The sequence below is a fragment of the Phyllobates terribilis genome, unplaced genomic scaffold, assembly GCF_046119375.1.
Source record: "Phyllobates terribilis strain yellow unplaced genomic scaffold, ASM4611937v1 Scaffold_1__5_contigs__length_1240528914, whole genome shotgun sequence".
Taxonomy (NCBI): domain Eukaryota; kingdom Metazoa; phylum Chordata; class Amphibia; order Anura; family Dendrobatidae; genus Phyllobates; species Phyllobates terribilis.
Window position 1 is genome coordinate 1021257805 of NW_027362761.1, and position 144179 is coordinate 1021401983.

General features: G+C 45.0%; 1 protein-coding gene across 1 annotated transcript; it reads right to left on the reverse strand.

Annotated features, from left to right (window-relative positions):
* Nucleotides 1-2477: 2477 nt before the first annotated feature.
* TMA16 (translation machinery associated 16 homolog) lies at nt 2478-55121 on the reverse strand. Its single transcript, XM_073656356.1, has 7 exons — nt 54963-55121; nt 37040-37149; nt 36684-36721; nt 32147-32231; nt 30231-30379; nt 6146-6188; nt 2478-3875 (listed from the first exon to the last, which is right to left on the reverse strand). Exons 1-7 carry the CDS (start codon nt 54963-54965, stop codon nt 3701-3703), a joined length of 603 nt encoding a protein of 200 aa, XP_073512457.1. The 5' UTR covers nt 54966-55121; the 3' UTR covers nt 2478-3700.
* Between the last annotated feature and the right edge of the window lie 89058 nt (nt 55122-144179).

The following is a 144179-nucleotide window of genomic DNA, read 5'->3' on the forward strand; positions in this document are numbered from 1 at the left end:
AAATGTGAACATGACTATATACTGTCTATAGGATTGGACTTGTGGCTCTATGTGGGAGAATTATTAAGAACCACAAACTATATTTACTGAAAGGGAACCTGGCAGAAGGATCAACAACTATAAACTAATTACTTCGCTACATTTATTTTTTAAAGTTGATTACAGACAACCTTAGGCTATGTTCACACATGTTGGGTTTTTCAGCGTATTTTGCTGCAGATTTTTATGCAAATTTTCAGCTGCGTTTTACAGTACCAGCAAAGTCTATGAGAAACCAGAATTCTCTGTCCACAAATCATGTTTTTTTTTTGTTGTGTAGTTTGTGTCTTGGTTGGGTTTTTGGAAAATAGAGCATGTCACTTATTTCAGCGTTTTTTCACCCATAAGAAGTAATGAGTGGTGAAAAAGACGCTGAAAAAACGCACCAAAATTTGCATCAGCATTTTTTCAGTGTTTTTGATGGCAAAATAGAATGGGGTCCTTTTTTTTTTTTCACAGAACTTTATGTACAGTACAGACCAAAAGTTTGGACACACCTCATTTAAAGATTTTTCTGTATTTTCATGACTTTGAAAATTGCACATTCACACTGAAGGCATCAAAACTATGAATTAACACATGTGGAATTATATACTTAATAAAAAAGTGTGAAACAACTGAAAATATGTCTTATATTCTAGGTTCTTCAAAGTAGCCACCTTTTGCTTTGATGACTGCTTTGCACCCTCTTGGCAATCTCTTGATGAGCTTCAAGAGGTAGTCACCGGAAATGGATTTCACTTCACAGGTGTGCCCAGTCAGGTTTAATAAGTGGGATTTCTTGCCTTATAAATGGGGTTGGGACCATCAGTTGTGTTGTGCAGAAGTCAGGTGGATACACAGCTGATAGTCCTACTGAATAGACTGTTAGCTGCTTTTTTATTGCCATAATACAAATTCTAAGTAAAGAAAAACGAGTGGCCATCATTACTTTAAGAAATGAAGGTCAGTCAGTCGGAAAAATTGGGCAAACTTTGAATGTGTCCCCAAGTGCACTTGCAAAAACCATCAAGCGCTGCAAAGAAGCTGGCTTACATGAGGACCGCCCCAGGAAAGGAAGACCAAGAGTCACCTCTGCTTCTGAGGATAAGTTTAACCGAGTCACCAGTCTCAGAAATCGTAGGTTAAAAGCAGCTCAGATTAGAGACCAGGTCAATGCCACGCAGAGTTCTAGCAGCAGACACATCTCTTCAACAACTGTTAAGAGGAGACTTTGTGCAGCAGGCCTTCATGGTAAAATAGCTGCTAGGAAACCACTGCTAAGGACAGGCAACAATCAGAAGAGACTTGTTTGGGCTAAAGAACACAAGGAATGGACATTAGACCAGTGGAAATCTGTGCGTTGGTCTGATGAGTCCAAATTTGAGATCTTTGGTTCCAACTACCGTGTCTTTGTGCGACGCAGAAAAGGTGAACGGATGGACTCTACATGCCTGGTTTCAACCGTGAAGCATGGAGGAGGAGGTGTGATGGTGTGGGGGTGCTTTGCTGGTGACACTGTTGGGGATTTATTCAAAATTGAAGGCATACTGAACCAGCATAGCTACCACAGCATCTTGCAGCGGCATGCTATTCCATCCGGTTTGCGTCTAGTTGGACCATCATTTATTTTTCAACAGGACAATGACCCCAAAACACCTCCAGGATGTGTAAGGGCTCTTTCACCAAGAAGGAGAGTGATGGGGTGCTACGCCAGATGACCTGGCCTCCATAGTCACCAGACCTGAACCCAATCGAGATGGTTTGGGGTGAGCTGGATCGCAGAGTGAAGGCAAAAGAGCCAACAAGTGCTAAGCATCTCTGGGAACTCCTTCAAGATTGTTGGAAGACCATTTCCAGTGACTACCTCTTGAAGCTCATCAAGAGAATGCCAAGAGTGTGCAAAGCAGTCATCAAAGCAAAAGGTGGCTACTTTGAAGAACCTAGAATATAAGACATATTTTCAGTTGTTTCACACTTTTTTGTTAAGTATATAATTCCACATGTGTTAATTCATAGTTTTGATGCCTTCAGTGTGAACGTACAATTTTCATAGTCATGAAAATACAGAAAAATCTTTAAATGAGAAGGTGTGTCCAAACTTTTGGTCTGTACTGTACATGCATAAATAGAGACAGAAGGACAGTGAAGGTATTTGCTCTTGACTTCTGCTTATGTGACAGGACTGGCCAGCGAGTATTGCACTCATTGCAGACTAGTCCAAGGAATTTGAATATGTGCCAAAAAGTTTGACAAGGTGAGTATCACTATATAGTGTGAACTTATCCCACACAATGGAGTTGTCTGCAAACAGCTTTAAAAGACAAGCACTGCCACATGATTAGTTTATGGGTGCCAATCTTGCTGTCAGGTTCCTTTGTAATGTGCACATAATGAATGAAAAACACCAATGGTAATTCACAAAGTTAGCAGTAATAGCAGTAAACAGGTGACAATTAAAAACCAACCCTATTTTAAGTCCCCCATTTAAAGATGTATTTAACATAACATTATACATTTATTATAACATTATTTAACATAAATTACTCTGAGTTTAGATATCAGTAATTGCTATTGTGGTTGATGTTCACCCAAAAATGTAACATTTGCCTAGATTTATAGGTTCACTAGATATTGCTAACCCATCTGAAAGCAGCAGGATGTAGGAGCAGAGACATTGATTCAAGCGATGTATCACTTACTGGGCTGCTTGCTGAAGTTTTGTTACAATCGGTTTTATCTGCTGCAGATCTGGCAGTTCTCTGAATGCAGAGCTCTGTATAACCGCGCCCCCACCACTGATTGGCAGTTTTATGTGTACAGTGTGCATAGGCAAAAAGCTGTCAATCAGTGGTGGGCCGGGGTTATACAGAGCTCATGAATGTGGAGGATTACATGGCAATAGGTTTACTAGTGATTAGTGATAAAAATCACTGTTTTAGCATACATATACATTATCACTAGAGGACTAGTAAACCTGCTGCTATGTAGTCCTCCATATTCATGAGCTTTATATAACTCAGACTGCACCACCGATTGGTCTGCCTATGCACAGGGTACACAGAAAGTTGCCAATCAGTGGTGTGGGTGGAGTTATACAGAGCTCAGCATTTAGAGAACTGGTAGATCTGCTGCAAATAAATCAGGTCATTTTATCAAAACTTCAGCAAGCATCCCAGTAAGTGACACATCGCTGGAATCAGGGTCTCTGTCTCTACATTATGCAGCTCTCAAACTAGGGGGCAAAAACCCGGTGACAGATTCCCTTTAAAAAAATGCCTGAAAAAATAAAAGTGGCACATATAAATCCTTTTAAAATTCATACAAACTCCTCGACTCTAGATAGCAATTAATTGCAGCACATCAAGTGCGGCTAATTCTTATTGAAATATTCTCACTTCAGTTGATCATCTCACTTGGGACATAGAGCTGTATTCCCCAGCATACTGAAAAGCAGAAATATCAAATATGTTTTCTTCATAGCTCTTGCGTGAACAGCTCCCACCAATGTGAATTATTAACATGAAACAAACTTGCAAAGCTTTCACATTTGCATTTCATTCTGTTGTTCCAAATCAAAGTTTTTTTCCATTGCAAACTCTTAGTTTAGAAGGCATTACTGTCTTGGCTATTATGTTCCTTTTGGTTGTCAGAGGTAAATTTATCAGTCTTTTGGCACACTTTACTCGCTTTCATTGTCCTTGGACTCGGGAGAGGACTCATCTTTATGTTCCATTTTCTCTTCATCTTTAGCATCTTCTGCTGAAACGTCTTTCTTAATTTTAAGTAGTGAGTCACTGACTGAAAATTTGCGCATTTTAATGTTTGGCAGCTTGTTCAGATCCAAATCCCATTCTCTGAAAATGAGCAGCGAGAGGTGGAAAAAAAATTACATTTGTTAATTTATCAGAACTGAACAGATTTACCCTGAGGAATGTTGGAAAATACTTCATCAATCAAGCATACCTTCAATGCATAAAACTGTGCAGAAGCCGGAACTAGAATAAGGCTTTTATAAATTATGTGAAGCAGTAGGACAAGGCGTGAATCTCCATTATACGAGCTCCGTTGCTTGCACATTGGAATTAAATAAAAAGGCTGTCAAACCTAAGCTCCATTTTGTCTTAAAGAGCTATCGACTTGAAAATATATACTCCATAAAATGACACAATAAAACCACTGTGCTAAGTTATTTTACTATTTACAGCCTCAAAAATGGATAGACCATAATGAAAAAATGACTAGAGTTGGTGTGAATCTATTCACACGTTCAGTGGCCAGGACAGGGAATAACGTCAGTTACGTGGAAGGCCGGCTAATGAAAAAAAGAGTAGCTGACACTGTCAGTTAACAGGCGATACTTCCTTTTCCATTCTAGTGGCCATGGACAAATGTCGAAGCAAAATCAAATGGGACATGCACATACAGTTATAAGAAAAAGTTTGGGCACCCCTATTAATCTTAAGCTTAACGTTTTATAAAAATTGGTGTTTTTGCAACAGCTATTTCAGTTTGATATATGTAATAACTGTTGGACACAGTAATGTTTCTGCCTTGAAATGAGGTTTATTGTACGAACAGAAAATGTGCAATCTGCATTCAAACAAAATTTGACAGGTGCATAAGTATGGGCACCCTTATCATTTTCTTGTTTTAAATACTCCTACCTACTTTTTACTGACTTACTAAAGCACTTTTTTTTAGTAACCATGCTGCCACCTCAACACCACCGAGCTACGGTCTCACCACCACCGGAGCTTCTGCAACCCCCCAACCTACTGTCTTCTTCCCCATCATCCTGTAGAATGTAAGCACGTAAAAGGCAGGGTCCTCTTCCCTCTGTACCAGACTACCATTGTTAGTTCGTTTACTGTAAGTGATATCTGTATGTTGTATGTAACCGTTTCTCATGTACAGCACCATGGAATCAATGGTGCTATATAAATAAATAAGAATAATAATAACCCGTGAATAACAAACAGATAGCACTATCCCTTCACCCACCAAACTTTATAGTTGACACAATGCAGTCAGGCAAATAACCTTTTCGTATTTGCCAAACCCAGACTGGAAAATCAGACTGCCAGATAGAGAAGTGTGGTTCGTCACTCCAGAGAACACATTTCCACTGCTCCAAAGTCAAGGGGAGATGTGTTTTACACCACTTATCAAACAGTAGGCGTTGTGCATGGTGATGTAAGGCTTGCTTGTAGCTGCTCAGCCATGGAAACCCATGCCATGAAGCACTATGCACACAATTTTTGTGCTGATGATAAAGAAGAACTCCCAAAAAAGATCTTATCCTCTAGTTACAATTGCTCATTTTGCCTTTCTAGCCAGCTAATTCTTCTCTTTTCTCTGCTCTATGTAGAAATAGAAAGTCTCTTTTCCTGGCATTTATCATTCCCCTCTTCAAGTCCAGACCCAGCAGCTCCTCCCCCCTGCTAGGGACTTTTGCAGTGACTCATGACTCATACAGGGAAAAGAGACTTCCTGTTTCTACATAGAGCTTAGAAGGACTCAGCTAGTCAGGTATTAATCACGTGATGTCATAGACCTAAAAGGAAAACAGAATAATTAGCTGGGTAGAAAGACAAAATGAGCAATTGTAAGTACACAGTGCTATATACTATTAAGTGTTGCAATATATTAAGAGGATAAAAATTTTGATGGAAGGAGTGCTTCTTTAATGCTAGAGGAAGTGAAGGACCCTGCAATTATTGAATCAGCAGAACAGTGGTGACTGCACCATGCACAAACACTTCCTGACTCCTGTTTGTATATTAGGTGGTCTGACATTTCATGGCCAAGTTGCTTTGATTCCTAAATGTTTGACTTTTGAGTATTAAAACTCAGTTGATCATGGAATATTTAGGAGAGAAAAAATTCACGGACTGACTTGTTACAAATATGACATCCTATTAGAGGACCACACTCAAATTAATTGAGCTTTTTTAGAAGACCCATTAGTTCACAAATAGTAAAAGGCAGACTGCACACCTAGGAGCTGGATTTTATACAACTGTGGCAAAGAGACTGTTTAAAAAGCTTTAATTCAATCATTAAGAGGTGTGGTCGATAAAGAGTATATGTAATTATTGTACCAAAGTATTAAAGAGAACCTTACCTAAAAGCTTTTAAGTTTTTTCCATTCACAATATCTGGGATCTCTGAAAAATAGTAAAACGAAAGTGTTAGTTAACTGGGAAAGCTATTAAAAAATATAGATTTTTAGATACAGTATATAGTCATGGCCCGAAAGTGTTGGCACCTTTGAAATTGTTCCAGAAAATGAAGTATTTCTTCCAGAAAATTATTGCGATGACACGTTTTGTTATACACAAGTTTATTTGTGTGTATTGGAGCAACACAAAAAAAAGAAAAAGAAAAAAGGCAAATTGGACATAATTTCACACAAAGCCGGCGGCCATTTTACCGAAGCACAGCTCTATGTATGGGATAGGGAACCTTTCCTCCGCTCACCGCTGGCTTCTGAGGACAGGGCCGCAGCATCACCCCGCCACCGCCACCCTACGCTTACCGCCGACTTCTGAGGACGAGGCCCGCAGCAACGCCCGGCTCCTGCCTCCGCCGCCAATTTCCGGTATGTGTGACCCCCGCTCCACCACCGCTGCCCCCCAGGTGAAAAAGATTATAAGGCGCACCATTTTATTTAAAAAAGAAAACAACATTTTTTCCTATTTAGCACCCCAAGATTTGGGGTATGTCTTATAATCCGCAAAATCCGGTGTATATACAGTATATATATTATATATGTATATATATACATACACACACACACACACACACACACATACATACACAAAGAGTTGTCAAACTATAACCATTAATGATGTATACATCTGTACACCTTGGTGCCCTTTTCAGAGGTTGCTCACTGCCCTCCCCTTCTCCTCAGTTTCCATAGAAGCGCAGGCTCCTTTACAATCTCAGCATTACCTCAGTTATTAGTTATTTAAAGGTAGTACACCCAAAGGGAAAATGCAATGACTATCTCCTTGTCCTAATGACCAGTAATCACTATGGAGACACATCTTCTATTTACACAGCTAAGCAATAATCATAAGAATTCCAACTTGGAATGGCTTAACCACTTAATGACCAGACTTGAAAGGGCCTTAAAGGGGTATTCTATTTTCAGGAACGTGGACCCCAAACACTGTAAAATACCTACAATAAACAGAACCTAGTTTCTCACCCTTCCCAGGTCCAATGCTGGCCCTTCGCTCGAGGCTTGGTAGGCAGCACAGCTGCTGAGTTCAGTGATTGGCTACAGCAGTGATGTGTGCTGTTGATTTGACTATAACAGCAAAAACACCAAGACCTGAGCAACAACGGGTGCTGAACCCGAGATGGTGAGTACCTGCGTTGTTGTTATTTTAGAGCGTTTGAGGTCCACTTTCCTGAAGGTGGAAATCCACTTTAAAGGGGTATTCCCATCTCCAATATCCTATCTCAATATGTAGTAGATGTAATAATAATATTAGCAAATATCTCCAATTAGAAATGTATTATAGTTCTTCTGATTCTCTATGTTGCTTAACCCATGTGCAGGACATTGCAGTACCTTAGGTATCCATGGTTACGACCACTCATATAGTGACAGTTAGTTAGCTGTTAGTGGTCGTAACCATGAATACCTAAGCTACTGAAATTCCCTGCACATGGAGTAAGCGACATAGCGAATCAGAAGAACTATACTACATTTCTATTTGCTAATATTATTATTACACCTACTAAATATTGGGATAGGATCTTGGAGATGGGAATACTTCTTTAATGACAAGTCATATTGTTTTTCCTTTTTGCCTCTGCAATTTTCAGTACACAAAAAACTTTTTTTTATTTTTTTTTTTTTATTACTAATGTGGCTGCATGAGGCTTTGTTTTATGTGCAACAAATTGTATTATTTTTTTTACAACTTTTTTGGGGTAGACATAAATTACTTAGAAAGATTTAGGTCTAAGGGGTAATGTTTCTCCTTGTGGAGAGTGACATACCGACACTGACATGCCAATGTAAGGAGGCTTATTCGCCATGCAATGCTCCTCTGGGAAATTTAATATGCTAATTGCCTTTTCAGAGAGGAAGAGGACTAGAACTCTATAGCGCCACCTATTGGAAGCAAGGCAATCCTACAAGTCACAATCAACCGTTTGACGAGTCGTGCAATATGACTTAAAATAAAAGTCCAATCAGAATCTCAATTTGCAGACACAGTGTTTTGGGCTGTTGGCCTTAGTCAATGCAAAGTATGAGAACTTATTTGGCTAGGTGAGAGGCTTTGGACTGAGGTCTAAACGGTAATGTTTCTCCTTATGGAGAGTGACATACCGACTCTGGCATGCCAATGTAAGGAGGCTTATTCGCTGTGCAATGCTCCTCGGGTAAGCTCTTATCCTTAGTCATATCTATTGCAAGACTCGTTAAAGGGTCGATAATGACTTGTAGGATTGCTACTTCGGACAGGTGACGCTATAGAGTTCATGTCGTCTTCCTCTCTGAAGAGGCAATTTGCATATTAGAAAGATTTAGTTACTCTAATTGTTTTTTGGCGTTATAGATACATTGCTTTTAAGCACTATTTTGGCCTACGAAAACAGCACAAAATATGCAAGACAAGAGGGAACAGTGCCTGGATTGTGAACTGTCTCCTGGCAGTGTAGAGAAACACAGCACCTTGGGTGAAACACTGAGTAGTGTGCAGATATTTGTCACGCAAGGTGAGGGAAGGAACAAGTGTACAACGACGGGAAGAGGGGGAAGGGAGCCCAACAACTAGGGAAAGGGGGGGTGGAGACCCCTAGGCAGATCTAATATCACCCTGATTACCCTATCGTCCCTATATAGGTTCGGCACCTATCGCAGAGCAGGAAACCTAATACCTGAATGTCCGTAGAGCTAAGCCCTAGGTAGGGAGGGGGTGAACACTAGTCAGGCCCCACTGTAACTAAAGACAACAAAGTAAACAAACAAAGGGGATACATTTAGCTTGAGAAAAAGACAGCAGAGAGATAACGCCAACTGTCCTCCAAGAGAAGTCCAGAAAGAAACTAGCCAACTACTAATACTACAGGCATGGATAGAGGAACATAGAACTATCATTGGCGACTCTCTGGAGACAATGAGTTTTTAACTACCAAGCAAGGGTGTGTCAATTAACAGCAGAAGGTGGAGGTCGCTGCTGGGTCTTAAAGGAAGAAGGATATCACTACACCACAGAGATGAGAGGATCAAGAAGGCATCTGAAATGCCAAGAGCAGTGATCTTCTACAGCCGGATCCAGAGCGAATGTCTATCACACTTGATACACCCGTGATAGTATTAATGTTAAACCTGCAGGCCTTGAAAATAAACAACTTTACAGCAGGTGTAGCTGGCAGATCTTTTACATTTCATTAAAAAATAACATATGCAGCATACCCTCACTTGTCAGTCCTATGCTTTTCATAGTACTCTATTGTCAAACACTTTCTAGCAACTACATAGGAGGACAAATAATTAGTCATAAACTGATTGCTATGTCACGAATAACCGAGAGCAAATAACCTACTTCCATTTATACTTTGTAATCATACCAGTATTTTACTTAATTTTAAATAAATAAAAAAAAATCAATTAAGGCCTATTTTGTTACTTTGTAAACAGTCCATCAATTGTACAGTTTCAGAGTTACGCTATGAAACAAACCACAGCTTACAGCGATCCCTGAAGTGAGATCGCATTAAAGATTCTCTTCTGGGTAATATTGGCTTTTTTAGCAGAAAGCAGATGGATGACTGAATTAACAAGACTTCATGAAAGGTCAGGATTGGATAACATACTTTGTGAGTCATTCTTTATTTTTACTTCTCACACTGGGTGACATTCTATCAGAAGGGAAGCAGAACGTGTTTTGTACTTTTTACAGTAAAATGGTATAGATTTATCTACAGAATAATAAATGTGTTTTGCCCTAAAGACCTTTACAAAAAATCTGACAACATACAGAATGACAATACACAGCTGAAACCCTACGTTTACATACACCATAGCCACAGTCATTAAAACTCAGTTTTTCACAATTTCTGACATTTAGTCTTAGTACATATTCCCTATTTTAGGTCACTTAGGATCACTGCTACATTTTGAGAACGTGAAATGCCAGAATAATGCTCGAGACAATGATTTATGCCAGCCTTTGTTTCTTCACATGCCCAGCCGATCTGAAGTTTACATCCACGTGGTTAGCATTTAGTAGCATTGCCTTTATAGCGTCTAACTTGGGTCACGCATTTCGCAGCTTATCACAAGCTTCCCACAATAAAGGTGATGGAATCTTGACCGATTCCCTATGGCAGCACAGGCCTCCTTGCTCGCACACATTATTTTCAGCTCTGCCCATACATATTCTGTAGGATAGAGGTCAGGCCTTTGTGATGGCCACTCCATAACCTTCACTATGTTGTCCTTAAAGGAAATCTGTCACCAGGTTTTTGCTATGTAATCTGAAAGCAGAGACCCTAATTACACTGATGTGTCACTTACTGGGCTGTGTCTTGTTGTTTCAATACAATGAGAGCTTTATCAGCAGAATATTATCACCTTGTTCAACCACTCCCCCAGCACTGATTAGCAGCTCACTGTCACTACACAATGTACACAGAAAGCTGTGGTGTGGAGAGGGTTATGCATAGCTCAACAACAGAGCTCTGCAGCAGAGAAAACTGACTATCACAACTGCTGCACCCAGTAAACTAAGTGATCAATCTCTGGAGTCAGGGTCTCTGTCCCTAACTTATGCTGCTGTCAGATTACATTGCAAAAACCTGTTGATATAGATTCCCTTTAAGCAATTATGCCACAAATTTGTATATATGTTTGGGGCCATTTGAAACACTCATTTGTGCCAAAGCCTTATCTTCTTGGCTAAAGACTTGAAATCTTCTTTCAATGTCTGTACAAATTTTCCTTCATCATACCACCATCAGTTTTGTGAAGTGCACCAGTCCCTCCTGCAGTAAATGGTTGGGATGGTGTTCTTTTATTTTAGCTCCATTTTAGTTTAATCGGACCAAAGCACATTACTCTAAAAAGTACGGTCTTTGTCCCCCTGTGCAGGAGCAAACTGGAACCTGGCTTTTTCATGGCAGTTTTGTAGCAGTGGCTTCTTCCTTGCAGATTGGTATTTCGAGTCATGTTGATATAGGACACGTTTTACTGTTGACATCAACAATTTTGCGCTTCCTCCAGCATCTTCGCAAAGCTGTTTGTTGCTGTTCTTGGACTGATTTATATTTTTCGCACCAAAGTTAGTTTAATCCCCAGGAGAGGTGTTTTGTCGCCTAAAGATTGATGGCTGCGTGGTGTCAAACTTGTATATTATCATTTGAGCAGATGAATATGCTACCTTCAGGCATTGGGAAAGTACTCCCAAGGATGCACCAGACATGTGGAAGTCCACAATCCTTGATCTGACGCCTTGGCTGATATTTTCATTTTTTCAAGATGTTAAGCATTAATGCAAGTCGTTCTTTAAAGAATAACCATTGATTTTTTTTCCATAAATCACCAGTACACATGAAAAATATTTTCTTAGAGAAATCCGCTCTCTTTCTCCTCTCTGAATATTTATTTATCAAAATTCTGAAATTATGGGTAAAATCTGTCGTCAGTGAACACAAACTTTCCAATTTCTGAGACAGGAGATGGCAGGTGCTGCTTTTAAAATTCTTTGGAGAACTGTAACTGTTGCTTCAGGAGAACTTGTAGCAGGATGTCTGTCTGTCCCTAGCTTCTCATTCCTACTCCATAGAATGTTAAAAGCACCAACTGTCACCCATGAATTGAAAAGTGAAAGATCAGTCCAAGAGGAGAAAGAAAACAAATTCTCAGATATGATACATTACAAAGTTGCTTATTTTCAAGTGTATTATTGATTTAAGGTAAGCCGTAAAATACTGCCACAAGTGCACCTCTGAAAGACATCATCTGAGTTTATCAGAAGCTTCTAAAGCCATGGAATCATGGAATCTGGAATTGTATATAAATTTCTGACCAACTAGAATTTTGATATATTGAATGATAAATTACCGTAAATTATTTATTAACATTTGGTGGAAAAATTGCTAGTCTCATCTATGAAGTAGACCTCATAAACAAGCTAAAATTTGAGTTTGTTGACCTGAAATCTGTGGAGGGGATAGAAAGGATTTTTAAAGACTTCAACCGAAGTGTGTGTCAATTTATCACTACAATGTTAAAACTAATTTTATATGAACATGTTTAACTTAAAATGTGATGAATTATATGAATTACGGAAAAACAAACAGCAGTTCCACAGTACACGTCATACGTAGAGCTCTCCACAGTACACACCATACGTGTAGATCCCCACAGTACACACCATACGTGTAGATCCCCACAGTACACACCATACGTGTAGATCTCTACAGTACACACCATACGTGTAGATCTCTACAGTACACACCATACATACAGATCTCTACAGTACACACCATACATACAGATCTCTACAGTACACACCATACGTGTAGATCTCCACAGTACACACCATACATACAGATCTCCACAGTACACACCATACATACAGATCTCCACAGTACACACCATACGTGTAGATCTCCACAGTACACACCATACGTGTAGATCTCCACAGTACACACCATACGTGTAGATCTCTACAGTACACACCATACATACAGATCTCTACAGTACACACCATACCTATAAATCTCTACAGTACACACCATACATACAGATCTCTACAGTACACACCATACATACAGATCTCTACAGTACATACCATACTTGCAGATCTCTACAGTACACACCATACATACAGATCTCCACAGTACACACCATACATACAGATCTCTACAGTACACACCATACATACAGAGCTCTACAGTACACACCATACATACAGATCTCCACAGTACACACCATACATACAGATCTCTACAGTACACACCATACGTGTAGATCTCCACGGTACACACCATACATACAGATCTCTACAGTACACACCATACGTGTAGATCTCCACAGTACACACCATACGTGTAGATCTCCACAGTACACACCATACATACAGATCTCTACAGTACACACCATACGTGTAGATCTCCACAGTACACACCATACATACAGATCTCCACAGTACACACCATACATACAGATCTCTACAGTACACACCATACGTGTAGATCTCCACAGTACACACCATACATACAGATCTCTACAGTATACACCATACATACAGATCTCTACAGTACACACCATACCTATAAATCTCTACAGTACACACCATACATACAGATCTCTACAGTACACAACATACATACAGATCTCTACAGTACATACCATACCTATAAATCTCTACAGTACACACCATACATACAGATCTCTACAGTACACACCATACATACAGATCTCTACAGTACACACCATACATACAGATCTCTACAGTACACACCATACATACAGATCTCTACAGTACACACCATACATACAGATCTCTACAGTACACACCATACATACAGATCTCTACAGTACACACCATACATACAGATCTCTACAGTACACACCATACATACAGATCTCCACAGTACACACCATACATACAGATCTCCACAGTACACACCATATGTGTAGATCTCCACAGTACACACCATACATACAGATCTCTACAGTACACACCATACATACAGATCTCCACAGTACACACCATACATACAGATCTCTACAGTACACACCATACCTATAAATCTCTACAGTACACACCATACCTATAAATCTCTACAGTACACACCATACCTATAAATCTCTACAGTACACACCATACCTATAAATCTCTACAGTACACACCATACCTATAAATCTCTACAGTACACACCATACATACAGATCTCTACAGTACACACCATATGTACAGATCTCCACAGTGCACACCAGACATATAGATCTCACAGTACACACCATACCTATACAGTGGATTGTGAAAGTATTCACCCTCTTGGTTTTTATCTATTTTGTTACATTACAACATGTGTTTAATTAGTTTTGTAATCCGATTTGTGTGTATGATGCATCAGCACTAAATAGTCTAAGTTAGTGAAGTGAAGTGAGAAAATTATAGGCATAAATTAAAGTTTATGGGATCAAATAACTAAAAATTGCCATGTGCTGTTTACTTACACACAAAAATTGTGCAATTTTGGCTCATTTTGAGTTTGCCATGTGGGAGACTCCCCAAATGTATGGAGGAAGGTGCTGTGGTCAGATGAGACCAAAATTTAACTTTTTGGCCACCAAGGTAAAGGCTATGTCTGGCGTCAAATTAACACAGCTCATCACCCCAACACCATGCCCACAGTGAAACATGACGGTGGCAGCATCATGTTGTGGGGATGTTTTTTGGCAGCTAGGACAGGGAAAATGGTCTGAGTCGAGGAGAAGATGGATGGTGCAAAATACAGGACTATTCTTGAGCAAAATCTGTTTCAGTCTGTCAGTGATTTGTGACTGGGATGGAGGTTCACCTTCCAGCAAGACAATGACCCAAAGCATACTACTAAAGCATCACTCCAGTGATTTAAAGGGAAACGTGTAAAAGTTTTGGCGTGGCCTAATCAAACCCCAGACCTTAATCCAATTGAGAATCTGTGGTCAGACTTGAAGATTGCTGTTCACCAGAGGAAACCGTCTAACTTGAAGGAGCTGAAGCAGTTTTGCCTTGAGGAATGGGCAAAAATCAACTTACAGCTATAATTGCCGCAAAAAGAGGCTCACTAAAGTACTGACTTTAGAGGGGTGAAGAGTTATGCACACTGAAGTTTTCAGTTTCAGTTCCTTGGATCGGGAAAAGAACAGACATTTATAGGACATTTCATAACTTTCCCAAATTCTTATGAAAACATTTACAGCACAGCCTGCATTGTACTACTGAACCCAATGTATTATATATCTTAGGAGTTTTTCCATTTTATATCGACTCCACCAAAATGGACACCGACTCCGACTCCACAGCCATGGTAACGTCACGAATAGCAACTTTCAGTTTGTCATGGTGGTGCTGCTGACCGGAGCAACGCTCAGATATTTGCAGCTATAGGACCAATTTTTAAGTTCCACTTTCCAAGCTATGCTGAACGTTTTCTACAGGGAGTATCGGATATGTTTTACTCCAATCACCCTACCCATTCCGGATCATTTGCACAGATACCAGCAACCCACAGCAGGATTGTCAGTGAGTGTGTTGAGATACTCGGCAGTACGGATTCATTCACTCACTTTTTGAACTTTAGGCTACTAAGCTAGTAAGTGGGACATTTAATAACCACCATACTCAGCTTTTATATTCAGAAATATAGAGGTGGGACCACAGCGCACATTGCAATTTTTGTCTATTGATTTTTGTCATCTAAAACTAATTCTTTCCAATGAGACTTGAAGGCTTGGAGGGAAAAGGAGGCAGTAAGAACCTACCGTGGAGACCTCAACCGGAAACTGTTCTTCCTTCTGCCAGTCAGCTAGAAAATGGGCACTCATAGAAGAGTTAAATGCATTTATCTCACACTCTTCCCTCCATCCCTCTAGTCCACAATCAATTTACAGGAGTACAAAAAGGTCAAATTGCATCTTGTCCTATTTTCAGCCTCTGTAACCACGTTTATTACATGAAATGTCATGTCCAATTCTGCATAGTGTGCAGCAAGTGCTGTGCCATTTGCTTGTTTCTAGAAGAATACAGCCTCCTATAAAAGACTACCTTACCTGACAGATATACCCAAAGGATCCATGCACATGGCTCTGTAGTATCGCGCCGAGTCCCTGAGATCATATCACATAGCAGCAGGCACTCGGTATGCCTTTGTGTTATACCTCTGTAAGGCAATGTCTTCTTCCCTAGAAGCAAGGTCTCATGATGAAGCTACCTCCATACACAACGTACAATGTTGCATGTCACTTCACTTTTTTAATACATATTCATACATTAAAGCCTGGTCCATAGCCGCCATTCATTTTACTATTTCTCCATGTGGATACAAGAAATCATAAGGTCACAATGCATATAATATATGAATATGTAGGGTCATGGCAGGTTGAAGCTCCTCTTCTACAATGCCTGAATAAAAGCTCATATATAAAAGAATGTTTAACCTGCGATAATACCTTTATCTATAATACTAAAAGCAGGCTAAGCATACCGTACATGAAAGATAAACTAGGAGAAAATCTGAAAAAAAAAGAAGAGAAATTACTGTAGGGAAAAAGTGGGCACTGTCTATTAACACTGTATTAAAATTAGCCAAAAAGTAGACCATCTAGTGGCTCATGTTGTATGAATAATGGCGTACCCTGCTAGACAATGCTAAAACATTTTTCTCTTATTAAAACCAAATTCAGATGTCCGTGAAACATGATGACACGCACAGTGTAGGAAAGTCAGACACTAAGGAAAGAAGGGGTGAAGACCTCCTAGGCTGATCTGATATCACCCTGTCTTCCCTACCGTCCCTATATTGGTTTCTTACCAATAGTGTTGAGCCACCCCCGTAGTGTTCGAGTTCGGTTCGGTTCGTCGAACACCTTCGAACACCGTTAAAACCAATGGCAGGCAAACAAAAACACATAGAAACACATAGAAAACACCTTCAAAGGTGTCCAAAAGCTGGCAAACTGCTCAGAAGACACAACTAACACATGGAAAAGTGACAAGTACATATAGTCATGCGAAAAGAAAAGAGGGGGAGGAGTAAAAGGAGGGGGAGACACAGATATAGGCATGTCATGCCCTTCTAAAATCCAAAAAGTGAGAAGCCGACACGGCCAGTTCGTTCCTGCCCGTGCCACCTCCGTGTCGCCGGGTTTGTGCCAGAGCCACGGTGGACCCTGACGGCCAGCCCCCCTCTCCCAATACTGGTGCCTGTCCGCTGGTGGGTCGAGCCCCCCCGCAGTGGGGGGGGGGGTAACATCTGCAGAAGAAAGACCATCTTCCAGCCAAGCTAAGATGTCGACTTCTTTTCGTGGACAATGTGATACGATCCCTTTCTTACGGACACGCCCATCGCTACAAATTCCAGATGAGGCACAAAAACAGCAGGTGCTTCAGCGGATATCAAGTGCTCCTTCAAGTGGGCTCTCCTCCACCTCAATTTCAACATCACAAATATTCCAGTCCTCAGAGGTGTCACCCCAATCGCACTTGCTTCCTCACAGCTCCCAAGTCTCCAGCTGCCCGTCTGAGTATGGGGTAACACAGATGGTTGAGTCTGCAGAGCTGTTTACTCATACTATAGCCTGGGAAACGCAAGTCTGCTCCAGAGCTTCTGTTAATTCAGACGAGGAAATGATCTGCACTGATGCCCAGAATCTTTATAAGTCGGATCCAGGACCAGATGAAGAAGGTTCTGAGCATAATGTAGACCCTCGTTCCCAAACTGTCACTCCTGTTGGTGGAGACAATGATGAAGACGATGATGAGACTCAAATACCTGATTGGAGCGACAACTTGACTTTTCGGTCAGGGCAGGAAGAGGTTGGCTTTGAGGACGACGGGTGTGATAACACACAGGGTGATGATGACGAGGTTGGAGATCCCACTTACTGTCAACCCACAGTCAGCCAGTCGATGAGGTCAACGGAGGAGGTGGAGGAGGATGTGACTAGCCCAGGGGATGGGGATGACTCGGTACCCGGGCCTTTGCCTGGCCTTGGGGATGTCGCGGTGGTCGGCTCCCTGGCCCGTACCCTGGGGTCACTCTTTAAAAGAGTGGATAATTGTTAATTTTATAAGAGTTTGTGACGCCACCTGTGGTATCTGGTGAGAAGCACCAGCGCTGCAGCAGTCCACTGAGACCCGTGATAAGGCTGCTCGATGGTATAGCTCCCCACAGGTGGAGCTAGGTCTCAGGGCAGCGTATGCAGGGGGAATGCAGGACAGGCGAGACCCAGATGGGTCAGAGCAAGAACGGGAACGGACACGGTAGTCACTTCAGTACCTTTTACTGGAGGAAATTCAGGCACATCCCGGAGCACTGTAGGGTGAAGGGTGAATATCAGGATCCTCCCCAATGAGCGGGTGTAGGGCCTCCTGTTTCTTGCCTCTGCGTAGTAAGTTTCTGACCTGCCTGGAGCTAGGCCTAACTTTGTCTCTGTCCTGCGCTGGCTGACCTTGTGGTAGGGCCTTCTCTTGGAGTTCACGCTCCCACTATGCGGGGCCTAAGAGTCTACTGGCTCTGTTACGTATCAACACCTTAGCCATCCTGGGACTTGTAGTTCTCCAGGGATTCCGGTTATGCCTTACTGAATCTAGTTAGCAGGAGCCTCGTGCTCCACTGCTGAACTATTAACTGAGTTCTCTAGACTAGACTGAGCTCCACTGCAGACTGACCTCTCTTAGGCTTCTCTACTGCAGGAACTCTTCAGAGGAACTGAACTGCCTAGCTCCACCTTCCCTATTTATATCCCCAACGGGCTCCCTCTGCTGGTCTGAGGTGGAAGGTGGAGATGTGTGAATGTTTATGGGGGCCTCTTGTGGAGGATTCCATCAATACACTCTTCTAGGATATGTGATACCAAGCACAGCGGGGCGTCACAGATGCTATTGACGACGAGGTTAGGTTGCGCCTTCCTGGACACAGATGGAGTACTGGAAGCACGTCAACAACTGCATCCTCAACCACAACTCTGCCTCTGACCACAAGTCGTAGTGGCTCTTCAGGTCGCATGGGCTCTAAGCCTTGCATAGCCAGGGCATTTATTCAGAATGATAAGGATGACCCAACTCGTGTTATCTGTAATATTTGTAACCAAAACATAAGTAGAGGCCAAAAAATCCATAGTTTGAGTACTTCATGCATGAACCGGCACATGGATATGAAGCATAAGTTGCAGTGGGAAGCTCACTGTGCTACAATGCGGCCTAGCAGGCTGGGCCAACCACCGTCTGCCCCATCTTGTGCATCCGCGGCCTCTTCATCCTCTGTGACTGGGGGGACAGCAGTCACACATGTTTTTGGACGCAGACCTGCCACCTCTTTACCTGCAACAGCCAGTGTGATTGGCAGGTCATCAGTTCATTGAGAAGTGGAAACACCTGCTGGTGTTGAGCGCTCTCTGACATCGAGAGCACCAGCTTTGGATCAAGGCAATCTAACATGTCCGCCTGCATCTTCCTCACAGACCGGCAGTTTGCCGGGGACATCCTACTCAACCCCGTCTAAGCACAACAGCCAGCCCTCGGTCCCTCAGATGTGGAAAAGTAAAAGACCATTTCCTCCTAGCCATGAGAAAGCTAAGAGGTTGAATTTCACCATTTGCAAGCTCTTGGCTACAGAAATGCTGCCTTTCCGCCTGGAAGACACAGTGGATTTTCGAGACCTTATGTCCGTCTCAGTGCCCCAGTACCAGATGCTCAGTCGGCACTACTTCTCAAAGAAAGGTGTGCCTGCGCTCCACCAGCATGTCGCACACAACATCACCGCTTCTTTGAGAAACTCAGTGTGTGACAGGGTGCATTTCACCTCAGACACTTGGACGAGTAGGCATGGACAGGGGCGTTACATGTCGCTGACTGGGCACTGGGTAACTATGGTGACAGCAGGACAAGGGGCTGCTGTCCAAGTCTTACCGTCCCCACGAGTTGTGCGTCAATCCTCTTTATCTCGAAGTTCCTCCACTGCTTCTGCCTCCTCAACCTCCTCTCGGTCCTCCACCTGCACCCAAAGCCTGTCTGGTAATGCCACCTGCATTCTAACTGCGCAGAAGGAATCCTGCACACCTCCTTACTATGCTGGCAGCAGGGCTCAAGGCATCAGTGTTTACTTTGAAATGTCTGGGAAATGTGAGTCACACAGCTGAGGAGTTGTGGTCAGCTCTGGAGACCCAGTTTCATGAATGGTTGTCTCCACTGGACCTGCAACCAGGGAAGGCCGTGTGCGACAATGCTGCATCGCCGGGGCAATGTCACACACGTGCCTTGTATGGCTCACGTGTTGAACCTGGTTGTCCATAAATTGTTAGCCCACTATCCCGGACTAGATGGCCTTCTGCAGGGGGCACGGTCGCTGTGTGCTCACTTCCGCCGTTCGCATCCCGCAGCTCAATGACTTACATCTCTACAGAAGTCGTTGGGCCTGCCAGTTCACCGGCTGAAATGCGATGTGCCGACACGGTGGAATTCAACTCTGCACATGTTGCAGCGACTGTGGCAGCACCGACAAGCCCTGGTGCAATACGTTCTGACGTATAGCCTGGGCCAACGAGATCCAGAGGTGGGGCAAATCACGCTGCAGGAGTGGTCTCAGATCAGGGACCTATGAAGTTGACGCGCCCCCTGGGCCGTGGGGTACCCTGAGCCGGGCCGGTAGACGCTGGGGGTTGTAGTCACTGTGGCGGTGACCCGGTCCGTGATCCAGGGCAGTCAATCCAAGGGTAATTTGTATATATGGGTTTTATAATGTCCGACTACGCCACCTCTGGAGTGGGGCAAAAGGGGCCGCCGCTGTGGAACAGTCCTCTGAAGCTGGTGGTTTTGCAGCAATGGTATTATTACTCACCACAGGAAAAGTGTAGCTTGAGGGCAGTGTGGGTGGATGATGGTGGTTGTAGTGCAGGGAGTCAGTAATGAACACAGAGTCCGTGTGATGCAGTCCCAAGATCTTTACTCACAGTTGTTGCAGTCCAGATTACAGGTACCAGAGCAATCTCACCCGTCGTGCTGTGCGTACTCAGTGAGGGGCTCAGTCCACCCCCAGATAGCTCCGGAGTACTTAGCAGGACCCCCTTCTGTGTGTCCTTTCTCTGGCCTTCTACCTGCACCTCACACCCAGTGACACTTCTATCCGGTATCCTCGGGCCTTGGCGGGCGACTTGTGTTCCGTCCCCTGGGTCCTATGTGGCTACCTTCTTAGTGAGACTGGTGTGGACTTTTACCTGCAGTACATGAAATGCTGCAGCCTCCGGTTTCTAGTTGAGCCTTGCTGTTTCTCCGCTAGTTGAGGGACCGGTTCCCCTCATCTGGTCTGACCCCTCTACCTCCTGGTAGCAGCAGGAGTACGGGTGGCCTTCTGCACGGTCCATAGCCCTAGGGTCCCTTCGGTTCCTGGAGCCTTCCTGCTCCCACTCCTCTCTTCTCTCCTTCAGTCCTGGGCCTCCCAGGCTAGGCCCGCCTCTGGAGCAGAGCTCATGCCGAGCCTCTGATCCTGTCACTTTTCCTCCTCTGACTGGCTTGCTCTTTCTAAGATAGCTTCCTATTTATACTCTCCCTGTCATGTGCTCCGCTAAGCTGCTCCCCTAAGCACCCACTACATAGGACCCTTCCACCAGCTAGGGACCTGGGACTGTGCTCTCCCTTAGGAGCAATCTTGCCCTACCCCCACTGCGGGTATGTGTTGGATGCAGGTGTTAGGGTCCCGAGCCATATGCCTTCCTTACCTGAGGGTGAGATACCACACCTCTGGGTGAGATGCAGTAACTCTCTGGCGACTGAACCCTCAGGGGCGCCACACACCCTTCTGCACAGTTTTGAAATGGCGACGAAGATGTTTAGTGCTGACGACGATGCCATTATCAGCATGACTATTCCGGTGATTTACATGCTGGAGCACACACTAAACAGAATTCAGAGTCAGGTGGTGGGACAAGAGGAGGTGGAGGAAGTAGAGGAGGAGTCGTATGCGGAAGGGATAACATCTCCAAGGTCCAGACGGTTGGCAGCACCAAGGCGGCAGGCATGGGAGGGTGGGGGAGAGGGATTAACCAGGGCGCATGGTAGCAGCCAAACTGTTGAGGAAGGTGCAGGAGCCGAGGAAGAAGTGGAGGACGAACTGGCGATGGGCATGGAAGACTCATCAGATGAGGGAGACCTTGATCACATTTCTGTTGTGTGAGGTTGAGGGGAGAGGGCAGAGGAAGGAAGCATGATTCTTACCTCGCTACCAACACAACAAGGACTTGGTCCTCCTGGATGCGCAAGACTCATGAGTGCCTTCTTGCTGCACTACCTGCAACATGACCCTCAGATTGTCAGAATTCGAAGTAATCCCGACTACTGGGTTGCCACACTCTTAGATCCCCGGTACAAAAGTAAATTTGCCGAAATAATTCCTGCCATAAAAAGGGATTGACGCATGCAGGAGTATCTGCAGACGCTGTTGCAGAATCTTACATGTGCTTTTCCACAAAACACCAGTGGTGCACGTAGTGAATCTCACAGTTCTAACTTGCCAACCGTGGGACTGTCGAGTCTTCATCACTCAAACCGTAACAGTAACACAGTATCTGCTGGTAACAGCAATTTTGTGGAATCGTTTCACCACTTTTTTAGACCATCCTTTGCAAGGCCACAGGAGACAAGAAGTCTGACACATAGTCAACGCCTAGAGAGGATGGTGCAGGAGTATCTCCAAGTGAACATCGAAGCCATGACTGTGTCACTGGACCCTTGCTCATTTTGGTATTCCAATCTGGAAAAATGGCCGGAGCTCGCCACTCACGCCTTGGAGATCTTGTCATGCCCTGCAGCCAGCGTTCTCTCTGAACGTGTGTTCAGCGCTGCTGGTGGTGTGCTGACAGATAAGCGCACGAGTCTGTCCACTGAGAATGTAGACAGACTCACGTTCATAAAGATGAACAAATCATGGATTCGCAAGGACTTTTCTACCCCTGTGTTATCCTTGGGAGACTAAAACCTTGAGGATTTGGTAAAATCACCTCACCAACCGTTTTAAGCAACTGTGGGGCAATTGATGCCACTTAACCCTAGAACGCATGACCATAAAAATCTACACTTTCATATACCTGGGGCCTTTTAGGCTCGTGTGCAAATAACATGGAATAACTCAAACTCAAATGACAAACAACTATATACATGAAGAATACCTAGAGTTTCAAAATTCTAACTAAAGTAATCTTGCAGAAAATAGAAAACAATTAACAGGGCGGGCCTGCGAGGCCCCAGGTATGCGTTCTAGGGTTAAGTGGTGTCTGTGCCACAATTTTGGGAAAAAATGGAGACTCTTTTTGGAGTCCCCTTGCTGTGTCTTACGTGACGTTGGCATCGTCAATTCCAGGTGGGTTGGGTCGCTCCCCCCCCTTTTTAACTGTAAGAAACTAGATACACTATGGCTTGGGGTAACACAGATGGTTGAGTCTGAAGAGCTCAGAGGTCTGCTCCAAATCTTCAGTGTCTGCTAGTCAGCGTAGAATTTTTAACTGCATCTAGCCTAGGCAATACTTTGGGCGTAGTAGCCCAGCTGCGAAGCAAGCTGCACCGCCTGTGTATCTAATAAGAATTTTTAAATGCATCTAGCCTAGGCAGACTGTGGGGACCCCCAACCAAACCCAGACGCTCAGCCCCCCTACCGCCCCCCTTTCCCTGACAATACAATAATGTAACTCTTATAACTGGATGGGTGAGGATCGGTCACAGCTTTATTAACTCTTTATACTCATTCCATTAGAAAGGCATTTTATTTCTAAAATAATTCAGCTTGTTGCAGCATGCCCTGGGTCTCCACTCCGGCAAGTTGGCCAACAAGTGTAACTCTCCAACATGTCCTTTCTATTTCCAGGCCACGGAGGATCCTGCGTACTCGTATGCAGGACTCTGACCCCCACCCATCACTCTTAACGCTTGTTCCACTCCGTCCTGGAGTCCTGACAGGAATATGTCCAGTTCAATATTCATTAAGTGAACAACGTCGGGCCGTATGAGGCCTGCTTTATCTCCTTCCAGTTGTCGGTGTCGTACCACTACACCGCCTCTGTCTCTTCTAAATTTTGCCATCCGAATATTTATTACCCGCCTTGTCCGTTCGATGGCCGTGATGTCTCGCGCACCTTGCCATACCGCTATCGGCACAATCTCTGACCATACTATCGCTAGTTTTGAGAAAAATTCTCTGAAGCGCTCAGTGTCTAGTTTCATTATTGCCATTAGTTATGCGCTGTTATGATGACCTAGGTTGTTTCCCCCGGCCTGTATAACTAAGATGACCGGACATCTTGCCTCTCTCCCTACCTTGATTACCTCCATTGGTACCTGTGGCCATAGCAGGCCTCTAATACCTCTCTAGTTGAAATATGTGTTATGAAACTCTAATTTCCTCCCGCCTGGGCAGACTTTCGCCCTTTTTTCTGCCCAATACATATATGAGTGGCCTATCACCCACACTGTTGGCTTAGCGTCACCTGTAAAAGAAACAAACCACGTTAGGATAACAAGTCCGGTCTTATGCATCTTGCCAAACACGTGGATCGCCATCTCCCTATCCTCTGAACTTCCGTTTCTGACAGTCCTGCTCTTGCTGCTTCTGTGGCCGCGCCTATGCGGAATCAGTGTGTCCCGTAATCTTTGGGGTGGTTCCCCTCATGATGTTATGCATTTATTAAATATAGCTTGGAACTGGTATCTTGATAATGGCATTCCATCAATGTGTGATAGGAAGAAATTACTTTGTGATCTGATGGTTAGATATGTTTTTACTATTGTTACCCAACTCAGTGTACCGTTTGTGGGTTGTAGAAGTACCCAAGTGCCCCTGCCCGCTGGAACCGTTTTCGATTTGTGTATGCGTAGACGTATTGCATTATTGGCTATGACTACGTCCTGGTGTAATAAGCCTCCACTGGTGGTAATTTTGGATTGAGGGACTAATTCGCTTATGCATAGCGCCCCGAAGAAGGCGATCACAAATGCAGTAGACAGTAGTGTTGCTTCAAATTGTGAGTGTCATGTTAATGGTGTTAGGGATATGATGTGAGAAATCAGTTTTAGTGACACGGGATGGGACGTCTACACTCCTGACTTGGCTGACCCCTTTTCCACCCTTTTATGGATTGTCTGATGATGAACCTTTGTCACATCTCCCCAATTCAGTAGTTGGAAGTGAAATGCTACTCCGGTCAGACACCGCTGCGCTGACGCCCCTGATATGCCCCTCATAATTAGCTGGTGGAGAAATTCTATGGTGACTTCTGATCTGGCTTGTTCACATTGGTCAACCCGTCTGCCTGCTACTAGTCGTGTCCACTCTTCCCATGCCTTACCATATGCTTGCCATGTCGACGGGGCAACTGACGCTCTGATTAATGGCATCAACTATTCGCCACTAGATCCCATAGGGAAGGTGGGCAACTGTTGCCCGATGGGTGGGCGTTGTGGAAGAGCTCTGTGACAATCTGCCAATTGAATTGTTATAAAGCGTTAGCAGCAGCTTTAGACCCCTCAGCATAGTGGCTAGCGCGGACCCATACATTGTGTTTTAGGCACAGGAATGCTAGCCTGGGTAGTAGGCCTAGCACTGGGGGAGACGATGATGCCATCTTATTAATGCAGTGCGCTAGGCTGGTGTTTTTTGTTATGAAGCGTATATTTTTGTAAGCCAGGCGCGCGCCCCATATTTCTATTGCTACCACTATTGGGAAGAAAAATTATTTTCAGGGCTAGATGCAGCCAAAAATTATTATTAATTTAAAAGCTGGTGGAGCTTGGTATAGATGGACTAATAGAGAAAGTCCCACACACTGCTAGAAGGCCAAATATTTTTTCAGAGCTGGATGCAGAAAAAAATTATATTCAATTTGCAACCTGATGGAGGTCAGTATAGATGGACTAATAGAATGATGCTATGCCCAAAAGATTTTACTTCACTAGGTGCAGTAAAAAAATTGGTATTCTATACACAGGTGGTATATCTTGCAACACAGATAGGCTACTCCACTGACTAACACACTCTGCAATAGGCCAAAAAGGATTAGCTTTGCTAGATTCAGCCAAATGCTGTGAAAAAAACTTGCACAGCACTGGCACAGACCTGCCTGGCAAAAACTGATAGGAACTGATGTAACCTAGTCTTGAAAAGGACTGCAATTACAATTAGTCTTTACTCCCACAACCTATCTATTTAAGAGCACAGACCTGCCTGATAAAAGTCGTAGGAAATGCTGTAACCTAGTCCTTAAAAGGACTGCAATCACAACTATTCCCTACTCCCAAGCTATCTGTAGATTTGTGCGAAAATTGGCTTGAAATTAACAAGGTATAGCGCACACAGCAACAGCGGTGCCGTCTAACACGCAGCTGCAGCAGTGAGAAAATGGTGGCGACGGGGAAAATGGCTTGGTCTTATAGGGCAAGGACATGTGACATACACTGCCAATCACACATGCCCTTGCTTGTGTGAAAAAAAGCACTTCGCTCCGTGTGTGCGCTGATGATAGGCTGACAGATTGCACCTCCCCACTGCAAATGCAGGAAAGAGAAAAAAAAATGGAGATCTTCATTGTTCCTGCAGAGATCCATCCCCTGCCCCTCCCCCCACCCCGCTGTACACTCAAACTGCGTATTAACATTAATTTTCATCATTACTGAGAAAAAATCCAGTTATGATTTTGGTGCACGAACAGTTATCGAACATAACCTCGAACAGCCGAATTTTTCTCAAATCGTTCGTGTTCGCCGAACGGCTCGAACACCGCCCAAAACAGCTCGAATTTGAGATTGGCGAACAGTTCGAGTAGAACAACGCTCATCTCTACTCACCAATCACCGATCAGGAACCTAAAATCCTGTATCTCCCTACAGCTAGGCCCTGGCTAGGGAAGGGGGGGGGGGGAGGGGTGAGCGCTAGTCAGTTCCCACTAACAACTAAAGACCGCAAAGGGAGACAGACATGGCGGAAGTAACTTAGCTTGAGCCGACTTTAGAGAGATTACACACACGGCCTCTTAGCACCAGAGAGGAAGTGAGCAGGCTCCCCTTTGTTTTTCTTTATGATGTGAATACTATCTAGTGCCAAACAAGATAATAATAGATTTAGGCATTTTCCATATGAAGGGACTCTGCTGTGTTGATATCAAATCTACAATGTTTCGAAATTGGCACAAATTGGATTTAACAACTGAAATAATTAATTAACTACATTTGGAATCACAGAATCCCATCAACAGTTTCCTGCATATGGCTTAACACCTACATTTAAGATAAAAAAAAACTAACACTTTAGATAAAATATAACAGCAGATTACATCTTCTTGTCTCCTCAAAATGTGACTAGATAAGAGAAATGCTAGAAGATAAAACTATAGTTACATAGTATGGGTGTGAAACAGCATAAAATGTTGATCCAGAGAAGGCAAAACAAGATGAGAACTATTAATATTCTAAATTGATCAGAAAGACAGCCAGAATCATTCATTGTACAAGATTAAATGGGGTTTGATGTTGGTATAAACTAAGGAGATTGCTAGTGAACAAAGAAAGCACAATAGGGATCCAGATTATAGATGCACTACTCCTCCCATCAAAGTTTTTATCCTCTTACTATATTGCAACCATCATATTATATAGAACTGTGTGCTTACAATTGCTTATTTTTCCTTTCTACCCAGATAACTATTCTCTTTTCTCTGCTCTATAAAGAAACACAAAATATCTTGTCCCTGCATTTATCATTCCCCTCTTCAACTCCTGATCCAGCTGCTCAGCTCCTCCCCCCTGCTAGGGACTTTTGCAGTGACTCATGACTCATACAGGGAAAATAGATTTCCTGTTTCTACATAGAGCTTAGAAAGATTCAGCTAGCCAGTTCTAATCAGAAGACGTCATACACCTAATGGAAAAGAGAAGAATTAGCTGGGTAGAAAGGCAAAATGAGCAATTGTAAGTACACAGTGCTGTATAATATGGTGAGTGCAATATATTAAGAGGATAAACACTTTGATGGGAGGAGTGCTTCTTTAACGTGGTGATCAAAGACTGTTCCGCTCACCTGACCTGTTTGTGTGAGACACAACTCTGAATAAGCATCAAATAAGGTTCCAGCTGCTGCAGCCCCTCAGGTTGGTAGATCCAACGTGGTAATATAAATAGTAGGTAAATAACGGGTGATCTGCATTGCTGGTCTACATCCGATCAAGGAGTCAGAATCAAATTGAGAGGGCGGTTTATTCTCTATGTGTTTCGAAGTATTACAATTCTTCTTCAGAACTACAATCTTTGTGGTTCTCCTGAAGAGGAAGATGTAATACTTTGAAACATGTATAGAATAAAGTCAGTATCAGCTAGGCACACAGCCTTGTAGGTGATATAGTCCCTACAAAAATGGCAACTTTAGTATTCTAACCGCTGCCTCCATTCTGCAGAAACTAAAGTTTAATCAGACATACTAATTAGGGTGCTGAGTGCACCCCGGGTGTGGCCAAGAGGTACAGTGCACAGTTCCACATACCCTAACTCTGGTGATTGACAGCAATGGTTTGCCTGGAGAGAGAACGGTCTGCAGAGAAAGTTTAGGCAAACCAGCTCTGTCAATCACCAGTGAGGGAGGCGGGAGCATAACAAACCAGTGGTGGAAACAGTGCACTGGGCCACACTCAGGGTGCACTAAGAACCTAATTAGCATAAGTGATTAAACTCTTCTTTCTGCAAAACAGAGGAAGCAATTAGAACACTAAATGTGCTATTTTTTGTAAGGGCTCTCTACCCTACAAGGTGACATGACTAGTTTATACTGGAAGTTTGGACAGACAGACTACCATTAATCTTGTAAAATGAATGATTCTGGCTGTCTTTCAGACAAATATAGAATATCAATAGTTCTCTGCTACATTTGCAGTCCAAAACGATTTTTCCCTTTACACAAGGTAAAATTGACATTTATCTATCAGGTTTCTTGTTTTCCCTTCTCTGAATCAGCACTTTGTTGTTTTACATTCATACTATGTAATTGTAGTTTTATCTTCTAGCATTGCTCTTATCTATTTACATTTTGTGGAGACAAGAAAATGTAATTTGCTGTTATATTTTATCTAAAGTGTTAGTTTTTTTTAGAGCAAATGTAGGTTCTTAGCCATATGCAGGAAACTGATTGTAAATGTAAGCAATAATCATTTTGTTTGTTAAATCCAATTTTTGAAAATTCCGGAACAGTGTCGATGTTTTGCAAAACTGAGGCAGCAATTAGAGAATTAAAGAGAAGCTGGATTTTATTTCTCACACTAATGGCATGCACATAAAGGTGCATTAATGCTGGTTAAATCCTTACCCTTCTTGTAGAAATCTTTCTTGCTGTTTTAGAGAAATCCATAGATGAAATTGTATGCTAATGAGCTGCTAGTGCAGTGGGCTGGCGCTGCACTTACAGCTCTCCTGCTACTCTGCCTTTTCCCCGCCCTCTGTTTCTGACTGACAAGTTACTCATGTTGCAGCCTTTTCCCCACCAGCTGCCTCCCTCCTGTCTCTGACTGGCAATCAGAGACAGGAGGCAGGCAGCTGGTGGGGAGAAGGCAGAGAAGCAGGAGAGCTGTAAGTGCAGCGCCCACCAACTCATTAAAATACAATTTCATCTATGAGTTTCTCTAAAACAGCACAATGGATTTCTACAAGAAATTAAAGCACCTTTACATTAGTATGAGGTATAAAAACCTGATTAGTTTAGGAGAACAGTGTATTTATGAGGTGTCCTCTTCCCTCAGACAGTATACACAATAGTCAGCTAATAGTTTGAGTCTGGACAGAGCCCCCTCTCTCCCACCTTTACACTATTATCCTCTCCTATAGCACAATATTTTTTTTCTATCTTGATGAGCTGCACAGGCAATTGCATGTCTAGAATGTCTTCCCTATGAAGGAAACAAGGATAGGACAGTTTGATTTCAACCTGGGTTCAGATGATTTAAACTATGAGTCTGTAGCCAATTGTGACTACCTATAAAATGATGCCAAATCCTTGTGTCTGCTGTCCGGATGATACGGGCGCACTATAGGGAATTTGAATGTTTTATTTGTCTCAAGTCCAAACTGCTACAGTCATTATGAGGGCGAGATTCCAGCCAGCAGTCATCAACCCTCTGGCAGAACTTAGATTTAGACTTGAGCATACACACAAACGGCGGCCCATAAATTGTATGAGTGGGCATCATGCAGCAAACACCATATAAAATATTCCCTTTCATTTTTTTGCCTACGGAAAAGAAAAAATGTTGACTCATGTCTTCTGGGATGCGCAATAAAGAAAAGTAACTTTTATGTAGCTCTGGATGGTTTCGCAGAATGAGAACATTTGGAAACTGCATCTGTTTAAGCAATGGAACTATGAGCACTATAAAACTAGTAAGACAGAATAGCCCTACCAAGGAATGAAAACTAAAATAAATCAGAAGAATAAAGCAAAATTATTACCCATCCCATATCCACTGTACAGTCTTCTTTCGCGCTCTATGGTCTGTTTAATGACGGTCTCCCGGGAGCCATGCTGTCTCGCTTGTCTACCTTTGATGCTGTTATGCAATTCAATTTGTTCCAGCTCAGTATCGAACCGATGTAAATAGCTGAAAATGCAGGGAAAATTACCAAGATGATGACCATAATATCAGTCATTTTAACAGTACTAATAATGATATCAGCAAATCTGGTCTAGTATACGTTATTGATTGGCACAGCAGGATCAGAACAGCGGTGCAGCTTCAGCAACAATGTCATTTTTATCTGAAGCTTATGCTTAAAATGCATGCGTTTACAGATGTGCTGAATACAGAAGTTGCAAAAAAGATATTCATGAGTGCCATTCAGCATCTTCACTTACAATAATCGAAACCTGACCTCTTTATCTCTCTAACTGTACACTTGTGGATTTTCCGGTGCCAGCACTGGGAGTGGGCAGTCATATGACCGCAAATCTGCAATATGCACACTCCCGGCCACATTCCGACTAGAAGTGCGCAGCTCCCCTCAATTCACTTATATTGAGTGGAGCTGCACAAGTCTAGTAGGAATGTGGCTAGGAGTGTGCATTTTGCACACACTTTCAGTCACGACTGTCCAGTCTCACCAACGGCACTAGAGAATCCTGAAAGTGTGTGCTGTGTGGATTCACAAGTCTGCAGTCAGATAAAGTAACTGCAGACTTTTGTGCCAAATCTGGACAACCCCTTTAAACTTGCTGTATCGTTAAACCACCGGCCTAACATTCTGTAGGTCACTCTTGTGCCTCCTAATCAGCTCTGAACCATTGAGGGGGTTGACTTCATGACATCTTTGAAGGTGTTATGTGATACCATGGTATTAATAGAAGACCCTTTACATGGATCAGCTGTTTTTGGCATTCCTATAGAAGTGAATGGAGACAGCCCTACATGCACAGCTAACCTTTAATTCTCAGTGGGTGTAGTTCTGATGGCCAAGTGTAATGGCATGGTAAGATGTGATGTGAACAGAGATTCACCTATATGCACTTTCTTCGTAAAATTAGGAGTAAACTGTATAAATGGGGACACTTATGTTATGCATATTGCAGGGCCTAAGGAGGCTGGACACAACACAGCATCTCCCTGTATCATGACAGCCCCAACGGGTCTTGCACTAAAATTACGGTCACATGGCCGTATTTTCGGTCCAAGTGCCGTTTGTGAAAACAAACGTGACCTTATACACACCAATGTTATTCAATAGGGCTGTCCAACTGACCGAGTTTTTTCACGGGGATCGAATGTTCATGTGAAAATTTGCAGAAAGCACTGGTCTCTTCCGTATTTAGGATGAGGCTTGCCTATTGAAGGCTATGGGTGTGCAAAAAAAAAAAAAACGGATCCTATAGCGATCATCTGTAAAGCATCTGATTTTTACATATACATTGCCATTATTAACCTAGGAAACTATTTTAGCTCTTATAAATTTTATCAACTGCTGATGTATAAGAATGTATGCCGTATGGATGACAATACAGATGGAAAACCATGCATTTTTATGGATGAAAAAAATCAGATGATTGTTTCTAGGCTTGTGTGAACTTAGTCTAAGCAATGCACACTGGATAAGTTTTGGCCAATGTGTTGCAATTTCCTCTTTAGCTGTGGGGTCACACTTTGTCCGTACTGTCTATAATTATCACTTTTCTCCCAAAGTTACAGCACCTGTAGTTGGACCCTAGCAAATTTCTGTAAGGACAAGTCTGCTTACATTGAGTTCTAGCCTGCGGTAAAAGCCCCTCAGTAGCAGAATACTAACACTATACATGAATACTGGTACTGAAGCCCTTAATAACAAACCTTACACAGCTGTCAATCAGGACGTACTGTACGTAAAGCCGTATTTCCTACCTTTCGATCAGCTCGCATGCTTCCTTTTTACTGTACTCAGCCTTGTTAGGATCAAGATGACTTTGAAACCACTCCAGTTTTTCACCTACGGGAAATAAATCAACCGTGACCATTAAGCAAGTGAACACACATTTATTCATCTCTGTCGGCATCTTGAACGAAGGATTTATTTTTTGGGTGCAAATTCTCTTTACATAATATGTGACGGAAGGTTCCTTCAGTTTTAACAATATTCTTCCCATCTATTCTGTAATTGTTGCCCTAATATCACCAATTACTACTGAAGCAATTGCTTTTTAGCACAGCTGAGCGTTCGTATCGCTTCCCCACGCCTGAGAGTCGGTGGTTCCTGGGCTTGTATTGGTGTGCAGTACTCCTATGTGACTATATATATGGCTATGGGCGGCTCTTGGCTCCTGCTTGCTTTATCCCTCTTCTCCCTCCTTGTGCAGAGGGAGCAAAAAACAGGAAGAGATCACGGTTAGATGTAAGCCACGACGTGTGGTCACAGACAGAAGGGGACGCTCACAGCAGAGACCAATAAACCTGAACTTCAGAAAAGACTGCTCTCCAGAAACAGTGCCCTCATCCATGAGCCGCGTTTTACACTGCAGCAGGCCGACATTACAGACACGTTTAAAGGGAATCTGTCAGCACAATTTACAAATACAAGTGTTCGTATGGCTGTGAAGGGGTTTGCCCCTTAAAGGGGTTTTCCCCATTTTCAGAAAACCCCTACCCCAAGGCGTAGATTGTGCTAAAGAAAAGCAAACTGTGCATTGCATGCTCTCCCTGGGTCCAGTATTGAGCCTCTGACGCTGCACCAGCATCTGTTATTGTCCGCAGCGCTGATGTCAGTGAGTTTGGCAGCTCTGCCTGTGCAGACGGCACCAACCAGCACTGATTGTCAGCAGTGCTCACGTCTTGTAAACAGTGCTACAGCCAATGACAGACACTGAGGCCATAGCGGAGATTCAGCACTAGACCCAGGGTGGGTGAGTAAAGCACCATATATATATATTTTTTTAAATAAAACTGTACCTGGCAACAGGGTTTTTACAAAAAAAAAAGGAAAAGCCAGTTAAATAGCAATGATAACTTTTTTGTAGAGATCCTATGTACTCTTTCTCAATGATGGATGTACATTGGGGAAAAAAGTATTTAGTCAGCCACCAATTGTGTAAGTTCTCCCACTTAAAAAGATGAGAGAGGCCTGTAATTGCCATCATAGGTAGACCTCAACTATGAGAGACAAAATGAGAAAACAAATCCTGAAAATCACATTGTTTGATCTGGAAAGAAATTTTTTTAAAATTTTGGTGGAAAATAAGTGTTTGGTTAATTACAAACAAGCAAGATTTCTGGCTCTCACAGACCTGTAACTTCTTCCTTAAGACTGTCCTCCACTCATTACCTGTAGTACTGGCACCTGTTTGAACTTGTTATCACTATAAAAGACACCTGTCCGCAACCTCAGACAGTCACACTCCAAACTCCACTATGGTGAAGACCAAAGAGCAAAATTGTAGCCCTGCACCAGGCTGGGAAGACTGAATCTGCAATAGGCAAGCACTTGGTGTGAAAAAAATCAACCGTGGGAGCAATAATTAGAAAATGGAAGACATACAAGACCAATGATAATCTCCCTCAATCTGGGGCTCCACACAAGATCTCACCCCGTGGGGTCAAAATGATCTCAAGAAAGGAGAGGAAAAATCCCAGAACCACACGGGGGGACCTAGTGAGTGACCTGCAGAGAGCTGGGACCAACGTTACAAAGGCTACCATCAGTAACACACTACTCCGCCAGGGACTCAGATCCTGCAGTGCCAGACGTGTCCCCCTGCTTAAGCCATTACATGTCCGGGCCCGTCTGAAGTTTTCTAGAAAGCATATGGATGATCCAGAAGAGTATTGGGAGAATGTCATATGGTCAGATGAAACCAAAGTAGAACTGTTTGGTAGAGACACAACTCGGCATGTTTGGAGGAACAAAGCATGGGGATGGCAACATCATGCTTTGGGGCTGTTTCTCTGCCAAGGGACCAGGACGATTGATCCGTGTACATGAAAGAATGAATGGGGCCATGTATCGTGAGATTTTGAGTGCAAACCTCCTTCCATCAGCAAGGGCATTGAAGATGGAATGTTAATAGGTCTTTCAGCATGACAATGATCCCAAGCACACCGCCAGGGCAATGAAGGAGTGGCTTCGTAAGAAGCATTTCAAGGTCCTGGAGTGGACTAGCCAGTCTCCAGATCTAAACCCTATAGAAAACCTTTGGAGGGAGTTGAAAGTCCGTGTAGCCCAGCAACAGCCCCAAAACATCACTGCTCTAGAGGAGATCTGCATGGAGGAATGGGCCAACATACCAGCAACAGTGTGTGCCAACCTTGTGAAGACTTACAGAAAACGTTTGACCTCTGTCATTGCAAAAAACAATATATAACAAAGTATTGAGATGAACTTTTGTAATTGACCAAATACTTCTTTTCCACCAAAATTTGAAAAAAAAATTCTTTCCAAATCAGACAATGTGATTTTCAGGATTTGTTTTCTCATTTTGTCTCTCATAGTTGAGGTTTACCTATGATGGCAATTACAGGCCTCTCTCATCTTTTTAAGTGGGAGAACTTCCACAATTGGTGGCTGACTAAATACTTTTTTCCCCACTGTACTTGTATGACCTCCATCAGATGCAGGTGTAAGGAACAGAGATATCTAATAGCAACGACAACAGCTAGCTCCGATTGTTGTCATTTAACGTTTCATTGTCATGGTCAATATGACAGCGGCATCTCAATGCTTGCCATCGCTGTATGCTGATGGTTTGCCAATGCTGCCAGCTACCACCATTTTTGTACTCCCATGAAGTACAGCCTGTTACTTTTATTATATACTGCAATATTAAAGTATTGCTGTGTATAATACAAGCAATTATACAGGTTCACACTCCTTGGAAGACTAAAAAATAAAGAGAGAATTAGAAAAAAAAAACAAAACCAACTAAACATAATGAATCACACCCCCTCTTTCACCAAGTCCGTGAAAGCCAGATCTAAGAGAATATAAAATAAGCCCATACGTTAAACCGTGTAAAGAAAAAAAAATACATAACAATGCCAGAATTGCTGTTTTTCGGCCACACTTCCTTCAAAGAATGGATTAAAATGGGTCAAAATGTTTTATGTGCCCAAAACGCTATCAATATAAAGACTGCCGCTTGAGCAAACAACAAGCTCCAGCAGACGAACTTGGAAGAAGCGGGGGTGGGGGGAGGGACAAAGGCCAAAAACAAAAAAAACTCATTCATGAGGAGGTTACAGCCTAGCGTGGCATTATATCTGATGGCACATTGGAAGAAATTTAGTTCCAAGTCATCCCTTTTTAATACACCTCTGAAGGGTAGATGATCCCTAGTACCTATCCATGTCTACAGGAGGCTTTAACTAGTGAATACCCTCACTGTTTGCTTCTGTGAAGTCATAGGACCCCCCTCACCCACAGGTCCCCCCTCTCATCCAGTTAACAGCTTAGAAAAGTAACTTGTGATAGTCTGCAACTCCTGTGTTGGGAGTCTTGTAGTGTCGCATGTTCCCTTTCAGGTGTGCTAAGGAGCTGAGAGAGATCCTGTGACATCAGGACTAGGCCTAAGGCCTCTCTCCTGTGACTACACTACCGCCCTTGTGGCACATTGTGCTGTTCTGTTGGGAAGTCTTTTCCTACTGACTTGAATATGGGAAAAGAAGTAAAAGCTTACTTGTTTTAGCTTTTGCAAAGCAGCAAAACCAGTGTATCCTTTCCCATACCTCGGTTGAACTTCATGGATGTCTCTTTTTACAACCTAAGCACTGTATAGCAACTTATATGTAGTTTTCACTTCCTCTTGTGAAAGTAGAAGCAGTGAGTGCCCCTTCCTAAAGGGCTCAGTGTACATCCTAAAACTGAATTTAGATGTCCCAGTATCATGGTCTGAATACAGATTGTGATACTCCGACGCAAGAGTTCAGTTCACATCACTAGCAGCCGCCTGGAACTTACAGACACTACTTGGGTCTCTGAATTCAGCCTAATGTGGCCATACAACAGATGAATGGCAAATGCACCCACCGATTTCAGCTAGACCAAAGCAACCAGCTGGGAGTGCATGGGTATATAGAGGGTGGAAGGAGTAGTCAGCAGAACTAGAATTCGGCCAACAGTTATTCAGCTTACAGCCAGTGTTGTGGCTCAGTGGTTAGTACTGCACCCTTTCAGCTGGGATCCTGGGTTCACATCCCACTCCATGTGTACTGAGTTTGTATGGTCTGCCTGTGTTTGCGTGGGTTTTCTTTGGTTTCTTCTCACACTCCAAACATATACTGATAGGAAATTTATATTGTGAGTCCCAACAGTGATTATCTCTGTAAAGTGCTGTAAAAATTAATGGGGCTATATAAGTGAGCAATATAAATAAGGGGTGTATGGGCACCTTTACACTGGGGTCAAAGGGGAGCCTGCATTTACAATGTGATTAATAACACAAAGTATACTTACGAAGAATGCTTAACTTTAAGGCTTTCTCACTCTTCAACCTTAAATAAGAAAAAATGTAGTCAATGAATATTCTTACATTTTGGTAAATCTCACATGGCGTATGAGGTTAGAATCACAACATTTATTGGCTTATGGACAAAGTGCTGCCTAATCTAATTTTTTTGTCATGGTTTTACAAAAATTGGTGTAAAAACCATAAATCTTCATTACTTAGTTTTCTTGCACAGCCATCATGATCAACCATACAAGGTTTTGTATTCCCACAACTTTACACCCATAATTTCTAGATTTCAGACACAGCCTGAGGATGGGAGACGAGGAACTAAACAATGACAGAATATAGGAAGGTTACTTACTTCTCCTTTCTGTCCTGCTTGTGGCCTTCTCGTGTTAACTGAGCAGCTTTTCTACTATACGGATGGATGACTTTCTTTTCCGCTTTACCTTTATTCTGTGCTGCTTTCGGCTGCAATATACAATCATCATATTAGAATAGTGATTTACAATGTGTTAAAACAGAAGGTTGGTACATGGCGAGGCCACAAGATGGAGTCTATTGATGGCCACACACCGTTTTTAACTTTCAGCTTTGGATACCATTATTCCTCTCGATCTTCACGTGAACACACAGTTTTGGTCGAATGTGCATGCATTCAATGGAAAGTAGAGATGAAGCCCCTATAAGACACGATTAGTGGGGCCTTATCTCTAGGATGAACTAAAGGATAGTGTGTTGAAATTCAACATGTCCGCTCCTTCTCCACCCAGGTCCGCGCCTTCTCCACCCTTGCATCATCAGTTGAAAGGTCCCCCAAACACATTGGATAGTCGGTCGGTCCAGGTAAAATTGGTGGGTTTGACCGACTTTTCTCTAATGTGAGGGGACATTACAGAGCATATCGCCCTTATTATGATCGCCTCTGCTCATGCATGTTTTGTCATATTCCATGAAGTTTTAATATACAAAGAAAAGCATTTATCTAAATTCTGTGGGCGGCTGTAGATTTTTCAAGTGTCCGCTAATTGATATATTCTGATCCTTATGTAAAATAATTAGCTCATTTGCTTCTCTATTCCCAAACATTCAGAGACTGTGCCAACGGAATGACTGCGAGCAGGTTTTGTTTCTTACGGGAGGAGGATGAAGCTTAAAATCTTCTCAAACTTCTCTAAATAACCAGATTCCTTACTGGCAATGAAGTCTATTATTTCAATTCTTCTGACCTGCAGGAAAGGGTCCTACAATCCTGCGGTTCTAAATTGGAAGTGATCCCTTCAGGCAGCAGACTAGCTTCTGTGTGTAACGTATATGTGAGAATGGGCGCTTCTTTGATTTATCGTATATGGTAGAATGGGCGCTTTTTTGATTTATTGTACTTGTTAGCTGCTAAATTTAGAACTTAAGATACATTTCCATGGAAACACATTCTGATAGATAAAGGCTAGCCATTAGAATCTATGACATGAAAACTTCAGGCCAGCTGTCGGAGGACATCCAGGTATATATTACCACAAATCATAAAAACATGGTTTGTGCAACATGAAACAACATAAAAGTTAAAAGAAAAAAGTTAAATTTAAAAAAAAAATGAAAATAAAAAAAGCACATTCTTAAAAGTCATGTTGAAAATGGCATCTTATCTGCAAGTGGAAAGTCCTAGAGCTGAAGGAGCTGATCAGATTGATGTACATTTTTGTGACCTCAACCCTATTGAGAACCTTTGGAGTATCCTCAAGCAAAAGATCCATGAGGGTCAAAGGCAGTTCACATCAAAACAGCAGCTCTGGGAGGCTATTCTGACATCAGACAAAGAAATTCAAGCAGAAACTATCCAAAAACTCACAATTTCAATGGATGCAAGAATTGTGAAGGTGATATTGAAGAACGGGTCCGATGTTAACATGAAACTTGGTCTGTTAAGATGTTTCTAGACTTTTTAGATCCGCTGTATCAAAAGTGTTCCAAGAAATAACAAGTGTCTGGGTGCACAAAACTCAATAATTCATGTAGGGAGAGATGGCTAGAAAATTTGCAACAATCCAGAATAAGAGTTACTGTAACACAAACCAATGAAAAAAGTATGGAAATGTCAAAGCACAGAGCATCTCTTCTTCCTGCAGACTAATTAATGTGCTCACGCTGACTCTGGATCCCTGCGGAAAACACCTGCAAAGGACATGTGAGCATCAGAACTGAACCATGGAGCTTGGTCTGACCAATCAATTGGCTTTCAAGCACCATTAACTCCATGATGGGTGCTGTACATGTGAAGAGCCTTTGTATACAAATAATACAGTAACCAAACAGTGGCAGAAACACAGGCTTTCAATCTACAGGGTATTGGAGGAGACGGCGAGTCAGGGGACTGGAGCAGCTCCGGCTGGGGTGGCAGCAGGGTTATTGTAGGCTGGGGGCTTTTCTGAACAGAAGGGTTCTAAGGTGATTCTCCCATCGATGGAGCTGTGTGAGGGCATGGCTGTTTTGTGTTGCCAGCTGAAACTTTTAGGGGTACTTAGAGGCACATATGATTTTGTTATAGCATTTTATTGCATTTTTAGTGGGAGAAGTTAAGATCAAAAAACAATTCTTGCATTTTGATTTTTTATGGAGTTTACTGTACAGATTAATTACATATTTTGATAAATCACACTTTTGCAGTCTTGCCTATACTAAACATTTTCTTTTAATTCTTAAATAAATAAAGTGGCGAAAAGGGGTGTAATTCAAATTTTTGTCTTTATTTTAATATTGTTTGTCTGATTAGAGATAGATAGAGATAGAGATTATATATATATATATATATATATATATATATATATATATATATAATATTCTACAGTAAAATGAGTGTCTCCTATGAAGCCCAGACTGTTGCTGTACTTCATAGGAGTACCAAAATACAGTGACAGGGGCCTTCAGCAGGTCCCAGACTGCCATTACAATACATGGACACCCTATTGCAGGGGGCTGGTGGAACCGATAAAAGCATGAGTATGGGATCATAAACATACAACCGTAAACACTCTCTTAGGGTTTGTGCACACAACATCTTTTTCTGTTTGGATTATGCCTGGAATCCACCTGAAAAAGAGCTAAAACACGCTGCAAAGAATTAAAGGGGTTGTTCATTACATTTTATTACCCACCCCCACCTCCTCATGTAGTCTCCCGGGGCCCCTAAGTGGTTCTGTAAATACCTTACTTTGCAGTTACTGCCTATGAGCGGCGCTATCACTGGCCGCTCACAGTCATCATGTGACCCCCGGCTGCAACCCAGCATCCACCGCGGGGACCACGTCACTGATGTCACACCTCACTTGACGTGACATCAATGGCGGGTCACGTGATGCCTGTGAGCGGCCCGTGGTAGTGCCGCTCACAAGCAGTATCTGCAACACAAGGTAAATACAAAATCCCTCAGGGACCCCGGAGGAATACATGGGGGGGGGGGGGTAATAAGTTGTGAACAACTTCTTTAACATACTGTACAGCAATGTCAAAATGCCTTGCTGTGGACATGTCCAGTGCTTTGTAACTTCTTTTAAAGGGAATCTGTCACCAGGTTTTTTGGTATGTAATCTGAGACCACCATAATGTAGGAGAGACCCTGATTTCAGCGGTGTCACTTACTGAGCTTTTTGTTGTTTCAATACAATCAGTGTTTTATCATCAAGAGATTATCATTACAGGACCACTGGCCTCATACATCCTAGTCCAACTCCACCCCCAAGCACTGATTAGCAGCTCTGTCACTATATAATGTACACAGAACGCTGTGGTGTAAGCGGGGTTATACACAGCTCATCATCTGAGCTCTGCTAGATCTGCAGCAGAGAGAACTGTGACTCCATAACTGCTGTAGCCCTTTCCTTTTGGGCTTTCCATAGACAGGTGTGAAACAGTCAGGTCCGGGTCCTTCTCTGCCTCCGTCTATCTTGAGACCTGTTGGCACATACTGAGTTGATACTAAAGTTAGGGTCCATCCTGATTGGATACACCGTGTTGTGATGCGATGGCTTTTATGCTCTTTTGAATGAAATAGTGTCAACTAAGGCCCCTATGTTATTTACATGTACTTTTATTATTTATTTACATACTACAGGGTATTTGCTCATTGTATTTATTCTAGATTTTGTCAGATTACATAGCAAAAACTTTCTGACAGATTCCCTTTAACGTTAACCGCTTCGGGCTTTGAAAGCAGGGATTCAGCTAAAAAAAAGCGACCTGACCATTTTTAGGTGGCTTTCATTTGGAAGCCACTCGCTTATTATTAAAAAAAAAAAAAAAAATAGACGCTGGAAAGACAGTTGTAAAGTCGCTTCCAGAAAAAAACGGGCAGCATTTTCTTGAAGCATATTTGCCTAGAAAAACTCGGTGAGTCTGCCGGCATCTTAAAGAAGTCATGTGCACGTATCCTTAAACTGCATTAGCCTTTTGGAGAAATTGCCTTCATTCTAAAGCAGCAAGCAGGAAACATTTCCATCTCGTACAAATGCCCATACAAAAGCATAACCTCGTTTTACGTTCAGGCAGCCAGATATGAGCGGACAGACTCGACAGTCACAATTGCTTGTAAATAGCCATCATTTGCCCACAATTGGCAGGTTTATTTGATGCAGCCTGCTGAAAGTCAAGTAAATGGATGGCAGACAAAAGAAAGCATACACAAAAAAAACCAACCTAATAGCAACTTACATACAAGGTAAAGTTAAGATAAATGAAAGTCTATGGGCAAACATTATTCTATAACCTTAAAGAAAGCAAAAAGAAAACTTCTGCGGTCATTTATGTGCCACAATGTGAGCTGCGGTTACTGTAAAGTTCTATTTTGTATACACATTATTTCATTTTATTATTGCATCAAAAACATTTTTTTTTATAGATGGGGCAACGAACATAAGAGATGTGGAAGGCTTCAAAACTTAAGAGTGGGAACAATATGGTTATCGGAAATTATAGCGGTTCAAAAAGAATAAAATTGCTCTTCAAAGTAAGAAGTTCTACATATAATATACATGTGCAATAAACATATTATATCTTAGGCCTTTCCAGTACAAGAAGTCTGGGAGTTTTAGGAAAGTTTTCTGGTTTTGTTCCCTTCTGTTCTCTCAGCGTTCCTTTCTCCCTGACATGGCGAAAGACTCGTTTTCTGGGGTCCCTCTTTTCCTGACAAAGTGTTCATCAGTATTGTTATAAAATATATAAATAGCTGTAGACATGTAAAGCAGAAAAAAAAGGACATCCTAACAAATCCATGCTTCATGGCGGATGGACCATTATGGTACAGACTTGGGGAGGTTTGTTTATGAGTTATTAAAGTGATCTCTAAATGCAAGCTGCATACCCCATTAACCCCGTTTCACATATGGATGCAACTGTATATGGACCAGGCTCAGGAGCGGAGCTCCACATTCATCAGGTGTCAGTGCTATAAAGAACAGCAACCAAAGAAAAGGGAAAAATAATAATAAACAAAACAAGAGTTTGATGACACAACCAAGCAATATGTCATGAAAAAAAGATATAAAGAGGTTGTGTATGACTTACATGGACCCTGCGTACAATACTCAGGCAAATTAGAAAACTAAATAAATATGTAAATGCATGACAAACAACCGAGAAATAGAATGAAAAATGTATCCAATTTTAATAAAGCACTGAAAGCACACAAAAGATTAAAAGCTAAAAATGTATAAAAAAAAAAAAAAAAAAAAAAAAAAAAGAGAACAGGATGGATATTGCAAACTCTCTTGTCACCAGAGATGTCGGAGTGAGGGGTCTGGCAGCAGTCTCCTCACTGATAAACTATAAGCCTGGTCTGTGCAATATAAAGACACCAATACACTGCAGACCTAACAACCATACCTTTGGATTCTGGTATGTAGACTATATGGACAAAAGTATTAGGAAACCTACAGGAGCTTTATGATATCGTATTCTAAATGCATACAAATCAATATGGGGTTGGCTCCCACTTTGCAGCTATAACCGCTTTCACTCTTCTGGGAAGGAATTCTACAAGGTTTTGGCTGGGTATCTTTGGTTTCCCTATTTATCCAGAAGATCAGGTGAGAGGTCAGACACTAATGCTGTATGAGAGAACCTGTGCTAGTTCATCCCAAAGGCGTTGGATGGGGCTGAGATCAGTCATACACTTCACAACAAACTCCCCCATCATGCCTTTACGGATCAGGCTTTGTGCACTGGGGCACCATCATGTTGGAAAAGAAAAGGGCCTTCCCCAAATTGTTCCCATAATTGTCCAAAATGGCATACTGAAGGATTGTGATTTCCCTTCGCTGTAACTATGGGGCCATGAGAAACAACTCGACGGCATTATTCCTCCTGCACCAAACTTTCCAGTTGGTACAAGGCAGTCAGGCAGGAACCGTTCTCCTGGCATTCTCCAAATCACAGGCCGGTCATCAATTTCCCAGATGTAGAAATGTGATTCATCATTGCACAGAACACATGGAGTACACCAACTCCATCCACCAACTGGCATTGTGCTTAGTGATGTAAGGCAACCATGGAAACACACGCCATGAAACTCCTGGCACAGCTTTTGTGCTAGTGTTTATGTTGGAGGAGGTTTGGACCCTGCAGTTATGGAGTCAGAAAAGCGTTGGTGACCTCTATGCACCTCAGCTCTTGATGACACGGCTCTAACTTCATAAACACTTCCAATTTTCAATAATACCACTCACAGCTGATCATAGAAGAATAGGAGGGAAGAAATCTCACAAACTGATGTAATAATAATAATCTTTATTTTTATAGCGCCAACATATTCCGCAGCGCTTAACAATTCATAGGTTCATATACTACAGTCATAAGTAACATAGCTAAAGATAAGACAATAATTACAGCAAAAATAATGACGACCCAGCTCGTAAGAGCTTACAATCTACAACGAGGTGGGGTGACACAAAGTACAATGGCTTATTTACAAGGATGGTCCAGCCATCTTGACGGGATGAGGGAATGAGGGATAGATTAAGGCTGCATGAGCTCATCACCAGCCAGTATCTGTAGTGCTTTTGGATGCGGTGGAGACTTATGTTTAGAGAAATAAGGGATGGGCTATAAGAAGATAAAAGGACTTTGATTAGGGAAGGTGATAGGCCGTCCTAAACAGGTGCGTTTTTAGGGAGCGCCTAAAACTGTGTAAGTTGTGGTTCATCCTAATTTCTTGGGGTAGAGCATTCCAAAGAATAGGTGCAGCTCGGGAGAAGTCTTGAAGCCGGGAGTGGGAGGTACAGATTAGTGTGGATGTTAGTCGAAAGTCGCTTGCAGAGCATAGAGAACGGGTAGGCCAATAAACAGAAATGAGGGAGGAGATGTAGGGGTGCCACACTGTGGAGAGCTTTGTGGGTGAGAACAAGCAATTTAAATTGGATCCTATAATTCATGGGCAGCCAGTGCAATGACTGGCACAAAGCGGATGAGTCTGAATAACGGTTAGCCAAATGGATGACCCTGGCTACAGCATTAAGGATGGACTAGAAGGGGGAAAGTCGGGTGAGGGGGAAGCCAATTAATAGAGAGTTACAGTAGTCAAGGCGGGAGTGGATCAGGGCAATAGTGAGGGTTTTTGTTATTTCCAAGGAGAGAAAGGGGCAGATTCTAGAGATGTTCTTCAGGTGCAAGCGACAAGAGCGGGCAAGAGATTGTATATGGAAGGTGAAGGAAAGATTGGTGTCAAACACAACGATGTACTGCAATGGCGGCATCCTCTTAAATATCAGCATGAATTCAGTGAGTTCTTTAGTATAAGCCAGTCTTGCACATATTTTTGTAACAGAAGACAGCAAGACTAGGGGCTGGATTTTATACGCCTGCGCCAGTGGGATGGAATATAAAAACCTGGAGTCAATGATTAAAAGTGTGTCTCAATACCTTTGTTCACAGAGTATCTCCCCAGGTGCCTCCTCGCCAGGCTGCTGCAGAGTAATGATTAATTCCTTCTGGATCCGCTTTTACACCACTGCCCTGGATGAGCTCACCAGGCTCAATACTCTGTAAAACTTTTAATCTGGGATGTAGCAGGCGGCATGATGATTTCTAAATGTTGCAGAAGCTTTCCCCTGCAACATTACGAACTATTTGCTAATGGCTTTCCTAATGTTTAACCTCTTCACAACCTTGGGATTTTTCATTTTTGCTCATTCGTTTTTAGCTCCCCTTCTTCGCAGAGCCATAACTTTTTTATTTTTCCGTCAATATGGCCGCGTGAGGGCTTGTTTTTTGCGGGACGAGTTATACTTTTGAACAACACCATTGATTTTACCATATAGTGTACTGGAAAACGGGAAAAAGATTCCAAGTGCAATGAAATTACGAAAAAAAAGTGCATTACCACAATTGTTTTTTGGGTTTTTGATTTACCATGTTCACTACTGTATATGGTAACACTGACCTGCCATTATTATTCTCCAGGTCAGTACGAGTACGCAGATACCAAACATACATAGGTTGTTTTTTATTTAAGTGGTGAGAAAAAAATCCAAAGTTTGTAAAAAAAAAAAAAAAAAAAAAAAAAAAAAATATGACACCATTTTCCAAGACCCGCAGCGTCTTCATTTTTCAGGATCTGGGGCCGGGTGAGGGCTTATTTTTTGCGCCCTGAGCTGATGTTTTTATTGATACCATTTTGGGGTAGATATGATATTTTGATCGCCTCTTATTGCATTTTATTGCAATGCTGCAGCAACAAAAAAAAAAATGTAATTCTGATGTTTTAGTAGATCTGCAATTACAAGCACAGGGGTCTTCTGCAGACCCCCAGCTGTCATGTCAACCCATCTCCGCCCCGCGGTCATGTGCCTGGCGCATACCCGATGGGCGGGGTTTGTGACACACATTCAGTTTGCATGAGTAAAATGCCGCTATCAGAGATTGACAGCGGCATTTAACATTTATGTTAATAGCCGATTCCACCCGTGGCTGTTAGATGCACATTACAGCTGATCAAATCATCTGTCATGGGCTGGGAAAGAGGGAGGAACACGACCTATGACGTACCTATACGTCATAAGTCATCAAGGGGTTAAGGTGCAAAACCTTTGCTGACTCCTGTCGGAGGCTTCAGGAGCTGTAGTGGTATGTGCACACGTTTATTAGCAGGGCTTTTTTCTGCACTAAAAACACAGTGCACAATACGCATTTTTTTGCGATTTTTTGCATTCATTTGAAAGGGAAAAAGTTGGTGCAAAAATGGTGAAATGATTGACATGCTGCAGATTAAAAAAAAATACAAAAGAAAAACACTTCCATGGTTAAAATACGCAAAGAAAAAAAACCAACATGTGCATGAGGTTTCACAAATCTCATTAATTTTGCTGGTACTGTTTCTTTTACGCACAAAAAATGCAGCAAGCCCCAACTTGGATTTTCTGCATCCAATATAATACATATTATGCTCATTAACAATAAATCGGCCAATTCATCAAGGCTGGCGTAGCACACGCTTGTACTACGCATGTCTTTGTGTAGAAGAAGGTGCCGAATTCATTAAGTGGCACATGCCTCTTAGAGAATTTGGTGCCACTTCTGAGTGACGTGTGGTGGTCAGGGACTGGAGCAGCATTTCTGGGGTACAACATGCCGGCACTTTTGATGAATTTGACACACGGAGCGGATTCGTGAGAAAGCTGCAAAATTTTTATGCAACTCCCCGTTGCGCAAAAAAAAAATTGTGTCTTTTCTGGGGTTAAAGCTTTGATGAATCGGCCCCTTAGTCTCAGAATTGGGATTTTAAGGAGGAACTGTCACCAGGTCACTTTTTGCTTTTGTTTTATTCCCATGGCTCTGTTTAAATCTGCCATACATTATCAGAGATATGAGCCTTTTTATTTAGCGCTAAATTTTACAGTCTTTACCAAAGTGACATTGCTCGCATGGAGATAATGCACAGCAGCCTAAAGACACCTGGTAAGCAACGCCTCCTTGGTAAAGAACATAATTAGCACTAAATCTAAAGGCCCATATTTCTGGAATGGTATGGCGGATTTAAAATGCACTGCTCAAAAAAATAAAGGGAACACTTAAACAGCAGAATAAAACTCCAAGTAAATAAAACTTCAGTGAAATCAAACTGTCCACTTAGGAAGCAACACTGATTGACAATCAATTTCACATGCTGTTGTGCAAATGAAATAGACAATAGATGGAAATTATTGGCAATTATCAGGACACCCTCAATAAAGGAGTGGTTCTACAGGTGGGGACCACAGACCACATCTCAGTACCAATGCTTTCTGGCTGATGTTTTGGTCACTTTTGAATGTTGGTTGTGTTTTCACACTCGTGGTAGCATGAAACGGACTCTACAACCCACAGAAGTTGCTCAGGTAGTGCAGCTCATCCAGGATGGCACATCAATGCGAGCTGTGGCAAGAAGGTTTGCTGTGTCTGTCAGCGTAGTGTCCAGAGGCTGGAGGCGCTACCAGGAGACAGGCCAGTACACCAGGAGACGTGGAGGGGGCGGTAGGAAGGCAACAACCCAGCAGCAGGACCGCTACCTCCGCTTTTTGTGCGAGGAGGAACAGGAGGAGCACTACCAGAGCCCTGTAAAATGACCTCCAGCAGGCCACAAACGAGCATGTGTCTGCACAAACGGTTAGAAACCGACTCCATGAAGGTGGTATGAGGGCCCGACGTCCACAGATGGGGATTGTGCTCACAGCCCAACACTGTGCAGGACGCTTGGCATTTGCCACAGAACACCAGGATTGGCAAAGTCGCCACTGGCACCCTCTGCTCTTCACAGATGAAAGCAAGATCACACTGAGAACATGTGACAGACGTGACAGAGTCTGGAGACGCCGTGGAGAGCGATCTGCTGCCTGCAACCTCCTTCAGCATGACCGGTTTGGCAGTGGGTCAGTAATGGTGTGGGGTGGCACTTCTTTGGAGGGCCGCACAGCCCTCCATGTGCTCGCCAGAGGTAGCCTGACTGCCATTAGGTCCCGAGATGAGATCCTCAGACACCTTGTGAGACCATATGCTGGTGCGGTTGGCCCTGGGTTCCTTCTAATGCAGGACAATGCCAGACCTCATGTGGCTGGAGTGTGTCAGCAGTAGCTACAAGATGAAGGCATTGAAGTTATGGACTGGCCGCCCATTCCCCACACCTGAATCAGATTGAGCACATCTGGGACATCATGTCTCGCTCCATACACCAACATCACGTTGCTCCACAGACTGGAGTTGGCGGATGCTTTAGTCCAGGTCTGGCAGGAGATCCCACAGGAGACCATCTGCAACTTCATCAGGAGCATGCCCAGGCGTTGTAGGGAGGTCATACAGGCATGTGGAGGCCACAAATACTGAGCCTCATTTTGACCTGTTTTAAGCACATTATATCAAAGTTGGATCAGCCTGTAGTGTGTTTTTCCACTTTAATTTTGGGGGTGACTCCAAATCCAGGCCTCCATTGGTTAATAAACTTGATTTCCATTGATGATTTTTGTGTGATTTTGTTGTCAGCACATTCAGCTTTGTACAGAACAAAGTATTCAAAGAGAATATTTCATTCATTCAGATCTAGAATGTTCCCTTTATTTTTTTGAGCAGTGTATGTGCATACCTGGGAGCAGGGGGATAACATAAGAGGAAAAAAATGGACTCTGTTGTTCTGTGACAGGTTTTCTTTAAAACTAAAATATAAATTAAATTCCAAAAAAGCTGTGAGCAGCATAAAGCACACAAGACGGTAATATAAGAAGAAATGACAGGGAGCAAGAAAACGCCTATAGGGTGAAGAAAATGTGATTGTGTCCATCATCTGCTCTATTTCTCCTTTAAGGACAACTGGACTAGACTACACAGATTAATAATATCCCTTGTGACAACTAAACCCTCTAGAAGGGAACAACAGCCGGGCGGAGATTCTAAAGAATACATACCGTCAGTGATTAGCTTTCATAGCTGAACCCATGCCGCAAATAATTTACTTCTACATTTTAGAAATTGTCACAAATCAAAAGGGGCCACAATCTTCATGTCTATGTATACTGCACCAAAAGGATTCAGAACACACCAAAAAGTAAAAGATCTTTGGGTTATGTGTATATCTACCATTTACATTCAGCCGAGTAGTCAGGATAGTTCCACCTATGGCAAGGACTTCCAATGTCATGTTTCTATGAATCACAAAATGAATAATCTTCCTCCACTATTACAGATTACACTTATAACAACGTACAGAAATACGCCGATAACTAACAGTGGCTTATAGTATCTGGATCTCCAAATATTCCAGGTGATCAAGTGCTCATATAATGACTTCTACTGATAGTTAAAGGGGTTGTCCAGTACTTTTAAAAATATGCCAATGTGTTTTAATGATAAATAGAAGCTTCTTTCTAAATACCTCCTGGTGCTGTTTCTGCCTGTGAGCGGCGCTATCACAGGCCGCTCACAGGCAGCACGTGACCCTCGGCTGCAGCCGGCTCTGACATCCACTGACATCACGACAAGTCCAGGCTGCAGCCGAGGGTTCCTCTTCCGCATTCCACCGGTGGCTGCTGGGTTGTGGGCGGGGTTACTCCCGCGCGTCACACCCGGCATCCACCGCGTGCTCTCCCTGTCCTCATTCACTGGGAAAGTGCACAGTGGATGCCGGGTATGACGTGCAGGGAAACCACGCCCACAACCCAGCATCCACTGCGGGGACCCCAGCACTGAGTCACGCCTCACGTGCTGCCTGTGATAGCGCCGCTCACAGGCAGAAACAGCACCAGGAGGTAATTAGAAAGAAGCTTCTATTTATCATTAAAACACTAGCATATTTTTAAAAGTACTGGACAACCCTTTTAACGAGCTCCCAGAAGATAGACCAAAATAAAGCAGAAAATACACTACTAACAGTTCCACGTAAGGGTATGCGCACTTATCTTAGTGGCCAGCGTACCCGCTGACATTTTCAAGCAGAAGACTCTTCATGAAAAACAGTGGGATGCTTTTTCCTGAAGCATCTCTTCTGGCATTTTTGCCACAATAGTTTTTTTTATTTATTTTTTTTATTTTACTTGTATGTATGAAAGAGTGAAGCTGCCTAAAAAGTGAACTGGTCACTTCTTTTAACAACTCAGAATCTTAACAGACATAAAGTGGTTAAAAAGCTCAAAGCCTAAACATGTGCACGGAAAGGCGTTTTGACATTGATTTGTATAGGTTAATTCTCTTTAACGATTACACAGATAGCCTGCTTACCTGGAAGCACCTGCCTCTACCTGCCGTGACCGCTTGCCTGCTTATCTGGAAGCACCTGCAAGTTACCTGTTGTGCCCGCCAGCTAGCCTACCCGGAGCACCTGTCTGGCTATCAGCCTGCCTGACTACCTGGACCACCTGTCAGCCTGCCTGCCGTGCTCTTCCGCTGTACCAGTCGGTTCCTGCCTTCTGACCCGTGGGAGTCGCCTGCTCTCATACAAGGTCGGTCCCAGAGTGGCACCTGGTCCCTCTGCTCGGTCCCACCCTGATTCACGGAGTCGACTAAGCCGCCGTGCGACCTTGGTCAGGCCAAGTAGATACTTAGTCATGCCCCTCTGGCCCTCCTTGCACGGCAGCACAGAGGTTCCACCACCCGGATCCGTAACAAGGGTTAGCAGCCTGATCCTTTTCTCCCTGGAGACCCCTATAGACACAAGATACTTAATGTATTGTATCAAAATCTGCCGACTTCCAACTAATATCTAAGGTATAGAAGCCTTTAGGCATTACCTTCTGATATGTACAGATAGTCTTATTCTTCAGATATCACGGTAACCAAAATTTTTGAAGTGTAGGAAATGAATTGTAAAGTCTATGATAAAGCTGTCGATACACTTTACATAGTGATTGGAGCCATTTCTCCTATGAATATGTGCACACGTCGTCCTTATCAGGCAGACTGCATCTGGAACCTGCTTGAAAAAGTGTTAAAAAAAAGGCCAAAAAGAATGAACACAATGCACAGCAATGTCTAAAAGTCTTGCTGTGCATATGTTCCGTCCTTTTGTCACTCCCTTTAACAACTTCAGGATTCAAAAGTCGTGAAGCGGCAGAAAGAAGTGAACGGTCCATTCTTCAGGTAGCTACAGCTTGGAAGCTTCCACCTTCTTATATATTAAATAAAAAGACGACATGGCGGCAAAGGCTACAACAAGACACAAAAAAAATGATGTCCCGGAAGAAGCTTCATGGGAAACACAGCCGGCGTTCACCTGAAGAGTCTTCAGCTTCAAATACGATGCGAGTACACCAGCATCTAAAACAGTCTATGTGCAAATGACCCCCTTTCCATACCAATATTCAGCCGACATTGCATTTATTCTCGGTGGAGAAACGTGAATGAAAGCAACACACCCAATCCCTTTCTATGATGTGAGAGGAGACTTGGGACACCGCACATTAGATCAGCGCTTCTCCGTCTGTGGAGAGCCTCCACATTTCTTAGTGAGCCCTAGCTGAGGCACCAGGATTCCCAGGAGTGATTCTAATTTACACAGTTCTGGCTGCAGCAGTCTCTCATTCATGAATATAAATAAAGAGGACCTTTCACCAAATTTTCCATGTTGAACGGGACACACAATGTATTAGACCACGTACACACATTCAGTATCTTACATCAGTATTTATAAGCCAAAACAAGGAGTGGGTGATAAATACAGAAGTGGTGCCGTGTTTCTATTATACTTTTCCTCTGATTGCTCCACTCCTGGGTTTGAGTTACAAATATTGGTGTAAAATACTGACCAAATACTGAGCGTTAGGGGTTAGACCAGCAGATCGGGGCAGTCTGTCATACATCTCACACACTAAAAAACCTGCTCAAAGCTATGTTGGGGGCGTGTTCTTTTTCTGCTGTGTTGTTGCCTACTTATGATTGGTCAGCATCATACAGGGAGAAGAAGTACACGCCCCCACTGAGTCTGATAACACCCATTTGAATAAAGAAAAAAAAAAAGTTAACTCATTACAACTACATGTGGCAAAACTCTGCCCATTGTGCTGGCCAATCGCCAGGTAATTTTGTTTTACAGTCATGTGGTCATTGATCAGTTGGGGGTGGGTGGAGATTTGGACACCCTAACAACGACCGCCAGGTCATACCCTGATGGCTGAAGAAACAAACTGGTAAAGGGAAAATACAGAAAGACTTGGTCCTTCCTCACTGATATGTTGCAATTGGGTACTACCCCAGACCGATGGCCTGCAGCTACAGATCAGGTGAAAGGACAAAGTCTCATAGAATGACTGGACTGCTTAACTCTGCTGCGAACCATTGGGGGATTACTCCAACTTATTTTAGTTATCACATTAGGCTTTATACAGTAACATTTCTCCGAGAAGAATTTTGATCTGAATTTTACAGAAGTGGGAAAGAAGCAGAATTTATTCACATGCATGTGGAAGACAAGCCAATACCCACATGTGACAGGTGTATCTCCCACCGTGAAGGAGCTCATGTGTACAAAGAGTACTCAGTATGAGCACTGCATGGGGAATAAAAAGGATGTGCTCACACCCGGATATATGATACAGTTAGGTCAATATATATTTCGACAGAGAACATTTTTCTAATTTTGGTTCTAGACATTACCACAATGAATTTTAAACAAAACAATTCAGATGCAGTTGAAGTTCAGACTTTCAGCTTTCATTTCAGGGTATCCACATTAAAATTGGATGAAGGGTTTAGGAGTTTCAGCTCCTTAACATGTGCCACCCTGTTTTTAAAGGGACCAAAAGTAATTGGACAGATTAAATAATTTTTAAATAAAATGTTCATTTCTAGTACTTGGTTGAAAACCCTTTGTTGGCAATGACTGCCTGAAGTCTTGAACATCACCAGACGCTGTGTTTCCTCCTTTTTGATGCTCTACCAGGCCTTCACTGTGGTAGTTTTCAGTTGCTGTTTGTTTGTGGGCCTTTCTGTCTGAAGTTTAGTCTTTAACAAGTGAAATGCATGCTCAATTGGGTTGAGATCAGGTGACTGACTTGGCCATTCAAGAATATTCCACTTCTTTGCTTTAATAAACTCCTGGGTTGCTTTGGCTTTATGTTTTGGGTCATTGTCCATCTGTAGTATGAAACGACGACCAATCAGTTTGGCTGCATTTGGCTGGATCTGAGCACACAGTATGGCTCTGGATACATCAGAATTTATTCGGCTGCTTCTGTCCTGTGTCACATCATCAATAAACACTAGTGACCCAGTGCCACTGGCAGCCATGCATGCCCAAGCCATCACACTGCTTCTCCCGTGTTTTACAGATGATGTGGTATGCTATGGATCATGAGCTGTACCACGCCTTCGCCATACTTTTCTCTTTCCATCATTCTGGTAGAGGTTGATCTTGGTTTCATCTGTCCAAAGAATGTTCTTCCAGAACTGTGCTGGCTTTTTTAGATGTTTTTTAGCAAAGTCCAGTCTAGCCTTTTTATTCTTCATGCGTATGAGTGGTTTGCACCGTGCAGTGAACCCTCTGTATTTACTTTCATGCAGTCTTCTCTTTATGGTAGATTTGGATATTGATATGCCTACCTCCTGGAGAGTGTTGTTCACTTGGTTGGCTGTTGTAAAGGGGTTTCTCTCCACCATGGAGATTATTCTGCGATCATCCACCACTGTTGTCTTCCGTGGGCGCCCAGGTCTTTTTGCTTTGATGAGTTCACCAGTGCTTTCTTTCTTTCTCAGGATGTACCAAACTGTAGATTTTGCCACTCCTAATATTGTAGCAATTTCTCAGATGGGTTTTTTCTGTTTTTGCAGCTTAAGGATGGCTTGTTTCACCTGCATGGAGAGCTCCTTTGACCGCATGTTTACTTCACAGTAAAACCTTCCAAATGCAAGCACCACACCTCAAATCAACTCCAGGCCTTTTATCTGCTTAATTGAGAATGACATAACGAAGTGATTGAAGTCAATTGTCCAATTACTTTTGGTCCCTTTAAAAACAGGGTGGCACATGTTAAGGAGCTGAAACTCCTAAACCCTTCATCCAATTTTAATGTGGATACCCTCAAATGAAAGCTGAAAGTCTGAACTTCAACTGCATCTGAATTGTTTTGTTTAAAATTCATTGTGGTAATGTCTAGAACCAAAATTAGAAAAATGTTGTCTCTGTCCAAATATATATGGACCTAACTGTATATGCCTCCGTTCCCACCGCAGCCGCGTGTACACTGCGGGACATGCCTCCGTTCCCACCGCAGCCGCGTGTACACTGCGGGACATGCCTCCGTTCCCACCGCAGCCGCGTGTACACTGCGGGACATGCCTCCGTTCCCACCGCAGCCGCGTGTACACTGCGGGACATGCCTCCGTTCCCACCGCAGCCGCGTGTACACTGCGGGACATGCCTCCGTTCCCACCGCAGCCGCGTGTACACTGCGGGACATGCCTCCGTTCCCACCGCAGCCGCGTGTACACTGCGGGACATGCCTCCGTTCCCACCGCAGCCGCGTGTACACTGCGGGACATGCCTCCGTTCCCACCGCAGCCGCGTGTACACTGCGGGACATGCCTCCGTTCCCACCGCAGCCGCGTGTACACTACGGGACATGCCTCCGTTCCCACCGCAGCCGCGTGTACACTGCGGGACATGCCTCCGTTCCCACCGCAGCCGCGTGTACACTACGGGACATGCCTCCGTTCCCACCGCAGCCGCGTGTACACTACGGGACATGCCTCCGTTCCCACCGCAGCCGCGTGTACACTGCGGGACATGCCTCCGTTCCCACCGCAGCCGCGTGTACACTGCGGGACATGCCTCCGTTCCCACCGCAGACGCGTGTACACTACGGGACATGCCTCCGTTCCCACCGCAGACGCGTGTACACTACGGGACATGCCTCCGTTCCCACCGCAGACGCGTGTACACTACGGGACATGCCTCCGTTCCCACCGCAGCCGCGTGTACACTGCGGGACATGCCTCCGTTCCCACCGCAGCCGCGTGTACACTGCGGGACATGCCTCCGTTCCCACCGCAGACGCGTGTACACTACGGGACATGCCTCCATTCCCACCGCAGCCGCGTGTACACTACGGGACATGCCTCCGTTCCCACCGCAGCCGCGTGTACACTACGGGACATGCCTCCATTCCCACCGCAGCCGCGTGTACACTACGGGACATGCCTCCATTCCCAGCACAGACACGTGTATGATATCGTGAGTCCCTTCTCAGCAGACACGTGTGGTGTAAGCCTCTAACACACGATAACACAAGGACGTTCTTATTTCCTATGAGGCTGCACCGTGCAGGAATATAACGAGCACTCACCATTGCGAAGTCACAATCGCTGACACCAACTTATACGCCGAATCTACCCGAGGAGAAATACAGGATCTCACTCAGCTGGAGGACCTTTCGTGACGTCACGTCCATGTGCTCGGTCACGTGTGTGGGCGGAGACTACCTCCAGCGTGTGGAACAGGAAGAGCTGAGTGTGAGTGCGAGGCCGGCGTGGACTGGAGGTGTCAGGAGGAGCTCACTCTCCCGGAGGGGGATCTGGCGTCTCCATAGGAAGCAGCTGCTCCTGTGTTTGAGTTGATATATTAAATTATTGGCATTTCTGATTGGAGGAGTTATTATATGTGGAATATTATGAACACATACACAAGTAATATGTATAGGAAGTGTTAAAAGCGATCTGCCGGCCCCATTAGTGTATGTGACTGGCTGCAGAGGTAGGACGCCTGACAGCTGCAGTCTAGTCTGTACAGTGCCCAGCCGACTACACTGGAGGAAGAAGAGGAGCTCCGGATTTATCTGTGGCTTCGTTAATACGCCATATAATATAATATAATTAGAGAAATTGTTTTATTATTTTAATAAATATTTGTAAAAACATTTTTTAATTTTCAAGTTGCTGTGCGAGAATCTTAGCCGTCACCTGTCACAGCGTCTCCCGTGTAATATAAACACCAAGTGGCGCCTGTGTGATATATACAAATGTGAAGCCTACAAAGAAAAAATCCCGCACACAGAACCAATGATGTAAAACTACAGAACTTTATTAAGTAAATGAAAATGTAAAAGAGATAAAGATGTACGGTAAGTCATCCAATAAATGACAGCACTACAGAAAGAGCGGCAAAAACACCTGAATATACAGTACAGACCAAAAGTTTGGACACACCTCATTTAAAGATTTTTCTGTATTTTCATGACTATGAAAATTGTACATTCACACTGAAGGCATCAAAACTATGAATTAACACATGTGGAATTATATACTTAACAAAAAAAGTGTGAAACAGCTGAAAATATGTCTTATATTCTAGGTTCTTCAAAGTAGCCACCTTTTGCTTTGATGACTGCTTTGCACACTCTTGGCATTCTCTTGATGAGCTTCAAGAGGTAGTCACCGGAAATGGTCTTCCAACAATCTTGAAGGAGTTCCCAGAGATGCTTAGCACTTGTAGGCCCTTTTGCCTTCACTCGGCTGTCCAGCTCACCCCAAACCATCTCGATTGGGTTCAGGTCTGGTGACTGTGGAGGCCAGGTCATCTGGCGTAGCACCCCATCACTCTCCTTCTTGGTCAAATAGCCCTTACACAGCCTGGAGGTGTGTTTGGGGTCATTGTCCTGTTGAAAAATACATGATGGTCCAACTAAACGCAAACCGGATGGAATAGCATGCCGCTGCAAGATGCTGTGGTAGTCATGCTAGTTCAGTATGCCTTCAATTTTGAATAAATACCCAACAGTGTCACCAGCAAAGCACCCCCACACCATCACACCTCCTCCTCTATGCTTCATGGTGGGAACCAGGCATGAAGAGTCCATCCGTTCACCTTTTCTGCATCACACAAAGACACGGTGGTTGGAGCCAAAGATCTCAAATTTGGACTCATCAGACCAAAGCACAGATTTCCACTGGTCTAATGTCCATTCCTTGTGTTCTTTAGCTCAAACAAGTCTCTTCTGCTTGTTGCCTGTCCTTAGCAGTGGTTTCCTAGAAGCTATATTACCATGAAGGCCTGCTGCACAGTCTCCTCTTAACAGTTGTTGTAGAGATGTGTCTGCTACTAGAACTCTGTGTGGCATTGACCTGGTCTCTAATCTGAGCTGCTGTTAACCTGCAATTTCTGAGGCTGCTGACTCGGATAAACTTATCCTCAGAAGCAGAGGTGACTCTTGGTCTTCCTTTCCTGGGGCTGTCATCATGTGAGCCAGTTTCTTTGTAGCGCTTGATGGTTTTTGCAACTCCACTTGGGGACACTTTCAAAGTTTTCCCAATTTTTCAGACTGACTGACCTTCATTTCTTAAAGTAATGATGGCCACTCGTTTTCTTTACTTAGCTGCTTTTTTCTTGCCATAATACAAATTCTAACAGTCTATTCAGTAGGACTATCAGCTGTGTATCCACCAGACTTCTGCACAACACAACTGATGGTCCCAACCCCATTTATAAGGCAAGAAATCCCACTTATTAAACCTGACAGGGCACACCTGTGAAGTGAAAACCATTTCCGGTGACTAACTCTTGAAGCTCATCAAGAGAATGCCAAGAGTGTGCAAAGCAGTCATCAAAGCAAAAGGTGGCTACTTTGAAGAACGTAGAATATCAGACATATTTTCAGTTGTTTCACACTTTTTTGTTAAGTATATAATTCCACATGTGTTAATTCATAGTTTTGATGCCTTCAGTGTGAATGTACAATTTTCATAGTCATGAAAATACAGAAAAATCTTTAAATGAGAAGGTGTGTCCAAACTTTTGGTCTGTACTGTATATGAAAATGCACATACAATATTATAAGAATGAGTGTCAGCATGTGACAAGTAAAGTTACAAATAATAGTATATAGTATAACAGTCATCATTCAACAATAAAATGGTGTGTATTTACCTCATAGTGGCACCAAAATCCAAGGGGTTTTGCTTCCCCCCTGCCTGCTCCCCTTGAATGACAGGTCTGTTCCTGCCTGCGTGTATAGAGAGAGTCACTGGCTGCAGGAGGGAAGGAGCCGCACTAGTTAAAAATGGCGACTTTCAAAATGTTTTTTCTTGAAATAGCCACAGTGTTTCAGAGCTAAACATACATAGGTGAAATCATGCTGCCCATTACTTGGGTAGCATGTGTCTGCTGTCAGGTTCCCTTTAAATATGCACTTCCACTCATTCCTCCTTCACACAAACCTGCACTGCACACACAGAAACATTGATCCATAGCACGCTCATGTACATATCTCTTCCATCACACATAAAGGCTATGTGCCCACGTTGCAGAAATGAAGCAGAAAATTTCTGCTTCATTTCTGCATGTTCTCTCCCGGAAAAACGCATGCGGAATTCCACACGTGTTTATCGTGCGTTTATCACGCGTTTTCCACATGCGGAATTGCCTTGCGTTTTTTATTGCATTGCAAAGGCAATTCCGCTTGCGGAAACGCAAAATTAATTGACATGCTGCGTATTTTTGCGCGCATCAAAAACGCTGCGGAAAAATCCGCAGTATGTGCATAGAACTTGCCGATTCCCCTTGGGGACCATGGGGGGCGGATTACCTAGCGTTTCACAAGAGTTTACGCTGCGGAAATTCCGCAGCATATACGCTTGAAAAACGCTACGTGGGCACATACCCAATCACCGTCATTCCCCCAATCACACACACCTGCACCCCCCAATCACACACCTGCACCCCCCAATCACATACCTGCACCCCCAATCACACACACTGCAACCCCCAATCACACACACCTGCACTCCCCAACTACACACACCGCACCCCCCAATCACACCTGCACCGCCAAATCACACACCTGCACCCCCCAATCACACACACCGCACCCCCCAATCACACACAGCTGCACCCCATAATCACACACATGGCACCCCCCAATCACACACGCCTGCACCCGCCAATCACACACACTTGCATCCCCCAACTACACACTGCACCCTCAATCACACACACCTGCACCCCTGAATCACACGCACTGCACCCCCCTATCACACACCTGCACCCCCCAATCACACACACCGCACCCCCCAATCACACACAGCTGCACCCCATAATCACACACATGGCACCCCCCAATCACACACACACCTGCACCCGCCAATCACACACACTTGCATCCCCCAACTACACACTGCACCCCCAATCACACACACCTGCACCCCTGAATCACACGCACTGCACCCCCCTATCACACACCTGCACCCTCCAATCACACACACCGCACCCATTTTCTCTTCCCCCATTAGACGCTCCTCACTCCCCATTACATGCTCCTTGCCTCCCTCACCACATGCTCCTCTTCCCCTCCAACATCTGCTTCTCGCCTCCCCACCACACACTTCGCCTCCCCACCACACACTTTACATCCCCCTCACAACACGTTCCTCACCCTCTTCATCTCATGCTCCTTCCACAATACACACCTTTCCTCCATCACACCCACCCACCCACCCCTCCTCACATCACATACATGCACTCCTCACCCCAATATCATACACACGCTCCCCTCCTCCACATCACACACGCATGCCAACCCCCACCACCACACATTTGTACCTTAGAAATCCTCGCAGTCATCCCTCACATACCCTGGAGTCCCCTTACAGCCTCACATGTGCCATGGAGACCCCAACTGCCATCTCTCACGTACCTTGCAGACGCCAGTTCTCTCCACTCATTGCTTTCAGAGTTCCGGATACCTCTGAGAGTATTTGCTCGATTGTGTTTGTAATAAGTCCTATCAATAAGCAGTATAGATGCCAAAATGAATGAGAACTAGGGCGCCACCACTGTAAAAGACAAATTATAGTGATAAAAGGAGGAAAGCAATAGAGAAACAGGTGCACACCCAAAGTACAAAAATAATTTTATTTGACACAATGTTACTCCGAAGTTAAAAACATAATCTCCCTGTCAGCATGAAGTATAAGAGACCAATGTACAAATATAGAATAATAAACACTAGAATAATAAAAATCTCAAATCACATAGATACAGCTAGGTATGAACTCAGTACTTACTATATTCTCTCTATTACGGTATGTCCCTCCTGATGCATTATCCAGCCCTACTTACCGTTTTGTTTTTTGCTATGCCATTTGTTTGCCAGTTATTTTTTGGGCTTAATTCACTCCTTACTATTTTTCCATACTCTAACAGTCTCTTAACAAATGTCACTTTGGACTGGACTTTTTTGATGGATATCATTATTAGTAGCCTTTATTACTTTTTTAGTATGGTAATGCATATTTATACAGTGGCAACAAAAAGTTTTGCCTTTTTTTTTAAAAGTGTGATTACTTCTGTCTGGTTGCTGTGATGCCATTTTCCTGGTGATTTTAGTAAACCAGAAGCAAATGGTTGTCAGCTATAAGGACAAAAACTGTGTTTGATATTGTTTGATATTGTTTTATCCCTTTATGTGTTAGTTTTCAACATTTGCTGGGTTGAATGTTTTGCATATTTTGTCATGGGTAGTCGAATTTTGCCTAAAAAATTTTTTTTTATATATGTGTGTTTTTAGGTTAAAACATGGCAATTGAAAATCTCAGGCTCTCAATGTTTCCTTGCCAACTACCACTTAGGCTATCATCCAATCAAATTTTCCTTTTTCTTGGCTATCACTTGGTATAAAAACTTAGAGATACGCATACATAGTGATCTTTCTCGACTGTTTCACCTCAATTACAAACCCTTACTTGGTGAAATTGATAAGGACTTTAATTCGTGGACTGTGAAGGATTTCTCATGGTTCGGCAGAGTGAATATATTAAAAATGAATATTTTACCTAGACCGCTTTACCTTTTTCAAACTATCCCGATCCGAATCCCTTTAAATTTTTGGAAACATCTACCTAGTAGCTTTTGTAAGTTCATCTGGCCGACTGGTCGTCCACGTATTCGTGGTGATATATTAGTCAGGTCTAAACAGATGGGAGGCCTCAGTCTTCCGGATTATAGAAAATGCTACATGGTTGCAGTCCATTCCAGAGTAGTCGATTATCTTCACCATCAACATGGGAAGCTTTGGGTTCATATAGCACAAACTATATGTCCAAGGGCATTAACTACACTCCCCTGTAACCCACAACCCTCAGTCCTTAAACCCTCCCAACAATCCTACAGCACATGACCTGTTACGGCCAATGTGGTTTCCTACCTGATGGCTTCCAACTTCCCACATACCCCGGGATCCCATGATCCCCTCCCTGAAATAAAGACTCTACAACATGTTATTTGTTGGATAAATTTGGCCACAGCGGCCGTTTATTAACAAACAACAAATAACAAACAAAATAACAATGAGATAAATATATATATAAATATATGGAGGGACGGTTCTTGGAGCTAATAGATCTGGCTTTAAATTAACTATAAAAATCAACCGCCATGTTACCCTCAGCCGTTCAGCACCAGCTCGAGGGCACCAAAACTTCCACATTCCGTGAAAGACCAACCAACTAAATGCTCCCGAGGTAAAACCCCGTCCAGAGCCCAGAACCGACTGCCAGATCACCCCCCACTCAATTTTAATGACCTGGAATTTTTTCACAATTCCTTCCACCGACAATTCGGTACCAACTCCAAGAACCCCACCCCCCACCAACCACGAACAGCCCTGAAACCTTAGGCTCGTGAGTGCCCCAAAGCCACCAATGGCCTTTCAATCCCCTCCTGTATTTCAAGGGCCCAAAGATCCATACCGATATCATTGAGATGAACACCGTCCTTCAACCAAAAATTACCAACCCCCGATTCCAACTCAAAGTGCCTAACACTTATGCCACCATTCCTTGACACAAAACTGGATACGGCCCTATTTAATTTCACTCTCGCTCTATTTATACCTTTTTCCGATCTGACCGCCCGCCATTTATTCCTGGGCACTATATCGGACCACACCGTCAGAACCCCCGGGAACGAAGTCCACAATCTCAAAAAATCGAAACGGATATCCCGAATCAACTCTCTCACGGGCCTTGCCCCCAAATCATTCCCTCCCAAATGCACAACCAGAATATCCGGTGTTCTGTCCAATCTTGCCGCTTTATGAAATTCCGACAAAAACTGGCTCCATACCATCCCCCTAAAACCAAGCCACCTTATAACCACTTGTACCCTCGGAAAGCCTAATTGCCTACCGTCACGCCTTACGTCAGCATGCAGCGCCCCCAATGCACATACGAATGTCAAAAAATCCAAGCTAACGAGGGAACGCCACCTAAAAGAATAATAAACAAGCATATTCAACAACTATCCAACAACTCACAAATGAACAAAGTCCTGCGGTATTTAACGGCGAACATACGTCAAATAACGGTCCGAACTCCACCTTCCAATCCGCTTTATCACCTCAGCCCCCAAACCGTGCCTATCAGTCTCAGACGCTGCGCCAATCCTAAAGGAATGCGAACCATAAACGCCTGGGCTAAGGCCCGACTCCTGCACCCCCTTTTTTAGGACCGGTATAAGCTGGAAACGGGAAAGAAATGACCTGTTGCAATGACGTAACAGTGGGCCGCATCTACCCGACCACACTTGCCAATAAACCTCCAAGCACCTTCTTGGACACATCAGAGCCCCGTCCACTCTACCCAAAACGACGCGCTTACCTCTACCAAATTGATCAGTTTTTGAGCGTATAATCCAAAAATTGATACCCCAGGCACAGCAACTCATGTCATCGGCTAATAAACCTCCCTCCCTATTCCTGCTGGGGGCGACCAACTCGCCTACCCTCATCGCCCCAAAAAAAGCTAAAGAAAAAGCTAACTTAAACAGAGCCGCCTCAAAAGTAGAACAACAAATCCTTTCCAAAACCAGACCTAACCTTTCCAACATACTAAACGTGACTGGCCTACGGTTATCCACACTCTTGCTACCTTTTCGAAAACCTCTAAGTGCCTGCTTGACCAGAAAGGATTTAGTAACATCAGTCAAACCCTGTAACTTGAAGCCGAATGCGAGGCCAGCAACAAATTTACTAATTCCAGATGCCGACCACCCTAAGTCGCAAGCCTTACCAACCAAAAACAAGACCGCCAACGTCCTATCCTCGTCACTCTCTATTGCCCCCCAATGCGACACCCAGCTTTGCCATACTTGCCACGATGCCTCGTAAGCCGACCAGGTTGAACTCGCCACTGACTCCTGGATCAATCTTCCAGCTCATCCGTAATCAGCTGCCACAACTGCGAAGGGCATTCCACTCCTGCGACCTCTGCCTCTGTTGCCAGAGCACGGAAATGCTCCCACTGGAAACGAGACAAAGCATCCGCTATAGAATTTTGGACACCTGGCACATGTACCGCCGAAATCCATGCATTCAACTCCAAACAACGGAGTACCAGTTCCCTGACCAGCTTAATAACCGGAGGAGACGAGGCCGACAAGCTGTTAATCACCGCCACCACACCCATATTATCGCAGTGAAACCTGACTCTCCAATTCAAAAAGAACTCACCCCAAATCGAGACTGCAACTACAATTGGGAATAATTCCAACAGAGTGAGATTCTTTGTAAGACCCCTCTCTTTCCATGAATCGGGCCATTTTCCCACGCTCCACTTTCCCTTACGAAAAGCTCCATAGCCAGCACCACTTGCCGCGTCCGTGTAAATCTCGCAATCAAAGCTGTTCAAAAACTCCTGCTGAATCAACGACCTGCCATTTTATTTGTCCAAAAAACGCTTCCACACCAACAAATCCTCTCTGTGCTCTCTATTCAAACGAACAAAGTGATGCGATGCCCGCACTCCCGCAGTTGCCCTTGACAACCTGCGACAAAATATTCTGCCCATAGGCATGATCCTACAAGCAAAGTTCAGTCTCCCCAGCAGCGACTGGAGCTCCTTCAATGTCACCTTCCGCAATTTACCAAGTCGCTCGACCTCCTGCCTGAGTAACAACAATTTATCCTCAGGCAATCGACACTCCATGCGTTCCGTATCAATCAATATTCCCAAAAAACTCAATACAGTACAAGGACCTTCGGTTTTCTCTTTAGCCAAAGGGACCCCAAAACGTTCCACAACCCACACCATGGCTGCTAACAAATTACCACAGACAAACGAATCTGGGGGACCTATGAACAAAAAATCATCCAGGTAGTGGATAACGGACTGCACACCTGCAACGTCCCTGACCACCCATTCCAGAAAAGTACTGAAAGTTTCAAACAAGGAACATGAAATAGAACAACCCATAGGCAAACACCTATCCAGGTAATAACCTTTGTTCCAAAAACAACCCAAAAGCGGAATGCTAGCCGGGTGAACCGTAAGTAGCCTAAAAGCTGATTCAATGTCAGTTTTCGCTAACAATGACCCAGGGCCATACCTACGAACCCATGACACAGCCGCATCAAATGATGTGTATTCAACCGAACATAATTCCAGTGCTATACCGTCATTGACCGAACAACCTTTCGGGTACAACAAATGCTGTATCAGGCGAAATTTATTCGGCTCTTTCTTAGGCACCACCCCCAAAGGAGAAATGATCACACCTTCAACCGGTAGACTATCAAAAGGCCCCACCATACGACCTAACTCCACTTCCTTCACCAACTTAACACCGACAACCTCTGGATGCAACAAAGCAGACCTCAAATTCTTAACAGAAAAAGGAACCGTATGGTCAGGAGGCGGGATCCTGAAACCTTCCAAAAAAACATCATTAATAATCCTGGCCTTCGATTGATCAGGATATCTACTTAGAAAGGGGGCCATCCTTAGCAGATTCACTGGAGTCACCCCCTTGACCGGTACCCACAGACATCCTTCCTTTTCCTTTTTTGAAGCATTTTGCAGCCTCATAGGAGCTCCCATTGCAATGGGAACAAACATGCTTGAACTTACAGCCGTTCCCATATTTGCACTGGCCATCATTAAATTGCCAGCACGTTCCCGACTTCTCTTTTCCTCCCTGTGCTCCCTGACTACCTCTACCCGTTCCCGACGATTGACTCCTGCTTCCTCCTCTCCCGTGAAAGGACTGCCCGTATTTAGCAGGGGCCATCACTTTTAACCAAAGGCTAATATCTTTTTGGTCCCACTTAATCTCAGGCCGCACCGCCTTCCTCTGCCTGAATTGCTCGTCGTACCTCAGCCATGTTTGTCCCCTGTAAGTACGATGCGCTTCCCCAATCGCGTCTAAGTAACAGAATAAACCCGAGCAATTTTCAGGAAACTTTTGCCAATGACCCCGGCCAATATAGCAAATGCTTGAAGCCAATTTGCAAAAGTCTGAGAGATCAAGTGCCACCTGCGCTTCTCCTCCTCTTCCTTTTTGCTATCATCCTTCCTCCCCTTGTCTAAATTAAACTTCTCCAAGGGAAGGAGCGAGAAAATTTAGACGTATTCATGACGCCAAATTTTCTCCTTCACCTCTTTTTTTAAATGTGCCCCCAGTGGTCCCTCGAAGCACACATACACCTCACCCTTTGCTCTATCATCCAGCTTCACCGTATCGCCCTTGTCCTTTTCCTTTTGAACCGATACCGAAAAGCCCGAAGACTCTACCTCTGTGCCCACCGCAGACCCTACTGTAACGCAACTGGATTGCAGCAACATCTCCTGGCCTGGTAACCAGGCTCCTACGGGGGATGTCCTTAACCCACTCCATTCTAAGCAAAATCCGTGACATGCTATGCAAGATATCCCTAATCCCCGATACCTCTGCACTCCCGGGACCGCCTAAACTCCTCCACTCTGGCCCTACAAACTGACCACTACCTCCCCCTAGCAAAACAGCCCCTGCGGGCAACAAACAAGACATAGAATCATACTCACGCAGCTGCGCAGGTGCTGTGTCCCCGCCAGCCGGAATTCCTGAGTCCTGACGATCACCACTTCCATCACGGTCATCACTGGAATCGGATCCTTCTGTGTCCGTTCGCCGCTCAAGGCCCGCGCCCCTGGCCTCCATGTCACCAGGGGGGACCTGAACGGTCACGGATGTTGCAGACTGTCTTCTCCTCGACGCTCGCCTCCCGCCAGACCGTCTTATACTCCTAGATGCAGCTCTGGGCCTCCTCCGGTTACTAGACCCAGACACACAGTCCTGGTCCGTGCTGCCAGAACGGACGCTGCCAGGCAGCGCGGTGTCGCTGCCCGCCGCTCCTTCCCTTCCGCGTCGTCCATGTGAGCCAGGCAGCAGTGGTTCCCTGGACTGCTGACTGCCCGCAGATGCTTGCCTCCCTGGTGTCATAGTGGCCCTCCCAGCAGGCACCCCGACAGGGGCATCGCCAGTGGCACCTGTCGTTTTCTGCGCTGCTCCCCCGATCATCCTGGGCCCTCTCGCCTTGTTATGGCCCCCACCGCTGGTGGCAGCTGGCCTGTGCGGCCCAGCTGCAGTGCGCGTGCGCCTTTCGGCCGGCGCCCGGAACTCCGGCTCCAGTGATGCTGTTCCTGCAGGGCGCACATCCGGTGCGGATGTCACTTCCGGTGCGGGCCGCGCTCCTTGCCGTGCAGTGCCAACAGGCCGGCTGGATGGATTCCTGCCGGGGCGAGTGCGGCGGGCAGGGACCGCACCATCTCGTTCTCCCCCCGCAGGGTCCCCGGAGGGGCTCCGGAGCCTGCGCCTGTTGCGCGTGAATACCTCCGGTGACAGTCTCTCCGGGGGCCGGGTCCTCCTGCTCCTTCTCACAGCTCCGGACGGCGGCTCCATATTTTCGGCTGCTAACAGCAAGGCAGAAAGCTGGGCCTCCAGCCATCCCCCTCTCCGTGACCTGGCGACGTCTCTGAGTTGGCCCACCAGGGATTCGACGGACGCCATCTCTGGTAATCACTCTGCTGCTCCTCAGGGAATGGCAGTTTTCCCGCACTTTTCCCTATATATGCACCTCTCCCACTACCCACTCCCAACTTCCCCTTATCCAATCCCCAAGACCGCTTTATTCAAAAAATGGGGGGGGGGGAAACCTCTAGGCCAACCCCGGTCATGGGTGGCTTCCCCCTAGCTGTGCTGTCTCCAGCCCCCTCCTTACTGTACAATCCTATCCCTACGTCGAGACAATAAGAAGATCTCTCTAATTGACCCACAGGGCTCATTATACCCAATCCCAGACAATCCCACCTTTTTACCAGGGCTATCTTCCAATCGATTTCTCGGTAGAAGTAAATATCACCCTCTTCCCTTTGCTCATGTACTATCTAACGTATCTGTAATATCCCTCAATGAGATATTTCAGGACTGCTCTATCCCTCCAAGAGCCAACTATGGCTATAGATAACTGCAACATTTCTATTCCCATCTTAGAAAAGACAGCTCAATAGGGATCTTACAGATTTTGAAAAACTGTGCCTTGTTGGCATATACAACAGATTAGAACTTATTATAAGTGAAAGGAGGACTTTATACTAACCAGACAGCAGATGGCGATAGTGTATAAAGTTATATGCCTGCTGTAATGAGGGGAGAAAAGCTCTCAATTGTTGGTTGTTTTTACTTCCTGTGTGTTTTCTTTTCTTTCCTGAATGTGTTATGTCAGCAGCACACGGACTGTGTGACGCTGAATTGTATCTCATGTTTAACCAGTATGAAGTAAATACTGTTTACTCAAGATATCTTGCTGATTGAAGCTCTCGTAAGTACAGTGGTGACTGTAAGAAGATGCACTCTGCGACAGATTATGGGCCCAGGCCGGAACCCAGACACTAAAGCCCAGACACTACAGGCCTGCACTACAAGAGAATCCTGGTTTATAACCCCAGATAACGGAGCACACAGATAAGCTCTGTAAACAGAAGGAAATAAATCCAGATACAGAGTGACAGAGCAATTCATGATCCCAGGAGCTGGATATAATTACAGAGAATTCAACACAGGCAGGACATACAGGAACTATCAGCAATAAGAAAAAACAGGAGAATATCTTCAGTACAACTCTCTAAACAAGTAAGACTATATAAAGATGATGAGTAACACAGAACTGAAATTCACAGTAGCTAAACTGAATACTGAAAATTATCAGTTATGGAAATTCAAAGTAGAGATGTTGTTATCTAAGGATGATTTATGGGAAGTAATTGTTCCAGAAAGACCAGATCAAGATAATCAGACATGGGATAAGAATAGACAAGCGAGAGCCACCATTAGCTTATTAGTGGATGATGCTCAATTAATACATATAAGAAATGAAGAAACAGCTAAAGGAATGTGGGAAGAATTAAGAAAACTGTATGAAAGACCTAGCTTGAATCACAAGTTATTTTTATTAAGAAAGCTTTACAGCATGAGATTGAGTGCAAATGATGACATGCAGAAGCACATATTCTCAATGATGGAAGTGATATCACAGCTAAGATCTATTGGTGAAGACATTAAAGATAGTCATGTAGCAGCTATATTATTGTGCAGTTTACCAGATTCGTATACAGCTTTGATAAATGCCCTTGAGACGAGACCAGAAACTGACATGACATTAGATTTTGTGAAAACAAGACTAATAGATGAATATCAGAGAAGAAAAGAACAAAGAAATGATTCTTCTACTGAAAAGAACAGTGAAAACGCTCATAAAGCTACAGAATTTAAAAACCCTATAATAAAGAGACAAGAAAATGCTTCAGATGTAAGAAAAAAGGTCATTTAAAGAAAGACTGTACGATATGGAAAGCAGAACAACAAAAATTACAACATAAAAAGCATACACAGAAAGTAAAAAACACAATTTCCGATTCATGTGAGAATAATTGGAATGGCACATTTAAAGTAACAGACAAGAAATCATCACTTGGTTGGTTTATTGATTCAGGAGCAACGAGTCTTATGACAAGTGACAAGAATTTCTTTACTGATCTTGATTTAGATAAGAAAGAAGCCATTTATCTTGCAGATGGAAGCAAAATAACCGCAGAAGGTATCGGACAAGGTATGCTAAATTGGTCAAACAAGTTCAGACAAGATTCAAAGATACTTGTACAGAATGTGTTGTATGTTCCAAAATTGGAAGGCGGATTATTATCTCTGAAACGGTTAACAGCAAAAGGACTTACAGTAAAATTCAAAGACAATGAGTGTGCAATTATTGCAGGAAACAAGGTGATAACCAAAGTCAAGGCAGATGAACAATTATATCATTTTGACACACCAAAGGAACAGATGAAGGTATGTACACATGATCACAAAAACTGTATTCACATGTGGAATAGACGTCTAGGACATAGACACCCTGACAGTATAAGGGAACTACAGAGAAAAGAATTGACAAAAGATTTAAAGATATCAGATTGCTCAATTACCGTAAGATGTGAATGTTGTATAAACTCCAAAGCCACAAGGATATCTATTCCAAAAGAAAGTGAGATGAAAAGCGAAAGACCACTTGATTTGGTGCATACTGACGTATGTGGACCCATAAAAGTGACTACATCAGGAGGCAATAGATGCATGTTGACTTTTATTGACGACTACTCAAGATACACAGTCATATACTTAATTAAAAACAAAAGTGAAGTTTTTGATAAACTTGTAGACTATGTAACAAGATCAAGTAACAAATTTCAAAGGAAGCCAATTGTCATCAGAAGTGATAATGGAGGTGAATTTACAGGTCACAGAATAGAAGAATACTTAAGACAAAATGGAATAGAACACCAGAAAACTGTTCCATACACACCTGAACAAAATGGAGTAGCAGAAAGGAAAAACAGAACTCTAACAGAAATGATAAGATGTATGCTGACGGATTCCAAACTACCAGAGAAATATTGGGGTGAGGCAGCAATGACAGCTACATCTACAGAACCGACTTTTTTCCAGAAAACTGACGAAAACTCCATATGAACTGTGGCAAGGTATGAAACCAAGTGTCAATCATTTAAAAGTTTTTGGATGTAAAGTTTTTATATTCATTCCAACAGAAAAATGTTCCAAACTTCAAAACAGATCCCTGGAAGGAATATTTGTTGGATATAGTGAAAATTGCAAAGGATATAGAATCCTAGATCCCAAAACAGACAGAGTTACGGTGAGTAACAGTGTGACATTCATTGAAGATTTAAATGAAGACATTATGATTTCAGTTGAAACAAAAAATGAGAAAAACAATAGTGACATAACTGAAGAAATATCTGATGAGAAAGAAGTAGAAATCAATGAAGAGCAAAATACTGAAAGTGAAGAATCACAACTACAAACAGATACAGAACCAAGACGTTCAATGAGAGAGAACAAAGGAAAACCACCAAAACGTCTCTCATACAAGACAAGCATAAGAAAAATCTATGAGCCTACCTCTTGGGAAGACATATCTAAACTTCCTGAAGAAGAAGCTAATAAATGGATAGAAGCAACAGAAACAGAAATTAAATCCATGCATGATTCAAATACATGGACACTAACAGATTTACCAGAAGGAAGAAAAGCCATAGGATGTAAATGGATTTTTAAAGTAAAATACCAAACAGATGGCACAGCTGAAAGATACCGAGCAAGACTCATAGCTAAAGGGTATTCTCAAAAATATGGAGAAGACTATGATGAGACATTTGCTCCAGTTGTCAAACACACTACAATAAGAACTTTACTTACAGTTGCAGCAATGAAACAGATGGACCTGAGACATCTGGATGTAAAGACAGCTTTTTTGAATGGAGATTTAACAGAAGACATTTACATGGAACAACCTCCAGGATTCAAAGATGAAAGAAATCTAAACAAAGTTTGCAAACTACAGAAAAGCATATATGGTTTAAAGCAAGCAGCTAAAGCGTGGAATGACAAAATCACGGAAGTACTTACAAATGAAAAATTTCAAAGAAGCAAAGCTGATCCATGCTTGTACACAAAAAGGCTGATTAATAGATGGATTTATGTACTCATATATGTAGACGACATTTTGATTTGTTTTAAACAAGAAAGGGATAAAGAAAACATTCTAAAAATCCTGAAGCAACATTTCGAAATCAAAGACTTGGGAAATGTGAAACAGTACCTAGGAATACAGGTAGAAAGAGAAGAAGACGGAAGTTTCCTACTGAATCAAAATCACATGATTTAAGACATAACAGAAAAATTTGGATTAAAGGATGCAAAAACAGTAAAGTCTCCAATGGAAACTAATTATCTCAAAGAGATGAACAGTGAAAAAAATATGCTACCAAATAATGAAGAATACAGAACATCAATAGGAAAACTACTGTATCTAGCGACCGTTACAAGACCAGACATCGTAGCAGCAGTAGGAATCCTGAGTAGAAAGGTATCAAAACCAGATAAAGCTGATTGGAATGCCGTGAAGAGAGTAATGCGTTATTTGAAAGGAACTAGCAATGTTAAGCTGAAATTACTCACAAGTGATAATTGCATTTTAACAGGATATGTTGATGCAGATTGGGCTGGAGATCCAACTGACAGAAGATCTACCAGTGGACATATTTTTCTTCTCTCAGGTGGACCAATAAGTTGGACAAGTAAGAAACAGTCAATTGTGACACTGTCTTCAACAGAAGCAGAATATGTTGCCGCAGCACATGCGAGTCAAGAAGTACTGTGGTTAAGACAATTGTTGACAGAATTAGGACAACCACAGTTGGAACCAACAAAACTGAAAGAGGACAATCAAGGATGTCTTGTTCTTGCTCAGATGGAAAGAGTCAATCCAAGAACCAAGCATATTGATATGAAATATCATTTCTTGAGAGATCATCAGGAACAAGGAGTCTTGAACTTAGAGTGTTGTCCTACTGAAGAAATGACAGCAGACATCTTCACGAAGGCGTTGAATGCTGGTAAACACCAGAGACTAATAAAAAAGTTGGGTTTGATTGAATAAGTCCTTACTGTTGAGAAAGGGTGTTGGCATATACAACAGATTAGGACTTATTATAAGTGAAAGGAGGACTTTATACTAAAGGGACAGCAGATGGCGATAGTGTATAAAGTTATATGCTTGCTGTAATGAGGGGAGAAAAGCTCTCAATTGTTGGTTGTTTTTACTTCCTGAGTGTTTTCTTTTCTTTCCTGAATATGTTATGTCAGCAGCACACGGACTATGTGACACTGAATTGTATCTCATGTTTAACCAGTATGAAGTAAATACTGTTTACTCAAGATATCTTGCTGATTGAAGCTCTCGTAAGTACAGTGGTGACTGTAAGAAGATGCACTCTGCGACATGCCTCTCATCATCTCCACCCTTGCACTCCATCTCATTGCTCTATAATCACCTAATAGCCCAAACTACAACTGTCAGACCACCCTATTGTGATGCATGGGAAAGAGAGCTGGGCAAAACTTTTGAGGACTCACAATGGGCTAAATGTTTTCAATTTGCTCACAAAACTTCAATTGCAAACAAAGCTCAGGAGACCTCCTTTAAGATCATCTCCAGATAGTACTGGGTTCCCGCATTACTTCATAAGTGGTTTCCCGCAGTATCAGATAGATACTGGAGATGTGGAGTGGAAGAGGGGGCTATGACACACATTTGGTGGAGTTGTCCCATAATAAGAGATTTCTAGACTCAGGTAATTCAAACTATTCAAAAAATGACTGGTCTCTCTGTAACCGAATCTCCTTGATCTCTTTTGCTCTTTATGATCCCAACTAGTTTCACAAGATACAAAAGATCTTTAATAAGCTACCTTATACAGGCTCCTAAGAATATCATTCCTCGTCACAGGAAAAGTTCTTCACCTACTCTGGAGGAGTTGTTTTCTGAAATAGCTCTTCTAAATAGGATGGAACATTTGATTGCCCAATCCCCCACTGACTGTGATAAATACTGTGAGACTTGGAGAGACTGGATTCAATTCCAGGAATCCGATGCCTACCATCTTTCATCAGACTGATGTCACCCACCCTTTTCTCTGGTGCTTTCTTCTCTGTACTGATTATGCTCCGCGTTGGTCCGCGCCTGGCTGCATTATGTATGGTTTCCATTGGATTTTAGTAACTTCATAATTGTAATACTGATGGCTTAAAATGTTCCCTTCCCTCCTTTTTCTTCCTATAACTTGATGTTTTATTGGACGTTATACTATATATATTCTATGATATATCGATGCCGATATTGTCCTGTTTATTCTTTTTTTTGTATTTTTGTAATTGAAAATTATATAACCTTTCAATAAAAATTTAATTTTGAAAAAAAACGTGGCAAAGACAAAGCCAAATTTATCACCAGATGTCAGGAAGCTTATTATTCTGAGAGTGAAATCAGGCAAAAGCCAAACAGAGGTAGCTATGGAATTCAACTGCTCTCAGAGTCAAGTGTAATGTATATTAAAGAAAGAAAAAGAAGGTTATGGAACAGATGACAAACCTAGAAGTGGATGACCATGGAAAACTTCCTGCAGAGTTCATCTCGTTATTAAGAAAAAGTCCGTATCTGATGTCCATAAAAGTGCTGTACAGATTTCTCACAAAATGAACGAAGAATATGGGGTCAAAGTGAAATGCCAAGCTGTGGTGTGATGGCTAAGAGCAGTAGAGTTGAATGCATGAGTTCCAGTCTAGAAGCCTTTCATCTCTGCAAAGAACCGGAAGGCCCGACTTGAGTTTGCCAAAGAACACAGTCAATGGAAAGAGACAGATTGGCAACTACTATATATACCGCCCAATTGGAAAACGTAATGATGTAAGGTACCAAACACCTACAGTGAAACATGGTGGTGGCAATGTTATGGTTTGGGGCTGCTTTTCTGCATCTGCCATTGGCCTTCTGCATAGAATTGATGGAAATATGGATGCTACCATGTACAAGGATACTGGAGAATGTAATGCTGCCACATAGTAAAACCAAAGTAAGCAGGGGATGGAAATTCCAGCAAGACAATGATCTTAAGCACACATCCAATTTAGTCAAAAATTGGTTAGCAAAGAAAAATGTTCACTTGTTGCAATGGCCAAGCCAATCACCTGATTTACACCCTATAGAGCACCTTTGGGATGAGTTAGGGCGATGAGTTGGGGCCCGTACCTATAGCAATAAAGATGAATTGTTTGCAGATTTGCAAATGGAAGGAGCAAGATCCCTCAAGATGTCTTGAATACCCTAGTGGCTTCAATACCCCGTCGGTGTGTAAGTTATGGCATTGTATACAATGAATTACTCTCTATGTTTTAATCAATAAATAGTACTTTTGGCAGTCAGTTTTCTTTAATTAAATGACCATACCTATATTTAAAAGCATTTTAGTTAAAATTAAGGTCTTGCATGACAACTTCATATGTAACGACCCAACAAACATTTCTGCATTCATATGAGCCTGTGGAATAAGTCATGCTTTGATGTATTACCTGGTGTCATTCTGTTAAATTAAATGTAAATTGTTGCTCTGTAATAATTGCAGGTAGTGCTATAAGGGTCGGCTACAGACTGTATTGGAGGATGTCTGATCAACATCATCTATAGTCTGGTCACTATTGTGACCAGGGGGAGTTAGCATTTGGCAGCTGGCTATTAGAGAGAGTAAAGTCTGTCTAGAGGTGAGGCGTAGGGTACAAGGGCTGCCAGGATTAAGTACCTTGCCAGACAGTCTTTTTAGAGCCCATCGCAGCAAGGCCAAATAATTTTCCCATATCAGAGTATCAGTCCCGTTGACATCCAGCCAGCACCTTTATGGAAAACCAGTGCTGCAGCTAAATGCTGGAGAGGCTGTGATTCCTTCATCTGTGATGCAGTAAACCATTTGACGTGTTCATACAAGGTCTGGTCTGGCTTCTTCCTACCTACCTCTAAATCTGCTAGATGTACCCTGTGAATGGGTCTGGAGCGCCAGGAACCAGGTAGGAGCACCGTGACACCCCAAACTGCACAGCACTGCAGAAGAGTCATACCACCACAAGGCACCTACGTCTGGGCCTAATAGTGCCTCCTGGCCCTACGACTCAGGTGTGGCATACATTCACTTTCAATTCATCGACAGGAAAATGGCATCACAACAATCAGACAGATGTAATCACACTTAAAAAAAAAATGCAAAACTTTAGGTCGCCACTGTATCTACATTTCACTGTGATCTCTATTATTATTGTTTTGCATTTTTTATTTATCTATATCCTTTTTTTGTTCATTAGGTGACCTACTTTCTTTTGAGTCTGTCGGTTGTGTACCTGTGGCTTTGTTTGAGCACATGATCTATATTTAGGGCATCTGGTTGATTTTGGGATTCTTATTATGTGAGTTTGGTTTACATTATTGTATGGATCCATACCTGGCTGTATCTATGGGATTTGAGATTTTTATTATTCTAGTTCCTTATTTTCTACATTTGTACATTGGTGTATTATACTTCATGCCGACGGGGAGATTGTGTTTTTAACTTTGGAGTAACATTATGTCAAATAAAATTATTTTTATACTTCATGTGAGAACAATATACTCCTATAATATTGAATGACAGATGTGCCGCTACCTCGCTGTTCACTAGTGGTCGTATGCTGGCTGGAACAGGGGATTTAAGGACCTTCGTACTGGAGATAAGTGCGGGATAGGTCTTGTGAATATTCTATAATTGTCTCATGAGACAACACCTTGAAGACTATCACATATCAGTTTTTCTGGTACTTGTGTTATCCATTATTTTCATGGATAGCTCACAGACTCATTGCAGTCAATTTGCTTGTGTTTTTGCTGAAGTGTTTTCTTTGTCCTTTTTTTTTCATTGTCTATGCAACCAACTTAATTTTTTTCAAATTCTATATACAGTATAAGACATTTGTGAAGACCCGGGGTCTTCCGTGGGCGTAACACTACTCAGACAACACAGGGTGAGGGTAAAACAACGTGGCAATACTTTATTGAACCACAAAGCGGACAGTAAACACACAGAACAGTTCCAGCAAATACCCAAGATGGTACAACATTACACAGTCTCACCCTTCCTTCACCACCCGCCTGGGATAGAACAGCCGTGACTTTGGAGACTTCCAGGGCCCGACTACCTTAACCAGTGCCCCCCCGCTTCTGGCGAGCCCCTACAGTGAGGAGGTAGCGACAAGCTTAGGAAGCTAGCAGTCCATCGAGGTACAAGGCCAGGAGACCCGAAGGTCCCAAACTGGCCTCTTCGAGAGATTCCATGGGGCCAGGAGACCAGTGGGTCCCTCCTGGCAGCTCCACAACAACATATTTATGGGGCCAGGTGACTTCTTTGTTCCAACCCTGGTCTCCTCAAAATGTATCCATGTCTCTCTAATGGTTAAATGGAGCAAATCCGTATCTTTCCAGTCAGGGCCGGTACCCTTAGACTAGAATCATGTAGAATACAAATCTGTGTCTCTTTGGATGCCATGCAATCCATCTGCTGTCCTTAAGGATGTTTCTCATTCACATTGTAAAGTCTTTCTGATGCTCCTTGATTCTCTGTCCCAAGACTCACTGCTACAAAAACACATGTCCCTTCTGTTTCTCTGAGCTCAACCTCTTGAATGGCAGAACTGCTCTCACCCTCCTCCCCCAAAGCTAAGTGTGCACCAGTGGAGGTATCCCTCTCAGGTTGACCACATCACCTGGGTCCACATGTGAGACTCCCTGTGGTGAAGGCTCCATCGGAACTTCTTTCAACACTTACACAATGGGCCTAGACGGTGTTTGAACAATGATTAGAGGCTCCTGAGATACTAATGAGATTAGTGGAATGCTGGACATTTTACAAGTTAAATTAGTGTTCATAAACTGACGAGCAAGCAGAACATTAATAAAACACAGCCAGCAATCGCTAATAAAACACAATAAGGTATTTCTCTTGGATTAACAAATCTAAATGTCTGGCTTATTAAGATTTTACTCTGTATCGTCACAACAGTGCTGGCTTCCAAGTGGAAGCTGCCTGAACAATGGCCAAGTTAGTTCTTTAAGCTGCTTTAAAGCTTTCGAAGTCTGAAGTGGTTAAATGTAGTTACAAAAGTCAAAACATGGGTACAGCAAACCGTTTTGACATTGCTGTGCATATGTTCATTATTTTTGACGTGTATTAAGCACTAATTTAGGCGTGTTCAAGGCGGAATCGGACAGAAAAATAAGTTGTATTCACATACCCTGAGGAAGCCTGAGTTCAGCACATTTGGGACAATCATGGTTGCCAACTTGACCTTTTTATTTTTTCTGAACAGCTTATCAAAAAATCAGACAGGCTATATTTTTTACAGAAACATTGGAAAACCATAATAAACCACTATGATTAGAAGTGATGCATGTTTACAGCCCAAAATGTTGGTATGAAGACATTGGCTGAATTCACTGTAAAATAATGATAATTACATTCAAAATAGTCTGTATAAGTTTCTTCAGCCTAAAAAAAAAGTCATGGACGCTTTACAATTGTTTAGGGACAGGGCAAAAGGTGCCCTATTTTTACAGACTGTCCTGGAATTTCTGGACAGTTGGCAACTCAGTGGAGAAGCCTCATCAAGCTGCGTTGATAATGACTACAAGCAGGGAGCTTCAAACCTGCATATTTTAGAGATCACAGATTATAGATAACTTTCATATTTCCTATTTCAATTCAATGCTGGCGAATGCCATATAAGTACAATTTGATTACTCCCAGGAACATAATTTTCATTTTCTGCAACCTTGACAAGGTTTGGCTTCTGGGCTATTGAGTAACCACACTACAAGTCTGAGAACAGATTGTTGTAAGCAAGACACATGGACTTTCTTTCTCTCTCTGAGTAGAGCTTTCTTTATTTTTTGTACTTTGTATTTGCAACTGTTGTTCCAGCAGCATAAAAGGTCCTTAATGTGAGTGTACATGACACTTGTATTTGATTTTTGGCCACTTTTTTAATAGAATATGTTTAAAAACAATGTAGTCATTTTGCCACGATTATAAAAAATATTGTAAAAAAGTGACAAAGGTGCAACAGAAATGAAAAAATGCCTCAAGTATATACAGTTTAATAATTATGGGAATTAGGTTTTACACTATTCTGCCTATGCTCTTTTCACATTGCCATTTTTGCTTTCTGGCTGGAGTTCCGGCATTCTTGAGGACAAGAATAGCATAGTTTGCGGTGATTTCCTTGTTGCATAGGAACGGAAACCTAATTGACCTCAATATAAGTCAATAAAATTCTGTTAGGAAAAGGGATGTGCTGTAACTTTCACAGCTCTGGTCTGAACTAAAGCCAATTTGCTAATGTGAATACTATTTTTTTTACTGTATGACAGGCAGTTTGACATATGGAGCCGATGTCACCCCTTTCTGTACAATAGATGAAGCTAGCATCCTTTCTGACGAGCTCTCCAACATGGTACGAATACTGTAGATGAAACTCTGTATCATGCCCTCCAATCAGTGCTAATTTCTTCCACTGGATACAAATGGACTTCACGTCTGCCATTTGTATGCAAACCTGAGATCCTAATTACTAAGAATTGTGTTTTAAGAAATAATAACCGTCTGCTTTTATTGCTATACACTTTGCAACAGAAAAAACTTGGGAAAGGTATAAAACTAGGACAAACTGTGGTACAGGTTCTTAGCAACTTATATCCAAGCCATAGCCCACTGCAGGTTAGGAAATGGTGATTTGGTTGTTTTTGAGGACATTGTTCTATTTGCATTTGTTTTTATATCTCAGTATTAGTAAAACACTGCTGTGTATAAATATGCCCGAGATATTTGATTACACCGGGAAAAGACCCGGCCTACAGTCCTGCCCTGGAGCACGGGTATAACATTAACTCAAAACTGCAGTCACTGATTACACAAGATGGATTTCTTCACTTCAGGTATCATATTAATCAGTGTAGCAGCCCCAACATGACACTGCCTGTAGTTTACTTAGCAAAATCCCGCTGACAGGTTCGCTTTAAGATGATTAAGATGGAGCACTGTGATGACAGTTGTCTGTAGCAAAGGTTGAAGCTTGAATAGCAAGCTGTAAGGCAGGGGTCCCCAACCTGCAGCTCGGGAGCCACATGTGGCTCGCGGTCCCTTGAATTGTGGCTTGCGACTGTCTGCCAGCTTGGTACATTAGGTCGAGGTCTAGCAAACAGGAATGAAGAGCACATCTCAAAATGGTGAATTTTGAGAGTAGCCCTGCAAAGAAGAGCAGTTCTGGATGCACATATTCTGGTTTTAGGGGTTTAGAGATAATTTAAGTATGGTACGCTGGAGAAAGGATGATATGACCTGTAAAATGAGGTGCTTGAAGCTGGATGCGACAGTTTGTTGAGAGTGCTTGATGGGAGAATACTGAATGGAGGTATTGTGGAAACCTCTGGATCTCAGTATACTGCCTTAGGGTGATTTCTGTGGAAAATTTTTGGTTTTCATTATACCCGTAATGGGAGCTTTTTATTGCCACTACTATGAAGGGGGCGTGAGCTGGATGTGGCCATGTTCACACGTTTGGTATTTTGGTCAGTATTTTACCTCAGTATTTGTAAGCCAAAACCAGGAGTGAATAAAAAATACCGAAGTGGTGACGTGTTTCTATTATACTTTTCCTTTGATTGTTCCACTCCTAGTTTTGGCTTAAAAATACTGAGGTAAAAATACTGACCAAAAACTGAACATGTGAATGTGGCCTACCTAGTACTGTGCACAGAACAGAGTTAATAGGCATTACAGCCAACAGCCCAGAGAAATTGCCATATGCAGAGTCAAGGGAAGTTTGCCTTGGTGCCTGGGAGAATGAGGGAAAAGATTGTTCTGGCACCAGAGTGGGCCATGTAGACAGCCAAGCAAGAAAGGGCCAAGGATGTGTCAAACTCAAGGAACAGGAAGACCCTGCTGAGAGTGTCTGAAAAGTAGTCCCTGTGGAGACAGAAGCAGTTGGCATCAAATGATAGTGACAGTTGGTGTGACGAAGATGATCCAACCAGAGGCAAGCCATGACTAAGAGCAGTGAGTCCTATTGAAAGGAGTCAATTCAATGATCAAGACTATGTGTTTGTTAGCGGCAAAAACACCTTAAATATGAAATGTAAATACTTTTTGGACCTACTGTATACCAGTCAGGGCACATGAAGAGAATAAGAAAGATTGGTTGTCTATTGTCTAAAGCCGAATAGATGATTACTTCTATAGCCCCCGTCTCACATAGCGAGATCGCTAGCGAGATCGCTGCTGAGTCACGGTTTTGGTGACGCAACAGCGACCTCACCAGCGATGTCGCTATGTGTGACACTTTGCAGCGATCAGGCCCCTGCTGTGAGGTCGCTGATCGCTGCAGAATGTCCTGGACCTTTTTTGGGTCGTTGCCCTCCCGCTGGTCAGCACACATCGCTGTGTGTGACCAGCGGGAGCAGCGATCAGGCTGGTAACCATGATAAACAGCGGGTTACTAGGGGCGCACGCGCACTTAGTAACCCGCTGTTTATCATGGTTACGAGCCTGCTAAAGTGAGCGGTAACCTCCCGCTCACAGTAGCAGAGTGGTAACCATGATAAACAGCGGGTTACTAGGTGCGCGTGTGCCCCTAGTAACCCGCTGTTTATCATGGTTACCAGTCTGCTCCTGCTTCAGCAGGCTGGTAACCAGGAGCAGGACATCGTGGAAAGATTCTTTCCACGAGGTCGCTGCTCCCCTGATCGTTGGTGAGCCTGCCTGTTTGACAGCTCACCAGCGACCACATAGCGACGCAGCAACGATCCCTGACAGGTCGTATCGTTGTCGGGATCGTTGCAGCGTCGCTAAGTGTGACGGGGCCTTTAGTCTTAAGATCAGATATATGTAGAGAAACCAATAAAAGTCTTCCTTACCTAAAGATAAAGCCCACCATACATATTAAATGGCTGTTATCTCGGCCGTCTCTCACATACACAGGAGCGCTCGTTTGGCATTCTTGTGTTCTCTTTGAGAGAGCTGCTGTCAGGGGACTTATCTAGGAAAGAAAAAAGGATCGACAGTCTGAATTCTGACATTGGCGAATCTTTACATCCCTTGACAACTAATTTTCCAATGGCCCTCAAACACATTAGATATTGGTCCATGTGTATAGGGGCTTAAGTCTGTCTTATTTGAGATTCCCTGTGTGAGATTTCCTCAAACCTGTAAATATTCTCTATTTTATTTATCCAATGGCCTAAAGGTCATTTTTTTTGAAAAACTAGAAGGTTGTATGTCTTAAGTAATGTCAGGATAGTTAAAATCCCCCATTTTATTGATCTTATTATTATTTGCTGCTTTTTCATTTTTTTTGCAGCATTTTAATCTCCGCCTGTTCAGCTACAGGTGCATCTCACTGAATTAGAATATTATCAAAAAGTTAATTTATTTCAGTTCTTCAATACAAAAAGTGAAACTCATATATTATATAAAGTAATTACAAACAGAGTGATCTATTTCAAGTGTTTATTTCTGTTAATGTTGATGATTATGGCTTACAGCCAATGAAAACACAAAAGTCATTATCTCAGTAAATTAAAATAATAAACAAAAACCACCTGCACAGGTTTCCTAAGTGTTTAAAAAGGTCCCTTAGTCTGTTTCAGTAGGCTCCACAATCATGGGGAAGATTGCTGACTTGACAGATGTCCAGAAGGCAGTCATTAACACACTCCTCAAGGTCCCAGACTTCCAATTTTCTTTTGGAAATCAAGGTCCCAGAGTCTGAAAGAAGAGTGGAGAGGAACACAATCCAAGATGCTTGAGGTCTAGTGTGAAGTTTCCACAGTCAGTGATGGTTTGGGGAGCCATGTCATCTGCTGGTGTAGGTCCACTGTGTTTTAAGTCAGCACAGCCATCTACCAGGAAATTTTAGAGCACTTCATGCTTCCCTCTGCCAACAAGCTTTTTGGAGATGGAAATTTCATTCTCCAGCAGGACTTGGCACCTGTCCACACTGCCAAAAGTACCAATACCTGGTTTAAAAACAACAGTATCTCTGTACTTGATTGGCCAGCAAACTCGCCTGACCTTAACCCCATAGTGGGGTATAGTCAAGAGGAAGATGAGAGACACCAGACCCAACAATACAGACGAGCTGAAGGCTGCTATCAAAGCAACCTGGGTTTCCATAACACCTCAGCAGTGCCACAGGCTGATCGCCTCCATGCCACGCCGCATTGATGCAGTAATTGATGAAAAAGGAGCCCCGACCAAGTATTGAGTGCATCTACTGAACATATATTTCAGTAGGCCAACATTTAAGATTTTAAAGACATTTTTCAAGCTGTTGTTATAAAGTATTCTAATTTACTGAGATAATGACTTTTCATTGGCTGTAAGCCATAATCATCAACATTAACAGAAATAAACACTTGAAATAGATCACTCTGTTTGTAATGACTCTATATAATATATGAGTTTCACTTTTTGTATTGAAGAACTGAAATAACTTAACTTTTTGGTGATATTCTAATTTAGTGAGATGCACCTGTATGTTTAAAGGCTTATAGCAAACTTATGTTAGTAGTTCATGATTATTGCCAGTTTCTCATATAGTCTTGTGGAAAGGTTTAAGGCAGTATGTTACAACCTATCCAAGACGATTTCTACCTGTAGGTTCTGGTCACAATACCAAATGATTAATTTGTATAATTTAAAGGACTCGCTACCACTGCTTAAGTTCTCTGGCTTCCACAGAAAATTATATTTTTTCCTTGAGTAGCACAGAACAGAAGTTTAAACCACCAAAACCCACCAGTCTTCTGTACAATAAAATCACTCTTTCACCCTTACACATTTACAAGATTACACTTTCTTATTTTAATAGTCTCTAGCAGCATCTAGACATTGCTACAATACCTTAGACATTCAGTTGCAAGTGACCAGTCACACAGTTGTTGAACAGCAGGAAGGCAAGAGCTGCAAGATAAACTTAGGAAAGAAAGTGAGACAGATTAGTGCGAAGTCGAAATAGAATGTCATTGGCAAATTGAAATGTTCAAGCTTCCTGCTAAGAATTTCATGTTTCTACAATATCTTTCTTCTTTTCCAAAAATGAATTACTCATACTTACATAAATGCAGAGAATTTTAAGAATACCTTTTAAGAAAAGCCTTAAAAATTATCATATTTTTTCATTTAGATTTCACCAGGTTTGACTAATTTTTCTTCAAAATTTGATTTGCAGCTTATCAATTTACCATGAGTAGCAACACAGCAAAGCCTCCAACTGAGGTCTTCTCTGCACTGTACTGAACCCCTTTCAGGCACTTTAACCCCTTAAGCCCCGCGGGTGGTTTGCACGTTAATGACCGGGCCAATTTTTACAATTCTGACCACTGTCACTTTATGAGGTAATTACTCTCGAACGCTTCAACGGATCCCCCTGATTCTGAGATTGTTTTTTCGTGACATATTGTACTTCATGATTGTGGAAAAATTTCTTCGATATCACTTGCGTTTATTTGTGAAAAAAACGGAAATTTGGCGAAAATTTTGAAAATTTTGCAATTTTCAAAATTTGAATTTTTAAGCCCTGAAATCAGAGCGATATGTCACACAAAAGAGTTAATAAATAACATTTCCCACATGTCTACTTTACATCAGCACAATTTTGGAACCAAAATTTTTTTTTGTTAGGGAGCTATAAGGGTTAAAAGTTGACCAGCGATTTCTCATTTTTCCAACAAAATTTACAAAACCATTTTTTTAGGGACCACATCACATTTGAAGTCACTTTGAGAGGTCTTTATGACAGAAAATACCCAAAAGTGACACCATTCTAAAAACTGCACCCCTCAAGGTGCTCAAAACCACATTCAAGAACTTTATTAACCCTTCAGGTGCTTCACAGGAATTTTTTGAATGTGGAAGAAAAAAATGAACATTTAACTTTTTTCACAAAAATGTTAATTTAGACCCAATTTTTTTTATTTTCACAGGGGTAACAAGAAAAAATGGACCCCAAAATTTGTTGTGCAATTTCCCCTGGGCACGCAGATACCCAATATTTGGGGAAAAAATACTGTTTGGGCGCACGGCAGGGCTCGGAAGGGAAGGAGCGCTATTTGACTTTTTGATTGTAAAATTTGCTTGAATAATTAGCGGACGCCATGTTGTGTTTGGAGAGCCCATGTGTGCCCAAACTTTGGAGCTCCCCCACAAGTGACCCCATTTTGGAAACTAGACCCCCCAAGGCACCTTTCTAGATGCATAGTGAGCACTTGGAACCCCCAGGTGCTTCACAAATTGATTCGTAACAATGAAAAAGTGAAAAAAAAAAACACTTTTTCATTTTTATGAATCAATTTGTGAAGCACCTGAGTGTTCCAAGTGCTCACAATGCATCTAGATAGGTGCCTTGGGGGGTCTAGTTTCCAAAATGGGGTCACTTGTGGGGGAGCTCCAATGTTTGGGCACACAGCGGATCTCCAAACGCAACATGGTGTCGCTAACAATTTGAGCCGATTTTCCGTTAAATTTGTTAGAGGACACCATGTTGCATTTAGAGAGTCCCTGTGTGCCCAAACATTGGAGCTCCCCCACAAGTGACCCCATTTTGGAAACTAGACCCCCCAAGGCACCTATCTAGATGCATAGTGAGCACTTGGAACCCCCAGGTGCTTCACAAATTGATTCGTAACAATGAAAAAGTGAAAAAAAAAACACTTTTTCATTTGTATGAATCAATTTGTGAAGCACCTGAGGGTTCCAAGTGCTCACTATGCATCTAGATAGGTGCCTTGGGTGGTCTAGTTTCCAAAATGGGGTCACTTGTGGGGGAGCTCCAATATTTGGGCACACAGCGGCTCTCTAAATGCAACATGGTGTCCGCTAACAAATTTAACGCAAAATTGGCTCAAATTGTTAGCGACACCATGTTGCGTTTGGAGAGCTGCTGTGTGCCCAAACATTGGAGCTCCCCCACAAGTGACCCCATTTTGGAAACTAGACCCCCCAAGGCACCTATCTAGATGCATAGTGAGCACTTGGAACCCCCAGGTGCTTCACAAATTGATTCGTAACAATGAAAAAGTGAAAAAAAAAACACTTTTTCATTTTTATGAATCAATTTGTGAAGCACCTGGGGGTTCCAACTGCTCACTATGCATCTAGATAGGTGCCTTGGGGGGTCTAGTTTCCAAAATGGGGTCACTTGTGGGAGAGCTCCAATGTTTGGGCACACAGGGACTCTCTAAATGCAACATGGTATCCGCTAACAAATTGAATGGAAAATCGGCTCAAATTGTTAGCGGACACCACATTGCGTTTGGAGAGCTTCTCTGTGCCCAAACTTTGGAGCTCCCCCACAAGTGACCCCATTTTGGAAACTAGACCCCCCAAGGCACCTTTCTAGATGCATAGTGAGCACTTGGAACCCCCAGGTGCTTCACAAATTGATTCGTAATAATGAAAAAGTGAAAAAAAAACCACTTTTTCATTTTTACGAATCAATTTGTGAAGCACCTAGGGGTTCCAAGTGCTCACTATGCATCTAGATAGGTGCCTTGGGGGGTCTAGTTTCCAAAATGGGGTCACTTGTGGGGGAGCTCCAATGTTTGGGCACACAGGGACTCTCTAAATGCAACATGGTATCCGCTAACAAATTGAATGGAAAATCGGCTCAAATTGTTAGCGGACGCCACATTGCGTTTGGAGAGCCCCTCTGTGCCCAAACTTTGGAGCTCCCCCACAAGTGACCCCATTTTGGAAACTAGACCCCCCAAGGCACCTTTCTAGATGCATAGTGAGCACTTGGAACCCCCAGGTGCTTCACAAATTGATTCGTAATAATGAAAAAGTGAAAAAAAAAACACTTTTTCATTTTTACGAATTAATTTGTGAAGCACCTAGGGGTTCCAAGTGCTCACTATGCATCTAGATAGGTGCCTTGGGGGGTCTAGTTTCCAAAATGGGGTCACTTGTGGAGGAGCTCCAATGTTTGGGCACACAGGGACTCTCCAAATGCAACATGATATCCGCTAACAATTTGAGCCGACAATTTGTTAGCGGATATCATGTTGCATTTGGAGAGTCCCTGTGTGCCCAAACATTGGAGCTCCTCCACAAGTGACCCCATTTTGGAAACTAGACCCCCCAAGGCACCTATCTAGATGCATAGTGAGCACTTGGAACCCCTAGGTGCTTCACAAATTAATTCGTAAAAATGAAAAAGTGTTTTTTTTTTCACTTTTTCATTATTACGAATCAATTTGTGAAGCACCTGGGGGTTCCAAGTGCTCACTATGCATCTAGAAAGGTGCCTTGGGGGGTCTAGTTTCCAAAATGGGGTCACTTGTGGGGGAGCTCCAATATTTGGGCACACAGCGGCTCTCTAAATGCAACATGGTGTCCGCTAACAAATTTAACGCAAAATTGGCTCAAATTGTTAGCGACACCATGTTGCGTTTGGAGAGCTGCTGTGTGCCCAAACATTGGAGCTCCCCCACAAGTGACCCCATTTTGGAAACTAGACCCCCCAAGGCACCTATCTAGATGCATAGTGAGCACTTGGAACCCCCAGGTGCTTCACAAATTGATTCGTAACAATGAAAAAGTGAAAAAAAAAACACTTTTTCATTTTTATGAATCAATTTGTGAAGCACCTGGGGGTTCCAACTGCTCACTATGCATCTAGATAGGTGCCTTGGGGGGTCTAGTTTCCAAAATGGGGTCACTTGTGGGAGAGCTCCAATGTTTGGGCACACAGGGACTCTCTAAATGCAACATGGTATCCGCTAACAAATTGAATGGAAAATCGGCTCAAATTGTTAGCGGACACCACATTGCGTTTGGAGAGCTTCTCTGTGCCCAAACTTTGGAGCTCCCCCACAAGTGACCCCATTTTGGAAACTAGACCCCCCAAGGCACCTTTCTAGATGCATAGTGAGCACTTGGAACCCCCAGGTGCTTCACAAATTGATTCGTAATAATGAAAAAGTGAAAAAAAAAACACTTTTTCATTTTTACGAATCAATTTGTGAAGCACCTAGGGGTTCCAAGTGCTCACTATGCATCTAGATAGGTGCCTTGGGGGGTCTAGTTTCCAAAATGGGGTCACTTGTGGGGGAGCTCCAATGTTTGGGCACACAGGGACTCTCTAAATGCAACATGGTATCCGCTAACAAATTGAATGGAAAATCGGCTCAAATTGTTAGCGGACGCCACATTGCGTTTGGAGAGCCCCTCTGTGCCCAAACTTTGGAGCTCCCCCACAAGTGACCCCATTTTGGAAACTAGACCCCCCAAGGCACCTTTCTAGATGCATAGTGAGCACTTGGAACCCCCAGGTGCTTCACAAATTGATTCGTAATAATGAAAAAGTGAAAAAAAAAACACTTTTTCATTTTTACGAATTAATTTGTGAAGCACCTAGGGGTTCCAAGTGCTCACTATGCATCTAGATAGGTGCCTTGGGGGGTCTAGTTTCCAAAATGGGGTCACTTGTGGAGGAGCTCCAATGTTTGGGCACACAGGGACTCTCCAAATGCAACATGATATCCGCTAACAATTTGAGCCGACAATTTGTTAGCGGATATCATGTTGCATTTGGAGAGTCCCTGTGTGCCCAAACATTGGAGCTCCCCCACAAGTGACCCCATTTTGGAAACTAGACCCCCCAAGGCACCTATCTAGATTCATAGTGAGCACTTGGAACCCCAGGTGCTTCACAAATTGATTCATAAAAATGAAAAAGTGTTTTTTTTTTCACTTTTTCATTTTTACGAATCAATTTGTGAAGCACCTGGGGGTTCCAAGTGCTCACTATGCATCTAGAAAGGTGCCTTGGGGGGTCTAGTTTCCAAAATGGGGTCACTTGTGGGGGAGCTCCAAAGTTTGGGCACAGAGGGGCTATCCAAACGCAATGTGGTGTCCGCTAACAATTTGAGCCGATTTTCCATTCAATTTGTTAGCGGACACCATGTCGCGTTTGGAGAGCCCGTGATGTGCCTAAACAGTGGAGCTCCCCCACAAGTGTCCCCATTTTGGAAACTATACCCCTCAAAGATTTTATTAAGGTGTATAGTGAACATTTTGAACCCAGAGGTACGGCACATTATTTGTTTACATTAGGTCATCATATTGAATAAGTTTTCATTATTCTTGAGCGCAAGTGCTCGCTACTTGAGTTTGCATCGGGTACTCAGGTATGCACCATGTACAGCGTGTGCTCGAGTGACATGCTCGAGTCCCTGCTCCGCATGTTTCACGGTTATTAGACACCCAAAAAAAAACATGCGGGGATCGCTCGTGCATGGCAGGCAATCCCCGTAAAGTTTTTTGGCCGCGAAGCATATGGGGCAGAGACTCGAGCATGTCACTCAAATACCCACGATACTAAATGCATACCAGAGCACCCGATGCAAACTCAAGTAGCGAGCACTTGCTCTCAACACTAGTCGCCATATCGTCATCTTTTTTTCTTACTTTTGAAAAAAATCCCAACCCCAGCCCTAACCCTAGTACAACCCTAGCCCCAGCACAACCCTAGCCCCAGCACAACCCTAGCCCCAGCACAACCCTAGCCCCAAACCCAGCCCTAACCCTAGCCCAATCCTAACTCAAGAGTTTATTTTTGACGCCGTTCCTTGTGCGGTATAAGTGATTAGACGACTTTATTCTTCGGGTCGGTGTGATTACAGCAATGCCAGAATCATATGGGGTTTTTATGACTGACAGCTGTCACACACTAAAAGACGCATTTTTTGTAAAATCTAGTTTTTGCATCGCCATATTTTGAGAGCTATAATTTTTCCAAATTTTGGCAGACAGTCATGTGACGGCTCGTTTTTTGCGGGATGACTTGACGTTGTTATTGGTGCCATTTTCAGGCACGTGACATTTTTTGATCGCTTTCTATTCCGATTTTTGGGAGGCAGAATAAACAAAAACCAACAATTCAGGAATTGTTTTTTTTTTTTTTTTTTTATTCTGTTCCGCGTGTGGTAAAATTGATGAGGCAGCTTTACTCTTCGGGTCAGTACGTTTACAGCGGTACCACATTTGTATAATTTTTCTATGTTTTGGCGCTTATACACAATAAAAGCTATTTTATAGAAAAAAATATTTTTTAGTATCGCTTTATTCTGAGAGCTATAACTTTTTTATTTTTCGGCTGATGGAGCTATATGGCGGCTTGTTTTTTGCGGGACGAGATGACGTTTTCAGCGGTATCATTTTTATTTATATGCGTCTTTTTGATCGCGTGTTATTCCACTTTTTGTTTGGCGGTATGGTGATAAAGCATTGTTTTTTGCTTGGTTTTTTTTTTTTTTTTTTTACCGTGTTCACTGAAGGGGTTAACTAGTGGGACAGTTTTATAGGTCAGGTTGTTCCGGACGCGGCGATACCAAATATGTGTACTTTTATTGTTTTTTTTTTATTTTTTTTATAATAATATTTATTGATGGGTACATTATATTTTTATTTTTGGTGTATTATTTTTTTTATTTTTTTATAATATTTTTGCACATTTTTTTTTTTTTTTTTTTTCCACTTTCACACAGTTTATACACTTTATTACTTTGTCCCACTCTGGGACTTTCACTTTTTTTTTTCTGATCGCCTGCATGGCACAGGAATGGAGCACCATCCCTATGCCATGAAGGCTGTCAGAAGTGCACAGTGTGAAGATTGCTTGGAGATGCACTGCGCATGTCCAAGCAATCTTCCTGCTCTCTGGTGACCCGGATGTTGTCATGACGACATCGGGTCGTCATGGCAACACCCGGGAAGCCTTTGCAGACTGCGCTGGAAGCCGGAAGAGGAGGTGAGTATCGGCGATCACCTCCCCTTGCCCCCGCAATGCCGCGATCGACTTCGATCGACTTCGATCGCAGCATCGCGGGGGTTAATGTGCTGGGAGCGGTGCGTGACCGCTCCCTGCACATAGTACCTGGTGTCAGCTATGACAATCAGCTGACACCCGGCGGCGATCGCGCCCGCACAGCCTGTGTGCGCGCGCGATCGCCATGACGTACTAATACGGGTCTGGCTCTTAAGTCCCAGGGCACAGACGCGTATTAGTACGTCAGATGTTCTTAAGGGGTTAAAGGGAATCTGTCAGAAGGATTTCACACCCCAAAATATTTATATGCAGCCCTTTTACTGTTCAGCAGTCTTTTACTGAGAAATTTACATTTGAATTGATATGCAAATGAGGCTGAAGAACTGTTTATAGATCTAAAGCCTCTGTCACTCCAGCTCTATTCCCCGACCAGTGATGCTTCCTCTGTTTTACTGACAGCTTCACCGCACCTGCTAGTCTGAAGTGACAGGTCTTTTCCTATACATGCATGCAGGTAGAGGCTTGTCATTCCAAGAAAGTGAGCAGGGAGAAGGCGTCGGGGACCTTCTGGTCCGACTAGTGGTTCCCATGTGACTTTTAAAGAATGTCAGTGGTGGCTTAGAAGCTCTAAAAATGGCTACTACAGACAAGCTGAGTGCAAGCGAGATCCCAGGGGTTGACCTGGCCTTCACTCTTTTACCCCTGTACGGGGATCTGGACCCTCACAGGGACCCTCACAGGGACCCTCACAGGGACCCATGGATTGTATCCATTGAGTCAGCTGTTGGCCAGTAGTACAGGCTGGCAGGAGTGGTCAGAAAGCCGGATCAGAACCAGGAGAAATAGTCAGGAAACAGGCCTAGGTCTATAACAGAAAAAGGCACAAGAACTATAGGAGATGTGATCAAAGGGTGTTAACCATCAAGCAAAACTATATCTGGCAACCCCAAACAGTGAAATGAAAGCTTTAGCAGGGTGTGGTGCTGTCCTATTGTCCAAGACAGGGAGCTGATTACTTCAGCTGGACAGCACACACCCATACTGCCAGACTGGATGCATTACAGGTCCCAGACACCCTAGTCTCAGTGGCTTAACAGAACTTATGCATCCTAGAGCTCATGGTGCGGATTTCTCCACCAGCACTGCTATCAGAATGAAAATGGCAAAATTTATTTTTAAATTCCTGTTCCCTTGTCAAAAAATATGTAGCTAAAAAAGCAAAATTGCTAGGTAGGGACACTCCTAGAAAGGAACATGCGACGCTATATTGTCATGGAGTGTGTGTGTGTATAATATATAAAATCATGGCCAAAAATGTTGGCACCCTTGAAATTGTTCCAGAAAATGAAGTATTTCTCCCAGAAAATTATTGCATTGACACATGTTTTGTAATACACTACACATGTTTTCCTTTGTTTGTATTGGGACATCACAAAAACGAAGAGAAAAAAAGGCAAATTGGACATAATTTCACTCAAAACCTTAAAATTGGGCAGGATAAAATTCTGGCGCTGTAGCTAATCTCCCTGGACATGGATGGCAGAGAAAAATTAATGAAAGGTTGCAATGCAGGATATTCCGTATTGTGGATAAGTAGCCCCAAGCAAGTTACAAAAAAATAGAAGCTGTCCTGCAGGCTCAGGGTGCATCAGTTATATAAAAGGAGACACCGGAGTTATGATGGCTAAAACATACATATTTTATTTATTAAATACAAAAAATTTCATGTAGACAAACATACACCAGCAACTGACGGCAACAAAGTGCAACCAAATCCTCCACAGCCCGAAAAGGGGACAAAACCCTAATAAGAGGTATCAAAGTCAGCTGCAAGGGATGTAAATATAAAGTGCAGCACAGGTAGGGCATAGAAATAATCACCATCATATAACAAATGCTAATATAAGTATATCACGAGCGTCCTTCAGAAATTTACATAAACAGGCTAGTTAGTCCAATGGTTATCTTACCAATATAAGTGGCCGTGGGCCAAAGGAAGAAGAGGCAGCACAAGGGGCGCAGTGGTGGACCCCGAGGCGCGTTTCGCAGCATACACAGCAGCTTTCTCAAGGGGCAGTAATGAATGGTAGTGAAAGGACCTTATTTAAACCCCTAGGACCGATCACGTGTTGCCTCACGTGACCGGTCACATGATCAACAAGAGGGGGCGTGTCAGTCTCCCTCCCCCGAATGCTCAATAACGGTGCATGCGCAGCCAGCCCGGGCGCCGAGCACCCACCCAGGCCGAGCACCCAGCAGCCAGAGGAGGCGGAGCATCAGTATCCGTGCTAACTATCCGTCGACATTTGAATGAAATAAAACACTATAGCAGGAGACCCAGAAGGACCTTACTTCTGAGACATAAAAAAAGCTAGACTGCAGTTTTCCAAAGTGTACGTGAGTAAGCCAAAATCCTTCTGGCAAAGTGTCTTGTGGACCTATGAGACCAAGATAGAGCTTATTGGTAATGCACATCATTCTACTGTTTACAAAAAACAGAATGAGGCCTACAGAGGTAAGAACACAGTACCTACAGTTCAAATATGTTTTGTGGTTGTTTTGCTGTCTCTGGCAGTGGGTGCTTTGACTTTGCAAAACATCATGAAATCTGAAAATTACCAAAGGATTTTGAGTCGCAGTGTAGTGCCAAGTGTCAGAAAGCTGGGTTTATGTCCTAGGTCATTAATCTTTCAGTATAACAATGACCCCAAACATACTTCAAGAAGCTCCCAAAAATGGACAGAAACAAAATGCTGGAGAGTTCTGAAGTGGCCAGCAATGCGTCCAGATCTAAATCCCATTGAACAACTTAAAATTACTGTTGCGAGAAGGCGTCCTTCAAATATGAGAAACCTACAGCAGTTTGCAAAAGAAGAGGGGTCCAAAACTCCAGTTGAGAGGTGTAAGAAGCTTGGTTATAATAAGCGATTAATTGCAGTTATTTATTCCAAACGGTGTGCAACCAAATATTAAGTTGAGTGTGCCAATAATTTTGTCTGGCCCATTTTTGGTGTTTTGTGTGAAATTATTTTCTATTTGGCTTTTTATGTTATTTTGTGTTGTTCCAATACACACAAAGGAAATAAACATGTGTATAACAAAACATCTGTAATTGCAATAATTTTCAGGGAGAAATACTTCATTTTCTGGAACAATTTCTAGGGTACCAACACTTTTGGCCATGACTGCATATATATATATATATATATATATATATATATATATATATATATATATATATATATATATATATATACACTGCTCAAAAAAATAAAGGGAACACTCAAATAACACATCGTAGATCTGAATGAATGAAATATTCTCATTGAATACTTTGTTCTTTACAAAACTGAATGTGCTGACAACAAAATCACACAAAAATCAACAATGGAAATCAAATTTATTAACCAATGGAGGCTTGGATTTGGAGTCACCCCCAAAATGAAAGTGGAAAAACACACTACAGGCTGATCCAACTTTGATGTAATGTCCTTAAAACTAGTCAAAATGAGTCTCAGTATTGTGTGTGGCCTCCACGTGCCTGTATGACATCCCTACAACGCCTGGGCATGCTCCTGATGAGGTTGCGGATGGTCTCCTGTGGGATCTCCTCCCAGACCTGGACTAAAGCATCTGCCAACTCCTGGACAGTCTGTGGTGCAACGTGACGTTGGTGGATAGAGCGAGACATGATGTCCCAGATGTGCTCAATTGGATTCAGGTCTGGGGAACAGGCGGGCCAGTCCATAGCTTCAATGCCTTCATCTTGCAGGAACTGCTGACACATTCCAGCCACATGAGGTCTGGCATTGTCCTGCATTAGGAGGAACCCAGGGCCAACCGCACCAGCATATGGTCTCACAAGGGGTCTGAAGATCTCATCTTGGTACCTAATGGCAGTCAGGCTACCTCTGGCGAGCACATGGAGGGCTGTGCGGCCCTCCAAAGAAATGCCACCCCACACCATTACTGACCCACTGTCAAACCGGTCATGCTGAAGGATGTTGCAGGCAGCAGATCGCTCTCCACGGCGTCTCCAGACTCTGTCATGTCTGTCACATGTGCTCAGTGTGAACCTGCTTTCATCTGCGAAGAGCATAGGGCACCAGTGGCGACTTTGCCAATCCTGGTGTTCTGTGGCAAATGCCAAGCGTCCTGCACGGTGTTGGGCTGTGAGCACAACACCCATCTGTGGACGTCGGGCCCTCATACCACCCTCATGGAGTCAGTTTCTAAATGTTTGTGCTGACACATGCACATTTGTGGCTTGCTGGAGGTCATTTTGCAGGGCTCTGGCAGTGCTCCTCTTGTTCCTCCTTGCACAAAGGAGGAGGTAACGGTCCTGCTGCTGGGTTGTTGCCCTCCTATGGCTCCCTCCACATCTCCTGGTATCTGCTCCATGCTCTGGACACTGTGCTGACAGACACAGCTACCCTTCTTGCCACAGCTCGCACTGATGTGCCATCCTGGATGAACTTCACTACCTGAGCAACTTCTGTGGGTTGTACTGTAGACATTGCCTCATGCTACTGTACCTCTAGGGGTGAGAGCAATGGCAAAATGAAAAAGTGACCAAAACAACAGCCAAAAAGGATGAGAACAGAGAAGTGGTCTGTGGTCACCACCTGCAGAACGACTCCTTTATAGGGGGTATCTTGCTAATTGCATTTCTACCAGTTGTCTGTTCCATTTGCACAACAGCAGGAGACATTGATTCACAATAAGTGTTGCTTCATAACTGGACAGGTAGAATTCACAGAAGTGTTATTGACTTGGAGTTACATTGTGTTGTTTAAGTATTCCCTTTATTTTTTTTGAGCAGTGTATATACAGGGTGGGCCATTTATATGGATGCACCTAAATAAAATGGGAATGGTTGGTGATATCAGCTTCCTGTTTGTGGCACATTAGTACTGTATATGGGAGGGGGAAAAGTTTTCCAGAAGGGTGGTGACCACGGTGGCCATTTTGAAGTCATCCATTTTGGATCCAACTTTATTTTTTTCAATGGGAAGAGGGTCATGTGACACATTAAACTTATTGAGAATTGCATAAGAAACACAATGGTGTGCTTGGTTTTAGCGTAACTTTATTATTTCATGAGTTATTTACAAGTTTCTCTTTGTTTACAGCCATTGACATGTCACAGAGGTTACCACGTGGGGAGCGGATAGAAATTGTGTCGATGTCTGGTGAATGCAGTACCCGAGTTATTGCAGCAGATTTCAATGCAAGACACCCTATGATACCACCCATCTCCCATGCTACAGTTAGCAAACTGCTTGCCAAATTTCGTGAAACAGGTTCAGTGTTGGATTTGGCAAAATGTGGACGCAAGAAAACTGTCACTAATGAAGAAACATCAGTGGCTGTCCTAGCTTCATTCAGCAAGAGCCCACAGTGTAGCACTAGCCGCATATCACTGGTGAGTGGCATCAGTCGAACATACCTTCGGCGGATATTAGCTACTCACAAATGGCACACTTACAAAATCCAGCTGCTGCAGCATCTCAACAAGGATGACCCAGATCGGTGCACTGAATTTGCAGAATGGGCAAAACAAAAATTGGAACAGGATTCTCAGTTTACACAGAACATTATGTTCAGTGATGAGGCAAACTTTTTTGTGAATGGTGAAGTTAACAAACAAAACCACCGCTATTGGTCTGACACTAACTCACAGTGGATAGATCTCTCCAAGACTGCTGGAACACAAAAATTGATGGGATGGTATGGTATAAGGGGTACAAAGATAGTGGGGCCATTCTTCATCAATGGAAACCTCAATGCCACTGGTTATCTGAAATTGCTATATGATGATGTGTTGCCCTCTCTATGCACTGAAAATGGCATGTTCCCTGAGTTTTTCCAACAAGATGGTGCACCACCACATTATGGGTGTCAGGTCCGAGCATTCCTACATAAACAGTTTACTGGAAAGTGGATTGGTCGTCGTGGGCGAGTTGAATGGCCACCAAGGTCTCCCGATCTGACCCCCTTAGACTTTTATCTTTGGGGTCATCTGAAGGCAATTGTCTATGCTGTGAAGATACGAGATGTGAAGCATCTGAAACAACGGATACTGGAAGCCTGTGCTAGCATTTCTTCTGCGGTGTTGCTATTAGTGTGTCAAGAGTGGGAGAAGAGGGTTGCATTGACAATCCAACACAATGGGCAGCACTTTGAGCACATTTTATAAGTGGTCATAAACTTGTAACTAACTCATGAAAGAATAAAGTTACGTTAAAACCAAGCACACCATTGTTTTTCTTATGATATTCTCAATAAGTTTGATGTGTCACATGACCCTCTTCCCATAGAAAAAAAATAAAGTTGGATCCAAAATGGCCGACTTCAAAATATACTGATGTGCCACAAACAGGAAGTTGATATCACCAACCATTCCCATTTAATTTAGGTGTATCCATATAAATGGCCCACCCTGTATATATAGTTAGGTCCATATATATTTGGACAGAAACAACATTTTTCTAACTTTGGTTCTAGACATTACCACAATGAATTTTAAACAAAACAATTCAGATGCACTTGAAGTTCAGACTTTCAGCTTTCATTTGAGGGTATCCACATTAAAATTGGATGAAGGGTTTTCGAGTTTCAGCTCCTTAACATGTGCCACCCTGTTTTTAAAGGGACCAAAAGTAATTGGACAGTTGACTCCAACGCTATTTCATGGACAGGTGTGGGCAATCCCTTCCTTATGTCATTCTCAATTAAGCAGATAAAAGGCCTGGAGTTGATTTGAGGTGTGTTGCTTGCATTTGGAAGGTTTTGCTGTGAAGTAAACATGCGGTCAAAGGATCTCTCCATGCAGGTGAAACAAGCCATCCTTAAGCTGCAAAAACAGAAAAAACCCATCTGAGAAATTGCTACAATATTAGGAGTGGCAAAATCTACAGTTTGTACATCCTGAGAAAGAAAGAAAGCACTGGTGAACTCATCAATGCAAAAAGACCTGGGCGCCCATGGAAGACAACAGTGGTGGATGATCGCAGAATAATCTCCATGGTGAAGAGAAGCCCCTTCACAACAGCCAACCAAGTGAACAGCACTCTCCAGGAGGTAGGCGTATCAATATCCAAATCTACCATAAAGAGAAGACTGCATGAAAGTAAATACAGAGGGTTCACTGCACGGTGCAAGCCACTCATAAGCATTAAGAATAAAAAGGCTAGACTGGACTTTGCTAAAAAACATCTAAAAAAGCCAGCACAGTTCTGGAAAAACATTCTTTGGACAGATGAAACCAAGATCAACCTCTACCAGAATGATGGAAAGAGAAAAGTATGGCGAAGGCGTGGTACAGCTCATGATCCAAAGCATACCACATCATCTGTAAAACACGGCGGAGGCAGTGTGATGGCTTGGGCATGCATGGCTGCCAGTGGCACAGGGTCACTAGTGTTTATTGATGATGTGACACAGGACAGAAGCAGCCGAATAAATTCTGATGTATTCAGAGTCATACTGTGTGCTCAGATCCAGCCAAATGCAGCCAAACTGATTGGTCGTCGTTTCATTCTACAGATGGACAATGACCCAAAACATAAAGCCAAAGCAACCCAGGAGTTTATTAAAGCAAAGAAGTGGAATATTCTTGAATGGCCAAGTCAGTCACCTGATCTCAACCCAATTGAGCATGCATTTCACTTGTTAAAGACTAAACTTCAGACAGAAAGACCCAGAAACAAACAGCAACTGAAAATCACCGAAGTGAAGGCCTGGCAGAGCATCAAAAAGGAGGAAACACAGCGTCTGGTGATGTCCATGAGTTCAAGACGTCAGGCAGTCATTTCCAACAAAGGGTTTTCAACCAAGTAATAGAAATGAACATTTTATTTACAATTATTTAATCTGTCCAATTACTTTTGGTCCCTCTAAACTCCTAAACCCTTCATCCAATTTTAATGTGGATACCCTCAAATGGAAGCTGAAAGTCTGATCTTCAACTGCATCTGAATTGTTTTGTTTAAAATTCATTGTGGTAATGTCTAGAACCAAAATTAGAAAAATGTTGTCTCTGTCCAAATATATATGGACCTAACTGTACTTATCCATGAATGCAATATGACTGATCCTGTGTAAAACTGTTGCATATGACAGTTATACACTAAACAGTAGTTACATTCCCTCTGCTGACTCCACTGCTCTTTATTTTACTGTAAAGCCAGTAAGTAGGCTCAATTATTGTGAAAAATAATTCATACAGAGCACTGAAATTCAACCTTTCTATTAGATGCTGTTGGATGTGACCTATAATAATCACTAGTTATGTTTTTTGGTTGTATAGTGCTCAATGTGTTGACCTGTGTTATGAAACTGCTTTGCCGCTGCCACAATACATTATGAAATCTGACATCTATTTGAACACACTAAATATCATGCTCTAGCATACCAATTATTTTCTGAAAAGCTATACTAAATAGGTATACATATGTGCAATACTCCTTAAAACACTCCACAGGCAAGCTTCTTAAATGCCTTCCTTGAACCCAAACTACCAGCTGCCATTGAACATCAAGATTTACCATAGTAATAATCTGATTTGTATTGAACTATTTGATTAGTAAGTAACACAAAGGTCAAGGATACCCCTAATTTCTTTTATTATTTTACCCTTGTATATTGTAGCTGCAAAACAGAAATGATATGTTTTTTAGGAAAAATAAATGAATGCTAACTGGTTTCAGAAGACTGTAATGTACAGAAACTAATTTGCACTATGTGTAAAGGCCCCATCACACTAAGCCGGCGACCGCGACCAATCAGCAAAGCGGTGTTTAAATTTGGCGCCAATGTCGCTGATTGGTCGCGGCCGCTGTTTAAATGTGGCGCCAAAATCGCTGATTGGTCGCGAGCAGCGGCCGTGACCAATCAGCACAGCGGTGTTTAAATTTTGCGCCAAGACCACTGATTGGTCTCGGCCTCCGGCCGCGACCAATCAGCGAATTGTATTGGTGAGGACCGGGGAGCGTCGCTGCCTGTGCGGCTACTTCCACTCCGAGAAGCCAGGGGATGAGCGGCTGCTCGCAGCAGAAGTATCCCGACCGGCAGCGACGCTCCCCGGTCCTCCCTTGACACCCTAGCCGCATGGAGGTCAGCGGCGCCGCCGGTCGGGATACTTCTGATGCCAGCAGCGGGGAGATGAGCTCCTCGCGCCGCATCATCTCCCGGCTGCATCGCCGCTGACCTCCATCCTGCAGATGAGCCGCTAACGGCCGCCATCTTTTTCTCAAATCCCGCGTCGCTGATTGGCCGCGGCCGGACCAATGAGCGACGCGGGATTTCCTGGACAGACAGACAGACAGATGGGATAAGACAATTATATATATATAGATACCCCCTGTCCGAGGAGCAGAAAGTGAGCATCCTCGTAGGCCAGTTGATTGGTGCAGCCCAGAGAGAAGTAAAATCCTGGTCAGCCAGAGAAAAAGGGACTGTAAAAGAGATACTGGCCCGCCTAAAGGACACTTTTGACACCCGTACTACGGCAGAGATAAAGATGAAGTTTTATGGGTGCAAACAACGGGCACAAGACAATGTACGGGACTATGCTTTAAACCTGCAGGAGGTGCTGAGGGCCATCAAACAGGTAGACCCTGACCGTGTGCGTGATGAAAACAGACTGTTAACTGAGCAATTTATTGAGGGTTTACTGTCCAGCGCCCACCGAACCCAGCTGCGCATAATGGCTCTGCAAAACCCTGACTTGGACTTTGCTCAATTTAAGGACAGGGCCATCCGGGTGCTACGGGAACCAGCACCAGGTGGCGCTACAGCTCACCGGCGCCCAGCTATCACCTACAACCAGGAGGTGGCAGCCTTTTCCCCGGAGCCTGTAGGGGCTGATGCACAGACTCTGGACAATGCCCCATCAACAGACCTGCACCATGAGGTCCAAGAGCTAACTAAAAGTGTATCTGCGCTGACCAATACTGTGCAGTCCTTGCAGGTGTATCCCAAAGGAAAGATCCAGCTGGCTTCCAGTCCGATGACGTCCCGTGGTGCCGATATAAGAGGATTGCACCATCCAGAGGGAGGAACAGCGACAGCTACGACCAGGACGGACAACCCATCTGCCGCCGCTGCAACCAGCCAGGACATTATGCAAGGTACTGTCATTTAAACGAGCACAACCTGGGGCAGAGGGCCAACCCCCAGGCGTAAGACCACCAGGCCCAACAAGCTGGCGAGACAAATATGTGGGAGGATGACCAGTCCTACCTATCGTGCTGGACGGCTTTCCAATGAGCGCGTTGCTGGACACTGGATCCCAGGTGACCACTATCCCCTACATTCTTTTCAAATGGTACTGGACTGATTCGGACATTACCCGCCATCCAGATGAGCATTTGAGTATTTATGCTAGTAATGGTCAACCCGTACCTCAGGTGGGGTACAAAGAAGTGACCATAAAGGTTGGCAAAGTCGAACTGCCAGCACAAGGATTGATTATTGTCGACACTGATCGCCGAGAAAGTCATCCCATGATAACCTTAGGCACTAATGTCATTGAAAATTGTCTTGCAGAAATAATTGTCTTGTTACAGCAGGTTGCGGAAACCGCCAGTTCCAGCCAGCACGGGTTCTACAAAGAGAGATCAGAACCCTGATGAAAAGACAATAGGTAGAACTATCTGGTGGTGAGATTGGCAGTGTTAGGATGAGTGACCCATTCCCTATTGCCATGCCCCCAAGAAGTGAAATGCTGATATGGTGCCGGGCAGCAATCGGTCTCCGGGGTAGAGATTACCATGCCCTGGTAGAGTCTGTCTACTCTGACAGTAGGCCCACCATTTTGACAGCCAGGGGAGTGGTTGATGTCCGCCATGGGAGAGTGCCCGTCTGCATCCTGAATATTGGGGAAAAAGAAGTCCATTTGCTACCCTGGCCAAACTATTCACCGTCAGTCACAATTCTATAAAGACAGTGGAACCCTTGCCTCCATCCAAACAGGCGGAGGATAATGGCTCCAAGGGACAGATGGAGGACTGGTGTCAGAAGCTGCATGTGGGCAGTGACTCCACCCCTCAACACCAAAAACAAGGAGTATACCGGGTGGTCCAAGAGTATGAAAGGGTCTTCAGTAAACACCCGCTCGACTTCGGGCAGGTAAAGGGGGTTCAACACCATATCCCCACGGGAGACCATCCACCCATTAAAGAAAGGTACCGGCCTGTACCACCAGCACACTACCAAAATGCCAAAGGGATGTTGCGAGAGATGAAGGAGACTAGGGTAATAAGAGACAGTTGTAGCCCCTGGGCAGCTCCATTAGTTCTTGTAAAGAAAAAGGATGGCACAATGAGAATGTGTGTAGACTACAGGCAAATTAACCGCATAACACATAAAGATGCATACCCACTACCCAGGATAGAGGAGTCACTAGCTGCGTTAAAATCTGCTAGTTATTTCTCTACTTTGGATCTTACTAGTGGGTATTGGCAGGTTCCTGTAGCAGAGGCGGATAAGGAAAAGACCGCATTCACCACCCCGATGGGCCTCAGCGAGTTCAACTGCATGCCATTCGGGCTCTGCAATGCCCCAGGAACCTTCCAGCGGTTGATGGAGTGCTGTCTAGGTCATAAGAATTTCGAGACAGTCCTGCTGTACCTGGATGACGTCATAGTATACTCCAAGACATATGAGGATCATCTGAAGCACCTGGTGGAAGTGTTTGAAGCCCTGGCTGGCTTTGGCCTGAAGGTGAAGCCGTCAAAGTGCCACCTGCTGAAGCCCAAAGTACAGTACTTAGGACATGTGGTAAGCGCTGACGGTGTAGCACCAGACCCCGACAAGATCACCGTAATCAAGGACTGGCCGAGACCTTCCACCATTAAAGAAGTGCGGCAGTTCCTCGGGTTGGTAGGCTACTACCGAAGGTTTATACCAGGCTTCACCAAGATTGCGGCACCCATGCAGGACCTCCTGATAGGCCAGTTCAGGAAGGCCAAGAACCAGAAACAACCATTCAAATGGGGCAAGCTGGAAGATGAGTCCTTCACCAGGTTGAAGATGACCCTAACAGGAGACGAGGTCCTTGCCTACCCTGATTATGGCCAACCCTTCATCCTTCACACGTGGGACTAGGAGCGGTGCTGTCCCAGATCCAGCAAGGCAGAGAAAGGGTGATAGCCTACGCCAGCAGGAAGCTGCGGCCCACAGAAAGAAACCCAGAAAACTACAGCTCCTTCAAGTTGGAGTTCCTTGCCATCGTCTGGGCTGTGACGGAGCGCTTCAAGCATTATCTCGCCTCCTCCAAATTCACTGTGTACACGGATAATAACCCGCTGACACACCTGGACACTCCAAAACTTGGTGCCCTGGAACAAAGATGGATGGCCCGACTGTCTAATTGCGAATTCACCATCAAGTACCGGGCTGGGCACAAGAATGCAAACGCAGATGCGCTGTCCAGGATGCCTAACTTGCCAGACGGGGGAGAAGACCCAGAGGAGCTGGAAGAGATAGAAATCCCCGTGTTCCACCGCCATGGGATAAAGAACAGGTGCTATGCCAACAGAGAAGTCATGTTCATTCCATTGCCCCACCATGGATGGGCAGAAACATAAGACAGTGACCCGGCTGTTCGCCTAGTCAAAGAGTTGCTGACACAAGCTGACTCATACCCTGATTCAGATGCTCCAGAAGAGACCAAACAGCTGTGGAAAGAAAAGAGCAAGCTGTTCATCTATGAAGGGAAGCTGTGTCGAAGAACTGTCAACTCCCGGACACATGAGCTGGTCTGGCAGGTGGTAGTCCCGAGGCGAGATGCGTCTATGGTCCTGGAAGCGTACCACGATGGAGCGGGACATTTTGGATGGAAGAAGCTGGAAGTCCTGCTACGTGAACGGTTCTATTGGTTTGGCATGAGGAAAGCAGTCGAGAGGTGGTGTCGAGAATGCGGACCATGCAACCTGAGAAGAAAAGACCGTGACAGCCAGAGGGCTCCCCTGCAGCCCATCATCACCAAGCAGCCACTCGAACTGCTAGCCCTGGACCATGTGAAGCTATCCCCAAACAGGTCAGGCTATGTCTACGCTCTCACCATCGTAGACCACTACTCCCGGTTCCTGGTAGTAGTGCAAGTCAAGGACCAAACGGCTCAGACAGCAGCCAGAGCTGTCCAACAGCACTGCTGCCGCCCGCATGGTTACCCAGAACGTGTGCTAACTGACCAAGGTCCGGCCTTCGAAGCAGAAGTATTCCAGGAATTCTGCAACCTGTACGGCTGCAAGAAGATCAGGACAACACCTTATCACCCCCAGACCAACGGGATGTGCGAAAAGATGAATCAGGTGGTGATAGACCTACTGAAGACGTTGCCCCTGGAGGAACGCAGCCTGTGGCCAGAAAAGTTGCCAGACCTTGTGGATCTCTACAACCACATCCCAGTGAATTCCACCAACTGCACACCAGCTTACCTGATGAGAGCGAGACCTGGTAAGCTGCCCATCGATCTAGATATGGGAGTTCTGACACCAGAGGATGCCTCACCAGATGCGGATTGGGATACTGAGCGGCAACAGCAATACCGTAAGGTACAGGAAAGTGTTGAAAGAAGTATGTCCCAAGCAAGAGAAAGGCAAGAGAAGACTTACAATCAACATGCACCTGCTGCCCCCTTGTCACCGGGAGAGCAAGTCCTAAAGAGAAAAAGGCGGCTCCATAAATTGGATGACCAGTGGGAAAAAGAGCCGTACACCATTCTACCATCAAGTCATGATAACATCAAGGTGTACCTCATAAGTAAGGATGGAGGAGAAACAACAGCAACAGTTTCCAGAGACCACCTGAAGAAATGTCCCGAGCAGCTACAGCATGCTGAAGAAGGCCAAGATATCCCTCAACCCGCAGAGGAAGTGGAAGAAATGGTCAGCACAGTACTCGGAGAATTTCCCTGGTCATGGACGCAAGTGAATAATGCCATTGTTGTGCCAGTCCTTACATTTCTCCAACCAGCCCCTCAGGGAGCTGTAGAAGTCCCAGTAGAGTTGGAAGAACCATTGGCCCCGGAGACAGAAGATTCCTCATCAGAAGACCAGGAGAATCTACCCTCTGCTAGTAGCGAACCTGTCGTACCCACGGTAAGCCAAAGGATCCATAGGAAGCTGCCCAACCTACCAGAGACACCTCCAAACACCTGTAGTGTGGTGAACATTGAACCCACCACACCAGGGGTAGACACAAGGGACCAGAGTAGAGCACTGACAGAAAGTGTACTCCGTAGATCCACCAGAAGTACCAGAGGTCAGCCCCCTGCCCGTTGGAGAATTTAAAAATGTAAAGTTTAAAGTAAATGTATGCTGTATATAGTTACCCATAAGGGTATGCCAGAGACAATGCTATTTTGAAATGTTTTATATGTATGTACTAATTGTGTTTTTCCAGTTACCCGAAAGGGTCCAAAGACTTTCAGGTTATGGACAGTGAATAACCAAAAACTTTACCCTGTAAATAGTTGCACCTATAAAGTGCCCCTCTGTGCCAGACCACAGAACAATAACCCATGCAGGTGGCTGAAGACGTGGTCCAACATCCAGATCATCAATGCCCTGTAGCCACCCCAGGGCCCCCGTGGAGGGTTTGGGACGGGTCCCTCAAACTACATCTTCTTCAGTGGAATGGACACCTGGTTACGGATGATACCGTGACCTAAAAAGACAGTAATGCCTGTAAATATGTTCATGTATTGTTAGTGCTATTGTTTATTGTTACCTGTTACATTTTTGCAAAATATGCTCAGTCCCGGAGTACTGAAATTTACTAGGGGGGAATGTGGCACCCCAGAGGGTCTGGTTGCCACAGTGGTAGTAATACCATGCCTGGGAGCAAAACAGGAGTCAGGAACACATTACATGCAACAGCTCCTACCCCAGACCAGAAAGGGCAGGATCCTGCCCTATATAAATGGATCTGGAGGCGGGGTTAGTCAGTCTAAGTCTAAGTCTAGTGTCAGGAGTCAAGGAGGACACGGAGGAGTAAAGAGCCAGGGACTGGAGCTGGAGTTAGCTCGTCCTGGATAGTATCTAGAGAGGACCGGACACCGGAGTCCGAGGCTGTGGGGATTGCATACCCAGCAGCAGATACCGCAGGGCAGGGGATTGCAGGTCTCCTGGCCCATCAGAAGCCCAGAGGCTCAGCCACACGAAAGGACCAGTACCGCCACAGAGGAGCGAGGAATACACAAGGTCCGAGTCGCCAGCCATACGGTTGAGCAGCACGTTACACTCAGGGACGTGGGTTACAACATGACTATAAGCGGGATAGCCAAAGAGTACAGTCAGAATGGTAGGCCCACAACTTCACCTGTCCAGGAGGACTCTAGGATTGTTCTCAGACTGATCAGGCCCTCATCACTAGCCGGTACTCCCGTTGGGGCCCATATAATTGTCAACAGTAAAGACCCTGGGACTGCACTGCAAAGACTCCGTGTTGTCATTACTGATACCCTGCACTATAACCACCATCATCCATATGCGCTGCCCTGAAGCTCCACTCTTCCTGTGGGGAGTTACATCACCTTGCTGCACATATCACCAGCTTCAGTGGACTGCTCCACAGCGGCGGTTCCCAATAACCGCATTCCACAGGTGGCGTAGTCGGACTACACATAAACAACCCTGGTTTGACCACCTGGGTCACGGACCGGGTCACCGCCACGGTGACTACAACCCCCAGCATCTACCGGCCCGGCTCCGGGTACCCCACGGCCCAGGGGGCTCGTCATGTGCACATACCCCTAATGTGAACCGAGCCTTTTATTGTTTTTTTGGAAGGTAAATTGAACAAATAAACTGAAGTACAAGAATTGCTTTCATTTTATTTATTTTTTTCTGTTCACGATACGGTTTAAGTGATGACAATTATGTTCTTTGGATCAATGCGATTAGAGCAATACCAGATTTATATAGCTTTTTTATGTTTTGCTACTTTTACACACCAAAATCTATTTTTTTCACCATATTCCGAGAGCTGTAGCTTTTTTATTTTTCTGCCAACAGAGCTTGCTTTTTTGCCTAATGATATGACATTTTCAGTGATACCATTTCTTTTACATCTCTTTTTTTATTTCATTGTTTTGTTTGTCAGTGTGATAAAAAAGCTAAATTTTTGTAGTTTTTTTAAATGTATTTATTTTTTACGGTGTTTGCTATACTGGATCAATAATGAGGGTTATGTATTGTAGTACAGAAGACCTGTTCATTTAAACTGAAACTTGGCCTGCTAGACTCTGTTCATGGAAGCGTTTAACAGGCCACTGCAGCTTGCAGACTCCAAGGCCATTACGTGGCCTCAGGGTTGACCCTGTGATCTAACAATGGAATTAATCATCTAGATACCACTGTCGCTATCGACAGTGGCATCTAGGCGGTTAAGAGGCCACGATCTGTGATAATGCTAATTGTAACTGAGGTAGGCCAGAGAAGTAGTCTGATCCAGGCTGCATCACTGTAATTTGTCTGTCTGTACAGGCCGTCCAATTAGAATGACCAAAGCTGCTATTTCCGGGCCAGCACACTATATGTCTACTGTGTAGGAGACTGCAGATTGTAGTAGGCTGGCTGCAGACGAGCATATGAAAAATCGTCTGAGTTTCATCCAGAAAATATGGACGATTTTAATTAGATTTTGTTATCCAATTTTTACTTCCGTGTTACATCCATGCGATGTCGGTGCGCGATCCGTTTTCTAGCAATTACTTTAAAAAATGCACATGATCAAATACAGTTTTCTGGGTTTATAGTAGAATTGTTTCTTTAAAAATCGGATGCCGCATCGATCTCTGTATGAGATTAAATTTTTTATGCATCCATAGACTTGAATGGGTAAGTCCCATTATACGATATACTGTATGAAAGAAAGTAGTGCACGTTTTCTCATGGACAGCCAGGCCGAGAGAAAAATCAGTCATTTGAGCAGCTCTATTGAATAATATGGATCAGCGTGCTGTCCGTGTGGTAACTGATCAAAAATAGCTCAACACACGTCTGGTTTATTCACTCTTCTGCTGACAGTTTAACTCAATCACATACAGTACATGTGACACGCCCCCTGGGCTGTGGGGATACCCGGAACCGGGCCGGTAGATGCTGGGGGTTGTAGTCACCGTGGCGGTGACCCGGTCCGTGACCCAGGGCGGTCAAACCAGGGTAGTCTATGTGACTCAGTTATAGATAGTCCGACTACGCCACCTGTGGAATGCGGTTATTGGGAACCGCCGCTGCGGAGCAGTCCACTGAAGCTGATGGTGTGTGCAGCAAGGTGATGTAACTCCCCACAGGAAGAGTGTAGCTTCAGGGCAGCGTGTATGGATGATGGTGGTGATAGTGCCTGGATCAGTAATAATAACACGGAGTCTTTGCAGTGCAGTCCTGGGGTCTTTACTGATGACAATTATATAGGCCCCGACGGGAGTACTTGCTAGGGATGAGGGCCTGGTCAGTCTGGGAGCAATCCTAGAATTCCCCTGGCCAGGAGGAGTTGTAGACCTGCCTTTCTGACAGTACTCTTTTGGCTATCCCGCTTATAGTTGTGTTGTAGCCCACGTCCCTGAGTGTAACGTGCTGCTCACCCGTATGGCTGGCGACTTGGGTCCCGTGTATTCCTCGCTCCTCTGTGGCAGTACTGGTCCTTTCGTGTGGCTGAGCGTCCTGGCTTCTGTTGGCCAGGAGACCTACAATCTCCTGCCGTGCGGTTTCTGCTGCTGGGCTTGAATGGTCCCACAGCCTCGGACTCCGGTGTCCGGTTCTCGGTGTGTACTCTGGCTAGGACGAGCTCTGCCAGCTTCAGTCCTCAGCTCCTTGCTCCTTAAAGTCCTGCTTGACTCCTGAAACTGACTAGACTCTAGACTAAACTGACTAACCCTGCCTCCAGACCCAGTTATAAAGGGCAGGATCCTCCCCTTTCTGGTCTGGAGCCGGAGGTGTTGCATGTTGTGTGTCCCTGACCAGGAAACTCCTGTTTTGCTCCCAGACATGGTATTACTACCACTGTGGCAACTAGACCCTCTGGGGTGCCACACATGTACTGTAGAAAGTGGTAAGGGAAGGCACCGCAACCCCCAAAAAATATATACATGATTTTGCTTTATGGGGGCCAGACATAGATCTGCATAAGAATCTGTCTCCAGAGCTTATTTTAAAAAAGGGGTGTTAACTGGTGTGAACCAAATAATGACTAACACTTTAGTCTCATAATCACACACAGCTCTGCGTGAAATTAGAACTAACACAGTACAGCAAAGGTAACACGGTAAAGCAGAAGTGAACTTTTTCCCATTACAAACACATTTACAGTTGTCCTTTGAGTGCTGGCAGCTCTGCTTTAAAGCTTTTCCTGATTATACCCAACACAGTACAGCAGAGTTGAACCTTGTCTTGTTACAAACACAACAAGAACATTTTCAGTTGTCTTCTCACAGGGCTGTCAGCTTTGCTGTACTGCCCTTCCCCCACACTGGCTGTCTGTGCAATGGAATTTGAAGCACTGTGAGAGTACAAGTGCAGTTGCAAATTTTTTTGTAATGAGACAAACTTCACTTCTGCTATACTGTATTAGTTCTTCTGAACTGTGTCTGTTCTGTTGTACTTTTAGTTCTGCTGCACTGTTAGCTCTGCTGTATTGTGATAGTTATGCTGTACGGTGTTAGGTTTGCTGTACTGTGTTACCTCTGCTGTACTGTGTTAGTTCTCCTGTACTGTGTTAGTTCAGCTGTACTGTGTTTGCGCTGCTGTCCTGTGTTAGTTCTTCTGTCCTGTTTTAGTTATGATTTCACTGCAGAGCTATGTGTTATTATGAGAGTAAAGTGTTAGTCAACAGTTTATTCACACTAACAATGCCCCCCCTTCATTGAAAAAAAGCTCTAGAGGCAGATTTTCCAGGAGAGTTCTGATTTCACTTTTCTGAGTTTTGCAATATAACCCTACAGAAAGTGTGAGACAGCAGCAATATATGTACTGTATAAGAAAATAAAATGTTTAAAATGTTTATTAAAAGGATTGTGGGGGGCTAATGATATTGATTAACTATTGCACAGATATGTTATCAATATCAGATCATTGGTGGTCTTGTAGGTGTGATGAAGATAGTGTCCCACTCTCTGGCACCCTAAGTGGTTAAATTCATTTTACAGTAATGTATGTTATCTGAAAGCAAACCTCCTGGGGCTGCAGTATAACCTAGACATTTTTAACTATAACGACTGGGCCAGATTTGAGAGGAGAACTGAGGGTTAGTGTTGAGTTCAAGTTGAGGAGTGTGGTAAAGTGATTGCAGAGGTCTAGTGCAGTGGGCTGCTAAGGAGAACATGAGCCTATCACTCGTGTCAGTGGATTGCCATATAACCATTCTGTGTGGACCCATCTCTCGGTCCTGGAACCTCAAGGAGGGCATCAGGGTCTTTGGGCGCATCGAGCCTGTGGTACTGCAGGAAAAGATGGACACAGACTCCCTGAGGCTGAAGGTAATGCAATCCAGGTGCACTACCTTCGGTGGAACACAATTCCCAGTGCTACCAGAGTTCGTAGGAGATGAGGTGCTCTACCCAGGCCGACTGCTAGAGCTGAAGTTATGTCTTGTACCTGTGGGAAAGACTGTAACTTGTTGTGCCCTATTCCATATGTTTCATTGTAATGACTGCAAACTTCTCAGTAAACGTTTGACTGTTTATAAAGCATTTGGTGTCCCCTGGACTGTGTGCTGCGGTTCTGGAAGATGGAAGCCTTGAGCTAGTAGAGACCTATGGTCCACAAGTGTGACAAACCCCAGACATGGCAGCGCAACAGGACTGGGAAGCGATTTTCCTGTAGGGTGACAGAGTGTGCAGGAGCATCAGCTCGTCCATGACTACCCCGCTCAGGCACTTTACAGTCTGACTCCCATCACCCGGACCTATCAGCGACGGTGAATAGAGTTGAACAGCACAGCTCTGCTCACTGTGCAGTAACTGCTGCTGAGAATTGCAGGTCAGTTTATATTCTCTCGAACAGTACTTGAGCTGCAGTCCTTTACAGAGTTAAAGAAAGTAATGCAATGACTGGAGTTGTGCTGTTTAGCTCTATTAACTGTTTACATTCAGTTGTTGCCAGAGCTGACAACAGCTAATCGGTGGAAGTGCTGGGTGTCGCACCCCCACCAATCTAGTATTGATAACCTATCTTAAGTCCTTATTGATGAGCCCCTAAGAAGTCTATTTGTCTCCTGAATAGTCTGACTATTAACTAATGCTAACAAATCAAAGGTTCAAGCTTCAGTAATCACAAGAAAACATCCTGTAAATAATTTTGAATTCTTTCCAAGAGGATATAAAATCATTATGTGTTTTCAACCTAAATCCTTTTTACTGCTGTTCCCTGTAACGGAAAGTGATTTTCTTTTAATTCAGTTCATGAAGAGAGAATTCAATTCACCTAAGATGTAACACGACATCCCTATGGGGAGTCATCATTCAATCAATATTCCATTACTTTGTCCTTTCATCAAGTTTGTGATTTAGTGCAACAAGTTTTAAGAATCATTTCCTGATCTCTTTGAGCTTAACCATAACTTTAAATACAGGTGATAATCTATATATTATGCCTATTTTTTTTCCAAATTATAATCATATACTGTGTAGCACTTAAAAAGAAATGCTTCTTCTAATCTATTGGAAGAGATGTTCCTGCACTACAGGCTCATACACATGCAGTGTTCCCATTTTGACTCATATAATACCCTTCATTAAAACTCACTTAAACAAAAATTCATTATCGTTGCTCCCCTGATATGTGTAGTATTTACTTTGTTAGAAAAGCAGTTTGTCCTGTAGAGCTTCTGTTTCTTCTGAAACTGTGACAGTACCCCCCTCTGCTATATATGTTTGTGAAGCTTACGTCATTACTTTAAACCCCTTCGCAACCTTGGGTTTTGTCGTTTTTGCTTTTTCGTTTTTTGCTCCCCTTGTTCCCAGAGCCATAGCGTCTTTATTTTTTGGACAATATGGCCGTGTGAGGGCTTATTTTTTGTGGGACAAGTTGTACTTTTCAACACCATTACTAGTTTTACCATATCGTGTACGGGAAAACGGGAAAAAAATTCCAAGTGCTGTAAAATTGCAAAAAAAGTGCAATACCACAGTTGTTTTTTATTTTTTTTTTTTTACCACGTTCACTGAATGCTAAAACTGACCTGCCATTCTTATTCTCCAGGTCATTACGAGTTTGTAGACACCAAACATGTATAGGTTATTTTCTATTTAAGTGGTGAAAAAAAATTCCAAAATTTGGTAAAAAAAACTAAAAAAAAATAGCGCCATTTTCCGAGACCTGTAGCGTCTCCATTTTTCGTGATCTGGGGCTGGGTTAGGGCTTATTTTTTGCGCACCGGGCTGACGTTTTTATTGATAACATTTTTGGGTAGATCCGATGTTTTGATCGCCCGTTATAGCATTTTATTGCAATTTTGCAGCGACCAAAAAACGTAATTCTGGCGTTTAGAATTTTTTTCTCGCTACACCGTTTACCGATCGGATTAATTCTTTTTTTATATTGATAGATGAGGCGATTGTGAACGCGGCGATACCAAATATGTGTATGTGGGGTCTTTTTTTTTATATTTTATTTTGAATGGGGCAAAAGGGGGTGATTTAAACTTTTATATTTTTTTTATTTTTTTTTATATTTTTAAAAACATTTTTTTTTCACTTACTGCATGCTTCAATAGTCTCCATAGGAGACTAGAAGCAGCAGTTGTCTGATCGTCTCTGCTACATACAGGGGATCAGCAGATCCCCTGCATATAGCAGAAATGGTCCTGTGCTATGAGCGCCGACCACTAGGTGGCGCTCATAGCGACAAGATCATGATAACCACAGGCGTCTGCTGCAGACCCTGGGTTGTCATGCACGCCCATCGGTGACCCGCGATCACGTGACGGGGTCGCCGGTGAGCGGGGCTTATGACGCGCAACCCGGAAGCGCGCGTTAAATGCCGCTGTCGGAGATTGACAGCGGCATTTAACATGTGAACAGCCGCGGGTGGATCGCGATTCCACTCGCGGCTGTTGCGGGCACATGTCTGCTGTAAGAATCAGCTGACATGTGCTCGGTTCAGTGAGGGCTCAGCGCAGCAGCTGGGTGTACGCAAATGTGCGTACTAATACGGCAAGGGTTGGAAAGGGGTTAAAAGTCAGCCCCCTGTGTCTTCTTTGCCTGGTTGTGTTAGTGTAGCAGTGTCCAAAGAACACCGCATGTCAGGATTCAAATACAGCACAGCAGACAAGGAAGCAGAAACAAAACACTGGCTTTATTGTGAAAAATGTGATTGCATGCCAGAAGATAAGAATAACAGTTTTTACAATGATAATATTAATAACATGAATATAAGGAAAAATAGCTGAAGCGTGTCACAGAATATGCTCCAGCGATGGCAATGAAAGTTCAATACAAACAGTACAACTCAAGTTTCACAAACTGGTCTCGGCTAATTCACTATCTGGCTTTCCGCTAATCGGGCCACGCTGCTACAGCATCCTAACTAAAGAAACCTAACACAGATCAACACTGGTGTTTCACTCACAATTCTGCAGAAAAGGACCAAGTATGCAGCTGCTGCTTGTTTTTGCTGTAGCTGAGCCGGATGAGTTGCACTTGAGTTCTTGCTCCTGTATATTGGATCTCTTTCCCTCTGCAGGTCAGGCAAGTCTTGTTTCACTTTCAATGATGAGAGATGGCTGACACACTGTGTTATCTGTTACCTCGGGTCATCAATCTTCAGGGAAGCTGTTCTGGAGAAGCCATGCAGCTCTTTACTTTTGGACACAGTTCTGACAACCTATCTTGCAATAGTCCAAACTTTATCTTTTCCCCAGAAAACATCAATTCCTCTTATTGTCTCTCTTTATCAGGATACAGGCAAAGGTCCTGTCAGTTACCTCAGACACACACAATGTCTCTCTCCCTTCCTGGTTCTTTTTCCTTCAACAGCACACACCAAAACAACAAGAATGAGAGGCGACTAGACCAAGAGCAATAATCAGAGGGGAGCATGGTCTCTTAAAACCACAATGTCATTCAATGTCCAGTAAGGACTGACCCCCTACATTAGTGAAAAAGGGAATGCTTTGTTGCAATGAAAAGCCTTTAGGTAAGGCCATATGCACCATAGACTTCAAATATACAGAGTTCTCATTTTAGGTTGGCATGTGACCATGTGGTTTGGTGTAGGGTGAAAACTACAGTAGCAAAAACATAGCAAAATTGCATTTTAGTAGTTATCCATATTGTTACGGGTCCGGGTGGTGGAAGCTCTGTGCTTTCATGCAAGGAGGGACCAGTGGGGCGTTACTAAGTGCCTACTCAGACCGACCCAGGTCACACGGCGGCTTATTCGACTCCGTGAACCAAGGAGGGACCGGGCAGGTGAACCAGGTGCCACTCTGGGACTGACCTTGTGTGAGAATAGGTGACTCCCACGGGTCAGATGACAGGAGCTGACCGGTACAGTGGATGAGCACGGCAGGTAGGCTGGCGGGTGATCCGGGTAGACAAGCAGGCGGGTATGGCGGATAGCCAGACAGGTACTCCGGGTAAACAAGCAGGCGGGTACGGCAGGTAACTGGCAGGTGCTCCGGGTTGGCTGGCTGGCGGGCACAGCAGGTAGCTGGCAGGTGCTCCGGGTAGGCTGGCTGGCGGGCACTTCGGGTAACTGGCTGGTGCTCCGGGTAGGCAGCCTGGTGGGCATGGCAGGTAACCTGGCAGGTGCTCCTAGTAGGCAGGCTGGCGGGCACGGCAGGTAACCTGGCAGGTGCTCCGGGTAGGCAGGCTGGCGGGCACGGCTGAAAGACAGACTGGTGGGCAGGACTGTTAGAGAGATTGGCAGGCAGGACTGTTAGACAGACTGGTGGGTAAGGAACCTGAGGGCTGAGGAGAGTGTTAGCACACAAACAACAACCTTGCACAGGCACCTCCATTTTGGAGGAGGTGCTTAATATAGGGGCAGTCCTCCTGCCGGGGACTCTTTAGGACGGTGCGCGCGACCCCTTTAAGAGGGAGGGAGTGCGAGCCTTAAGCACAGTGCCCGGGAAGCTGTACGCAGTGCGTGCCTTAGCAGCAGGGGAACAGGAAGACGCCGTACCGGGACTGCAGCGGTGAGGGGAATGGCGTCTCTGCCCGGCAGGAGGCAGAGATGCCGATGCTACAGTACCCCCCTTTACACCCCCTCTTCTTTAAGCCCGCGAGAAATTTTTCTAGAAGGGCATGAATATTCTACCTGAGCTCCCAAGACCTCTCCACAGGGCCAAACCCCTTCCAATCCACAAGAAAGAAAGTCTTTCCTCTTGCCCCCTTGGTGGTCAAAATGTTTTCTACCTCAAAGATGTCCTCAGCGGAGACTGGAGCTGGGGTGGTACCTGGATCGTCAGAGAAAGAATTAAGGACAATCGGTTTCAGGAGAGACACGTGAAAAGAGTTGGGAATCCGTAAGGAGGCCGGGAGTTTCAGCTTGTAAGCCACCAGATTAATTTTGTTCAGAACCTCGAACAGACCGATGAACTGCGGACCCAACTTGTAAGATGGTATCTTTAGATGAACATATTTGGGGGAAAGCCAGACCTTGTCTCCCGGACGGAATTGAGGCGGATCCAGGCGTCCCTTATCAGCATGCTTCTTCATTCGTTCTGAGGACTGAAGAAGCGCAGATCTAGTGTCTTCCCAAATTGCAGAAAATTTGATGATGAGAGACTCCGCGGCAGGATTATCCACTGAAGAGGAGACGGGAAATGGAATCTGGGGGTGTTGACCGTAGACCATAAAAAACTGAGTTTTAGCAGAAGACTCGCTCTCATGGTTGTTATAGGAAAACTCGGCCCAGGGCAGGAGCTCAACCCAATCGCTATGGTGAACTTTGACAAAGTGTCGAAGAAAACTGGTGAGGATTTGATTGATGCGTTCCACTTGTCCATTGGACTGAGGATGATAGGCCGAAGAAAAATCCAAGGAGACATCCAGCAGCTTGCACGTGGCTCTCCTGAAGTGCGAAGTGAATTGAACTCCGCGATCCGAGGCAATGTGGAGGGGTAAGCTGTGAAGACGGAAGATGTGATGGATGAAGTCCTTAGCCAGCACTGGTGCAGATGGAAGACCAGGCAGGCGAATGAAGTGGGCCATCTTAAAATAGCGGTCAGCGACCAGCCAAATGACTGTACGACTGGCAGAAACAGGGAGATCCGTGATAGAGTCCATTGCGATATGTTGCCACGGAGCGGATGGCACGGGAAGAGGAAGAAGACGACCGGTCGGAAGGTGCCTACGTATCTTGTTACGGGCACAAGAGGAACAAGCCGCGACAAATTCTGCAACATCCTTGTGCAGGGTGGGCCACCAATAATGTCGGGCAATGAGCAGAAATGTCTTCCTCTTGCCGGCGTGACCAGCAAGTTTAGACGAATGACCCCACAGTAAAACCTTCTTCCGATCCTGAACTGCTACAAAGGTCTTACCAGGAGGTAGATGAGACAGGTCAAATGGAGCAACAGTCTTGTCTGCCGGGTGTTACGGATCTGGTGTTAGAACCTTGCTCTTAGGTTTTTTCCTTTGCTGGTCACATGACCTTGTTGGCCTATTTAATCCTGCTCCGCCCTTCTGGCTTTGCTGGACTTCATTGTATAACTACTTTCTAGCTAGCCTGTGCTCTGTATCTAACTCTGTTAGTTTGCTTGGTCTACGGACCTCTATGTTCTATATATTTTGTTTGTTCGTCTGTCTGCTACTATTTCTGTTAGGAGGTGTCCCATTTTCCTCCCAGTCCTTAGTACTTGTAGGGATTCCTTCCCCACATCTATAGGTCTCCGTACAGACTAGCTTAGGACTTTAGCAGGTCTGATCGCAGGATCAGGTTCCCTGTTACATCGTAGGGATTCAGCTGAGTTCTATCGTAGGGACAGATCTCCTCTCTTTCCTTAGCTCTGGTAGCAGAACATAACAGTAAGTCCAGCCTGCAAATTCTCTAAGGAAAGATTTTTCTGTTCCACCATGGTGTCGGTTCAAGATTTGGCTCATCGCCTGCAGGGACTCTCTCTGGAGGTGGCCGAGCTCCGTCAGCACGTGAGTAACTGTCCTGGAGCACATTTCTTGGAGCCTAAGGTATGTTTGCCGGATTTATTTTTTGGTGAACACCGAGAATTTTTTTCATTTAAAAATGCTTGCTTATTGTATTTTCGTTTGAGACCCAAGTCCTCTGGGGATGAATCCCAGCGCATAGGGTTCATTATGTCACTTTTGCGCAAAGAGCCTCAGGAGTGGGCCTTTTCTTTGCAACCTAGTGATACATGCTTCAGATCAGTGGATAGTTTTTTTCTGCTTTGGGACTATTATATGATGATCCTGACCGTGTCGCATCAGCTGAGACTGAGTTGAGACGTTTGAAACAGGGATCAGGTAATGTGGAAAAATATTGTACTCATTTCCGTCGTTGGTCTACTCAAACAGGGTGGAACGATTCTGCTCTGAAAAGTCTATTTCTTGCTGGGCTCAATGAAAGGGTTAAAGACCTGCTAATTGCTTATCCTACACCTGAAGATTTGCAACAGGCTATGCAATTAGCTATACGGGTGGATAGGAGACTGCGTGCAAGGGTTAATGAGAGCAAATCCTCTGCTATGTCAGTTTCTGGTTATGAGAATGTGTGTACTAACAGTGGTGAACCGATGGAGATTGGATCGGTGGCACCTCGCTCTCAAGAAAAAGACCGTCGATTTTCTGAAGGCTTGTGTTTCTATTGCGGAAAATCTGGTCATTTGATTAAAGGCTGTGAGCTTCGTATGAAGAAAGAAAAAAAAATGGTCAGTCATGCCCGTATTGCCTGTTTAAATTCCAAGGGTGTATTTTTAGCTGCTTCCACGATTGCTCAGGAAAAATTAATGGAATTTCGGGTGTTTGTTGATTGTGGGTCTACTCTGAATGTAATTGATGGGGGATTCTTGGAAAGACTCAATTTAAAACCCAAACCTTTATCATCCCCCATTGCTGTGGTTTCTGTGGATGGTTCCCCTTTGAAGAATATTACTCTCAAGGTCTGTGAATTTCCTCTCACTATTAATGGTGTTCACCATGAGAAATTGGATTTGGTAGTTTTGAATAACTTGCCTTCTCCAGTAATATTGGGATTGCCCTGGTTAAAATTTCACAATCCTGTACTGGATTGGTCTACCAGTGAAATTAAATCCTGGAGCCATAAATGTTGTGACAAGTGTTGTAACGGGCGTATTGCAGCTTTGGATAGGGGAGAATTGCCTGTTCCTATTCAGGATTTTTGGAGAGTTTTTTCTGAGAAGGAATCGCAGGTTTTGCCTCCCCATAGAGACTATGATTGTTCTATTGAATTTGTCCCTGGAGCGACTCTTCCTAAAAGTCGTTTATTTAACCTTACTATTCCTGAGAGGAAAGCTTTGGAGGAATACATACAGACAAGTTTGGCCGCCGGTCACATTAGGCCCTCTAAGTCTCCTGTGGCGGTTGGATTTTTTTTTGTAAAAAAAAAGGACGGCGGTTTACGTCCTTGTCTGGATTTTCGTGAGATTAACAAAATTACTGTACGCAATCCTTACCCACTGCCATTGATTCCTGATCTGTTTAACCAGTTAATGGGGGCCAAGTGGTTCTCTAAAATTGACCTTAAGGGGGCATACAATCTGTTGCGCATGAAGGAGGGTGACGAATGGAAGACTGCTTTTAACACTCCTGTGGGTCATTTTGAGAATCTGGTTATGCCTTTTGGTCTTACTAATGCTCCTGCATTTTTCCAGAATCTTATTAATGACATCCTTAGACCTTTGATCGGCAAAAATGTGGTTGTGTATTTGGATGACATTTTGATTTATTCGCCGGATCTGGAGTCTCATTGGCGGAGCGTACGTGAGGTATTACAGTTGTTAATGGACAATTCGCTTTTTGCTAAGCTGGAGAAATGTGAGTTCGCTGTACAGAGAATTAGTTTTTTGGGTTACATTATCTCCAGTGAAGGTTTTGAGATGGACCCGGTTAAAGTTCAAGCTGTACAGGAATGGCCTAGGCCTATTGGTTTGAAATCGATACAGAGGTTTTTAGGTTTCGCCAATTATTACAGAAAATTCATAAAAAAATTTTCTAGTATTGTTAAACCTCTGACCGATCTCACCAGGAAAGGTGCTGATGCGGTTCAGTGGTCTTCTGAGGCCATTGAAGCTTTTGTGTATCTCAAGGAGAGGTTCACCTCTGCTCCCATACTTATGCAGCCTGATGTGACTAAGCCGTTTTTGGTTGAGGTTGATGCTTCCTCTGTGGGGGTTGGCGCAGTATTGTCTCAGGATAACGGGGATGGATTACATCCCTGTGCCTTTTTTTCAAAAAAATTTTCGGAGACTGAACTGAATTACGATATTGGTAATCGGGATTTATTGGCTATTAAACTCGCATTTGAACACTGGCGCCACTTCTTGGAAGGTGCGGAATTTCCCGTTCAGGTTCTTACGGATCATAAAAATCTGATTTATCTTGATGCTGCCAAGCGCCTGAATGCCCGTCAGGCTAGGTGGGCACTGTTTTTCTCGCGGTTTAATTTCTCCGTTACTTACATCCCTGGTACTAAGAATGTTAAGGCGGATGCCTTGTCTCGCAGTTTTTCTCCCATAGTCGGTGCTGAGAAAGAGGAGAACATTTTACAAGAAGGTGTTGTGATAGCTGCTTTGGACTCCGTTTTGGAAGATGAGATTCTTAAAGCACAGGAGAATGCCCCATCTAACACTCCTTATGGGAGGTTGTTTGTGCCTGGGACCTTTAGGAGAGATTTGTTTTTTGAGTGTCACGAATCTCAGTTGGCAGGTCATCCCGGAATCTCTGAGACCAAGAGACTGGTGGGTCGCAGTTTTTGGTGGCCTGGATGGCAGAAGGAAGTCATTAAGTGGGTGCGTCAATGTACTATATGTGCTAGATCTAAGTCCTCACATACTCCTGCTGCGGGGTTGCTTTGTCCTTTGGAGGTTCCCAGTGCTCCTTGGACACATTTGGCTATGGACTTTATAACTGACCTTCCCCCCTCTGAGGGCTTTACTGTCATCTGGGTGGTCGTGGACCGTTTTAGCAAGATGTGTCACTTGGTTCCCTTCGTCAAACTGCCCTGCGCTAAAACTCTCGCTAAGGCCTTTGTCAAGGAAATTGTCAGACTTCATGGCGTTCCTACTGACATTGTTTCTGATAGGGGTCCTCAGTTCGTGGCTCGTTTTTGGCGTGCCTTTTGTGACAGGTTGGGAGTTCATTTGTCGTTCTCGTCCGGATATCATCCTGAATCTAATGGCCAGACAGAAAGGAAAAACCAGGATGTTGAGCAGTTCTTGCGTTGTTTTGTGGCAGACAATCAAGAGGGGTGGTCTGAGTTTCTGCCACTTGCTGAATTTGCTCTGAACAATCATACATCTTCTTCTGCTGGTTGTTCGCCTTTTTTTTGTTGTTCTGGGAGACATCCGTCGTTTGGGTCGTTCTCCAAGTTGGGATCTGCCGTGCCTGAGGAGGAGAATTTTTCCGGTGATTTGGAGAGAGTTTGGACGGATGTGCGTGGTAATCTTCAGGAGGCCAACAGAAAATCTAAAGACTACTTTGATAGGAAACGACAGGAGGTTTTGTTCGCTGTTGGTGACATGGTTTGGTTGTCCTCTAGGAATCTGCGGTTGAGGATTCCTTCTAAGAAATTGGGTCCCAAGTTTGTAGGGCCCTTTAAGGTGCTTCAGGTTGTCAACCAATCTGCTGTTAGGTTGGAGGTTCCTACCTCCTGGAGAATTAATCCGGTATTTCATGTCTCTCTGTTAAAAAAAGCTGTTGTGTCGGATGGTGACGCCTCTGCCTCTGTTCCTCCGGTGGTGGAGGACGGGGAATATGAAATTTCTCGCATCCTTAACTCTAGACGGTGTAGAGGTAGTTTGCAGTATCTTGTGGCCTGGAAAGGTTTCGGACCCGAGGATAACTCTTGGGTGAGGTCAGATGATGTTTCCGCGTCCAGACTTATCAGAGCGTTTCACAGGAGATTTCCTGATAAGCCTGGTCCTAGGGGATCCGGAGGATCCTCTTAGAAGGGGGGGTACTGTTAGAACCTTGCTCTTAGGTTTTTTCCTTTGCTGGTCACATGACCTTGTTGGCCTATTTAATCCTGCTCCGCCCTTCTGGCTTTGCTGGACTTCATTGTATAACTACTTTCTAGCTAGCCTGTGCTCTGTATCTAACTCTGTTAGTTTGCTTGGTCTACGGACCTCTATGTTCTATATATTTTGTTTGTTCGTCTGTCTGCTACTATTTCTGTTAGGAGGTGTCCCATTTTCCTCCCAGTCCTTAGTACTTGTAGGGATTCCTTCCCCACATCTATAGGTCTCCGTACAGACTAGCTTAGGACTTTAGCAGGTCTGATCGCAGGATCAGGTTCCCTGTTACATCGTAGGGATTCAGCTGAGTTCTATCGTAGGGACAGATCTCCTCTCTTTCCTTAGCTCTGGTAGCAGAACATAACATCCGGGTGGTGGAACCTCTGTGCTGCGGTGCAAGGAGGGACCAGAGAGGCGTAACTAGGTATCAACTCGGACTGACCAAGGTCGCACGGCGGCTAAATCGACTCCATGAACCAGGGAAGGACCGAGCAGAGGGACCAGGTGCTACTCTGGGCCTGTCCTTGTATGAGAGCAGGTGACTCCCACGGGTAACTGACAGGAGCCTCCAGGTAGGCTGACAGATAGGCACGGCAGGTAACTGGCAGGAGCCTCCAGGTAGGCTGACAGATAGGCATGGCAGATAACTGGCAGGAGCCTCCAGGTAGGCTGACAGATAGGCACGGCAGGTAACTGGTACGTTCTCCGGGTAGGCAGGCAAGCCAGGCCCATAGACAGACTGGCGGGTTTGGATCGTAGGCAGACCGTCGGGCTGGAGAGTACACTTGGCTGGCGGAGACAGGTAGTCAGGCTGGCGGACTGGACTGGTAGTCAGGCTGGCGGACTGGACTGGTAGTCAGGCTGGCAGACTGGACTGGTAGTCAGACTAGCAGCGGGACCTGAGGGCTGAAGCAGAGTTTAGGACACAAAGTTGCAACCTTGCACGGGCACCTCCATTTTGGAGGAGGTGCCTTTTATATGAGAGGTCCTCCAGCCGGGGACTCCTTAGGATGGCGCACACGGCCCCTTTAAGAGGGAGGGAGCGCCCTAAGCACAGTACCCGGGAAGCTGCACGTGCCGGCAGCAGCAGCAGGAGCGCCGGGGGACGCCGGGGGGGGGAGCGCGTCGGTAAGAGGGACGGCGTCTCTGCCTGTCAGGGGGCAGAGACGCCGATACTACAGTAACCCACCCTTTACGCCCCCTCTTTTTTAGGCCTGAAAGAAATTTTTTAAGGAGAAGCGAGGCGTGGATGTTCTCCCTGGGTTCCCAAGTTCTCTCCTCTGTGCCAAACCCCTTTCAATCCACAAGAAAAAAGGTTTTTCCTCTTACCGTCTTGGTGGCCAGAATGTTCTTTACCTCATTGACGTCCTCAGCGGAGACCGGAGCTGGGGAGGTACCTGGATTGTCGGAAAAAGAAATAAGCACAACTGGTTTGAGGAGAGATACGTGGAAGGAGTTGGGAATCCGTGAGGTGGCTGGGAGTTTTAACTTGTAGGCTACTGGGTTGATTTGATAGAAGACTTCAAATGGACCGATGAACCGTGGACCCAACTTATAGGAGGGTATTTTGAAACGAACATGTTTGGAGAAGAGCCAAACCTTGTCTCCCGGATGGAATTGAGGCGGATCCAGACGTCTCTTATCAGCATGTTTCTTCATCCGCTCGGAGGATTGAAGAAGTGCGGACCTAGTGTCTTCCCAAATGGTGGAAAATTCGCTGACCAGAGGCTCTGCGGCAGGGTTGTCCACTGAAGCGGAAACGGGAAACGGAATCCGGGGATGTTGACCGTAGACCACAAAGAACGGGGACTTGGAAGAAGATTCGCTCTCATGGTTGTTATAGGAGAACTTCGCCCATGGTAGGAGCTCCACCCAATCGGTATGGTGAGCGTTGACGAAGTGCCGGAGGAAGCTGGTAAGCATCTGGTTTATACGTTCCACTCGGCCATTGGACTGCGGATGGTAAGCAGAGGAGAAATCCAGGTCCAGCAGCTTGCACGTAGCTCTCCAGAAGTGCAAAGTAAACTGGAACCCGCGATCAGACACAATGGAGACGAAAGATGTGAAGGATGAAGTCCTTAGCCAGCACAGATGCAGACGGGAGACCAGGCAGAGGGATGAAGTGAGCCATTTTAGAAAAGCGGTCAGCGACCACCCAAATGACAGTACAACCGGCAGAAACAGGGAGATCAGTAATAAAGTCCATAGCAATGTGTTGCCACGGGGCAGCAGGTACGGGAAGAGGCAGGAGATGGCCGGCTGGAAGATGTCTGGGAACCTTGTTGCGGGCACAGGACAAACAGGCCGTGACGAAGTCTACCACATCCTTGCGCAGGTTAGGCCACCAGTAATGCCGGGTAATGAGCAGGAAGGTCTTATTCTGGCCAGCATAGCCGGCTAGTTTGGATGAATGACCCCAGTGAAGAACCTTCTTACGATCCGGAACCGCTACAAACGTCTTACCGGGAGGGAGACGAGACAGGTCCAAGGGGGCCACATTCATCACTTTGGAGGGATCGATGATATGCATAGGCTCTTCCTCTTGATCGGAAGACAGGAAGGATCGGGACAAGGCGTCGGCTTTAACGTTCTTGTCCGCCGGGCGGTAATGTAGGGTAAAGTTGAAGCGGGCGAAGAACAAAGACCACCGGGCCTGACGCGGATTGAGTCTTTGGGAATTCTGTAGATATGCCAGGTTTTTGTGGTCAGTATACCGTGGTGGCCAAAAGTATTGGCACCCCTGCAATTCTGTCAGATAATACTTAGTTTCTTCCTGAAAATTATTGCAATCACAAAATCTTTGGTATTATTATCTTCATTTAATTTGCTTGCAAGGAAAAAACACAAAAGAGAATGAAGCAAAAATCAAATCATTGATCATTTCACACAAATCTCCAAAAATGGGCCGGACAAAAGTATTAGCACCTTCAGCCTAATACTTGGTTGCACAACCTTTAGCCAAAATAACTGCGAACAACCGCTTCCAGTAACCATCAATGAGTTTCTTACAATGCTCTGCTGGAATTGTAGACCATTCTCCTTTGGCAAACTGCTCCAGGTCCCTGATATTTGAAGGGTGCCTTCTCCAAACTGCCATTTTGAGATCTCTCCACAGGTGTTCTATGGGATTCAGGTCTGGACTCATTGCTGGCCACCTTAGAAGTCTCCAGTGCTTTCTCTCAAACCATTTTATAGTGCTTTTGGAAGTGTGCTTTGGGTCATTGTCCTGCTGGAAGACCCATGACCTCTGAGGGAGACCCAGCTTTCTCACACTGGGCCCTACATTATGCTGCAAAATTTGTTGGTAGTCTTCAGACTTCACAATGCCATGCACACGGTCAACAGTCCAGTGGCAGAGGCAGCAAAGCAACCCCAAAACATCAGGGAACCACCGCCATGTTTAACTGTAGGGACCGTGTTCTTTTCTTTGAATGCCTCTTTTTTTTTCCTGTACACTCTATGTTGATGCTTTTTGTCAAAAAGCTCTACTTTTGTCTCATCTGACCAGAGAACATTCTTCCAAAACGTTTTAGGCTTTCTAAGGTAAGTTTTGGCAAACTCCAGCCTGGCTTTTTTTATGTCTCGGGGTAAGAAGTGGGGTCTTCCTGGGTATCCTACCATATAGTCCCTTTTCATTCAGACGCCGAGGGATAGTACGGGTTGACACTGTTGTACCCTCGGACTGCAGGGCAGCTTGAACTTGTTTGGATGTTAGTCGAGGTTCTTTATCCACCATCCGCACAATCTTGCGTTGAAATCTCTCGTCAATTTTTCTTTTCCGTCCACATCTAGGGAGGTTAGCCACAGTGCCATGGGCTTTAAACTTCTTGATGACACTGTGCAAGGAAGACACAGGAACATTCAGGTCTTTGGAGATGGACTTGTAGCCTTGAGATTGCTCATGCTTCCTCACAATTTGGTTTCTCAAGTCCTCAGACAGTTCTTTGGTCTTCTTTCTTTTCTCCATGCTCAATGTGGTACACACAAGGACACAGGACAGAGGTTGAGTCAACTTTAATCCATGTTAACTGGCTGCAAGTGTGATTTAGTTATTGTCAACACCTGTTAGGTGCCACAGGTAAGTTACAGGTGCTGTTAATTACATGAATTAGAGAAGCATCACATGATTTTTCAAACAGTGCCAATACTTTTGTCCACCCTCTTTTTTAGGTTTGGTGTGGAATTGTATCCAATTTGGCTTTAGGACAATTCTTTTTGTGTTTTTTCATTGAAGACAAATTAAATGAAGATAATAATACCAAAGAATTTGTGATTGCAATCATTTTCAGGAAGAAACTGAGTATTATCTGACAGAATTGCAGGGGTGCCAATACTTTTGGCCACCACTGTAGACTACCATTGGGTGCAGAGTCCCCTCGAGCAGGTAACGCCACTTCTCCAGCGTCAATTTGATGGCTAGCAGTTCTCGCTCTCCTATGGAGTAGTTGCGCTCAGACGAGGAGAAGAGCTTGGAGACGAAGCTGCAGGTTACCATTCTCCCTGATGGAGATTTCTGGGTGAGCACCGCTCCGGCTCCGGAAGAGGAAGCATCAACCTCCAGAAAGAGCTGTTTGTTGTTATCCGGACTGTGCAGCACTGGGGCAGAAGAGTAAGCTTGTTTTAAGGAGAGGAAGGCCTCCTCCACTTTGGACGGCCATTCCTTAGGATTTTCTCCCTTTCGGGTGAGCGCAGAGATGGGAGCAGTCTGGGAAGAGAAATGTGGGATGAAGAGACGATAATAGTTGGCGAAGCCCATGAATCGCTGAATTGCCTTCAACCCCTCCGGACAGGGCCACTTTAAGACGGCAGAGACCTTCTCTGGGTCCATCCGTAGACCTGTCTTAGAGATAATATAGCCCAGGAATGGAAGAGAGGTCTGCTCGAAGAGGCATTTCTCAAATTTTGCATATAGGTGGTTCTGCCTGAGCCTAAGCAGGACCTGACGAACATCCCTCAAGTGTGTGGGAAGATCCGGAGAGAAGACCAAGATGTCGTCCAGGTACACCACCACGCAAGAATATAAGAGGTCACGGAAGATGTCGTTAACTAATTCTTGGAAGACGGCGGGAGCATTACAGAGACCAAAGGGCATCGCACGGTATTCATAGTGACCGTCCCGGGTATTGAATGCCGTCTTCCACTAGTCTCCTTGGCGGATCCGGACCAAGTTATATGCCCCACGAAGATCGAGCTTGGTGAAGATCTTCGCACCTTTAAGGCAGTCGAATAGCTCAGAGATGAGCGGCAGGGGGTAATTGTTTTGATAGTAATTTGGTTGAGTCCTCTATAATCGATACAGGGACATAGTGAACCGTCTTTCTTTTTTACGAAGAAGAATCCGGCTCCAGCCGGGGAGGTAGATTTCCGTATGAATCCCCTAGCCAGATTTTCTTCGATGTACTCTGACATGGCCCAGGTTTCGGCCAACGACAACGGGTAAATACGCCCACGGGGTGGAGTGGCAATGGGAACCAGGTCAATAGGGCAATCATATGGCCTATGAGGTGGCAGTGTCTCTGCCTCCTTCTTGTCGTAGATATCTGCATAGGTCCAGTAAGGTGCCGGTAGACCAGGTAAATTAGCCGGAGTAGACGGAGGTCGTGCTGGGCGAACCGGAACCAGGCAGGTCTCATGGCAATCCTGCCCCCAACGGAGCACCTCACCGGATTGCCAATTCAGAACGGGTTCATGTCTCTGAAGCCAGGGTAGACCTAGCAAAAGGGAGTGAGAGAGTCTGGAAAGTACATGGAAGGAGATCCTCTCTGAGTGCAGCATTCCCACCTACAGGGTTATGGGCTCTGTGACGAGCAAGATGGTCACCGGAAGGAGTCTTCCATCCACGGAAACGACTGCCAATGGTTCAGCCAGAGGTTTGGTAGGAATCTGATACTTCTCTACAAGGCACTGGGAAATGAGATTCCCAGTGGCTCCGGAATCCAGATGTGCGGTTTCAAAGAAGCGGTTCACTCCCCAGGAGATAGAGACGGATAAAGTCAAGAATGGAGAGGATTTACTCTTGCCTAGGACGACCTCTCCGAGTGGTCCTAGACATTGGAGTTTCCCAGCTTCACCGGGCAGGAAAGGATAAGGTGCTCCTTACTACCACAGTAGAAACAGCTCCCCTCGGCTCGGCGTGTTTCTTGGCGAGACTTGACCATCTTGGTCTGGTCGATCTGCATAGGTTCGGGCGAGCGTGCCCGGGGAGTTGCTGGTCGGGAAGCAGGTCTCTGGAAAACAGGAGCAAGACGAGAAAATCTTCTTTCCTGGGTAATCTCCTTAGCACGTTCTAGGAAACGGATGTCAATCCTGGTAGCTAATGACACCAGGTCATCCAGGGTGGTAGGAATGTCCCGGCCGGCTAACTCGTCCTTAATCCGACCGGAAAGACCCTCCCAAAAGGTGGACACCAGGGCCTCGTTGTCCCAGGCAAGCTCAGAAGCGAGGGTACGGAACTGTATGGCATACTGGCCCACGGTGAGACTCCTTTGGCGGAGACGGAGCAAAGAGGAGGCAGTAGAAATCCTTCGTCCGGGTTCATCGAAGACCCTCCGGAAGGCAGTAAGGAAAGCCGGAAGATCGGACACCAGGGAATCCCCTCTCTCCCATAGAGGGTTTAGCCATGCCAATGCTTCCCCGGTGAGGTGAGACATGATGAACGCCACCTTGGCCCTGTCGGATGGAAACTGTTGTGCCAGAAGTTCAAAGTGCAGCGTGCACTGGTTCAGAAAGCCCCGACATAAGACGGGGTCACCTCCAAAACGGGAAGGCACAGAAAGCCGGGGTCCTAGGCTGGATGCCGTGGTATTGGTAGGCAGCGGCCCCGCCGGAGCGGGTGTCGCTCGACTCGAGGCGGACACAGGTGGGACAGACAGAGTGTCCAGGCGAGAGTTGACAGACTGCAGGTAGGTCAGGATGATTTCCTGTTGGGATCTGTGCCGAGAAACCTCCTGGTACAGGTCAGCAAGCGAAGGGGCCTGGGGGCTACCGGGTTCCATGGCCCGTGCAAACTGTTATGGATCTGGGTGGTGGAACCTCTGTGCTGCGGTGCAAGAAGGGACCAGAGGGGCGTAACTAGGTATCAACTCGGACTGACCAAGGTCGCACGGCGGCTCAATCGACTTCGTGAACCAGGGAAGGACCGAGCAGAGGGACCAGGTGCTACTCTGGGCCTGTCCTTGTATGAGAGCAGGTGACTCCCATGGGTAACTGACAGGAGCCTCCAGGTAGGCTGACAGATAGGCATGGCAGGTAACTGGCAGGAGCCTCCAGGTAGGCTGACAGATAGGCACGGCAGGTAACTGGTACGTTCTCCAGGTAGGCAGGCAAGCCAGGCCCATAGACAGACTGGCGGGTTTGGATCGTAGGCAGACCGTCGGGCTGGAGAGTACACTTGGCTGGCGGAGACAGGTAGTCAGGCTGGCGAACAGGGCTGGTAGTCAGGCTGGCGGACTGGACTAGTAGGCAGGCTGGCGAACGGGGCTGGTAGTCAGGCTGGCGGACTGGACTAGTAGGCAGGCTGGCGGACTGGACTGGTAGTCAGACTGGCGGACTGGACTGGTAGGCTTGTGGACTGGACTGGTAGACATGCTGGCAGACTGGACTGGTAGTCAGGCTGGCAGACTGGACTGGTAGTAAGGCTGGCGGACTGGACTGGTAGTCAGGCTGGCGGACTGGACTGGTAGTCAGGCTGGCGGACTGGACTGGTAGTCAGGCTGGCGGACTGGACTGGTAGTCAGGCTGGCGGACTGGACTGGTAGTCAGACTAGCAGTGGGACCTGAGAGCTGAAGCAGAGTTTAGGACACAAAGCTACAACCTTGCACGGGCACCTCCATTTTGGAGGAGGTGCCTTTTATATGAGAGGAGCACAGTGCCTGGAAAGCTCCGTGCGCCGGCAGCAGCAGGAGCGCCGGGGGACGCCGGGCGGGGAGCGCGGCGGTAAGAGGGACGGCGTCTCTGCCTGTCAGGGGGCAGAGACGCCGATACTACACCGGGCTGTAGTGAAGAGTAAAGCAGAATCGAGCAAAGAATAGTGACCATCTGGCCTGACGTGGATTTAGTCTTCGGGCATTTATGGTCAGTGTAGATGACCACCTAGTGCAGAGCCCCCTCCAGCAAGTAGCGCCACTCCTCCAGTGCTAATTTGATGGCCAGCAGCTCCCGATCTCCTATGGAGTAGTTGCGATCGGACGAAGAGAAGAGCTTGGAGAAGAAGCCGCAGGTGTCCATTCTCCCGGATGAGGATTTCTGGGTGAGCACTGCTCCGGCCCCGGAGGAGGAAGCATCAACCTCCAGGAAGAGCTGCTTGTTGCAATCCGGACGGTGTAGCACTGGAGCGGAGGAGAAGGCTTATTTTAGGGAGATGAAGGCTTTCTCCGCCTTGGAAGATGACTCCCTGGGATTTGCTCCTTTACTGGTGAGAGCAGAGATGGGAACAGTCCAGGAGGAAAAATGAGGAATGAAAAGGCGGTAATAGTTCACAAAACCCAGAAACCGTTGAATCGCCTTCAATCCCTCCGGTCGGGGCCACTTTAAGACGGCTGACACCTTCTCGGGATCCATGCTCAGACCGGTCTCAGAAATGATGTAACCGAGAAACGGCAAGGAGGTCTGCTCAAAAAGGCATTTCTCGTATTTAGCATACAGGCGATTCTTCCGGAGCCTCAGCAGAACCTGACGAACATCCTTCCGGTGTGAAGGCTGACCCAGGGAGAACACCAAGATGTCGTTCAGGTACACCACCAAGCAGGAATACAGGAGATCTCGGAAGATGTCGTTATCTAGCTCCTGGAAGACGGCTGGAGCATTACAGAGACCGAAGGGCATCACATGGTATTCGTAGTGACCATCCCGGGTGTTGAATGCCGTCTTCCACTCGTCTCCCTGGCGAATCCGGACCAGATTGTACGCCCCCCGAAGATCGAGCTTGGTGAAGATCTTCGCGCCTTTTAGGCGGTCAAACAACTCTGAGATGAGAGGCAGGGGATACTTATTTTTGACTGTAATCTGGTTTAGACCCCTATAGTCAATACAAGGACGAAGCGAGCCATCTTTCTTCTTGACGAAGAAGAATCCTGCTCCTGCCGGAGAGGTGGATTTCCGGATAAATCCCCTAGCAAGATTCTCCTCAATGTACTCAGGCATAGCCAACAACAAGGGATAGATTCGCCCACGAGGAGGTGTGGCACCAGGTATTAGGTCAATGGGGCAATCATACGACCTGTGAGGAGGTAGTGTCTCAGCCTCCTTTTTGTCAAAGACGTCCACATAGGACCAGTAGGGTGCTGGCAGGCCAGGTAGGTTAGCCGGCGTAGATGGGGGTCGAGCAGGACGAACTGGAAATAGACAGGATTCATGGCATTCCTGACCCCAATGGAGCACTTCACCAGATCTCCAATTCAGGACGGGCTCATGTCTCCGTAATCAGGGCAGACCAAGCAAGAGGGGATGAGAGAGACCGGACTGCACATGAAAGGAGATCTTCTCTGAGTGCAGCATTCCCACCTGAAGAGTTACAGGCTCAGTGACCAGCAAGATGGTTTCCGGAAGAAGCTTCCCATCTACTGAGGAAACCACCAAAGTTTCAGCCAGACGTATGGTAGGAATCTGATAATGCTCCACAACGGCCTGTTGAATGAGATTACCTGCGGCTCCGGAATCCATTAAAGGCAGTCTCGAAGAAGCTGGTTTCACCGACAGAGTCAAGGACAGAGAGGCAGAATTCTTGCCTAGGACGACGTCACCGAGGGGTCCCAGACACTGGAGTTTCCCAGTATCTCCGGGCAGGAACGGATCAGATGCTCTATACTGCCACAGTAGAAGCAACTCCCCTCGGCGCAGTGTGTCTCCTAGCGAGACTTGACTATCTTGGCTTGGTCAATTTGCATTGACTCTGGAGAAGACACCCGGGTGATTGCTGGTTGCGGGTCAGGCCTTTGGAAGGTTGGAGCGAGACGTGGAGGTCTTCTCTCCCGGGTCATCTCCACGTTCCAGAAAGCGGATGTCGATCCGGGCAGCTAAAGACACCAGGTCGTCCAGGGTGGGAGGTATATCTCCGCCTGCTAGCTCATCCTTGATCCATCCAGAAAGGCCCTCCCAAAAGGTGAACACCAGTGCCTCATTATTCCAGGCCAGTTCAGATGTGAGGGTGCGGAAGCGCATGGCATACCGTCCCACAGAAAGACTCCCTTGACGGAGTCGGAGAAGTGAGGAGGCAGTAGAAGATCTTCGTCCAGGTTCATCGAACACCTTCCAGAAGGCATGGAGATCGGACACCAGAGGATCCCCTCTCTCCCACAGAGGCTTAAGCCACGTGAACGCCCCTCCAGTGAGGTGAGACATGATGAAAGCCACCTTGGCCCGGTCGAAGATGAACTGGTGTGCCAGAAGTTCAAACTGCAACGTGCACTGATTTATGAAGCCCCGACATAGGACAGGGTCACCATCGAAATGTGGAGGCGCAGAAAGCTGGGGTCCAAAGCCCCGTGTCACAGCGCCACAGGGTTGAGGTTCCGCCAGAGTGGGTGCCGCTTGATTAGAGACAGACACCATCGGAGTAGACAGCGGGTCCAGGCAGAAGTTGACTGTCCGCAGATAGGACAGGATAGTCTCCTGTTGGGTTCTCTGACGAGAGACCTCCTGGTATAAGTCAGAGAGCGAAGGAGCCTGGGAGCCACCGGATTCCATGGCCTGTGCAAACTGTTACGGGTCCGGGTGGTGGAACCTCTGTGCTTTGATGCAAGGAGGGACAAGAGGGGCGTAACTAAGTGCCTACTCGGACCGACCGAGGTCACACGGTGACTTAGTCGACTCCGTGAATCAAGGAGGGACTGGGCAGGTGAACCAGGTGCCACTCTGGGACCGACCTTTTGTGAGAGCACGGGTCAGATGACAGGAGCTGACTGGTACAGCGGATGAGCACGGCAGGTAGGCTGGCGGGTGATCCAGGTAGACAAGCTGGCGGGTATGGCGGATAGCCGGACATGTACTCTGGGTAAACGAGCAGGCGGGTATGGCTGGTAACTGGCAGGTGCTCCGGGTTGGCTGGCTGGCGGGCACAGCGGGTAACTGGCAGGTGCTCCATGTAGGCAGGCTGGCGGGCACGGCAGGTAACCTGGCAGGTGCTCTGGGTAGGCAGGCTGGCGGGCATGGCTGCTAAACAGACTGGCGGACAGGACTGTTAGACAGACTGGTGGGCAGGACTGTTAGACAGACTAGCGGGCAAGGAACCTGAGGGCTGAGGAGAGTGTTAGCACACAAACAACAACCTTGCACAGGCACAGGCATTTTGGAGGAGGTGCTTAATATGGGGGCAGTCCTCCGGCCATTGGCCGGGGACTCTTTAGGACGGCATGTGCGGCCCCTTTAAGAGGGAGGGAGCGCGCACCCTAAGCACAGTGCCCGGGAAGCTGCATGCAGTGCGTGCATTAGCAGCAGGGGAACAGGAAGACGCCGGACCGGGACCGCGGCGGTGAGGGGAACGACGTCTCTGCCCGGCAGGAGGCAGAGACGCCGATGCTACACATATGATACAGAGGCCTTGAAAAAGTATTCATACCCTGTGCAGTCTTCCACATTTTTTCACATTACACCCACAACCTTAAATGTATTTTATTAGGATTTTATGTGATGCTCTAACACAAAGTAACAAGTATTTGTGAAGTATAAAGGAAATTATACTTGGTTTTCTAATTATTTTAAAAATATAAATCTGAAAATTGTGACCTGCATTTGTATTCAGCCCCCTGTAGTCTGATACTCTAAATAAAATCCTGAGTGACCATTTGCCTCCGGAAGTTACACAATTAGTAAATTGAGTCAACTTGTTTATAATTTATTCTCAATATAACTACAGCAGTTCTGTGAAGGCCTTGGAGGATTGTTTGTGAACATTTGTTTCACAATATTTTTATTGAATTTTATCAACATTTAAACACGAACTCTAACATGGTTCGTATGGGAGGGGGTAAAAGGTGGGGGGGGGGGATTTGTGAATGGGGAAGGAGGGTAGTCAGTTATATTAGCATTGTTTATCCAAGGTAATATAAATCAAAACAAAACAGAACAAGTAAAAGCGAATACGCTTAGCAATGACACATTGGAACAACATGTTACACATGTGTGAAAGGTTTGGGAATGACGATTGTCTGTCTATGATTTCCCTTTAATCGGGGAATTTTTTTGACCATAATGACCAATTTTTTAAGTTTCTTGTTGAGCCATTTATGCTGGAAGCATATCTGAACTCGTACGATTTATGGAGTGAGATTCTGCCTAGAAGTTCGAAGAAACGAGGGGGATCTGGTTTCTTCCAGTTGTATGCGATTGAATTTTTTATTACCAGACAAATGTGAATGATAAGGTATCTAGTGTGTGAGGTCAGTGATTCCAACTCTAAGGACAAGAGAGCCTTCTGGGGTGTAAGGGCGATTTCTTGGTTGGTTAGGTTATTAATTAGTTTAGACGTCTGAGCCCAATTTTTTTTAATTTTGGGGCAACTCCAGAAAATGTGGATCAGATCTCCATATTGCCCGCAGTTTCTCCAACAGAGAGGGGAATAGTTGGGGTTGTGGTCACTGCATTCTGAGTCTTCTATCCTTTGGATTATGAGTAGTGTTGAGCCACCCCCGTAGTGTTCGAGTTCGGTTCGGTTCGTCGAACACCCGTGTGTTCGCCGAACTGTTCGTCGAACACCTTCGAACACCGTTAAAACCAATGGCAGGCAAACAAAAACACATAGAAACACATAGAAAACACCTTCAAAGGTGTCCAAAAGCTGACAAACTGCTCAGAAGACATAACTAACACATGGAAAAGTGACAAGTACATATAGTCATGCGAAAATAAAAGAGGTGGAGGAGTAAAAGGAGGGGGAGACACAGATATAGGCATGTCATGCCCTTCTAAAATCCAAAAAGTGAGAAGCCGACACGGCCAGTCCGCTCCTGCCCGTGCCACCTCCGTGTCGCCGGGTTTGTGCCAGAGCCGCGGTGAACCCTGACGGCCAGCCCCCCTCTCCCAATACTGGTGCCTGTCCGCTGGTGGGTCGAGCGAGCCCCCCTGTGGTGGAGGCAGCTCTAAGCTTTTTAATTTAAATTGTCTCTCTAATTTGAATGAATACACTTTAAATCCATTTACAAGGATCTATTGGAGGGCAAGTCTCATGCCAGCAGCCGCGGTAATTCCAGCTCCAGTAGCGTCCACTAAAGCTGCTGCAGTTAAAAAGCTTTTATAAGGATCGAGCTCGGCTGTCCACCGCAAGGCATCCTACTGCCAGTCCCAGCCCCTATGCCTTGGGGTGCCTCCTGATGCTCTTCACTAAGTATCCCATGGTCCCGAAGCATTTCCTTTGAAAAAATTAAGTGTCTAAACTACAGGTGGTGCAGCTTGCTTAACAGCCGGGATAATCCGCTCACTAGCAGACACTGCTACTAGGCACAAAGTATTTCCTGGGCTAGATGCAGTTAAAAATTTGTAATTAGATACTCTCGTTGGATGCTGAGAAAGCATTCCATAGAGTCTCCTGGCACGCCATATATGATTCTCTTAAAAAGCTTGGGGTAGGGGTCTAGGGGACCCTTTTATAGCCAAAATCACGGCCCTGTATCGCAATACGTCACCTAGGCTGAAGATAAATGGAACTGTAGCACCCTGAGGGCTCAGTTGCTACAGACGTATTGCACCTCACCCAGAGGTGTGATATCTCACTCTCAGGTAAGGATGGAGTGTGGATCAGGACCCGACACCTGCATGCATTACACCACATTGCCGTGGGGCAGGGCGACCAATATGCCCCTGAGATGGGCACGACAGTCCCTGTCCCTGGCTGGAGTGGGGGGAGGGAACACTGAGGAAGGGGAACCCTGTAGTGCAGGAGCAGGGAGGAAGCAGTTCCTGGGTGCATTGAGAAGGGAGTATAAAAGGTGGGCACCATCTTAGTTCAGTGCAGAGAAGTCTGAGCAGAAGTGGCAGGGAGCAGGGGCTCTGCATGAGCTCTGCTCCGGAGGCGGGCCTAGTAACAGAGGCCCAGGCCTGGAAGAGGGAGAAGGAAGGAAGAGGAGCGGAGAAGGCTCCAGGAACGAGGAATGAAGGGATCCCAGGGGTGCGGACGTGCGAGTCGCCACCGCACGCCCGAATCCACCTGCGTGGAGGGGTCAGGCCAAAGGGGGAGACCGGTCCCCGAACTAGTGGAGGCAGGAAACGACCCTCAGCTAGAAACCGGAGGCTCTGACATTTTATGTGGCGCAGCCCCTCGCTACACCCGCTAGGAAGGCACCACATAGGGTCAGGGAAACTGGCGCCAAGTTTACCAAGAGGAGGCCCGAGGCAGCCGGACAGAAGTGTTGGTAAGAAAGGCCAGACAAAGGACACACAAAGGGGGTCCTGTGAAGTGCTCCAAAGTTATCTGGGAGTTGTCTGAGCCCCTCACCTGGTGAGCACAGTACGACGTGGGCAGCCGTTACCTGCAGACGTGGTCTGGATAATAAAAACTGTGAGTAAAGGCCCTGGACTGCATCACTGACTCCGTGTCGTTACTGCTGCTGCCCTGCACCATCACCCCCATCCTCCGCATACACTGCCCTGAGGCTATACTCCTCCCGTGGGGAGTTATGCTACGCTCTGCTGCACCCACAACACCAGCCTCAGCGGTCTGCCCTGTAGCGGCGGTTCACTCTGACCGCAATCCACGGGTGGCGTAGTCGGACATTTAAACATCAAAACCACATAAATAGTTCCGCCACTGGTTTGACCGCCCTGAGCCACGGAACCGGGTCGCCGCCACGAAGACTACAACCACCAGCATCCACCAAAAAGGGTCCGGCTCCGGGTGTCCCAAGGCCCAGGGGGTGCGTCAGAACATTTTCATCACCTTTCACAATCACCAATGGGACAAGGCAGGGATGTCCTCTGTCCCCTCTCTTATACATCCTAGTGACGGAGCACCTGCTCTCATCAATTCGCCATAACCCCAATATTAGGTGGATTGAGGTGGGAGGCACCGAGTACAAGTGCTCTCTATTTGCTGATGATGTCCTAGTATATATCACTCAATCACATATATCCATCCCTGCTGTTATGGCTGAAATAGATCACTTTGTTACATGGTCAAATTTTAAAATCAATGCAGCGAAGTCTGAGGCCCTCGAAGTCTCCCTCCCCAAATCCATATAGGATTCCATCCAGTCCAACTTTCCCTTTGCCTGTCCCTCACAGGGTATCAAATACTTAGGAATTCCTATTCATAGAGACCTCTCCCATCTATGTTATCTTAATTTTGGGCCCTTTATTGAACAACTCCATACAGACCACGGTTGGCAAGTTGGAACTGTGAGATTCACTACGTGAACCGCTGGTGTTTTGTGGAAAAGCACATGTACACCGCGTTCCAAATTATTATGCAAAAAGTGTTTATGAGTGATAAGGGAAGAATTTGTTTGTTTGTCAGTTAAACTCATTGATGGTGATGTGTGTCAGGGCTCTTTATATCACTGTAAGCAATTGCAGACACCTGTGCTAATTAGTTTGGCAGGTGTGTCCAATGAAAGGCAAGACTACTTAAGAAGGCTCTCTCACATTATTAAGCAGCCTACATTTTCTGCCAAAATGGGAAAGAAAAAGGATGTGTCGGCTGCTGAGAAGCAACAAATTGTGGAGTGTTTCGGTCAAGGCATGACTACAATCAACATTGTGCGATGATCAGGATGAAGTGTCTTGGCAATCAAGAAGTATGTAGCTGATTCACAGTACACACGTGTGCGTGCTGATAAGGGCAAATTGAGGACTCTTTCCTACAGGCAATTACGTCAGGTTGAAAGAGCAGCGGCCAAAAAGCCTTGTCATAGCAGCAGACAAGTTTTTGAAGCTGCTTGTGCCTCCAACGTCCCCCGAACAACAAGATGCAGGGTCCTTCAGAGGTTTGCAGCTGTGCATACGCCATCCTGTCGACCTCCTCTATCCACTTCACACAAGCAGAAACGGCTCCAGTGGGCCAAACATTACATGAAGACTGATTTCAAAACAGTTTTGTTCACGGATGAGTGCCGTGCAGCGCTCGATGGTCCAGATGGATGGAGTGGAGGATGGCTGGTTGATGGACACCCCACGCAAACATGGCTACAGCGCCAACAAGGAGGAGGTGGAGTAATGTTTTGGGCTGGAATCATGGGGAGAGAGATTGTCGGCCCCTTTAGGATCCCTGAAGGCGCTAAAGATGAACTCCATAATGTATGTGGATTTTCTCAAACAGCACTTCCTGCCATGGTTCAAGAAGAAGAACCGTGTATTTCACAGCAAGATCATTTTTCTGCATGATAATGCACCATCTCATGCTGCACATAAAACATCTGCATCTCTGGCTGATATGGGCATAAAAGGGGACAAATTTATGGTGTGACCCCCATGCTCCCCTGACCTCTACCCCATTCAGAACCTTTGGAGCATCATTAAAAGGAGTGTCTATGATGGCGGGAGGCAGGTCACATCTAAGCAACAGCTCTGGGAGGGTATTCTGTCCTCATGCAAAACAATTGAAGCAGAAACCATCCAAAACCTGACAAATTCAATGGACGAGAGAGTTCAGAAGCTCCTTTCGAACAAGGGGTCCTATGTGAAAATGTAACATCACCTAGAATAAAGTTTTGAGTTGAAAACTGTTTGATTTCAGTTTCTAACAACCTGCTAATGCTTATAATTTCAAAAATGACCATTTTTTTGGTCTTTATTAAAATGAAAAGGTTGATCGAAAAGTTTGGGGGATCTAAGAGTGTGGCAACCCAGTAGTCATGATTACTTCGAATTCTGACAATATGAGGGTCATGCTGCAGGTAGTGCAGCAAGAAGGCACTTATGTGTCTTGCGCATCTCGGAGCCCCAAAATTATTTTCCGGGCTAGATGCAGCTAAAAATTATTTTTAATTTTAAATCTGGTGAAGCTTTAGTATAGATGGCCTAATAGGATCAGTGCTGCACACTGCTACAAAGCCCAAATTATTTTCCAGTCAAGATACAGATAAACATGATTAGTAATTTGAAAGCTTAAAACGGTTGGTAGGGTGATTTTAACCAATCATCAAGCTTTTACTCTCCCCAGGATGACACATGGGTAGAAAAGTCGTTTCGGATCCATGATTTGTTCATCTTTATGAACGTGAGTCTGTCTACATTATCAGTGGAGAGCCGCGTGCGCTTATCTGTCAGCACACCACCAGCAGCGCTGAACACACGTTCAGACAGAACGCTGGCTGCGGGGCATGACAAGATCTCCAAGGCGTAAGTGGCTAGCTCCGGCCATTTATCCAGATTGGAAGCCCAAAAAGAGCAAGGGTCCAGTGACACAGTCGTGGCTTCAATGTTTACTTGGAGATACTCCTGTACCATCGTCTCTAGGCGTTGACTATGTGTCAGACTTCTTGTCTCCTGTGGCCTTGCAAAGGATGGGCTAAAAAAGTGGTGAAATGATTCCGCAAAATTGATGTTACCAGCAGATACTGTGGTTCTGTTACGGTTTGAGTGCTGAACACTTGACGGTCCCACGGTTGGCAAGTTGGAACTGTGAGATTCACTACGTGCACCACTGGTATTTTGTGGAAAAGCACATGTAAGATTCTGCAACAGTCTCTGCTGATACTCCTGCATGCGTGCATCCCTTTCTATGGCAGGAATAATTTCTGCAAATTTACTTTTGTACCGGGGATCTAACAGTGTGGCAACCCAGTAGTCAGGATTATTTCTAATTCTCACAATTCGAGGGTCATGTTGCAGGTAGTGCAGCAAGAAGGCACTCATGTGTGTTGCGCATCCAGGAGCACCAAGTCCCTGTTGTGTTGGTGGCGAGGTAACAATCATGCTTCCTTCCTCTGTCCTCTCCCCCCAACCTCGCACAACAGAAATGTGATCAAGGTCTCCCTCATCTGATGAGTCTTCCATCAGTTCGTCCTCCACTTCTTCCTGGGCTCCTGCACCTTCCTCACTAGTTTGGCTGCTACCATGCGCCCTGGTAAAACCATCTCCCCCACCCTCACATGCCTGCCGCCTTGGTGCTGCCGACCGTCTGGACCTTGCAGATGTTAGCCCTTCCGCATACAACTCCTCCTCCTCTACTTCCTCCACCTCCTCTTGTGCCACCACCTGACTCCGAATTCTGTTTAACATGTGCTCCAGCATGTAAATCACCGGAATAGTCATGCTGATAATGGCATCGTCAGCACTAAACATCTTCGTCGCCATTTCAAAACTGTGCAGAAGGGTGCATAGGTCCCTGATCTGAGACCACTCCTCCAGCGTGATTTGCCCCACCTCTGAATCTCGTTGGCCCAGGCTATACGTCAGAACGTATTGCACCAGGGCTTGTCGGTGCTACCACAGTCGCTGCAACATGTGCAGAGTTGAATTCCACCGGGTAGGCACATCGCATTTTAGCCGGTGAAGTGGCAGGCCCAACGACTTCTGTAGAGATGTAAGTCGCTGTGCTGCGGGATGCGAACGGCGAAAGTGAGCACACAGCAACCGTGCCCTCTGCAGAAGGCCATCTAGTCTGGGATAGTGGGCTAAAAATTGCTGGACAACCAGGTTCAACACGTGAGCCATACAAGGCACGTGTGTGACATTGCCCCGGCGAAGGGCCGCACCCAGGTTTGCAGCATTGTCGCACACGGCCTTCCCTGGTTTCAGGTCCAGTGGAGACAACCATTCATGAAATTGGTTCTCCAGAGCTGACCACAACTCCTCAGCTGTGTGACTCACATTTCCCAGACATTTCAATGTAAAAACCGCCTGATGACGTTGAGCCCTACTGCCAGCATAGTAAGGAGGTGTGCAGGATCCCTTCTGCGCAGTTAGAAAGCTTGTGGCATGACCAGACAGGCTTTGGGTGCAGGTGGAAGACCGAGAGGAGGTTGAGGAGGCAGAAGCAGTGGAGGAACTTTGACATAAAGAGGATTGACGCACAACTCGTGGGGACGGCAAGACTTGGACAGCAGCCCCTTGTCCTGCTGTCACCATAGTTACCCAGTGCCCAGTCAGCGACATGTAACGCCCCTGTCCATGCCTACTCGTCCAAGTGTCTGTGGTGAAATGCACCCTGTCACACACAGAGTTTCTCAAAGAAGCGGTGATGTTGTGTGCGACATGCTGGTGGAGCACAGGCACACCTTTCTTTGAGAAGTAGTGCCGACTGGGCATCTGGTACTGGGGCACTGCGACGGACATAAGGTCTCGAAAATCCTCTGTGTCCACCAGGCGGAAAGGCAGCATTTCTGTAGTCAAGAGCTTGCAGATGGTGAAATTCAACCTCTTAGCTTTCTCATGGCTAGGAGGAAATGGTCTTTTACTTGTCCACATCTGAGGGACCGAGGGCTGGCTATTGTGCTTAGACGGGGTTGATAAGGGTGTCCCCGGCAAACTGCCGGTCTGTGAGGAAGATGCAGGTGGACATGTTAGGTTGCCTTGATCCAAAGGTGGTGCTATCGATGTCGGACAGCGCTCAACACCAGCTGGTGTTACCACCTCCAAAGAAAATGATGACCTGCCAATCACGCTGGCTGTTGCGGGTAAAGAGGTGGCAGGTCTGCGCCCCAAAACAGGTGTGACTGCTGTCCCCCCAGTCACAGAGGATGAAGAGGCCGCGGATGCACAAGATATGGCAGACGGTGATTGGCCCGGCCGGCTAGGCCGCATTGTAGCACACTGAGCTTCCCACTGCAACTTATGCTTCATGTCCATGTGCCGGTTCATGCATGAAGTACTCAAACTATGTATTTTTTGGCCTCTACTTAGCTTTTGCTGACAAATGTTACAGATAACACGAGTTGGGTCATCTTTATCGATCTGAAAAAATGCCCAGGCTATGCAAGGCTTAGCACCCATGCGACCTGAAGAGCCACCACGACTTGTGGTGAGAGGCAGAGTTGTGTTTGAGGATGCAGTTGTTGACGTGCTTCCAGTACTACGTCTCTGTCCAGGAAGGCGCAACCTGACCTCGTCGTCACTAGCATCTTCCTCCACCTCCTCTGCTGACCTCATCTCTTGGCTGACTGTGGGTTGACAGTAAGTGGGATCTCCGACCTCATCATCATCACCCTGTGCGTTATCACACCCGTCGTCCTCAGAGCCAACCTGTTCCTGCCCTGACAAAAAACTAAAGTTGTCGCTCCAATCAGGTATTTGAGTCTTATCATCGTCTTCCTCATTGTCTCCACCAACAGGAGTTACAGTTTGGGAATGAGGGTCTACATTATGGTCAGAACCAGGGGCGGAACTACCGCCCGTGCAGCCGGTTCATTGAACGGGGGCCCCGAGGGAGAGGGGGCCCCTCCAGCCTCCAGCAGGGCCGCCATCAGGGCATGACTGCCCTGACTACAGTATGGGGCCCGGCCGGTAGGGGCCCCCTCGGGGGCCCCCCTCTTGTGCGCCTCTCTCCTCATGGGGCCCCCGGCCCCATGCTATGCGCCGGGTCCGGGACATTTCAGCGCTGAGCTGCGCTGTTGCAGCAGCGCCTTCATGATTCCCCTGACTTCCGGTCATGTGACGGTGCCGTCACATGACCGGAAGTCAGGAGAACCTGCTGTCAGCGATTTGGACGAGCGCCAGGATTCTGCAGGGATCGCATGGGGGTAAGTATAACAAGTTTTATTTTTTTTTAAAATACAATTAACTAGGAGTGGAGAGATGGGAGATGCACATGTGTGTGTGTGTGTGTGTGTGTGTGGGGGGGGAGATGGGAGATGCACATGTGTGTGGGGGGGGGATGGGAGATGCACATGTGTGTGGGGGGGGAGATGGGAGATGCACATGTGTGTGGGGGGGGGATGGGAGATGCACATGTGTGTGGGGGGGGAGATGGGAGATGCACATGTGTGTGGGGGGGAGATGGGAGATGCACATGTGTGTGTGTGTGTGTGTGTGTGTGGGGGTGGGGTGGGAGATGCACATGTGTGTGTGTGGGGGGGGTGGGAGATGCACATGTGTGTGTGTGGGGGGGGAGATGGGAGATGCACATGTGTGTGGGGGGGGATGGGAGATGCACATGTGTGTGGGGGGGGGAGATGGGAGATGCACATGTGTGTGTGGGGGGAGATGGGAGATGCACATGTGTGTGGGGGGGGAGATGGGAGATGCACATGTGTGTGGGGGGGGAGATGGGAGATGCACATTTGTGTGGGGGGGGGATGGGAGATGCACATGTGTGGGGGGGGAGATGGGAGATGCACATGTGTGGGGGGGAGATGGGAGATGCACATGTGTGGGGGGGGAGATGGGAGATGCACATGTGTGGGGGGGGAAGGGAGATGCACATGTGTGGGGGGGAGATGGGAGATGCACATGTGTGGGGGGGGAGATGGGAGATGCACATGTGTGGGGGGGGATGGGAGATGCACATGTGTGGGGGGGATGGGAGATGCACATGTGGTGGGGGGGGGGTGGGAGATGCACATGTGTGGGGGGGAGATGGGAGATGCACATGTGGGGGGGGTGAGAGAGGTGCACATGTGGTGGAGGGGGATGAGAGAGGTGCACATGTGGTGGAGGGGGATGAGAGAGGTGCACATGTGGTGGAGGGGGATGAGAGAGGGGCACATGTGGGGGAGGGGGATGAGAGGGGCACATGTGGGGGGGGGACGAGAGGGGCACATGTGGGGGAGGGGGGTGAGAGAGGGGCACATGTGGGGGAGGGGGTGAGAGATGTGCACATGGGGGGGATGAGAGCTGCACATGGGGGGGTTTGAGAGCTGCACATGGGGGAATTGGGAGTAGGGGGATAATGAGCTGCACATAACGAATGTGGGGTGGGGGAGAGTAAATGATAAATGATGATGGGGTGGGGAGAGCACGGACATGATATAATGAATTGGGGCAGGGGGTGCATGTAAATATTGAATGCGGGGAGCAGGAAGTATAGAGTAGGGGGCGTTGCGGATGCAGGAGTGTGACTGGTAACAAATTGGCGGAAAGAGTAGAGGTTCTAATTAAATTATATATTAAGTGCCTATTTACAGTTAATGGGGGCACAGTGGTGGATTACAATTTATATTTGGAATGGTAGGTTGCATAATAACTAACCATATATTGATGGTGGATGCACGTCTGTATTCAGCTGCATAATGTAGAAGTTGGGGAATGTGCTCTAGATAACTGTGTTATTTTATGCAGAGACGAGTCCTGGCTGGAAGACGTGATGGCGGTCTGTGCTGGATGAAGGAGAAAAGCGAAGATGAAGGACTTCACCTAGAGACGTCACCGGTGAGTCAGTCTATTACATGTACACTGTGTATAATGTCACTGGTGATCACTGTATTACCTGTACACTGACACTATATACAGAGCTCCTGTGTATAATGTCACTGGTGATCACTGTATTACCTGTACACTGACACTATATACAGAGCTCCTGTGTATAATTTCACTGGTGATCACTGTATTACCTGTACACTGACACTATATACAGAGCTCCTGTGTATAATGTCACTGGTGATCCCTGTATTACCTGTACACTGACACTATATACAGAGCTCCTGTGTATAATGTCACTGATGATCACTGTATTACCTGTACACTATATACAGAGCTCCTGTGTATAATGTCACTGGTGATCACTGTATTACCTGTACACTGACACTATATACAGAGCTCCTGTGTATAATTTCACTGGTGATCACTAGATTACCTGGACACTTACGTTATACATACCATGTATAGAGCTCCCGTGTATAATGACACTTATGGTAATATTAGTAATGTGGTGGTAATATTAGTAATGTAGTGGTAATATGTGGTCTGGTCATGGTGTGGCAGTTTTTCTCCCTTCTGTGTGGTATTATTCGGTCACTATGTTGTGGTAATATGTGGTCTGGTCATGGTGTGGCGGTATTCCCTGTATGTGGTATTATTGGTCATTTAAAAAAAAAAATGTATATGACACATTCCCTTAAAGAAAACTAAATAAAAATATATCTAAAAAGAGTATTGGATATTTTAAGAAAATTTTAATAGGTTAGAGTAGGGCCCGCCCAGAAGAGTCTACCTTATCGTGGTGGCGGCTTTAAAAATCTTTTGGCCAAAACAAAAGCTGATGGCTATGTATGTGGCGCCGTCACATGGCCGAACGTCAGGAGAACCTGGTGGCAGCGACGTGGACGAGCGCCAGGATTCTGCAGGGATTGCATGGGGGTAAGTATAACAAGTTTTATTTTTTTTAAATACAATTAATTAACTAGGAGTGGGGGGAATCAGAGATGCATGGGGGGGTGAGAGATGCACATGGGGGGGTGAGAGATGCACATGGGGGGGTGAGAGATGCACATGGGGGGGTGAGAGATGCACATGGGGGGGTGAGAGATGCACATGGGGGGGTGAGAGATGCACATGGGGGTGAGAGATGCACATGGGGGGGGTGAGAGATGCACATGGGGGGTGAGAGATGCACATGGGGGGGATGAGAGATGCACATGGGGGGGATGAGAGATGCACGGGGGGTGAGAGCTGCACATGGGTGGGATGAGAGATGCACATGGGGGGGTGAGAGATGCACATGGGGGGTTATGTTTACATAACTTTGTTGCCTTATGAAGGGCAGGGGGGGCCCCCCAAAATTTCTTGCACAGGGGCCCACTACAGTCTGTGTCCGCCCCTGGTCAGAACCTTCTGCGTCTGGTCCTGGATCCGACTCATAAAGATTCTGGGCATCAGTGCAGATCATTTCCTCGTCTGGATTCACAGAAGCGCTGGAGTCGACCTCTGATTCCCAGGCTATAGTATGAGTAAACAGCTCTGCAGACTCAACCATCTGTTCTACCTCATACTCAGACGGGCAGCTGGAGATTTGGGAGCTGTGAGGAAGCAAGTGCGATTTGGGTGACACCTTTGAGGACTGGAGTATTTGTGATGTTGAAGTTGATGTGGAGGAGAGCCCACTTAAAGGAGCACTTGATATCCGTTGAAGCACCTGCTGTTTTTGTGCCTCATCTGGAATTTGTAGCGATTGGCGTGGCCGTAAGAAAGGGATCTTATCACATTGTCCGCTAAAAGAAGTAGACATTTTAGTTTGGCTGGAAGATGGTCTTTCTTCTGCAGATGTTACTGTTGCTTTAACACCTACCCCACGGACACAACCTTTTTTCCCCTTCCCAACACGCCTATACCCCTTTCCACCAGCAGCAGGCCTTTTTCCACTCATTTTGGTGGTTAACTAATTCACAACTCTGGAGTTGTTTGCACAAAAAAACAATGGATGGGAACCGAGCAGAGCTGAGTGGCCAAACTGTGGTATTAGGCCAAAACTATTGGCTGGGTTAGATGCAGAAAAAAATTATTTTGAATTTGCAACCTGATGGAGGTCAGTATAGATTGACTAATACAAATAGTCCCACACACAGCTAGAAGCCCAAATATTTTTTCAGAGGTACTGTAGATGCAGATAAAAATTAGTTTTAATTTGCAACCTGATGGAGGTCAGTATAGATGGACTAATAGAGAAAGTCCGACACACTACTAGAAGGCCAAATATTTTTTCAGAGGTAGATGCAGAAAAAAATATATTCAGTTTGCAACCTGATGGAGGTCAGTATAGATGGACTAATACAAATAGTCCCACACACAGCTAGAAGCCCAAATATTTTTTCAGAGGTACTGTAGATGCAGATAAAAATTATTTTTAATTTGCAACCTGATGGAGGTCAGTATAGATGGACTAATAGACCAAGTCCCACACACTGCTAGAAGCCCAAATATTTTTTCAGAGCTAGATGCAGAAAAAAATTATTTTTAATTTGCAACCTGATGGAGGTCAGTATAGAT

Coding starts and splice junctions, on each gene's coding strand:
- TMA16 (XM_073656356.1), bottom strand. Junction 36,722..37,039: donor AAGCAGGACAGAAAGGAGAA/GTAAGTAACCTT, acceptor TTCTTATTTAAG/GTTGAAGAGTGAGAAAGCCT. Junction 3,876..6,145: donor AAAAACTTAAAAGCTTTTAG/GTAAGGTTCTCT, acceptor GCTCATTTTCAG/AGAATGGGATTTGGATCTGA.